At 39.8% G+C, this 144,179-nt stretch overlaps 9 protein-coding genes across 10 annotated transcripts; 5 read left to right on the top strand and 4 right to left on the bottom strand.

Annotated features, from left to right (window-relative positions):
- Positions 1-35,668: 35,668 nt before the first annotated feature.
- cop1 (COP1 E3 ubiquitin ligase) lies at positions 35,669-45,028 on the bottom strand. 2 transcript variants are annotated; one of them, XM_030774556.1, is made up of 20 exons: positions 44,521-45,028; positions 43,655-43,714; positions 43,413-43,510; positions 43,189-43,253; positions 42,854-42,973; positions 42,702-42,770; positions 42,545-42,604; positions 42,343-42,434; positions 41,900-41,960; positions 41,662-41,776; positions 41,355-41,490; positions 40,538-40,681; positions 40,279-40,387; positions 39,002-39,083; positions 38,749-38,865; positions 38,495-38,612; positions 38,163-38,287; positions 37,663-37,823; positions 36,527-36,571; positions 35,669-35,976 (listed from the first exon to the last, which is right to left on the bottom strand). In XM_030774556.1, the coding sequence occupies exons 1-20, from the start codon at positions 44,811-44,813 to the stop codon at positions 35,959-35,961; spliced, it is 2,088 nt and encodes a 695-aa protein (XP_030630416.1). In that variant the 5' UTR covers positions 44,814-45,028; the 3' UTR covers positions 35,669-35,958. The 2 variants fall into 2 exon arrangements, with proteins under 2 accessions (XP_030630416.1, XP_030630417.1); XM_030774557.1 differs by having other exon boundaries at positions 41,900-41,957.
- A 1,270-nt stretch (positions 45,029-46,298) lies between these two features.
- elocb (elongin C paralog b) lies at positions 46,299-49,064 on the bottom strand. Its single transcript, XM_030774532.1, has 4 exons — positions 48,978-49,064; positions 48,386-48,422; positions 47,276-47,419; positions 46,299-46,899 (listed from the first exon to the last, which is right to left on the bottom strand). Exons 2-4 carry the CDS (start codon positions 48,387-48,389, stop codon positions 46,709-46,711), a joined length of 339 nt encoding a protein of 112 aa, XP_030630392.1. The 5' UTR covers positions 48,390-48,422; positions 48,978-49,064; the 3' UTR covers positions 46,299-46,708.
- Positions 49,065-49,247: 183 nt separating this feature from the next.
- Positions 49,248-51,312, top strand: tmem70 (transmembrane protein 70). The gene is made up of 3 exons (XM_030775642.1): positions 49,248-49,520; positions 49,722-49,830; positions 50,714-51,312. Exons 1-3 carry the CDS (start codon positions 49,311-49,313, stop codon positions 51,157-51,159), a joined length of 765 nt encoding a protein of 254 aa, XP_030631502.1. The 5' UTR covers positions 49,248-49,310; the 3' UTR covers positions 51,160-51,312.
- Positions 51,313-60,493: 9,181 nt separating this feature from the next.
- jph1b (junctophilin 1b) lies at positions 60,494-73,899 on the bottom strand. Its single transcript, XM_030775546.1, has 5 exons — positions 73,521-73,899; positions 70,253-71,015; positions 64,046-64,164; positions 60,930-61,576; positions 60,494-60,574 (listed from the first exon to the last, which is right to left on the bottom strand). The coding sequence occupies exons 1-5, from the start codon at positions 73,897-73,899 to the stop codon at positions 60,494-60,496; spliced, it is 1,989 nt and encodes a 662-aa protein (XP_030631406.1).
- A 13,803-nt stretch (positions 73,900-87,702) lies between these two features.
- Positions 87,703-90,443, top strand: pi15b (peptidase inhibitor 15b). Its single transcript, XM_030775681.1, has 5 exons — positions 87,703-87,969; positions 89,111-89,229; positions 89,513-89,645; positions 89,740-89,855; positions 90,308-90,443. Exons 1-5 carry the CDS (start codon positions 87,703-87,705, stop codon positions 90,441-90,443), a joined length of 771 nt encoding a protein of 256 aa, XP_030631541.1.
- A 7,325-nt stretch (positions 90,444-97,768) lies between these two features.
- crispld1b (cysteine-rich secretory protein LCCL domain containing 1b) lies at positions 97,769-104,988 on the top strand. The gene is made up of 14 exons (XM_030774169.1): positions 97,769-98,026; positions 100,410-100,528; positions 100,857-100,989; positions 101,375-101,490; positions 101,592-101,692; positions 102,091-102,252; positions 103,206-103,266; positions 103,352-103,418; positions 103,590-103,720; positions 103,822-103,865; positions 103,988-104,060; positions 104,176-104,245; positions 104,483-104,616; positions 104,937-104,988. The coding sequence occupies exons 1-14, from the start codon at positions 97,769-97,771 to the stop codon at positions 104,986-104,988; spliced, it is 1,521 nt and encodes a 506-aa protein (XP_030630029.1).
- A 12,094-nt stretch (positions 104,989-117,082) lies between these two features.
- socs6b (suppressor of cytokine signaling 6b) lies at positions 117,083-119,987 on the top strand. The gene is made up of 2 exons (XM_030774486.1): positions 117,083-117,135; positions 117,889-119,987. The coding sequence occupies exon 2, from the start codon at positions 118,002-118,004 to the stop codon at positions 119,571-119,573; it is 1,572 nt and encodes a 523-aa protein (XP_030630346.1). The 5' UTR covers positions 117,083-117,135; positions 117,889-118,001; the 3' UTR covers positions 119,574-119,987.
- A 12,767-nt stretch (positions 119,988-132,754) lies between these two features.
- On the bottom strand, positions 132,755-133,767 carry cbln2a (cerebellin 2a precursor). The gene is made up of 3 exons (XM_030775571.1): positions 133,480-133,767; positions 133,099-133,218; positions 132,755-132,952 (listed from the first exon to the last, which is right to left on the bottom strand). The coding sequence occupies exons 1-3, from the start codon at positions 133,765-133,767 to the stop codon at positions 132,755-132,757; spliced, it is 606 nt and encodes a 201-aa protein (XP_030631431.1).
- A 4,841-nt stretch (positions 133,768-138,608) lies between these two features.
- Positions 138,609-143,720, top strand: LOC115812113 (neuropilin and tolloid-like protein 1). The gene is made up of 9 exons (XM_030774604.1): positions 138,609-138,636; positions 139,063-139,128; positions 139,385-139,519; positions 139,641-139,889; positions 141,501-141,542; positions 141,639-141,766; positions 142,237-142,465; positions 142,800-142,913; positions 143,137-143,720. Exons 1-9 carry the CDS (start codon positions 138,609-138,611, stop codon positions 143,718-143,720), a joined length of 1,575 nt encoding a protein of 524 aa, XP_030630464.1.
- The last annotated feature ends 459 nt before the right edge of the window (positions 143,721-144,179 follow it).

The raw sequence follows: 144,179 nt of genomic DNA, 5'->3' as shown, positions 1-144,179 counted from the left end.
TCTGTTATGTGCCACAAGTCTTTGACATACATTGGATGTTTATATTGTGAATCAGCTGCTGATGCTATCAGGCCACAAAAAAAAAAAAGGTACGCTATGCTATAGGAAGGATATACATGATTATAAATGAGTTTCATAAAACCTTCTCCAGCTGTAGGTCACAGGATGAGTTATGTCAAGGAAACAGTGAACAGTGTTCTTTTTGTGATTCCACCCTTAAATGGGAGAAAAAGTGTGGTATTGACCTTGTACATCATAATAGCCGCGTGGTAAAGAGCATTTTGAAATGCTCAGAAAACCCCTGAGGTGATTATTGATCTTTCTCACATCTTCCCATTCAGTGGAAATGCCTCTAAAAGATTTGACAAGTGGACATTGGTATTAAAGGGAAAAAAAAGGGGGGGGGGGGGGTTAGAGAGGGTATTTGTATCCGTTCCCTCCCTCCCTTCCTGGCTGACACGTTGCACTGTAATTGACAGTTATGACAAAGCACAAGGGGTTGTTGTTGGCTTGTTATATCATCGCTGGCTCAAATCACATAAGAGCAGTGACCAGAGAAAATGAACCAAGTAGAGCCCAGAGAGGTGAAAACCACTTTCAAATGGATCAGAATCACAGAATCTGGGACAAGGCAATGTTAGCTACATGCTCAAAGATTTTCAAACACATGTCCCTCTCAAATCAGTACTACCAATTCTCTTTGGCTGCTTTGGATGTGTTGACTACTGGGTCTTGTAGATTTGTTAGGTTCCTTAAAGTCTTAGTACTGTACAGATAATTCTCAAGTAACTTTGAGAATATTATAGTAAAGTAAAGAAAATTCATGGACACAGTTTCCCAATCATACTATAATGAAATAACTAAACTGGATATAATAGACAGTAAATATATGTTTGCCAGAGCTTAGGCTTTAAATTAAAAGACAGAATGTGATGTGATTTATGAACAGCCCGACAAATGTTTGTTTGATCAAATTGATTAGACAATTTCAAAGAAAATCATTCATTCCTTTAATCATAAATTCACAAATTTCATAAATAAGTCTGCCAAAAAGCATATGAAATCTTACACACACACACACACACACACACATAGAGAGATAGAGAGGGAGAGAAAGAGAGAGAGAGAGAGAGAGAGAGAGAGCCACTTTGCATAAAATGCCATGAAGAAAGGAACTGAACAGATAGAACTAATTGGCCTTTGCTACTTCCCAGCGGGAATTTCTATATCTTTCGATGGACACTCTGTCAGCAAATTCAGTGTAGAGAAGGGAAAACCATAACCAGTGTTGAATCATGTTAGCCTCACCAACCTAATTCAACATTTCATTTTCAGTCACTTTCATTTCACATCAGACCAGCCAGATGTTAGTTAATAAAATATTTCAGGTGAAACATCGTAAGTCAAAGTGAATTTGTACTGCTGCACGCAAAAGTATAATTTCCAAAATGTAAGGGAAAAAAAAAAAAAAGTAAAAAAAAAAAATTGAATAGAAGATGAGCTCTGTTCTCCAGTGACTGGGCTGCTGATACTAGCAGATAAAACTGATTTTTTTTTTCTTTACAAAGCACATCACAAAGGGTTTCTATGGTAATTTCATTCCAATTACTATTCACATTTTATTAGACATTAAACCTATCGCGTATTCCTTTCCCGTTTCCCTTCGTCATATTCTCAATGTAACGGGGCCCTTATTCCAGCGGGCTCTCTGCCGTGAAGGTGCGCGCTGAAAACTACAATCTGGTTTGAAAAGCGTTGACCCCTGACACGTTTTTCAGTGAATGAGTCGCAAAACGTCTTGTCCTTCAGTCCCCTCTTCATTGTAGACTTACAAGAGGAAACACAGGGCAAGAGAGGGCGTGATTTCTTGCAGGACACCAACAAAGGACGCGTATTTGATCCAACATGTCTTCCTGACTATGTGATTCCACCCAATTTCAAGCATGGCTGCCTCGGCGCAATTCATGCATTTCTTTAAAATATTCCCAGAAAACATTTATCTAATCCCTTTCATGGCTCCTTGCTTTCAGAGGCTCCGTAACATTGTATTGGTAAGATACTAATGGATCCGTATGGGTGGCGTTCTTGTGTTCTTGCCTGTCTGAATGCTGAAATGGCTCTCGGGCTCTTGGTGAAAGCATTGCATTCTTACTTTTAATGCAGTTAATTGAAGAACGAAACCACAACTTGTCTCTATCAGCCGTTTGTCTGGGATTGTGTTTTATCTCACTACAACAGTTTTTTGTTTTTGGATTTTTTATATACTTTTTTTTCTTCTTCTTCTTCTTCTTCTTCTTCCTCCATCTTACTGTGCCAATACCAATTTGAATAATCAAACTTCAAAGGAATCTGGGTTTTTAAGCCACAGTGTGCTAGTGGAGAGAATGGCTGCCATCCTGTACAGAAATGGTTTCTGCCTTATCTCTGTACACAGACTGCTTCTCTTTTTCGCTGTGGTGATTCTGAACATCTTGTAAGTCCAACTATTTGCCTTTCCCCAGTATAGAGTTTTATGAAATACATGTGCTGCCACTGAGAGTTGTCATGTTGTGTATATTAAAATGACACTAGTTGCTGAGTTAACACGACTGCGCTGAGGGAAATGTGACAGAACAGAATTCTATTCTTGGCCAAATTCAAATAAATATATGCCAGAGATTCCAAACATGTTTTTTTGTTTGTTTGTTTTTTGGAGGGGGGGGGGGTTGTTGTTGTTATTGTTGTTGTCATTGTTTTTGTTGTTTTTGCTTTTTTTTGTTGTTGTTTTTTTTTTGTTTTTGTCTTTATTTATTTATTTATTTTGTGTGTGCTTCAGCACTCTATTGAAGCTAATCTATTGAAGATCTCTGTTTTAACATTTGTTTTGTCCTTTTTTTGGTTTGTTTTGGTTTCGGTGTTTTTTTTGGTATGAATTTAATTTTTACGTTTTTTTTTAAATAACATTCAAACTGATCTCTTAGGATTTAGATATGCAGGAGTTAAAATGCTAGATATCTAAATATATGCTAAATATCTATCTAAGCTCGCTCTTAAAGGTCACAGTGGTTTTTTTTGTTTGTTTGTTTTTTGTTTTGTTTTTTTCCAGGCCAGACCCTGTCTAACGACAGTACACAAAGTCAATACTCACCGGGGTCAGCTGAATATCAAGCAAAATGTGCAGACAGCCATTATTTTTCCCCTCAGAGGGCTTGACAAAGCAAATCACTCACTGAAGTCATCTTCAATCCGAGTGATTCTCTTTCTCGTAGACTAAAATCTGTCTTCACAAGAGAGGATCTGCCATGTTCTGTGAGGTGTGTTCTGTGAGGTATGTTCTGTGAGGTGTGCTCTGTGAGGTGTGCTCTGTGAGGTGTGTCTCTGTGAGGTATGTTCTCTGAGGTGTATTCTGTGAGGTATGTCTCTGTGAGATATGTTCTGTGAGGTATGTTCTGTGAGGTGTGCTCTGTGAGGTGCATTCTGTGAGGTATGTTCTGTGAGGTGTGTCTCTGTGAGGTATGTTCTGTGAGGTGTATTCTGTGAGGTGAGCTCTGTGAGATGTGTTCTGTGAGGTATGTTCTGTGAGGTGTGCTCTGTGAGGTGTGTCTCTGTGAGGTGTGCTCTGTGAGGTGTGCTCTGTGAGGTATGTTCTGTGAGGTATGCTCTGTGAGGTGTGTCTCTGTGAGGTGTGCTCTGTGAGGTGCATTCTGTGAGGTATGTTCTGTGAGGTATGTTCTGTGAGGTGTGCTCTGTGAGGTGTATTCTGTGAGGTGTGCTCTGTGAGGTGTGCTCTGTGAGTGTGTTCTGTGAGGTATGTTCTGTGAGGTGTGTCTCTGTGAGGTATGTTCTGTGAGGTGTATTCTGTGAGGTGAGCTCTGTGAGATGTGTTCTGTGAGGTATGTTCTGTGAGGTATGCTCTGTGAGGTGTGTCTCTGTGAGGATTGCTCTGTGAGGTGTGTTCTGTTAGGTGTGTCTCTGTGAGGTATGTTCTGTGAGGTGTGTCTCTGTGAGGTGTGCTCTGTGAGGTGTGTCTCTGTGAGGTGTGCTCTGTGAGGTGTGTTCTGTGAGGTATGTTCTGATGGCTCTCCAAAAAGACCTGATTGGAACAATGGCCCAATACCAATTGCAGTGCCCCCTTAACAGGCCTACCCAGCACACCACACAAACTGTAGAGCCAAGAACAGCTCATTGTGCTCTCTTGCTGGGCTGACAGGCTCAAATAATGAGAAATATTAATTCCGACTGCATAGACGATGGCTGGTTTTTAGAAGCCGCTCAGACTGGGTGATTTTTTTTTTTTCTAGTGGATATGCATCCCAAACCCCAAATCACTTTCTGATTTGAAATGTAATGGGTTTTGTTCAAAGTGCATTAAAACCACCATTGATTATGGCAGTCTGTAACAATACTTAAAAAAAAAAAGAAACCAGTTGGATGTTGAAATAGAGCTTACAAAAATATACAATGCACCTTTTTCTTATGTTAACTGTTTGAATTGAGGATAGGAAAAAAATTATTTCATCCTTGCATTTAGTCTTTCTCCTGAACTTGTTCATTAAGTTAATGTTTGGTGTGCACAGGAATCACAGAACTGTCAATTTCATTTTCTTCTTGTTAAATAATAGTCAGAGAGGATTTAGACACCAGGACACAATAAACGCTGACTAAATGGGACACGTATTTAAGTGCTGTTGCCATTTTGCAAAGTGAACCTTCAGTATCACTGTTCGAGTACAGCTTCCATTTTATTTATTTATTTTTATTTATTTGGGGTTTTGGGGTTTTTTTTTTTAAGAAAGTGCTGCTCATCTTCCTACCCCCTTGCTCAAACAACATTCATTCAAATATTATGCAAGTCAACATTTGTGTGTGTCATTGCTCAAAGATTAAGCCCCTAGAAAAACCAATCTGTGTTGCACACCTGTCCACACAAAATGCTAAATATTTATATCTCTTTAAACAAACACAAAACCACACACACACACACACACATGAGAAATCGCTAAAAAAAAAGGGAACAGCGCTGGGTGATGGATTGTAAGTTCTGAGAACATTAGAAGCTCCGTAAAAACAGGTGATCCAAAGAATAATTTCATTCTCTTAACTACAAAGCAGAATGGAGAAATTGGCAGTCCAGCATTGCTATGTGGGAGTCTTTCTCCATCTGCCAGCACAGATGGGGAGCCGTAACCGCTGAAAGACTAACATGAGCCCACCGTGTGTCTGCAAACGCTAGGTTAGAGAAAATAGTCCAAAAAAAAAAAAAAAAAGAAGCTTTGTCCAATCCCTTTATAATCAGAATCAAGGCTGCGTGATGTACCTACTCTCACTAAACTAAAACCTTTCGATCCTGTATGTCAATTAACAAGGGAAAAGGAAGCCGGAATTCAGCAATGCATGGAATATCAATGTGTCCGACCACTGTCTAAATGGAATTGACTGCTTGTTCATTTCACAAATTGCAATTATCTGATTGGCCTATAGCTGCAGGGGGGGGTACAGGAAGCAGAAATAGAGAGATGGATGCTGGGTGTTTGGGACTTTGGCTCTAACTGTTGGGCTTTCTCAGTGGGAAATCAATGGTGTTTGTTTAATTATTGGGTGAATTTAATCAGTACCACTGCTGTAATTACTACCACTCCCCGCCAGCCATTAGAAAATAATTTGTATCAATCCGTCGTGCAATTTGAATGAATTAATATCCTTTGTTTTTATTTGTTTCTGTTATCTTGATATAAAATCTTCATACAAAATATTTTGGTTTCTTTTCTCTCTCTCTCTCTCTCTCTCTTTTTTTTTTTTTTTTTGTAAACGACTTAAGTCTGATACAGAAAACATGGAGTCATGAGCATTTGCTCGAAGGGCCATTGCAGGCAGTGGCTGTTAACAATCTGGACGCGACATTTTGTCAATGATTGCTTGTGACAGCACTCACTAAGTATTCTGCCAGTGGAAGACATTTTAATGTGTCGGATTGCCATTATTAATTGAAAATGACATTGCATCAGGACGACTAATTTAACTCAAACCCATATTCATATATATATGTATATATATGCTACCCATGCTATCCAGTTTTAATGTAATTGTTTAGGATGACTACTCAAACCACCGAACCAGCTACATTTCCATTTTGTAACTCATGATGAAAATGAAATTTGTGGGCGGTGAACATATTAAGTTAATGATACAATTCTTTCTAATTGCAGACAGATGGAATCTTCACTGGAGCAAATAATTATTTTACTCCTTAATCACACATTAATTAACCAACACTTTGTCTACTGAAAATCTGATTGGTTGGTATAAACGTTACAGCATTCATGTAGTTTTAGCAGGCGCTAGTCTCGGGGTGTTAGACTAGCTTTCAGAGGGCTAAATAAACAGCATTTTGAGGACGAGATAAGAAAAGCTTTAAACTCTTTTAAACTCTGTAAACATGCTCTCTCCTGCTCTTTTTCTCCTTTGTGTATGATATCAGCGCTTCTCCAACCGGCCCGTGCTGGGCTGTTCAGGGACTCTGAGGCTGAACTTTAAACTGCAGCCTCTGTGGAGCTTCCTCATCTAGTAGAGGTCTGCAGTACATCTTCTGGTTTGGCACTGACAGACTAGTAAATGTGGGAAAACAAGATGCAGGAAAATCTTAAGGAAACCCCAACGTGCATATTTTAAAAGAGAGAGAGAGGGGGAAGAAGAAGAAGAAAAAAAAAAAAACAGCAGTGCTGAGTGAATTGAATGTTTCTCAGATGAAGAACTTATCTTAGCTTGCTTTCTCATCACCTGTCTTGTTTTAGATGGCTTTTTTGTTTGTTTGGTTTTTTTTTTTTTGAAGGGGGGGGGGGGCGTTGAGTAGATGGTGTTCATTGTGATACCTGGAATGTGAATGGACACGTTGTCTATAGCTGATTTTTCTCATTTTGTGCATGACCTCATTGCGCATTGACCGGGACTTCAATCTGACGTGATTGATTGACACATGCCTGCACAGTCCCTATCAGAGAAAGTAGTTCCAGCGCCCTCTCAGCTATTCTCTGCTTTGTCAGACATGATAAGGCCTGATCTTAGACCCTCCCACTCCTCATTTTCATTTACTGTCCTCAACGCCTACTTCTCCCTGTTCAGAAAAATCAAACGGTGCGTCGTAACAAACCTAAGAGGTTTGAAACATAATTTGAGGCTTGTCTGTAAATCACTTTTGATTTATTCATTTCTTCCATTTCTCCCCATGCTTTTTATAGAGCAATCAATCGCCCTGTTAGCCAAAAGTCTGATCAAACGCTGGCTGATAAGACAAATGTTCTTTGTCACTCAGCAGTATATAACTGTGCTTTTTTAGCCTACCATCGATTGCTGATTTCCTCTGCTCAGCACTGCTTTTTAAGCTCGGAGCTGTTTGAAATTTATCTCACATTATCAAACTACCACTACTACTCTCTCAATCTCTCCCTCTCTCTCTCTCTCCTTCTCTCTCTCTCTCTCTCTCTCTCTCTCATACACATACACTCACACACAGTGGTGACTTGTTGCTCACTCACTGTTACACATGGTTTTATAAGTGTACTGTTATGGCTCCATCCATGCTCTGTATGATGGAGGGTCATCCGAGCCTGTCTCTGTTGTCTTGGGTAGGTGAGCAGAGGCCCGTGATCCACTCTGCATGATTACCACACTCCTAATCCCATGAATAAGGACCGTCATGGTTAAGTTCAGTTGTGCTCTTTTCAATTGCCTTGCGATATGAGGGGTTACTTCTTCTCATGAAAGTCTGGAAACAAGCAATCACACCTTCCAGCAAAAAAGCAGAGCTCCACGGTGCCTCCCTCTGGATGGAATGAGCTCCAGGCAAACCTCTTATCTCTTGGCTTGTAGTTGTTGGTGGGCTGGGTATTTAACTCAGATGGTAGAAGGCTTTGAAGGGGTAAGTGATTCTCTCTCTCTCTCTCTCTCTCTCTCTCTCTCTCTCTCTCTTTCTCTCTCTCTCTTTCTTTCTCATTCTCTCTCTCTCTCTCCCTCTCTCTCGCTCCCTCCCTCTATTTCTCCCTCTCTCTCTCTCTCTCTCTCTCTCTATCCCGGATATTGGCTGAAGCTGGGGTGGCTTTCAGTAGGTGAACACCAATCATTACAAAGCCAGCGGAACATTTATCAAACAGATTGAACCCATGACAGAATGGAGGATGGCCACATGTCGGACGAATGAACAAGTGATGGTTCACGCAAGCCGAGTGATTCTCCTGTGCATCCACTTAGTGTCTTTCACTTCATTCAAATATGTCATTACTTTGGGCTGATCATCACCTGGAGACATGCTTAATAAATTGATGATTGTCATCCTCAAACAGATCACTGGACTGGGAACATTAACAATGGAACATAAATGCAGCAATACAGCAATGCAGCAATGAATCAGTTAACCAAGCTGCTTCTCAGTCAATGGCAAATGTAATATAATTTAATGGTGATGAAAAATCCAATTTTCTTAGCGGACAGGGAGATAGCAGAGCCACTAAAGCTATTTTTCTTGTGTCCAGCACTGGTCCTTGATGTCCCTTACTTGCATTGTGATCTCTTTTTAAAGTACTCTTGGTCCCTGTACAGTGGGAATTCAGATGGGAGTCTTGTTTAATTACCTCTGCATTTCAATTGCAGTAATGGGCCAACCTTCTGTAACACAATCACTACTGGGTTCTATGCAGATACAAATTCCCTCGAATGAAATATTATGTAAATTATTAATTACCTCATAGACTAACACAGTCTTGTTGTTTGGCTACCCATTGGCACTATGGTATCAATTAATTATTCACACAGGGAGAAAGAGAGAGAGAGAGATAGACAAACAGACAGACAGAAAGAGAGAGAGAGAGAGAGAGAGAGAGAAACACGCTCTTTATCTATTAGAGCAGTGAATCAAACTAGAAACAGTGTTGTTTTGTGCGTTTAATTTCAGTGAGCATCAGTGAGTGAACCCTAAACCCTGTGTTTACATGGAAAATCCTATTTCTTTTTCACAGCCTTACCAAAACACACACAGCATACATATCAACAGTGTCATCTCAATCACTTCTATTTTCATTCACGGTAAGCGAGAATGTTTCTCTGGAGCCTTTTTTTGTTTTGTTTTGTTTTTTTGTCACGCGTCACGTTTGCATCTCTTCACGTGGGTTAGTGAGAATGATGTTTTGCTGTTTTAGCCAAAGTGGAGATTTTCACAATTAATGAGCTCTCGCCGCATTATTGATTTGCGTTTGCATACATTTGGCCGTCTTGGCATTAGACAGCCTACTGAATGGTTTTCCTGTTTAATGGATAGAGGTACGCGCTGGGCAAGATGTGGAGAAAATTATCTCTGTTTTCAGACGTGGAATGAGCTTTGAAAGCTTGCCTAAGACTAATGAGAGAAGAGTACAAAGAAAGTGGGAACAGGCAGCCAACAGGTTAGCTCTACCCACAGGAAGATTTCCCTCATTGACTCTGCACTCCTATTTTCCACAGTTTGAACAGATTCACCATAACCATAACCATATGACACCATGTAGGACACTCTATCTCTTGTTGCCAAGCTGTTAGATTTATAGACCAGCACTACATCAGTTTTAAGGACATTTCCTCTACAGTTTTTTTTTTTTTTTTAACACCAATAGTCAAGTCTCTGCCCATGGGTCAGTATAGTCAGACGATTTTGACAAATTAGACACATAGGAAATATGACAAAAACCTTCACAGTTGTGTACTGCAGTGACATTATACAAAAAAAAAGAAGAAGAAGAAGAGGAAAAGAAAAAAGGTCTGGGGGGGAAAAAAAAAGAATGAAATGAAAAGAAAAGTGGGCGACATACTGTGTCCAGAAAATAAACACATTATTCCTAGGTAGATGCACTGTGCCATTATCCTAATTTATATGCAACAGCATCTTCAATTCCGTTCATGAAAACATTGCCCATCGCACAAAACAGCATTCAAATAGCTTTTGGTTCTGTAAGATCAGTACTTGGACCATGAAACGACAATGCAAACGGGGCAGAGTTGGGGTTTCGCTTGGATCTCTCCGACCTCAGGGAGTTTTTCCCAGCGTTGGATATGAGAGGGGATTCTTTATTGCACACCAAACTTTAGGGCAATATCAATTGAGCTGTCTTGAAAACCAATACTATCTGTATAGTTTTGGTCTATTTGGATCAGTTCATAGATTTTTAGCTCCGAGCACCAAACAATCCTTTAGGTGTGATAGCTCAATTTCAGTCACTCTAACAGTACTACAGAATTGTGATGTTCTATTTGTAATGACCATAAATACAAAAATGCTAATTATTCAGAAAAGGTCACTGAATAATAACCTTTATGGTTGAATGTTTAGTGATGAAAGAGAGTGAATGAAAGGATGTCAGAGACCAATTTCAAATGATTCATTCATCAGCTTTTCTCAAGATCAGCTGATAAATTTTAAAACGTTATTCTCAAATTGTGTGCTTTTTTTTCTTCAAAAGGCTTAATTTTCTCAAATGTTTGAAGGACACTAAAAAGGAACGGTTCACAGCACTAAATCTGTAAGATTCATCCAGTGAGTTGAAGTACATGTGCTACAACACTAGAGCAAGACAGAGCAACTTCCCATTGCATATATAAGCAATATGAAGTAAAAAAAAAAAAAAAAAGTCTGATGAAATTTCACATTTTCCTCCCTGTTCAGTGATCAAAGTTACATTCACTGAGGTGTAAATACACCCAAAAATGAAAATGAATTTAAAGCATTTTCAGTTTAAATAAGTTCTGTCTTCAATATTCAAACTGCACAAATTATACTCCTTAAAAAAGCAAGGCAGTAAACAGAGATAAAAGAATATTTCATCATGTTTAAAGTATACTTTGCAACATCACAAAATCTGTATTAAAAGAGTCATAATTATATGTCTTTCTAATTGACATCATTAGTCCCTGTTGTGAGGTAAATAGGCTGAAAGTGTTTGAGTGCCAGTTCTCAGCATGATATAGCTTTGACTGAAACACAGTCTTCCCCATCCAACTCATTACCTGACCTCCTCAATTACCAGCCCAGTTTCACCACCCCTTTCCCCCTCGCAACCTCAACTCCACTAACATGAGCCTCTATTCATTCAATCTACCAAAGCATTCAAAAAAGAAAAGAAAAAAAAAAAAGAAAAACCAGTCATAGAACGTGTTCGGGTCAAACTTACCCAGTTAGAGTGAGGCTGGCGGACGACACAGCTGTCACTCTCCTCGGAATCTCCTTGTGTCTTTCTCTCGTCCTCTCTCTCTCTCCCTCTCTCTCTCTCTCTCTCTCTGTGATCCCAAGAAAGCTTCTTACTCTCCCAGCGTCTTCTGGTGATGCCGTATCGATCTGTCAGCCAAGTGTTATGTAGCCTGTTGTTCTCACCGTTTAGACCGGAGCTCCGCTCTGCCTGCCTGTCGCGGTTGCAATGAGGAAGCTGAGCACTAGTGCACCTTGCTCCTGCGCTCGCGCTCTCTCTCTCTCTCTCTCTCTCTCTCTCTCTCTCTCTCTCTCTCTCTCTCTCTCTCTCTCTCTCTCTCTCTGGTGCACTCTATCACTCTGTGTCTCTCTATCTCAAGCGCTTCTCTCACATTAACTCTCCCACCCACTCTCTCTTTAACTCCCCCTGTCTCTTTATCCCTTTCTCTCTCTCTCTCTCTCTCTCTCTATCTCCCTTCTGTTCATTCTTTCTCTGTCTCTCGACCCCCTGTCTTGTTCTCCCCCTCTCTCATTGTATTGATCTCAGTGTGCTGTAGCTCTCCTTGTGCAGCCCCTAGTGGGAGTTCCAATAGCAGCCTGTAGCCGGTCTGGACTCACTCTCACACAGCGTCGCTGCATTCACTTTTGATAAGCAGAGACATAGGGAATATTTCTTTCCCTTTCTTTCTCTCTCTCTCTCTCTCTCTCTCTCTCCCTCCCTCCCTCCCTCCCTCTCTCTCTCTCTCTCTCTCTCTCTCTCTCTCTCTCACATATGCAAAGTGAAATCTATGTGATCAGTTGGGCTTTGACACCCCTGTGTAAAAGAGATGTATAGATATGTAGATATGCATATATACTCTCCATTGCTATGTCAGCTGGAAATCACAATTAAATACATCAAAGCAGCTAAGCTGAATTTTTACCCTCATAGCCTAGTTAGCTGGTGGATTGGAACGCATCAGCTAATGATTTGAGTTATGATCATGTCCTGGTAAAAACATTCTAAGCTTTGTCCTGTTGGTCTTATCAGCGAAAATGCTGCCCGTAAATCTTTTCAGAACACTTCCAGTTGGTATAACAGGAAAACGAAAAACTACATGTAGGAAACCATAAATGGTTCAGATTGGAGCTTTATCGACAACATGGGGGGGGGGGGGGGGGTTGCTCTCCTACTGTTACCATTGCCCATCATGGACTGAATCATTTGTTACTGAATGTATTTAGTAGTTTATACCCTAATGTTTCTGACAGTAGAGAGAAAATAGCTTTGAGAAACATACGGACATGTTATGCCTCTGGGAGATTCTCCACTCTCGCAAGGCTGATCAGAAATGTGAGGCACATTGAGAGAGAAAAGAAAGAAAGAAAAAAAAATGCAAAAATGAAAAAAAAGCTCAGATTAAAAGTCGTAATTATCCTTAGTAGGGGGCCATTTATGAAGGCCATCTCATTAAACAATTTTCTGTGTATCAAATTATATACCATACCAAGATTAATGGTTCCATATTGTTAATAGCTTTATTCAACCCTGGTAATAACACTCTCGGTTTGTAATACTACTTCCTGCTGGCTCATGGTTGGCCCAGAGTCTCCGGCTGTTTGTAGTAATTGTTTGTTTTGTATGTACTTGTGCATCATACCCTCACATCCCAAGTGTTGAATGGTCAACAAAATGTATTACCTAACATGGCAAATTCTGCAGAGCTCTTGTCTCCTCCTCTGCATTGAGTCCGAGGGTGAAAGAAGGATGCCTGTACATTCAAGACAAAGAGCAGTGCATCATGGGAATAAACTGAAGCCACCTATATGACATTCATTTCAATATACGTATGTGAAGATTTACAAGATTTGTAATAAATGATGAATAGTGGTTGCAGAATGTCGGAGCTATTTTGTGTAGTTCTAACTGCTGGCATTCATGTAAACAGGAAGTGCTTTCAGAATCACTGTACCACTTCTTCTTCTTCTTCTTCTTCTTCTTCTTCTTCTTCTTCTTCTAAAGTATTAATTTTTAATAGTTGTAGTTTCTGCCACTGGAGTGATAGTATTACCAGTTGTAGTATTGTACCTGTTAACAATATCATTATCACCGCAACAGCTTTTTCCTGATACCGAGGAAACATCTGACCCCAACATTACAATCCAAAATTAAATTATGGTCACTTTAATTCCCTCTCTCTCCACCCGTAGAATCGCTGGTCAGACTAAGTTGCATTTTGCTGCAGTGAACTTAAATGGAGGGGGTAGTTTTTCTGAGAGATGTTGAAGCCTGAGGGCACTGTTGCTGTGTCAGGGGTTACCAGGAGGATTGTGTAAACACAATTAATCATGCATATAGGTGTGTGTGTGTGTGTGTGTGTATGTGTGTGTGTGTGTGTGTGTGCATGTATGAAAGAATACAGAAGACTTCCTACATGATGGTTTTGGAAAACCTCCAGGCCAATGAAAATTTTGAATCTACTAATTGTTCTCTGCAGCTTCTCCCAGCATGAGTCATTAAGTGTAAAATAAAGAGAGAAAAGACAAAAAAAAAAAAAAAACCTGAATAAAAGTTATTATCAAGTCTCTGGACATTTCAGTGGAATTTTTAAAATATATTTATTAATCACTTATCTGCATCAGTCTAAACAAGCTTACGAACTACAAGCTTTGTTTTCAATATATTTTTTTTTAATCCAAACTTAATCCTGAAAGCGTTCTGAAATATAGACCATAATGAATTCTTACAATGCACTGACTTTTTACTTATTTCTTCCCCCCATGGGTATTCTCATGAGGTTACAGGCGTTCAATTTGTATTCAAATACACAGAGAAATGAATCTTAAAGCCATCCAATTATCTGAGTGGGAGCAGAACGTGGCCCCGCCCAGCTGGCTGCATGAGTTAGAGGCAGATGTCTGATCTGACAGGTCAAGGCTTGGTTCACGATAGACCTTCCAGCAGGGCTGTCTTTATTTATGTATTATTTAAGTTTTACCATCCATTCTCCAGTTCACAGCTTAAGGACAGGCCTTGACACAAGGTGAATAAACTAGTTTAATAAAACATGGCGTCCTTTGACACTGCACACTCGCTGACTTTGTAGCACTGTTTTTGGGATTGTAGATGGATAACTTACTATAAGTGTGTGTGTGTGTGTGTGTGTGTTTTAACCCTCATTTTATCATTATTTTAAAACTTTTGGTGAGGGTGACTTTCTTCTCAATTTTATTCACACATCAAAAATTAAAAATATGTTCTGATTTTGTATTCTAGGTATTGATTTATTTAGCTGGTTAATTATTAGAGGTTTTTTTATTTTATTTTTTTTCACAGAGAGGGTATCCAAAAACATGCAGAGAAGTCTGGAATATATCCAGCCAAATGTTCCTCTGTGGTCCATCTTGTGAATGTCTCAACCATTTTCAAACAAACTTTTCTAACTGAAAAACTTTTTTTTTTTTTTTTTTTTTTTTTTAGGCATGTGGACTAAAGCGTGAGGATAAATAACCATCTGCATCTACATGCAACACACTACTTCATGCTGGGTGCCATAACTTTGATGCCCTCCTTTGAGACTGAGGGCAGACTTAATATTGTTTCTCAGCTTTAAGCTGTCAAGAAAGACCTTCTGAACTGATCCAAATGCCGTCCATAAATTTAAATTCCTTTACCCTCCCCAAAAAGCGCCCTTACTTTTTATTTATTTATTTATTTTTGAACGACTCTAGGTCTCATTGTACTCTATAATTCCTGAAACAAAATTGGTCTTTTGGTCAGTATGTCTGGTCCAGATGGACTAAACAATTCTGTTACTGAATTATTTCAGTCTGGACCAGTTTTTTTTTTCCTGCATTCTTTCCCGCCCTTTCTGTTCTAGACATTGTAACTTAACAAACCTCTCTCAAAAGAAGCAGCTTGCACCAAACCAATCACAAACCAGATTTCATGCCTCAGCTGAATGCTGGTGACAGAAAAGAGTCACCTTTTTTTTCCTCCCCGAAATGATTTCTATAAACCAATGTCATATGTGTTTTATGTTCAGAGATCTGTGTGGAACAGACGTGATCACGTGAATCGAGAACCGCCGATGAAAAATGGTAAATTGGCCTTTAAAGGTCTGTTTAAGTGTGCGTGTAAAATTAGCCTGTGTCGTGCCTTGTGAAGGTGGGAGAGAAGTATGATCAATACTCTCCTCTCATTGTTTCACATGCAGACCCGCAAGAGCCAATAATCCAATTATGGGTAAGCAGTAACAGACATGCACTGGCCAGGGGAAAGAGTTTGTGCGGTAGAGGCGAATTAGGGAGAAATGGTAAGGTCACAACGCGCTATTGCCCGTATATTGGCTTTATGATGGCCTAGATGGTTTTATTCCCTGATTCATCAATTTTTCATAATGTCCCTGTCTCACCATAGGACATAATCTCAGGCTTTAAGGACTGAGAAAAATAATACTTATCAATCAACCTGCCATGGCTTAGATGAGCATTCCCTTTCCCCCCCCCCGCCACGGCGCGATGTGTGTCCGGGCGATGATTTGAAAAGCGATACTGCAGCGATTTCAGAGGGGAGTAAACTAAATATAGGTCAGAAAAAATTAAAACCCTTCCCTACCATCCCTGGGTGCCCTGCACCTTGCATCGCAAAATGTTATAACGTATACAAATTGCTAGTCATATTTCACATGTCAAGTCACGAAACATAAAATGGAGTGACTCATCGCTACCCGACCGTACGCCGAGGCACCCAACAGTGCTGGGCAAGATATTCATATCAATGAAGCCACCAAAGTGCAGCGTGAATATACAGTTTTCGGGCGCTGAGGACAAGTGGGTAGTTCGGAAAAAACAGACACATTCTATTATCCAGACTGGCTAATAGCCTGATTCATAAAAGGAGCAAAATGATTCAGATACACAACCATTTTGAATGAGACGCAGTACATCCATTTATAGATTTTTTCATATATATATATATATATATATATATATATATATATATATATATATATATATATTTCTTTTTGTTCAACCCAGATTCATGAGAAATATCCTCATATTACACACACCGGGGCTATTTTTCTGACTCAGGTATGCAGATCCATATCCACAGAGGGTGCTCTGATGTATGCCTCTGGGGGCCAGTCATTAAAATGTAGCCTTTAACACCATACTCTTCATATAACATGCAAAATGATTCTTGCCCAATTAAAAAAAACCCAAAAAGGTGATTGTAATGCAAATTTGCTGCCGGTCTCATACCCCCTCAATTATATTATGACAGAAAATAGACTGTTAATTCTTTTAAGGTCGGGAGAGGACTCACTTTCAGACGCCGTGGGACTGCAGATTTGCTTCTCTTTAAACCTTTGCTTGGGTTCCTATGCCCGTAATACCCCTGCTGAAGTATGGGCATGGCTTTGATATGATGGTACCTGAGTGTGCAGTTGGCTTCAGAGCTGGTTTACCTCATACGTTTCATCTCTGTCCTCTTTTTTTTTTTTTTTGATACATCAACCCTTTCACACTGTTCGGCAGTGCTGCAGTGTAGTCTATAGAAAGTCATGCTGAGTATTAATATTAATATTACAAGCGTGAACACCGGCATGGTGAAATGAATACCGCGCGGGGCGGGGGGGGGGGTGTGTGAAAAACTGTGATTCGTTTATTCTGCAAACACAGTGTTTTTCTTTTCTTTTCTCTTTTCCTTTTTTTTTTAAGATCTTCTTTTGTTCGTGAGCCATGGTTATTTGTCAGTGCAATCCAGTCAATTTGCAAGACCTGCGCTGTAACATAATATTTGGTTGTACTTTGTTGTTTGGTTTTTCAGAATTCTGTGAAAAACTTTATTTTTCTTGTTATATCAATCTCATTTTTTTTTTTAACTTCAACAGACACCCACATGGGTTTTTTTTCCAATAGTAGTTTTTTTTAAAGCCTAAAATTCAGACTCATTTAATCTAACACTGAATTTATGCAATCTGTCGGCCCAGGCATGTTTCTCTCTATTTTTTTTGTTTTGTTTTGTTTTGTTGTTTTTTTTTTTAATGACACGTCCACATTCTCAATCTCACCGTGTTTATTATCTTTCTCTTCAGGTCCATGCCTCCCTAATGCTAGCAAACACTGCTCTTGAAGGAAAAAAAAAAAAAAAAGTCTCACTGAACAAGACAGAAGCAAAGGAACAATCAGGTAAATGAGGAGTGGGTAGGGTGATAGAACAATTCCCTGGAGAGATAGCTGTCCTGATTGAGAGTTGGCGGCTATTTCGCAGAGCGAAGCAATGTAGAACTCAGGTACTATCATCAAGACTCCTTCGTCGGGCGAAATCGAGATGGCGGACTTGCTGCGTAGGTCCTCAAGCAGTTTCAATTATCATAGTAATGTGTCACTCACGGCCGTCCGGGCAGAAAGTCGCGTTTGAATGATGTATGAGATGTTTGGCGCCCATGTGATTCAAACTCTTGTCCTTCTCGCTCCATACTTTTTTTTAATATTTTCTTTCTTTGGGTTTATTTTTTTTTTGCATCTAACATTTCTTGCAATGTTCTTTTCAATTTCTCCATGCTTCGTTCATTTTTGGAGCTTTATACATGAGGGGTTGCTTTTATATGCTGAGGCATTTGAAATCAGACATGAGAAACTTGGTTTCAATGAGGACGCTGTATGCAGTATGTAAAAATGTAGATTTCCACTGTGGTTTCAAATCAGAGTTGTTAAATCTTTCATTATTTCTCAAATCTTTTCATTGTGTGTATGTGTGTGTGTGTGTGTGTGTGTGTGTGACTGGACCAAGGGCAATTTATCAGGTAGGTGTGTGTGTGTGTGTGTGTGTGTGTGTGTGTGTGTGTATGTGTGTGTATGTGTATGTGTGTGAGACAGAGAGAGACAGAGAGGGGGGGGGGGCGAGAGGGTGAGAGAGAGAGAGAGAGAGAGAGAGAGAGAGCTGTTCGGCTGTTCACCTCAGAGCACAGTCACAGTATCAGGCTGATCAGACCAAACCCTTCAGAGTGTAACCAATCACCACTCGCCATGATTAGTCTCACTCGGCCTGTACCTTTTGTCTTCTCCTCTCCACCACTGGATTATATTAATGAATGCACAGAGATTGAATCCAGAAATGACCATTTGCATGAGTATACTGTAAGGACCAAAGGACAAACAAACAAAAAAGAGCCACATCCTGAGGTGATTTTTTTTTTATTATTACTATTATTATTATTAATTCTCCCCCTTCTGCTTTAATCTTCTCATAACACATTCTTCATTATGTGACTTTCCAAAGAACAACGATGCAACTACTCTTTGCTTTGAATTGAAGGAATGGGACGTGCATTATTCCGCCCGTCCGTCTAAATATAAGCCTTTTGTGTTTCTTCCAGTGTTTCTCACCTCATGCCCTATTCAGGAGACTAGTGCCAGAATGTCTCCAGCTGTTATCTTTCCCCTCAGGCAGTGCAGAGGCACTGTGGTTGGCTGAGCTGGATGATAGCCATAGTCATTTGACACTTTTTGAGAATGCCCTCTGAGGTTTATTTTTCCGCCAGCAGTAACTCAACCCATTGATATGTCATACATGAATAACACGGTTGAAGAAAAGGAGGTGTTTCCCTAAGCAAATAAGAATCAACAACTGATGTATGAAATATCAAAGATATAGACAGACCTATGAAACTGACATTATAAACACCATCTTTAGAATCACTACCACTACCACCACCACCACCATCATCATCATTATCATCATTATCATCATCGTCATCATCATCATCATCATCATCATCACCACCACAATTTTTAAAGTCACAAGAGAATGTTTTAACTAAAACTGGAATCTTTACGTGAGTATGTTAAATACATAATGCCATTTATTCAAGATATCTGTTATTCCAAGCTTTGAATATTTTACTTGCATTTTAGATCAGAAGATGAATAGCAATAGCTCTCTGAGCTTTCTTAGTATAAAAGGGAATATTTAGACTGTTTGCCACAAGAATCCGACATTTATCTTGTATACGTATACATATATAGCCATATTATAGTATAGAGTATGTACAATAGCTATTACTATTTGTACTATGATACACTGAGAATGTGCAACATTTGCCCACTGAAAGGATTACTTTACTGTTTCAGCATTTTCATGTGAAATATTCTATCACTATCACAAGTACAAATGCAAGCTTTGCTGTGCAATTCTTATTTAAAAAAAACAACAAAGACTTGATAATAATTAACATTGACTTATAACTGCATCCCCTGTGGATACATGTTGTTGTGTTCGAGGTTTCAAAGACAACAATAGCCTCTTCTGTCTTTGTGCAGTGAGTTTTGAAGTCATGCCATTTCACGAGTTCTCTCTTGTAAAAAGCTACTTGTGATGCAGTCAACACTCTGTTGCCTGTAGCATTTCCTGGTGGGACTCTCGACCAGCACAAGGCCCTCTGGGCACCACTATTAATAATTACCAGCTGATTAGACGGCTGTACTGTTAATTCACTGCAAGCAGCTGCCGTCCACATGCACACACATTCAGATGTTAGATATGAGAAACAACGGATAACAATTTTACAAGAGGACAGTTTCCGTTAATATGTCAGCACTACAATAACTTTACCATCTTACACACATATTTTTGACATATATATAATTTTTTTTTCTGTGAGACAGCCACGGAACATCTATTGTTTTTACCAGCTATGGAACCCACGTCAGCCCCCGAGTAGATAGCAACTGTATGAGACTTTGCCGGAATTAGATGCTAACATTAGCAAAGCTGGAAGAATTTTCCAGCATTAATTACAAAGCAGTTGAGTAATTTATCTAGTCCAAAACTAACCCTTTGATTAAACACCTAACAACCCCTTGTGGTCTGTTAAAGCGAGTTGAATTGTTCTCGGTGCTCTGGTTAAGAAGACCAGTTTAATCTGAGCTGTCAGTAGTTTCCAGGTTCCCTTATCTAAGACTCTCAGAGCAGAATGGCTGTGTTTTAGTCACGTTGACTGGATCCCCCAAAAGAGAGGAATCAATACAAGGCACCTTTGTCCCTCTAAATGTTCTTAGATCAATACAAACCGTTTCATTACAAATGTTTCAGTGCTTGAATGGATTCGTAGCTCAGGGGAAGAGCCTGGCATGTAATGTGCTTGATCTCTATTGCATTAGATTCAGTTTCACTCAGCTTCAGTGTACTGGGATATAGAATGTATATTTCATATTCAAAAATCTCTCACTAACTGAATTAATAATGCTTAGTTAAATAAAAATGAAGATTTTGTACTATGAATAATCTTTTAATTTTTTTCCCCCCTTTGTTTTATTTTTGAACATGCTTTAAAGACATCCTAGGACTAAGGTACAGAATTATACCTTACAACGTGAGATTAATAAACATTGAGCACTCATTACCAGTCACATCTAAGTTATGACTTATATAGTACACACACAGAACATGTCTTATATTTACCTGAAGCACAATTTTACCCACCCTCCTACAAGTAAGCTTTTGAGACAGATAAGGACAGGAAATCAAAGATGAGTATGGGCTCAGTGAAGGCTTAGGGAAGGGCAGGGAGAAAAGCTCTGGTAAACTAATTGGATTTTATTTGGTCCTGAAAATAAGAGAAACATCATAGGTTCTCTTAGCCATAGTGGCAGTGTGAGGTTCAGTGGTCCTCTCACAGTCCCCTGGGGATTTCCATTTAGTGCACTAAAAGAAAAGACAAGCAGAGAACAGCTCATCCCTGCCTTCAGTCAGGGTTTTTGTAGCTCTCTGTCCTGGTTCTGGATGGACACACTTTTACACAGGCACACACACAAACACACACACACACACACACACATACACACCACAAACATACACTCATGTGCGTACACAAACATAAATCTAAATTCATGCTCATAATACACACACTATTTTTACAAAAGTGGGCAGAGCTGATTAACACACTTCTTTCCTTTGATTTCATAATTTTACAGTCAGCTTTTGGTATAATTTGTTCTTACATTAAATGCATGTCCAGAGGAATAAATAAACACAAACCATCAATATCAGGACTTGTAAAACTTATGATGAATTGGTATGCTAGGCCACAAGTAGGAACTGTCGTGTTTATGTAGACTGACCTTTTTAATCAAAGCTTTACACATCTCACTAAAGCTTTGAGACTACTTGCTGTCAGCTCAAGGGAGATATATATTTACATTACAGTCCATGAATAACGAACAGCTGTAAACAATCCCTGTGGAACAAGACATGGCTTTGTTCATAATGACTTTTGGAATGTCAGATAGCTACAGCTGCAGAGAAAGGTATTTTGTTCAGCACCAATCTGAATTATTTTCTAAATTTAAACTAATATATTCTGTTTAGCCTCTGTTTTTGTTCAGCTGAGAAATTTTGACAGATTGGTCAATTTATTTCATGTAGCATGGCTCTGAAGTTGGCAATGGAATCATTTCCCCCGTCAAATAGAATTTCTTCATTTTCAAAGTTGCTAATGATTGTGAGTATAGCCCCGGTATTTTTGAAGCTCTGCTTTACATATAAGCCAAAAAATGTACATCCTTGGAGTTGGTTTGTCCAATAAAATGATCCCCAGTCACTCTGCTCCAGGCAGCTGAGTGTTGCATGGTGCAATTCAACAATTCTCTAAATCAACCTTAATCCATGGACTCCATTGTACTTGTGAAACATCTCGAAATACTCAATGAAACATCTGCAAGAAGCTTCAAAAAAATCAGGGCCATTTCTCCATGAGAGTTATACACTCTTGCATCTTGGAGGTATGGCAAACCAAATGCATCCCTTAACAGGGCACAAGCTTTGCCGCAGTTTGACATGTGACGTGCCCAAGCATATTACTCTATAACAGTCCCATACCAGAGCGGTGGTAGGAGTCAAGGAGTCAGTACCTTTTATTGAATATTCTGTTGTCAGACAGCTTTTTCCTGTGTGCTTGTTCCAGTCCCCTTTAATAACTTCTTTGTTTGAGTGACTACATTATTGCAGATGGTGATAACAGGCAAGAAGTCCCCTGAACTTCCAACTGCATTTACATTTGCAAGTATTGGTTTAGCAGACACTTTTATCTGAGGTGACTTATGAGTGAGGCAAAATGCATTCCAAGATTCAGCTTAGATGACAACCCTTTCAGCATCATAAGGCAGCATACTGTCACCAACACTGAGTTCAGAAAAAAAAAAAACCCACAGAGCAACAGTATGCTGACAACTGTGCCCTGTAGGTTTCTCACTCCAGAGGCCTCACAAGCAAGATACCAGCAGCTACACCAGCATACCAAAGAACAGGCTCAACTTGTCAACAATCCAAAAGATATGTCAATAGGACCTCCAACCAACCCAGAGTTGTTTGTAACTTAAAATGAATAAATGTTCCATGATCTTCATTTTCAAGTCGATGAGGAGGTCCGACACTTCAACAAGAAAGCTTTTGCTGCATTTGGTTAGATTAAGAGTCTTTCAGAACAACAACTTCAACCACAGGACCAAAGTGCCTTGCGTACCAGGCGGTCGTCTTTCCATCTTTGGATTTAAAACCTGGGCTACATCCATCTGCTGTATCGGAGGCCTGGAGGTCTTGTGATTCAACCGCCTCCAGAAAATCCTCCATATCCTCCTGGAAAGACAGAGTGGGCTACACAGAAATCCTCCAGCATACCAACATCACCGGCACTGAATCCATTCTCCAACATCATCGGCTTAGGTAGCTTGGGCATTTGATCCACGTGCCTCATGCCTACCTACCTAACCCCCCACCCCCACTCCACCCCCCCCCCCCCTCCCTAGAATTCCTTATGGTCAGCTGCATCAAGGCCAATGCTCTGGAGTGGTCAGAAAATGAGGAGAAAAGGAGAAACTCAGGGCACTCTCAAGGGATAAACATCAAACTCTGAGCAGTAGAGGAGCTGGCCCGCTGCTGCATATTTTTCGTGGTTCCACTGTTTGGAGAGCGAACTGGAAGAGCACCATACCCAGTATCACACACAAACACATGAAAAGAGATGAGTCTGCAGCACTGCCTGTGGACATACCGTTCCAATTTTTACCTGCCAAGTCTGCAACTGCAGCTGTGCATCCAAGACTGGACTGTACTCTCACTATCACAAACTCACAAGGTCTTTGGACACAATAGACGATCACAAGATTGATGTTAAGACGTTTTTACAATAAGTCATTCTATTTGTTTTCAGAGGTCCCTTGTATGTTTTTGATGATTCTCAGTTAAATAGCAAAGTATGTTCTGAAAAGGAATTTTCGATTTGATAAACTGTACATTATGATTTTTATTATTGTTGTTGTTGTTGTTGTTGTTATTAAAAGTAGTGGAAGTATTAAAATTTTAGCAGAAGCAGTTTAATATTAGCAGCAGCAGTAGTTATGGTAATAGCACTAATATTCTTATTAGTAGTGTCAGTAGCATTAATATTAGTATCAGACATAGTTGTGGCAGTAGTAATAGTAGTAGTAGTAGTAGCAGTTGTTGTTGTTGTTTCAGCACTAGCATTAATATTAGTTAGTATCAGTACTAGTAGTAGTTATAGCAGTTGTATCAGCAGTAGCATTAATATTAGTATCAGTAGTTGTAGTTCTTGTGGTTCTTGTTGTTGTTGTAGCACTAGCATTAATATTAGTATCAGTAGTTGTAGTTCTTGTGGTTCTTGTTGTTGTTGTTGTAGCACTAGCATTAATATTAGTATCAGTAGTTGTAGTTCTTGTGGTTCTTGTTGTTGTTGTTGCAGCACTAGCATTAATATTAGTATCAGTGGTTGTAGTTCTTGTGGTTCTTGTTGTTGTTGTTGTAGCACTAGCATTAATATTAGTATCAGTGGTCGTGGTGGACCATTACTTTCATTATGAAAGACTTACAGACTCGATCTCAGTAGTGTCGTGCTTTTTGTGTCCGTGTCCTTATTGGTGCCTGGGGTCTTTTCCTCCATCCTCAATTGTAACAGGTTCATAAAATGCTTTAAAGAAGTATTTAAATGATTAATCTGGAAAAATATACGCATTAAAGTAAAAAGAAACTTGGTAGATATGTTGTGTGCTTATTTTTCATCTCCTTTGAAATCAAATTCAGCTCTGGGATAATGTTATGACATTTCTAAACAAACAAATTATGATAAAAAAAAGAAACAAAAAACAATACTCTTACTGTTTTCATCAGCAACTGACTTGCCTTTTTCTGTGCTTAGTTAAGGAGGATTTACATCTCAAATGAGGGGGATGAAAAACTTAATACAAGTGACATTAAATGGATCATTAAACAAAGACTGTTTATGTGCATTGAGATTACTGACATTTCTTTGCATCAGGGATTATATAATCCACTGGAAGACAGTTTCCTTCGCACCCATAAATTTTAATCAGTTTATTAGGCTGTATAAATTGATTGAAACACTGTCTGGTTGGTTTAATGTTAACTACTTTCTAAATATATGTAGCAGGTTTAATACACAACGGTTAAAAAAAAGGCTTGAAACTAACCTTCAACTAAATTGTATTTTAAAAGGATAATCTCAAAAATGCAATTTAGACCACGATGGCATTTAATTCTTCCCCAGCCAACCGTTCAATATCACTATTTCTCAGGCTCCTTCAATTCAGACGTTGGGGGTTTTGGTCACTGGAGGGAATATCTGTCAATGAAAATGATGTCCTATACATTCTGCCAGGCTTATGCAGCCTGACGGATATCAATGATAAACAAGATCTGAAACCAGCCATCAGCTTTCATTGCTAGTACTGAACAGATCAGAGACCAGACAGTAGCAACAAGGGCATCACAAATTAGATTCCTAAAGCTACATCAGTCATTGGATTCAGGATGTGAAGCTTGAAGTGCCCAGAGAACCTGATTTTAAACGATAAATCACAAAACGGATAAACGTTGGAAAAAATTATTCTTGTCATGGTCCGCATGACACACCTATTTCATGAATTCCTTTTTATCACATCCTAACAAATCATAACTACAAAGGCTTGTTTCAACCCACTTCTTTGAATGTAATTAGCATTTCAGCTTAACGTCCCACACCCAGATGTAAGCTCCTGTCCTGCATTTTAAACAGGACAGGGTTTGACTTTTTTTTTTTTTTTCATGTAGCATCGACGATGACGATATTAATCAATGTCCCTGATGGGGAAAGAGCAAGTGAGAAGAGAGAGAGAGAGAGAGAGAGAGAGAGAGAGAGAGAGAGGTCATCTAGGGCAAAATTAAACGGGGGCAGAGCTAGCATGACACATCTCATTTCAATCAAGCGGATTTTAATTAATGTGGCCACTGGGACGCTAGATGGTGTGACTGCTGCCAGTATGTCGCACGTTCACCGCACTGTATAGCACCCTTTAGGGACATTCATATTACAGACAAGCTTCTCTGTGTGAGCCCTGCGTGTGATCAATGTGGAGCTTTTATGGTCAAGGTCATTGACTGATCTTTGACTGCTCTTTTATATGATGTGTGAGATTTACCCCTAGAGGTTTCTTTCCTTTTTTTCCTTTTTTTTTTTTTTTTTTCATCATGATTATGCATTAAGAAAGAATGGGGGGAGGGGAGGGGGGGCATCTAAGGGAAAAAATACTAGACATGAGCTACAGTAAGGTGAGCTAGAGGTTGAGCCTCTTTCTCATTGTATCTATGTTCATGCCTCGCCTATGTACTTGTTTGTTTGCTTGATTGTTTATCTTTTTCTTTTTTTTTTCTTTTTTTTTTTTTACCCGATATTTACTCTATGAAAGCTCTGTGGCAATATTCTTGGTAACCCTTGGTGACACAGTAATGAACAGAGAGAGCCAGGATGATCTATTTTTTCACTGATTTTTTTTTTTTCATTGTACAGTTTATATTCAGACGTTGAATATACAGCGTATTAATGAAATATTAGACATGGTGTATTTAAATGTTTTGAAATGAGTGCTTACGAATTTGAAAGTGTAACTGACATGTACTGATCTCACGACCTGTCGTGGTTTATTTCAGAGCTCTTCAGAGCTGTCACACATTCTCTGAACTCTTTCAGTGCCTTATTTTTCTCAAAAACAAACAAACAAACAAACAAACAAACAAACAAACTCACATCCATTCTCAGATTTAACACATATAGAACATGTATCATAGTAAGCACAGCGTAGCAAATTGGTAAACAACCAAGGCGTTTCTCTTTTCTTACTCTTTAAACGCAAAGCATTTGAAAGAGCAGACTGTGGCTGTCCTACTTACATGGCGTGTCAGAATGCGCTTTTCGTGATTAGTGCTTTGACAAGTGAAAATCTAATTAGTCAAGGGGAGAGGGTGGGGTGGGGGGGGGGGGGTGGTAACACTACAGCAAAAGCGGGCCTGCCCATGGGCATCTTTGAGTGCTAGTCAATGTGTTGTCCTCCATAAAGGACCTCAAGGTCATGAAATATGGCTCACATCACTTTAGCTGGTAGCTGTCCTAGCCACATATTGATTAACAGAGATTCTGATTAGGTCGTTATACTTTCCCTCCAGTTATAAACCCTGTGATGGTGCGATTCTTTTTCATTCTGCAGAAAGAGCTCCGTAGGATTTTAATGGACAAAGCTTTATGAAGCTTTGTGAAAGAAATGATAGGTGATTGAAGACACAAAGAGAGAGAGAAAAAAAAACCAAAACAAAACATGTTGATCACTGATTGATAAACCATTTGACATAAAAAAAAAAAGCTCAGATGAAATGAAGAAATATCAAAATGACAAAATGAATAACTCTGAAAAGAAATGTCCTGTAATAAAATTAAGACGTTAACTGCATGTGGAATTTATGTGATGTTGCTCTAAATACCAAAATGTGTGGTGTGGTCTACGTAAATAGAATTTGGAGGGAAAATGTCTTGATAAATGCGATGATTGCAGATGTCACATCTTGGAGACATACCAAGCAATTTAAATCCTCCAGCATCAGATGCACCATCATGAAAAAGAATCTTAACTTTTAACATTAATGTCACCCGTGCCATGCGAACTCGTGTTTGCAATCTGTTATGTTGTCTTTGCAGGAGTTTGACAAGCTCAGCTGGTATTATTCCATGCGTAGACAGCAGACGGAATAAATCTTTGGGGTGAATCTTTTGGCCGCGGTGTGGAAATAACTCGTGCTTGTGGCGCATTTGAATAGAGTAATCTACCAGTCTTACAAAAAAAAAAAAAAAAAAAAAAGAAAAAGTAAGTCTGGCCCGCAGATCTCAGTCAGGCCGCTCTGCAGTTTGTATTTAGGTTTCTTCCATCTACCGTCACGCTCCTCATCGCAGAACAAGATAGAGTCTCCACACAGTGGCAGCTATGAATTTCTGTACAATTTCCTGTATCTACAGAATTGTACAGTTAGAAAAAAGAAAAAAAGAATCACATTACAGCTGTAATGAGCCATTTTTACCACAGCGTTCTAATGGTCAGGCTTATCGTTAATTACAAATGTGACGTTTTTTTTTTCAACTGAAACGTTCAAAATCCAGAATAACTAAACAGTAGTGTTAAACCGAAAAAATGATTCAAGGAAATGAAACGCGATGCGACGCAATATAGTTTAATCGACCCAAAACGTGGCCGTGGCCTCGGTGTATGGTTTGTCTCTGTAAACTTTAATGAAACGCGTAAATTGAAAATTGACCCAGAGGCGCCTGGGTAGCACAGCAGAGACGCTTTGGCCAGCCACCCACTGAGGCTTCCCAAATCTGGGCAGCGGTGCTCCCAGCTTGGCCTCCCCATCCACACCGACACAACTGGCAGTGCTCTCGGGATGAGGAGAAGGCAGGGGGTCGTGTCCCCACCGCTGCAATAGCGCCTCCCTCTGGGTGATCGGGGCACCAGATGTGGATCTGGGGAACGTAGCGCGAACCTCTGTGCGCGTTACGGCTTTCCGGAAAAGTCCTCCGCGGTCCGGTCAAACGAAGCAGTGTGGTTGCCTATGCCCTCACTAGACCACCTGTCTTTGCAATGTTTTTCGTTAAGTTAGTGGCCCGCTTTTCTGGCTTTATTTATTCATTTGGTTACTTTCTTTCTATCCGCTTTAAGGGGCCTCATTTACATTTTGGCTTGATTGTCACGGCTGACATTTATCTCCTCTCTCTCTCTGTGACCTCTAAAAAACACAGTTCATGTGTACTGCTTCGTTTACCTCTCTGTCTGCAATGGAAGGTAATGGCCTTGTATGACACTCTGAGCCTCTGATAAATATAATTTATACTTTGCCTTCAGTAACCCTCACCTCATCCTCTAACTTGGTATGATCTCTAATCAATTATGTGCTGCTGGCTGCCCATCACTCTGACGGACAGGTCTAGGGAGGAACTGACACCTTGTGGCAGGGGAGTGCTTGGGGAATAGAGTAATGGACACCAAGGATCCAAAGGGCAGACAGAGAGAAGGATTGCAGAGTGTTGAGAGCAGGTTTTCAGAGGGCTCCTGCTGGCCTGGAGGAGAGAGAGGGCACTCACTCTCCATCTCTTTTTCTGTCTGTCTGTCTGTCTGTCTGCGTGTCTGTCTGTCTCTTCTATGTCTATTTCTTTTTCTCTCTCGTTATTTCTCACTCTGTTCTCTCTCTCTCTCTCTCTCCCTCTCTCTCTCTCACTCACCACACACACACGCACGCACACACTAATCCTGAGAGATGATAACCAGTCGAGTATATAGGTTATCTGCCGCCCAGAGTGACAAACTAAGCTAATAGTCATCGGCCTCTCAGGACTCAGTATAAGCAGAGGTTATTCTGCCCAAGAGCAAGGATTTGACTCTTTTTAACTCCCTTTTTCTATTTTTTTTCTTAACAAAGTTTGATAACATATTCTTACTGCTCCACTTTCAGTGCACTTTCACCTCTATCTCAGATATGTGAAATAATGACATCACATATTCTATAAAGCGCATAGTGACCATGATGGTAATAGCTAAACAGTGATCCCAGTACACACTGATCATACATCAAAGGCATGGCTTTAAATGTCTCTCTGTTAGAGGTAGATGCTCATGCATGTACTGTCAGTAGCTGACAAATGTTGGCAAAGAACATCAGTGAGGCTTAGTTAAGTCTTTCCCCGTGGGTCATCAGAGGCCGAATATAAGAATGTTTCAGTGGTATCTGTCGTTCCAAAAATTTAAGTTTCCTCGACCCAACTATTCGGTACGCTGATTTTTTTTACTGCAGGAGTCAAGTTGCGGTTTTATTAATGCTTCTGTGGCATCAGATATGTCATGAATATGGTTAAGCGTGTCTGAATATGCACACAGCTGTTTATGCATTTTTTTTTTCCTCTCTTCTCATCAAATCCAATTACTTGTTTGGCCCCGAGGGCACAACACAAGTAGAGAAGCATAAACAGGGCATCTCCATCTGACGCGAGCACCAGGCAGTCTGTGGTTTTGTCTTTGGTGTGTGTGTGTGTGTGTGTGTGTGTGTGTGTGTTTTCTCTGTCGCATGAGTTTGTGTGAGGTTGAATAATCCACCTCACGCTGTTCTATAACAACCATATGACAACATCCAGAGGCAGAGAAGAACTGAGGCTAAATGCCAGGTTGTCTTAGGCAAAGGCTCTCTTCACACAGGTCTCCACTGACACCAGACCCCTGCTGGAACCTTCAGTGAGTCCTGTCTCTCCACAGCCACAGAATACTAATCCACTTAGTCTTTTTACAGCGCATTATATGTTGAATAGCTTGACAAGCGAACAACATGCATTCTGATTTTTTTTTTTATGTTGTACAGTACGTTCATTTTCACATGTATGTAATGTAAACACAAACTGATCATTTAATAGTAGAAAAATAATATTTGTGTAGGTAGAACTATTGTCCAAGATACAAAATGCCAGTGCATGAGGGTGTCAAAAGGCACAATATCAAATCATGCTTGTCATGGCTTTTTAGTCGTAATGTGTGGATGCATCAAACTGAACACAGTATAACATATTTCTGTTACATCCATCATAAATCTGTAGTTCTTTTAAACCTGAATCCTGTTCACTCTGTCCAAAAATGCGACTATGTGAATTTCCACCAAAAATTGCGTTGAGGATGTCTTTTTAAAGTGGGACATGAAAAAAAAAAAAAATTACACATCACATTTGTATTAAGGGCTGTGACTGTTTCACTGAGCCCAAATTGTTCCCCGTTTTTCTGTAACTGGTTTTATGTTAAAGACACGCACTGGAAGCTAATATCTCTTCCTGGCCTGCATGGAGGGACCCTTTTTTTTGTTCCGATTTTAATTGCCTCTGCTCAGTGGAAAGGATTGCCGAAGCCGTGGATCCAGACCGAGACTGCCTGGAGATTTTCATCCGCTCATAAAGGCCGTCTAGCTCCTTCTATAGGGTTAGAACTGGAAGAATCAAGGGACCAAGGAGGTACCAGCGATAACTTCAAAGGACTGCTGGTATTTAACTTCAAACCGTCTGAATTATAAAGCACTGTCAGTTTCTATGTGCATTAAAGTACGTGACTGAATGAATGCCTGAGCAAATGTGGCAGACGTCTCAGAGGAGTAACAACAGAAAGGAAAAGGAAATTGTTATTTTGTTTTTCCGAACGGTTGACATTAACATCCGTGGACATACATTTCAGTTTTACAGAACAGAGAGAAACACAGCAGTCCATAATTCAAAAATGCCTTGTAGTCTATCATCAAATTCGATACGATAGAATTTTAAAATTGTGGTTGTTTTTTTTTTTGTTGTTGTTGTTGTTGTTGTCATGGAGACTGTATGACTATGAGATAAAGGAGTTTGGCTTTTTTTTTTCATCTATTTTTGGTCTCTCAGACACTTCAGTGGGGTTTTTTTTCTGTCTATTTGCTCTTATCTTCCTCCAGCGTGGAGACAGAAACAATTGCAGAGATATGACAGAGCAAGAGGACAGGTTTTTAAAAGTATCACTGTAATCCACCAGCATGGTCTTATCTTTGACTGATCATATGACACATAAATTATCCTAAGACACAATGACACTTAGCAAAAAAAAAAAAAAAAAAAAAAAAAAGAAAGAAAAAAGAGCATCCCCTTCTGCAATCTTTTCTAAGTCATCTCTGAACAATTCGAATTTAGATACGCTTTAACCTTAGCTCCTCCACCGACGTCAGCGTTTAATTTTCCTGACAATGGTTTAAAATTACTGAGCCGGCGCAGAAACCATTAGAGAGAACTTTTGTATTTATTGCAGATAAGTGGGTATCCTTTCTGTGGATACATATTTGTGTCACTATGGTTAAACGTTATCTGGTGAAAAATAAACAGCATCACAACACACATAAGGTCTAAGAGAGAGAGAGGGAACAGAGTCATTTGCCCCTTAATCTAACGCCATAATCTAACCCGCGTTTGTCCACTGCCAGCTCCACAGGTAGGAGGAAAACTCTGTTCCCTTGGGCGCATATTTCAGGAGAATCTCGTTTTGATTTTGATGGGCTTGTAGTTTCGAGGGGGAACCAAAATAATGGGCAGGTTTTTCTGTCAAACCAATTTAGAAAAGACAGTTGGAACAGGAGGTAGTGCCAATCTTTTGCATCCATGAGCAGAATACAAAAAGCTGTATTTTGGACAGAACAATGACAGCTTTCTGCTCCCCATTCGGCTGTGGAGCTTTTTTTTTTTTTTTTTTTCTTTCTTTTCTTTTTTTTTTTTTTTTTTTTTGTCATCAGCTGAAAATAAGCAGAGGCTAGAAGAAATTGCAGGAGAAGCAGTCGCTTCAGACAGAAAATCAACTGTGGAGGTGTCCTTGTATTACTGAGCCAGGCTGATGTGGGACTGGTGCTATAATTAGGCCTAAGGATAGACCTAGCCCTGTCTGCATTCATCAGTCCAGACTGAACAAGGCACAGACGTGTACCAGACAGTTTTATGAGTCCAGCACCGAGCACAATGACTGGCAAAACATCCCTGCTGAAAGAAATATTTCCCTGGATACTCTTCGTTAGGAATGGACTCTGGGCGATAGCCTTAGTACGAGGGAGACGGACCCAAAACGTGTCTGCCCGGCTAACGCTGGAGCGAACTTAACCAGCGTGTCACGCGGTAGCGTGTGGACAACAGGATCCAGAGATGAATTTCATAAAGCCTACAGTGAGTGAAAGGCCCTTGTTATTGAAGAGCTATTGAACTCCTGCACAGTCATACCTCCAGCAGGAAACACTGTCATGTTGCCATGGAAAAATCACGTCCGCCGCGCACAGGAGGCTAATTGAGCCTCGTTTCACAGGGTGTTAGTGCCAAAACTCCGGACAGTCCTGTACCCAGGATGCTCTGGTTTGCCCTGAACTCTTCTGACATAAATCTGCTTGCGACAAGGTGTTATTCTCGAGCATAAAATGTTTATTACCGTCACTTATAGCGGCTGTAACACGGTGGGCATCTGGGTAAACAGAATAAATGTCTTTCATGAATTCCCAAAATAGCTTGAGAGGAGGCTTCGAACAGCTGCAAAGCACTGCAGATCATGCAGATGGGGTCAATCATACACTGCCTATCTAGTCTGCATTACTCAGATATCAGGGGTAAGCAATCGTTTTTGAACATTCAATATGTCCTTTGTGACAGCTACGTTTTTCATTTGAACTGAAGATGGTCAGTGCCTCTGTAGTGTTGGTAATGGAGCAAGATACCATCTTGCCTCCTTCCAGCTCCTGTCAGGCATTTTTATGCCGGTAATTTATATACTGTTGTGTGGCGCTTCATGGAAGGATGCACCTAAATTAGACTATTGTTTAGCATTCATGACTTTGGCTGGCATGAACCTTTAATGGTTCTTTTTTTGTCCTCTGGAGACGAGAGAAAGCCTTTAAAGACTATGCCCTGACCTGAGAGACTGAATGCTTGTGCTGAAACTCTTATACATCACCACACACATCCACACCCCCCCCCCCCCACCCTCCACACACACACACACACACACACACACACACACACACACACACACACACAAGAACCTTTGATGCACAAAAGCTGTCCCTCTGAGAGTAAACAGCTTTTAAATCACCACACACTGGAACATAAGGTAAAGCGTTAAAAGAAGAGACTTTTACCTCATTAAGAAGCTTCAGCATGAAGACAGAGCACACTAATCAGCTTTAAACATGGCTTGTTTTGTCTCTTAGAGCTTTAAGGTTTTTTTATGACTCATTTTTTGATTGGTACCTAAAGAGTTTCTTATTTTCTGGTAATGAGTCTGCAAGCGCAAGTTAATGTTATGCTTATAAAGGTTAAACAAACAACTGAAAGTAGCTGAGAGAGAGAGAGAGAGAGTGAGAGAAACGCACAGACATAAACAAACTTCAATGCTTATGTTCACATATACTCCACTCAGTGTTTTATGTGTGAGAAAAGTGATGGACAGCAGGAGTCAGGTTTACTCCTCTCTCTCTCTGGGATCTAATGATGCAGTTAGACTGTGAGGCACCAGGGGGCCTTTTACACAGAACCGTTACATCAAGGTGAACCCCAGACCTCAGGAGTCACACAGCGGTAAGGTGAACCTCAGACCTCAGGCGTCACAGCAGTAAGACATTTCACTAAGAGGAAACAGCTACCTTAGAGTACAACAACAACAAAGACTCGACAAAAGTGAGAAAAGTTGAAGTCTGCAGAGCATTAAGATACTTTCATCTTAAAAGTAGCAAGCTGGAAAATGTGGTTTGAACCACTTAATGCAGTCAAAATATTCAGCAATTACAGACGATCCACTCAGCAATTCAAGATCAGGTACATGTCGGTTATGATTGACTGTGTTGTGACAGTAATCTGAATCCAAGTTGTCGCACATCTTTTGTAAAATCACCTGCAGTATTCTACACATAACTTGAACTCTGTATGGTATCACTGATAAAGTCACATTATATCGGTACTTTATTAGAGTAGCTTGTCAATTTGACATTCATGCCAGCACTTTGTCAGTGTGCAAGCCAAAACCTATTAAGTGTAATGGTTCATTATAGCGTAGTATCTCATACCACATGTAACAGTCCTTTCCAGTGTTGTCTCATATGGCAGTTATCCAAAGGCTGTCATAAAAGCCATTCTTTGCCTATTGACATTGCTACCGGGACATTTCCAATGGCACTGTTTTGAGAATGCTTCACTTTTTTCTTTTTTTTTTTTATCCAGACGATAAACATTTCTCAAGGATTTTTAAGGGTCATTCCGCTACGGATAAAGGACGCGTCTCATTTTCTACGGCATTAACCAGTACTGTTTTGGTTGCGTCTGACATTTGACATGTGTCGTGCATATGACTGACAAAAAGAACAAGCAAATTACCAATGAGAAATGAATGGTTTATTGACATAAAATGAGGAGGTTAATGTGTGTGAACTGAAAAGTACACATGAACACATAGATTTACGGTGACGCTGGAGACTTGAAGAGTAATGACTCCAAATACCTACTGCTATTATGGGTTTAAAGTCCACAAATACTCAAATGTTCTATAAATTATGAAAATAAATACTTGTTCAGGAACAGGTAACGATAACTGAGCAGCCACGTCACAAATGATTGTAAAATAGTCTTAACAAAACACACACACAGTGAATTCATAAAGACTACCTAAGAAAACATTTGACTATTTCATGATTTATCTCATATTTTTGAATCATTTGTATGAAATTGTTTTTGATAATTCAAGTGTTCTCAGCCATAACAGATGGCAAAATTCTCTCATCAAGCATGGTTAGGCAGGTTTTTTTTTTTTTTCCTTCTTCTTCTTCTTCTTTTTCGTGCCAAAATCTAAGGATACAATGAAAATCTGCAAAAATCGTTTTTGATTTGCGCTCAACTTTCTCTTACGTACATCAAAAGCACCACCGAAAACCCAGAAGGTTCTTAGAAAAAAAAAACTGTCCAAAAATGTACAAGAAAAAGGCAGAGCCTAAATCAAGAATATTATTAAAGTCACTTTGGTGTGTGTGTGTGTGTGTATGGTTTTTAAGATGCTACGAAAAATGACCCAATTCTCAATTGTGGTTGCGTAATAGATGACGTATGCTTTTTCTAGAAACGTTTAAAGAGTAGGGGAGGAAGGAAAGAAAAGAAAAACAAAATATTTGAGATCCAATAATTCCAGCTAGGAAGTCAATTGGCATAGCTGGAATTGTCAAACACATAATCCACTGATGAACATATACGTTGAGAGAGAGAAAAAAAAAAAAAAAAAAGATTAACTCAATACAATAGGCTCAAAAGATGCATAAACATACTGGTAATTTACACAACAGAAATCATTTCATCATGTTCTGGTCTTGTGCTTTGGCCTTAAACGTTATGTAGCTTTGCTCTGGTTAGATTTATCACAAAAGTCCACATGTATTGAAATGAGTCCAGCTGAGAACAAGTCCCCCCCCCCCCCCCCCCCCCCCTCCTTTTCCTCCCCTCCCTCCCGCTCCATCTGCTTACCATTAGAGATGTTCAGGTACTCAGCAATAACTTTTATTTATTAATAACTTTATTCAACAACTTTTTTTTTTTTTTTTTCGAAAAAGAGACTTTCAAAAGATGCAGTAGGGCTATGACACCTCACGGAACGCTCCGCCTTGCTTCTCTCACACATTCACACTGCTAGAATGTGAGATGGACATCAAGTCTTTTCCAACAGTTTTACTGATTAAAAATTAAAAAGACTTCGGGCCGTGTCCGTTCTTCCCAAACTTTTTTTTTTTTTCATTGGAAATGTCGGCTTCTATTCATCCGAGCTTTTACGTTCCAGTCTCAGGTTTCCCAGGTGAGGAACCGAGCCGTGGTTTCACACGGGTTCCGCCGGCTGATTTAGACCAACCTTCAAACCAGCTCAAGTACCTTAAGACAAAGAAAATAGTTGTCAGAAAATGAAACAATGTTGTTGCTCTTCACCAAAAGCTGTCACCTGTGAACACTGTTCAATTTATATTCAGTCTCTATTAAAATATGGAATAGGTTTCCCTTGATATAGACTGGTATTTAATGAAACTAATATACAGATGTGACGGTGGCCAACGGGACGATTCCATTTTCATTCATTTCCCACAGAGCATTTCAAAAAGATGGTGGGGAAAAAAAAAATTACAATAAAGAGTGTATCATTTTTCAATATTCACAGCATTAAGTTCCCTTAGAGTAGACAGTTTTAATATTTTTTGAATATAATTTCCAAACCAATTTTACAAGTGCAATATGTAAATGATTGAATTACATTCACACACAAACTTACAAGCTCGAACAGTTTATGTTGACAGACACGCGCCCAGGAGAAAAGGGGGAGTAAAAAGTGAACATACCGGTCCGTCTAATTCTCCTTGTACGTTCAAAGCTGTTTTTACACGACAATGCATGAGCGCAATGCTAGCATGAACTTCTACATTTAACCAACCTTGATTGTTCCTTGACTGTTGGCTGCAATGAGCACGTTAGACTCCTGAGTGAAAACGTAAGAGAAGAGCAATGAAGTTAACAAATACAAAACGCAAAGTCACGCTTTCTTATTTAAAAATAAATAAAAAATGCCAAGAAGCACGCTTATCAATGTTCCAGCCACAACAAATAGAAAGAATCTGCTTTTTACAACATGGTCATTTATTTGTTATTTCAGTCTACTTCCGACTAATATCTCTATTTTCTTCCTTATCATGTGCTTGTTAGGCAGACTGCTACAGTTACCATATTCTAGAGACATTTACATAAACAAGTAATTTATGTGCAGCTAAGAGAGAGAGAGAGAGAGAGAGAGAGAGAGAGAGAAAGAGGGGTGTGTGTGAGGGGGGTGAATTAATTGAGCAACTCCAAATCAGTGGGCAGAAATACAGCTGAATCAGCAGACTGCCCTGTACACAATTATTGCTCCTATTTTCTCCCAACAAAATGGCAAGTGTAAAAGGTTATGCAACATGCAAATGGCTCCAGAGGTTGTAGCTAACATTTCAGGGCAATGGATTTACTAAAAAGAAATAAATAGAAACAGCACCCGCATCCAGAAAAGCCTTTGTTTCCCTTTTCCACCTTATTTGAATGATGAGTTGTGCTAATAATATGCGATATTTTTGAATTGTTTTTTTGCAGCCATAGAGAAACTGTTCTCTTCAATGGCAGGCAAAGGGTTGCTTTGGTAATGCTTTAGGCCCTGCATGGGGTATAACTACCACAGGGGGAGAGCTGCATTTCAAGCATGCACCACACAGGCTGAGGCTTTTAACAGCACAACACCCAGTGTGAGGCAGAGCAGACAGAGAGAGAGAGAGAGAGAGAGAGAGAGAGACTATGTTTAAAAAAAAAAAAAAAAAAAAAAAAAAAAACATAAACCAATGCATTCCTGTACAAGACTTGATCTTATCTCTACCCTCTTTAACCATATCCCTTACTTTCACTGCTAACAGTTTTTTTTTTTTTTTTTTTTTTACCTTTTCCCTGTTTCTCATTATTGTAGGGCTTGTCATTTAAAGAGGTACTACCATAAAAAAACAAACAAAAAAAACAAACAAAAAAAAAAACAATCAGTCATGCGAAGCTTACCCCATCTGGCAGCGCTCTCCAGCAGACAGCACTGACAAACTCATTGGTGTCGTCCTCTTTCTTGTCTTTATCCAGCACGCTCTTCACAGTGTCAAACTTAAACGTCAGCAGCGTTTTGGACAGCCCCTTGTAGTAAAGATAAAGCGAGTTGTTTTCGCTTCCTGTTGGGGAGGAATCAGCAGCAACGGCGTTGGTGATGAAGTGCTTTATCAAGAAAATCTGTCAGAATGAGTTTACACTCGTTACGTCTTAACGGACGACTTAATGCCTCGCGATACGATATTAATATCCTCAATCTATCTCAGAGACAACAAACACACCCCCACCCCACGCCCCCCACCCCACACACACACACCCTCTCCTCTCGCTCCGTACGGTCTGCCTGCAAGACCTTGGGCTTTCCATAAGCTAGGCTTACCACAGGTGAATTCGCCTAAACCTTAGGTATCGGAGAGGACCTAGGACGAGGCTACATCTCAGGGCTGCATGGACCCACTTACCGCACGCTACGTAGTCTCCATTGGAGGCCAGTCCCACGAAGTTCTTCTCGTTAATGTGGCCTTTGAAAGAGCGTAAGCAGTGCGGCTTGCCCACGTTCCACAGCTTCAGCTGACTGTCTGTGGAGCTGTTCATTTAGACAACAGCGTGTTAAACAGCTTCGCTTTACCACGACGTGTACTAAATTTCAGGTAAGACTACACGTTTCCAATGGTACAAAACAACATCTGCTCGTTTCTCGAAACGTATTGGACATAGACCCAAACGACTGAAGCAGTCGTTGGTAACGTTTTACGATATTTCGATAGACGGGTTTCAGAGAAGGGGGACGTACGCAGACACGATCTCTTCTCCGTTGACAAACTTGGCGTAGGACACTGCCTTCCGGTGGCCTTTGAACACCATGATGGGCTGTTTAGTGTTGCGCAGGTCATAGTAGTGGACGCAGTGGTCTGCGGAGGGACAAACCATGACCAGTGAGTTTCCTAATGACGTTCTTGTGTGACAGGTGTCCAGTACAAAGCAAACAAAGCAAGGGTAAATGGTTCAAAGTTACACCAACGACCATTAAAGCAACGTATGCCGTACCTGCGCAGCCAAAGGCGAGATGATATCTTGAAGTCGGGCTGAATTTAACACAACATACATTGGCCTTGGCCTCAATGCTAGCGACAGAGTTGTCCAGGTTGGTGGACCACAACTTAACTGAAAAACAAGAGAGACTCCTTTACTACCCTTCTTAATGTGTCAAGGAATAAAAACGTCTTGTTTGTAACTGTATTTTTCATATGTGATCTAATATTTCTGAGACTGACTGGCTGGCACAGTCTTTCATCTCTACCTTTTGCATCATCTGAGCCTGAAGCAAGGAGTTTGGGATCCATAAGATTAAAATCTACACTCCAGCATCTCTTCTCATGCTCCTGTAAGAAACACACACACACACACACCGCACAGTGAGTGAGAACAAATGTCAAAAACTACAGCTGATGTACAAATTGGTGAATATCAATTTACATCAGACTTCCTAATTCCAAGCTTTGTAGGAAAGATAACCCATGGGGTTTTTTTTTTTTTTTTTGGTTTTGTTTTTTGTTTTTCTTAAATCACAGACAGGCGCAACCAAAAATGTGCTACAGAGATTAACAGGTCAAAGTCCAGAGACAATGTGTCAACTACAGAAGTCCCAAAATACCAACACTAAAAATGACGTCAACCTTTCAAATAATGATGAATAAGAAATTATCCATTCGTGTGCTTTGTATGTGAATTGTCCACAAGGCTTTGTGTTCTCTAGCCTTTCTTACAAATCAGTATCCCAAGTTGTTTAAAGTCAGATGTTTGTTGTTGCTTTTGAGTGATTTTTGTACATATTTGAACATATGGAAGGTATTCATTTGGGCGAGCCTGCTCACTCCTCCACTGTACAAACTGTTTCGCATGACTCTAAAGATGACAAGATAGTGAACATATGCTGAACAATGTGTTCTGCGTTTGTTATGCGAATTGTGAGAGACAGAGGTGTATTTAGGTCAACTGCAGCCTAACTGATCAGTGAAACCTAAGCCGCCACTGACACAAGATAACAGACTGTAGCTTGTTCCTCCAATCAGAGAATCGATCGACAGTGCATCTGTCTAATGGACCCCCTTGTGGTTTGAAGCAGAATTACCCATGAAGCGACGCATTGTAAAATAAGTTATCTCCTTAAAATGAGCTTTAGGCCCATATCTACATCTAAGAGAAAATTGCTGATACAGGATCAGTTCCCCTCGCGAACACAACATTCTGTATTTATTTTCTGGATCTTAATTTTGTAACAGGCCTGCAGAAAAACAAACCTCGAAAATCTGTACTCTAATAAATTAGATAGGGACATTCAGTTCCAAAACAGCGGGTGATTAAATGAGTTTGTCTAGCATTTTAAGGGTCAGACAACATTTTTCAACTAACAAATATCTAATTTACTGTCTAAAGGTGCTAAAATCCAAATGAAAACATTTCAGATGTGTAAACTTGGGATCGATTCGTGGCTGAAGACGGCGAAGCTCATCAGATGAAATAAGACGAATGTGAGGGTTTTTTTTGGAGAACATCGGAAGCAAGTCGTTTGGGTACCTGATAAACCTTTGACCTCTGGCCTGTGAACCCATCCCACAGGATGACGGTTCCTTCGTAATCACTGCTCGCCAAAAGGTTCTTGTGGTAGCTACTCCAGCTGATACAGCTGAAAAGAAAAAGAAAAAAAAAAAAGAAAAAAGAGAGAGAAAAACCATTACAGAGAGGAAACACTGAGTGTGGTTTGTGCACAAAAAACTGGTAATCATCCCAGACACTTGATTCTCTCGATTCGGTTTGATTCGCAGTCGATCCGTACCTAATTTTGGAGTTGCACGTCATCTCGTTGACGGGATAATGAATGTCCACGGCATCCTGGATCACCGTCCCGTATTCAAAGACTTTAATTTTCTTGGTGACGCCAGCGATGGCGAAGTAATCACAATCACGGTCAAATTCGATGCTGCAAAGATGGACGAAGGGGAGGAGAGGGGAAAAAAAAAAAAAAAGAAAGAAGTCAGATTTCTCATCTTCTTCACATCTGCCTCTCCACAAACGTCATTCAAGATGACTCTGTTTCTCTCCATCTCATCTTTCTCTCTCTCTCTCTCTTTCTCTCTCTCTCTCTCTCTCGCACACTCCTCATATTATCTCTACAGCCTGAGCCACCGAGGTGTCTTCACGCTATCGCTCCATAATCAACGCAACTGCAATCTCTACACTGTGTTCCACGAGGTAAAACTTTCGGTTTAAACTGTAATTTGCTGACAATCTTGTTTGAGTGACCTTATTTAGTCTTAATAAATCCCCTGTCTTCAGAGACTGATATCGCGTTATAAAAATGCCAGGCAGATTAACAAGAAATCTGCCTGAAATACTGGCACACGGTCAGTGATGTACAGAGCCTCCAATTTGAGACGGATCCCAGATACGAGGCCTGTCTCTTTCAGAAACGATTTATAGCGAAAGGGAGCAACATAAAAGTCCCCTTGGCCATAACGGAGATGGGTGTAGGTCTCCACTGCTGCACAAGACTACCCTCTGCTGGCAGTAAGAGGGAAGTAGGCATAGATGAGCTCATACAGATAAAAAAAAAAAAAAGGCAGAACAATGCTGTTGAAAGGGCATGGCTGTACCTGGACACAATACTGGAGCCGTTGTAAAGGTCACTGGCGTATGAGAGGGTGGCCAAGGGCCTCACAGAATTGTAGCGTGTGAATTTTGAGAGACACTCCATGAAGTCATCCAGTTGATTGACAGTCCTGCTGTCATCTTAAAAAAAAAAAGGCATAAAAATATAGATTCAGTGGAATTGCGGAGCAATTTTTAAAACAGCCGACAAAGACGCTACCACTGAATTACAAATGATCATTGGTCCAAAACCTATATTATTATTTTTACTCGATCATAAAACAGAGAGTCAGTCATTGGTAAGACACTAACCTGTAATTCGGGACATCCTGTTGGAAAAGTAGCACTGCTCCAGATCTTCGAAGTGTGCCGTAAGCCTTTTCCGTCGAGATGCGAGGGTACTGTTGTACCACGTCTGCCTTTTACCCTGATGGGGTAAAAACATTTGTTTTGTTTTTTTTTTAAACAAGAGTGTACCTGTACTTGGTAAGTTAAGGAATGACTCTTTAAACAACAACAACAACAAAAAAAAAACGCAGGTTAAAATTACCTGTGAACTGCCTCCAAATCCAGGAGGTTGGATGTACTCTGAGGGGTCTATGATACTACTGCTAGACAAAGAATTACAATAATATTAATACAATGACACCGTCAATGCAAGATCAATATTAATTAAATATATGTGGTTCAAGAACAGAGATTTCCATGATCTCTACGATCAAACACTGAGGACAACTGGAGTGTTTGTCGCACCTGCCCATACAAGAATCATTCTACTGTATACAGGACTGTCTAAAAATCATTTGGCTTACAGTCTAACTACGGGTTACAGTAAGCCCTAACGGGTCACTGATACTCAAAACACTAGCCTCCTCTCACGTCTCTGTGAGGCCATTACACTTCTTAAAACAATGTTTTGCTTCCATCACACCTGCTATGGGTGTAAACCTTAAATCAGGTGAGTAAAACATGCTGAGCTGAGGTCAAATTTACCTGGGTGCGGGAGAGTGAGCCTCAAACTGAGGAACGGTGCTATCCAAGTTGGGATCAGTGTCACTAACTGGAGAGTATAAGCCACTCATTTCCTGAGGTGAAGAAACAGCAGAATTTGAGCTGCTTGTTAAACACCTGGGTTCTTTAGCAAATACCATAGGTATTTCTCCATTTTTTTTCCAAGTGTGTGACATCTCTTTACCTCAACGCGCTTGATGTCTTCCTCCAGGAAATTCAATTCTTTCTGCAACTGCTCCAATTGCTGTTCATTACAATGACCATGACAGCAAAAATTAGCCCCGTATTTTATTAGATAATCGCGTTTAAATACTGAACGACGGCACGCAAAAGTCTCATACCTCTCTTTTATTTCTTCTGGCTTCTTTCAGAAATTCCATTAGGATCTGACGCTGTGCTGCTTGTGATTCCTATGAAGAAATGCAAAAGGGACTTTCATACGGTTCAGAACGCCTACAAGCAAACCTTAGACGAGATAAAGAGATATACTCACTGCTTCAAGCTGCTTCTTTTTCTGCACTAAAAGTTCCAACATGTAGTTGACATTGGCTAAATCAAGATTATCTTGTTCTGTGCCCATAACGTCTTGGAAAAACTGCCATCTGGTGCCATTCTATTTTTATTTAAAAAAAAAAAAAAAAAAAAAAAGAGGAAGAAAGAAAAAAAACAGGTGAGAACATGTAGCTTAAATAAAACAAAAGCAGACACTTTTTTTTTTTTTGTTAATTTCGAATATGACTTTATTTATTCTTTTAAAATAAAAATATTTCTGTCTATTGGAAAGCTCCTTGTCAAACACTGAAACAACTGTTGTATCATTTAACTTACAGGGTGGTCTCGTTTTAGGCGTTTTTCTTCCGATCTTTGCTTCTGCTTAAGGATAAGTTCATTCACTGCAATATGACACAGAACAAGCAACAATCATTTTTAGCCCGTATCAAACTAGACTGTTTGATAGGGGGTCAAAGCCCTGTACTGCTTTGTTAAATTTAAATTCCACAAGTTGAAAAATTCAAATCCAACCTGAACCCATAAGGTAATGATGTACTCACCTAAGAAGTTAGGATATAGTTGATCCACATTATCTATTATGTAATTACATTTTGGGCACCTGTTGCTGTCCTCCAAACTCTGTCGAATACATTTGTAACTACAGCAAAAGAAAGAAAGAAAGAAAGAAAGAAAGAAAGAGCAAATTGTTAGCTGATAAAATATGTACCATGGCCATGTCTGATAAACCAGGTTTCATACACAGTTAAATTTGTCAGTAAAGAAAGCACTAAAGAAAACGTACCAGAAGCTGTGGCCACATTTTGTCATATGTGCTTCCTCTATCATTTCAAAACATATGGGGCTGAAAGACAATGAAACGGCAATTAAAGGTCATGTGGACTGTTGTCCACACATGCATACACATATTTACATTTGTATGGTGCTGCTTTGTACGTAAAGCTTCAAAAGCTAAGGAGGGTTTGGGGGAAATGGTCACACTGCAGCTGATAACTAAGCCTGAGAAAGAGAGAGAGAGAGAAGTGACTTTATCAGGGTCGTGACGTGTAAAGTTGGTCAATTACACTTCCAGAATTCTGCGAACAAGTTTGCGATATCAAAGTCTGTATTTTGCTGTTTGTCATGTTTTGCGGTTTTATTTCAACTATCTGATAATTTAAGCAACAAGTTAAGTGCCTGACTAGCTAAGCTAATGTTATTATGCTGTTCGCATGTTTATTGTCAGTTCTGTTGTCTGCTAAACATAACGTTATACATGAGGATATTTCAAGAGCGTGACTTGACGTAATGTAGCTTTGTTACCGGACAAGCGATTCAAAACCGTGATAGTTTACATTCTACCACAATAAAAGTAACTTACCATTTAAAGTGTCAGATGGAAACCGTTAACTTGCTATCTCACCCATTAGCATAACAAATGGATCTCTTCACAAAATGTACCTATTATTTCAAGAACCTGTATTAAAAAGCACTTTAAATACAGAATAGAAGTCGCTTCCGCATATACGACACACTACATTTTGGAGTATCCTTCGTAATTCTTCGAGTCTCCCAACAACTACGCTAACTATGCTAGTGTTAACTTATTTATCAAGCTTGCAGAAACTTCCCAACGATTTGGCTAGCAACCAGCGCAAATGCAATACTCACCACACAAAATCATTACTCTTATCCTCATACGGGTTAATAAGACCATTGTAAAGAGGTCTTTTTCTGCTGTAATTTCCACTGGATGAACCAGGTCTACCACCCTGTGTGGCGACAGATTGTCCTTCGCCTCCCGATCCCAGTGTCCGTGAAGACACTCCATCCTCAGAACTGGTCCCATGTGTAGCGTTACTGCTCCCAGTATTTGCATTGCTGGCGCTACTATTGCTGCCACTGCTTGTTCCAGGACCAGAACCAGGTCCACCTCCAGCTTGTTGCTGCCGGCTGCTTGACATTATAAAAGACGGCTCCGTAATTCCCTGGAAGGCCGTGCCTCTGTGGCTAGCTTAGCTACCCCGACACTTCACTGCATTCGGGCGGCGATATGAGAAGCTTTGCTAGTTAGCCAGCTAATGCAAAGATTTAGCAAGAATTGTCCAAGCAAATATTCTGCAGTCACTGAATGGATCTTTGAAGGACACTTCTGAAGTAGTTGTTTCGTGTAAATGTACAGAAAATTCGAACCATTCAAGAAAATGTTAAATAACTCTCCATAAAAATGTTGACAAATCCGAACGGTTTAGGAATTACAGTCCAACCCGATGGATGCAATAACTTCCTAGTTCAGTGAAGTGAGTGCCAATAAACGCCAGTAATCCACAAATATGGCGATACGTTGGCCATAATACCGTCAAAATAAAAGTCCAAACATACCCGAAACGTTACATTTTCTAATTGTAGAAATGCATTCGTGTTTATTGTCAAAATTCCTAAACATTCTCATACATTAAGGATTTGGTTTTGTTTCTACCTATTTAGACCAAAGCAAATGTATCTGGATCTTAATTGTGATCATTTCGCCCTAAATACAGCCATTAAGTAGCATTCAAAACGACCCTGCCTTTTTAAGTACAGAATAATTTAATGACATATTCACCATATCAAAGACACCTATATTTATCTGAGGTAGCAACAAAAAATAGACAGCACTCCTATCTTTAATACACATTCATGTTGTATCACAGCACTGCTACAAATGATATGGCCCAAATAAATAATAATGATATGGACATGTGAAGGAGATGTTCATACTAAATCCCTTTCACAGTAAATCTTATCAATACATGTTTACTCTTAGTAAGTGAATAATTTATTGGCTGAGGTTTAAACTTCACCATAGACAGCGCATCACTATGATTCTGGGCACTGTAACATCCTCCGACATGATGCAACACAATTTCGTGCAACAGATATAACACATGCTGACCAAATATCAGATAATGTCACTTTGATATGGAGGTGTAACAGTGCTGTCATGCCTATTAGGTATAATGACAAGACATTTTGAAGATCATGTGGTGAATCTTTGAATGTGCACGCAATCAAGTTTTTCTGCGCTTTAACCAAATTAGATGGCTTCAAAGTTCAGTCACAAACTTTTTTTTTTTTCTTTTGCTGCATTTCATTTAGAATTTTGAATTCATATTTGCATTTGTTTAGAGGGTAGGTTTACTGTATTCATATTTGCTATCATACATGAATTACAAAGTTATCCATGATCTGACACTAATGTTTTGGAAGAACTTTGCTTCATGCTATTGTAAATGACGATTTTTTCATAAACACAATGCTAGTACAGGGCTGCACTGCTTAAGGAGCACACAGCTGGTCAAGCTAGTGACATGCCACAGTGGACAGGCATTTAAACACAGGTAAGTAAATCCATCAATACAACAGACATGACCAAATCACCACATGCAAGCTGGTGATAAACACAATGGGTGGGTCAGATTCTTTTATTTCTGGACACATTGTTAAATACACGACCTCTGCAGAACACAAGCTTGATTAATAAACCTTTTCAATTTGCAACACTCGTGTGAACAGCTAATACTCAGGCAAAACACATTGTCAATTCATAGTCCTGCTCAATACCAAGATATTTTTTTTTTTTTAAAAAGGAGAAACAAAAAAGGGAAAACAACGAAAAATACCTCACTGCCTACCCTCAAAAAAACACCATCTGTTTATTCTTTTGGCAAAATTCAAGGCGTTAGGTATTATAAAAATAAAATAAATAGATACTAGATGTTTCAATGTTCATCATTTAATAACTAAGAACATGCATGGTTGTGAGTATGTCTTTTGTGTGTATGTGTGTGTGTGCAAGTGTTAGTATTACTATGCACCTTCAACAATCTAAGAAATTTGCAGCCATGAGAAGCTCCAAGGCTATCTCTGGAGCAATAGGGAACTCTGGTATTTCTGTAGAGCTGTTGGTATAGCGAACTTTGTATGTGAAATACATGCACACTTTGGAGAGGACGTGAGATGGAATCTCTCTGAAATTGACTTCATTCGTTTCATTTTCGGCAAACTGCCCTAGAACACAAAGAGAGAAGCCGAATCAGAACACGGTAAAAAAGACATTTATAAACAACATTTTCTTTCAGTTATTCAAAAACTATGATGAATTAAAGCAGAGATATACGCAATGAGTATTATTATGATAATAAACTACACCTGATCACATCTGACACCATTCCTTGGTCACTTCAAATAACGTTCAAAAATGACACAAATGTAAATGTTAAAGAAAATGCAGCAGCAATAATATGAACTTCTGTGCAGACATGCAGATATTTTATCTTTTCTTTTATCTACATTATTTTACATGGTGTATCTTAAAAAAATTAAAATAAATAAAATCATTTACACAATGTAAAATCACACTGCTGAATTAGCAAACAGAACTCACCAGGGCCGCTCAGCATAGCTTTGATTGTGCCGGATGTCAGGGCATGTTCTCTCTTCACGATGAACTCATGGCCATCAGAAGAAATCAGCTTTACATACATAGCATCTGGCCCCTCACAGCCACCGTAGGTCTTCTCTTCAACATCTGAAAAGGTTTGTTTAAAAGAAACCAAGAAATGGTGAAATGCTGTAACCAAGCTGATTTACTCTTCAGAACTGTAAACAAAAAGCTTAACAAATTTCAAAGCTAATATCAGTGTAACAGTATGCAAAAGTTAACCTTCATGTCAACAATAAATGAATAGCTTTGAGCACTGATTACTGCTACAAGTCACATGATACGACTTCCTGCTTTAGGGGGGGGGGGGGGGTTGTCTACATATCAATGTTAATCTCAATTTAATAGAACAATATGGCACATCAAAAACCCACAAGCTTTGGGTCATGTTAGATAAGCTGTCAGTTTTCAAACTACACCTGCATTGTTACCTTCAGCATCATTTGACTCCTAAACATTAATATTGCTCTCTGGGACAACCAAACCATAAATCTGCAAACTAAAATCTTTCAACATCCATCAATCACTGATCTCAGATAACAGCCTTCTCTAATATTGAGCCCTTATTTTACAAAAGACAAACAGATATCACCACGGACTTCTGTGAAGTATAAAAAGTCAAGTGGTTGTAGGAAAGAAGGAAAGTGATTACTACAGCACCCAACACCCGCCCCTCCCCGACCTCATTTCTAACCCCCTTCCTGAAAATTCCCCTACCGAGTTCATTTCACAAATTATAATGTCTCACTATTGCTTAACTTCAATCCTGGCTGCTGATCAATCCGCACGTGTTAGTTAATACTCAGTGATATGCAGGTAGGCTGAGCGAGGGGCGACAATGCTGAACTACAGTAAAAATGTACTGTCTTGTGAATCCTCAGGACTGGAGCTAAGAAACGCTGGTCTTGCCTAAGTGCTGGTGAAACTTTTCAATACTCTCCATTTTGTATTAAAAAACCATTCAAGATATCCAGTTGCAGTGACTTAAAAAGCTGGTTATAATATTGCTGGCAACTAGTTAATACGAAACATAACATTACCATACAAACTTACCCATTTCGATTGTTGTTGTAGAGAGTCTAAAAGTTCTCTGTGAATAAAGAAGATTATGATTAACATCATTGGGTCGAAATGTTCAAACAAAACACTACTACTGTAAAAAGACAAAACATAAGTAACAGGCTTCTTGTCAGAAGGTTATAACAACTAGGGTCTACAGCTTAAATGACCTTCGAAATAACAACAGATGGGAAAATACCAAATTAAAGAATATAACATCGTAAAGTCAGATCAGAAACGCCCAGGTAAGGGAATAACGTAAAACTGACTGGCTGAATTCATTCTGTGTGTCTAGAACTAGAGTGTGGGGACGCATTTGTAACCTATTCATTAATCCACCGATTAGCCCTGTCAAGAAAAGAAGCGCAGAATTAGACCGAAAATGTGCTTCTCGATGGGTCCTGAAAACTGGAAAGAAGTACTAGAAACAGGTTTCATGAGACAGCTGCTCCTTTGGATCGCTACGTAGTTGACAACTGGCGAAAAACCCAGTACATGTAGAGCACAGTCTGTGTTGTCGACTGTTAAAAAGACGATATATAAAACCAGCTACTACACTGAACAAAAAAGTTACATTTTTCTTCACCTTATAATAGTATTAGACTATTCTTTCCCCTTCTTTTGAGGCGATTTGTTAAATATTTCGATCGAAGAACTGAAAAGGAAATGTTCATCGAAACAAATCACATCCGGTTGAACTTTCTTTCAAATTAAAAGTTCTTCGGTGGCTGCGAGAGATCGCTCTCATTTTGTCGACTCACACCAAAGCAGGCGAGCTTTTCAAATCACCACTTTTATTTTTGAACATTTAACCCGTCGAAGAAAACCATGTGATTCCGGATTGGCACAGCGAACGGCGACGATTTAGGTGTATTCTATTTAAAAAACGCGTTAAGATTCTGACGGAAGAAATTCGACGATGCATCGTATATGTTATTTACCTGGATTGCGCTGTATCCCGAGTTATCAACAGCACATTTTCAGATGCACTCATTATACAAGTATTTTTTCTGCGTCCACCGCTCGACACCTTTGCTCCTCTGCCATCCTTCATTCTAGACCTCTGAGAAGCCAGGAATACCTAGTTCATGTAACTCGAAGGTCATCTCTGAACGCAATAGCAAATAAGGTAGATAACCAAAGAACTGTTTTAATCCGGCCTGGTGCTAAAGCTTTCATATCATACCACACGTGCTTGTCAGTCTTAACAGTGAACATGGCTAGTTTAGTAATACCAGCTATCAGTGTAAAACATATAAGTGAAACGGTCGTTTTCATGAAGCCCTTTTAAATTTGAAAGTAATGGGATCTCCAATTTATGTTTCCACAGGTTCGGCCACTCTCAGTGCAGAATGCAGTCCGCAGTTATTCCTCGTCCTCTAGCCCGTCTGAATATGGAAAGCTCATTTACACTGGAAACCTGGGCAAAGCTGTCCTTGGTACTTCGCTCTCTCACACTGTGGTTATATTGGCGTTGTTACAGCCAAGTTAAATTAAATATACATTGAACAAGTGTGTCAGCACCTCTAATGTATACTTTATGATACAGTCTTCCCCTGAGATATTCCCTGTGGGATTGCGAGAGCTCAGCTTTGCGAGGGCGACTTTAGGGTTTTCTGCATCTCCCGAGCTTTGAGTGCGATCAAATCAAATTCGATTAAATTTGATCACCCGCGACCTGCGAACAGCTGAAACATTAATTAATGTACTGTAGTGTCGACCCAGAGTAAAATAACAATAGTAGGTAAAATCCTTTTTTTTACATTTGATCACGACCCTTGCAGAAAATTATTTATAACAGAACACTTTGTATAGGACGGTCTTAATGTTAGTATAACGCAAAGACACACGCATTAGTGTGCAAGTTAAACGCAATGACTGCGACAAGACAACTCGCAACTATGTAGGCTACATACATGCAACAGCGGTGCATGTTGGGAAGCGCTCCGCCGTTGTAAGTGTACGATGCCTTATAGTCACGAAGAAGCTTAACGAGACCCGGTCAACAACCATATTATAGAGTAATTAATGATATGAAAATGCCTGGTTAGCTTGTGTTATGATAACTTATTTTTATGTATTTGTGTCCATTACATGGGGTTCAATGCTTTGTATAGCATTACTGGGTGTCACTTTTGGTGGCACAGGAGTATACATTTTTCCCTCATTGAAATTAATGATTATTTATTTGAGTTGGGAGAATTCTTTTTATAAGGAGTTTCTTGGGAATACATTACACTCATAAATTGTAGGAAGACTGTGTACACAAAAGACCTTCACCTTCTGAAGCCCTCTGTATCTGTGGTTTTATCTTAACTGCAGGTGTGAAGTTTTTCTCCTACTCGAGCAGCATGTTCAGTCTTTGCGTGATGCCGTACGTCTTAATGAAGACGGGCATTGGAGTTGAGAGTTTCGCCTTGAAAGTAATCTTCTGTACCTTCATTGGGTTTTTCACCTTCATGACACCGGTACTTCTTCACCTACTCACCAAAGGCTACGTGCTGCGTCTGTACCACAACGAAGAGACAGACACGTACACCGCCATCACCTACAGTGCACTTCTGGTGGAGAAAAAGACTGTGTTTCACCAGAAGGACGTCAGAATACCCAGCGTCAGTCAGATGTTCACCAGTTTTTATGCCAAGAATCATTCCATGCTCGTGAATCCAATGAATTTCCCATTGCCCCAAGACTACAACCATCTCATGGGCTATGATCAGCCCTTCTCCTTTGACTTGGATGAAGTAAACAAACCGGATAAAAACTGATTTGTAGCTTTAAAAATCAAATACTGCACGTTTCATATGTTCTGGGACATACCTTGCTGATGTGCAAATACACGATTGTCCCTGAAGTTAGTACAGGATGTCACTTTGTTTAGTGCAGAAAAGCCTCTTTTGTGAATAAAGTATGCGAATAAAAGCGAGTGGTTTGTTACGTGCTGATCGTCTTGCATCCTTTACTTCTCTAATGGGATTTTTGTTTGTGTAGCTTCCTTTTTTATAAACAATCTTTTCTTTGTTTGCACTTCCTCTGAAATATACAAGACAATCAAATGTACAGTGTATGTTGTTCACATTTTTTTTTTACCACTGTTATATTTCGTTGAGCCTGACCTTTCCACGGAATGTGGATTTGACTTATAGTCTTTTGCTGAAAAGCTAAAGGATACCTGCACTAATGCTGTGTTTCTCAGGATGCCTAACAATTGTTATTCTAACATTGACTTGTATTGTTTGGGTGTCTGGAGAGAGACAGTTACTCTGTTCCTCAAAAACTATGGTCGTTTGGTATGAAATTGAAGGTAAGTAGATTCTTTTTGATCATGAAATTCATCAGAACTGCGGTAGTTAGCACAGCTAGCCTTCTTTGCCATACTCTCAGGTTTCTGACATGAATCTTGCTTTGGAAAGTTTCCTTACACATTAAGGAAAACAGAACATGCCTAGGCATTTCATACCTGAAAAGTTATCTGAAATACTTATTTATTTATTTATTTTCTTGTGCTAACAAAATGCAAACTAAAGTAAATATACGATAGCTTAAAGGATCAGTGGAGACCATTTATAATTCATTTTAAAAAAGAACTTGCCGGATATTTAGCATGTTCCCTGAGGATGTGTGCACAACTGCAATTTTCTAGTCAATATCAGCGTTCAATATTCATCATAATATCCTGTACATATAGTCTTTTTCATGGTTTTGATTTGATCTCATTAACGTAATTATTTTGCCCCTACGCGCATTTCTCTCAGGAAAGAACAGAGTTTGGTTTATCGCCATTTGATTGGTTTTCTTCTGTTACATGAGGTACATTGTTCAAACTTCATTTAACTTGCTAAAATGTCCAGGACCACTGTACGAGGTTTCAGTTCGTGCAGAAGGTTGTGAGAATGGAGACACAGAAATCTATGTGCACTACAGAATCATCCCAAGTAAGACCATAGTTTGGGTATGGTACATGCTTGACACTCCCTGACATGCAACATTTTGAGTATTTTCTCTCACCTCATTCGATCCACATGAATATTGCCTATTGCCTGTTTTTGGAACATACTCGTACTACCTCTGAATATAGTATACATAATATGTAATAAATACACATCTGAGGCATTATATAATGCTTTCAAAGTTCTTTGTAATACCTGCATAACACATTATAATATTTGCCATTGAGATTCATAAGTAGATACTGTATGCTATGTCATAAGTGTATGTACATGAGACATTTCAGCAGAATCTGTGTATTGCTTTAGGGGTTGTTTATACTTGCTGCATTTTTTTAAGCATGTAAATGCCATACAGGGCCAAACTTTAAAACAAAGTGCTTTTAAGTCAGCCTATGTTAGAACTGATATAATGTGTTTTGGTGAGCGTTGTTTTGTGTTCATCAGCTGTATTCACTACACTAAGCACTTCCATGAATTAGTGACACTGATTTAGTGGTGGTAGCAATGTTTCCCTTTTTTAGGTGTTGTAAATCACAGGTAGTTTTCTCTTCGCCTTTGCCACAAAATTCAGTAGTGTGGCCACAAGTTATAACTTTTGCCCTCTCTATTCTTTAATGTCTCTCATTATGAATGCAGTTTAATAGCTGGTTTAATACCAAAAAAAATCCTCTCTAAAAAAAAGTCAAATCAAATTGTCACAATTCTGACATAGTTATGACTGAGAAGTTATTGCAACACACACAGACAACCCTTTTTTTCTAATCCTCTTGTATTTTGTTGATTCAATAAGTATAACAGTCCTGTTTTAATCTTCCAATACTATATATGAGTAGTTGTGTGTGTGTGTGTGTCATAGGGAGCCTTACACATCTTTGAGAAATTATGGAAGTAGGGCCGCTGATACAAGTCTTCTGTTTCTGCTTTTAGTGTTTAATATTGGTAGTCTCGGATACAGTTATGTCGTCTGGTACAGTGGTCACAAGTGGGTGGAGATATCACACCCGGAGACTCCTTGTGAAGACATAAAGCTGTGTCAGATTATCAAAGGAGGTATGGCCAATCCTGTTACAGATTCACGTGGTCCTCACTGCCACTGTCGTAACATTGAAAAGCAACTTTGATTTGTTTTGTTTGACTTTTCTCTTGTTACAGAGTCCTTAGAGGATACAGTTCCAATCTATACGAGAGCATATTTATTGACAGAGGTCAGTACTTTAAACCATTAGATTTCTGTGCAATCTGAATACCATTCTTCCAGGATCTGATTGAAAGTTTTGGTAATTCTTTTCTTTCTTTCCTAGGGGAAATACAAAGTTTTTGGTAAAGTAACCAACATCGATGACCAGAATAATAAATGGGTGATTAATGTCACAGTTACAGCCGAGGTGACAGAGAGCAGTGAGAGGGTCCGATCAAACCCCTATCACATGAGTCTTTTTGGATAGTCATTATCCTGTCGTTTTCCAAACCGCTGTGACGTTCTTCAGGAATATCCTCCTGTTATTACAAATACAAAATTACAGATGCTAAAGTCTTTGCTCTCTCAACCTTTTTGTTGCTGCTTCCTGCACGAAAATATGATCAACAGCAGTATAAGATTGTGAATCTGTATTACACGACTATTTGAAAAACTTCAGCCATGATTTGACTGATCTTATTTCTCATTGTACTGCAATATGATTGTATGAAATAAAGACGTGTTTGTTCCGATTGGACTTTATGTCATTTTATGCCACACTTGATTTTGCACTGAGATTCGTTGTCTCTTGCCTTTACGCACTCTTTGTCTTTTGAGTCGTAAGAAGGTAATTACACCGAATCCCTTGTTTGGTTTCACCCTCTAGGTAGGTCTGTTGTCTTCACCACTAGGGTGTGCTGTGCGTGAAGTTACTCTGAACCTCCATATTTCAGATATAGAACCAAGGACACCGAGTAGGCAGGTGCCAACTTTTGTACCCCATTTCCAAGCGGTTGTCACAGTGTGTGGATAGAATCGTAAATCTTTGGTGCACTCTTTCACTAACAAGAAATAGTCATTAGATGAATTAATCCAGAAGGGACGGAGAGATGAATAGGCCTATGCATGTACAGATGTATGTTTATGGTTTGCTCGTGACTGATTCGTGCACTCATGACTAATTTTAGAGGAGGGTTTATTGGCCAAAGTAAACAATGTGAGAATTGTTTCAATCAGCCAAATAGGAAAGCCCACAGCTCTTGCAGTTTTGGATCTTAACCCTGAAACACGGAGGGGGGGGGGGCACATTATCAGCTGCTGAGGATTGTCATTCATTGAAAATGGACACCCCCACCCCCACCCAACCCCACACAAACACACACACGCAAACACGCAGGAGACTGAAAGTGCAACTTCAAATAAAAATCTAGTCCAAGAACTTTGGTAAAGATAGGTTGTGGGCTTCTTTTCTGCCGATGTATGATATATGAGTCTCCATCTGATAGCCTAGAATACAGGAACATAAATTATTTTGAAAATACGGATGAAGGCAAACTGTATTATATAAAAAAAAAAAAAAATAGCAGCTAGTTTTACCTTTAGTTTGAGCTGATGCAAGCAGCTTTGATACTTGAGTTCAGGCAAAGTTTGGTCTCAGTGGACGCTTAAGGGAACAGAAGTTAGTCCAGCCTCAGCATAGTGCAAAATGAAATAATTAAATCTGCAAATTGTAATGCATATTGTTGTATTTCTAAATGCCATAAAATGTGATGATGCATTAGAAATCGCAGAGAGATGACGTATTTAACTCGATATCATATAGAGGTCCCCTTTTATTCATTTAAAGAGTCGTCAGAGAAACATTACATTTGTCTAAACTTTTACGTGTAATCGTAGACGGGGTTACGTCTGTTTGTTCAGTCATAATAACACTGAGGTGAAAGCAGATTGTTATTTTTGTATGAAACTAGGCATATCAAAATCATGGTCAGAGATGAATCAGGTGACTGAGTTAAACTGCACGGGACACGTACAAGCAGTTCTCCCAGGTACGCCGACGTCTGCGTCTCCTGCCCCCAGATCTGAGAGAGGCAGGAATAACTTTTTCTAATTTTTTTTTTTTCCAGGATAGCTCTCCGAGATGAGATCGATCTCCGAGAGCGTCTATTGGGCTTCGCGGTCAGGTGCTTGGTCTGAAGAGTAGGTAGGAGTTTGTTGAAGTGGTTTTTTTGGCGTCGAGTGCTGTGTCGCAGGCCTGACAAGAGAGAGCAGGTGCCTCCGGACGAGCCGACCTCACAGCTCTGACCCGGGGGGCCTATCAATCTAGCTCTAATGGCAAGGGAGGGGGGGCACGGGGAGGCGTCCGAACAGGGTTAATTAAGGAGCCTCCACTCACACTCACCCCCTTACCGTACACACTCCTTTCCTTTCCTCTTCAGATAGAAAAGTGAGGGTCACTTCTGAGCTGAACAGTTAAGATCATTCACACAGCCTGGATCCAGTTGATATATTTGACTCTGAGAGTGAATTATACCGGTCAGTAATGTGTTCCAGGCAGTATATTAAAAACATGAGAGCCCTCTATCATCATGTTATGATTAAAATGAGTCAGGGCAGTACTGTAACGCATTAAGTTTGAACTTTGGTAAATGGCGGAGAGTAATGGCCTTTATTTTTGTCGTCCATAAATTCGATGCAACTCAATGTTTTTGTCACATTAATTTCTGCGGGTAGTTTGAGTTGAGCCGAGGTCAGATATGTGGTCATTTGTCAGTAGTGACAAATATTTGCTTAAATTTTAAAATCTTTGTTCATTCTGTTTGAGCTGTGGGGCCTTATCATTAAATGTACTGGATCCATGAGGAAAATAAATATCCTTTGTCTTTCCTGTTTTTCAGCCAGAAAACATTAAGCGGTTGACATTAGATAATGGATATCTTAATGGAAGAGTGCTTGAACTCACTGTAAAGTGGGATATAGCTTTACTTGGTGAAAGGTACATGAAAAGCTAGTATGGTTGAAGTCTTGCTTGGGGACGGATTCCTCTTCAACACTTTGTGAGGTCCTTCTGTGTGAAAGAAGGGAGGACCTGTGAAATATGAGATAGTGTGTGTAGTCTGAGATGTTTGAGGTTTGTCACTGTCTCCCATTCACATGCTTAGGATTCTCTGAAAGCAACACAGTTTGACCTTGGCCATTCCTTCAAAAATGTTTCTCAAAATACAGTAACCACTAACTTTGCATAGTCTCCTAACCATGCTGGAAGGATATTTTAAAACGTTGATAATCAGTCAAAAAAAAGTTATTGAGATCGGTTACTTCTCTACAGCATGTCTGAGTAAGAGAATGTTTTAACTAAATCTTTTCAAGGGGGAATGTCTGCGAAGTCACGAACTTTCCACGGCGCCACTGCCACCAGAAAACTCCAAAATAGGCTAAAAACACAATGCATTTTCCTCCAGATAGTTTTTGCTCTGACACACCCATTTGAGCTGAAGCCTGACAAAGGACTGGGTTTATGGGATGGTAACAGACCGAGAAATTCCTACGAATTTCTCATGAGTGTAAGTCAGTCCAAATCAATACGATGACATCAGCTTTCTTGAAGCATTTGTTTGCTTTGCTAATGATCGTTGTTCATGCTCCAACTTGTGTGGAAGTTGGTGAGGCAAACATAAGACGCATCAAACAATGTGAGGTTGTGTTTCTGCTGATGTCACACAGTGAGCACAGCTCATGTTTTTTTTTTTTTTTTATGAGTATATAGTAACCGTGGAAACCAGCACACCTGTTCCATAAAGTAAACACGCTCCACATTTCATTTGTAATATATCTCCTCTTTTCGTGGAGTAGAAAAAAAAAACAGTAGGATTGGGAGCCTGGAAGCAGAAACTCCCATCGGGAGTATTTCTGGATGAAGAAGTCCATGTTCACATGCGAAGAGAACACAACAAAGCAGCTGGTGTAGGACCCTCCCCTCTTTTCCCCCTCCCAGAGTGTTCAGGAAGGGAAAAGAGACATAGACCCGCTGCTCCTCTCAAAGTTCTCAAATATGACACTCTTCCAGGCAGGCAGCAGCTGCACAGCACTATTTTAGCCCTAGGATCACCACAGCAATCCCCTAGACAAGGGCCAATTTTCACACTTGGGGGGGGTAGAACCACTCTAAAATAAAACATACCTGCTGCTATGGAGGATAAACTAATGTATAGTGAGGGGGGAGTTCCCATTCCAACCATATGTTAGGTGTCTAATTCTTTTTTCTTTTTTTTTTTTTTATTCCTATAAACATATACCTAAGGAAGAACACCACTGAGACAACTGAAATAATGTATTCTGTCGTGTTGTAAAGTCACTTTTTATTGTCACTTATGAAACAACTTCCAACAAAAATAAATAAATAAATAACATTAGGGCTTGAGGGATTCTGTGTATCCCTTTATGCTCAGTTTTGTTTTGTTTTGTTTTGTTTTTCCAGGGAAAACAGCACAAATCAAGAAAATTTAAATATATTAAACTGACCAAATTAAAACAGTTTAACTACCAAATTCCTTACAGTTACATTTTTCCTTTTTTCATTTTTCCTTTTCCTGCTTAAATAAGATTTTTAGAAAAATACAGACAATTTTTTCTGTGCTCTGTATAAATGCTTAAAAATAGCACAAAAATCATTTATTGGTGTTAAGTTATACCAATATGGGATTTTCATGACTAATTACAACTGTAGCTCATAACTTTATTATAACGGGATGAAAAAAAGAAAACATTAAAAAAAGAAAAAAAAGAAAAAAAAAAGAAACTAAACAAGCCATGTACAGAGCATAGCTGTATAAATAAGATGTGTTAGGACGCTAAACCCTTTGACCCCCGCCCCCACCACAAAAAACAAAACAAAAATAAAAACAAAAAACAACAACAAAAACAACAACAACAAATCCTTTCTCGATACCTTCAGTTTGGAACAAAAAAAAAAGTCCATTTTACATTTGAAGATTAACATTTCCCACCTGATGCCTTCTTCTTCCTCTCTGCTTCCTCCTTACATACTGTTTCCATTCTGAACAAACCACTGCAAAAAAGTCATCCCGTTACCGCAGTGTCATATGGAAGTCTAACCTTAACAGAGCACATACCACACAACATCCTCATAGCAACCGGCCAGGTGCAGCAAACACAGCCTCAAAATACACCATGCACACACACACACACACACATAAAAAAAAGTTCAAATCAAAGAGCAACAGCGACCAGCTCTCTCATTTCTTATGCCAAGGCATTCCTGCATCTGCTGGATTCAAAATATTTATCTTTTCTATATAAAATATGTATTTATATCCCTCCCCATGTAATCCTGGTGCAAAAAAAGACACCATGTAGAAATAAATTACAAATTAAAACCACATCTTCATGCTCCACTAGATGAAAAAAAAAAATAAAAAGAAACACAATATAACATTTAATCAAATCCCCAATTAAGACACCATTTCATTAAAACACTCTTCTGAGGTAAACTAACAGTTTAAAGGGACCGTCTCCACATTCTACAACAGAACCAGTGGCTCCACCTGAATGTATTCAACACAATCTGTTAGGCATTATTCTAGGGTAAGATGTTGGCTTAAGAATGAGCACAGTCTAGTATTTGGGGAGCAGGGGTAAAGAGCAAAATCTCATGTCATGAGGATTAAATGTGCAAAATCAAATGCAACAAACAATCAGCCGGCCCACCCCCGAAAAAAGAGAAAAGAAATCCATGCAAAATACCCTAAAGTTATTTTACAATATCAATCAGAACCTTGTTTTTTTTTTTTTCTACATAACGTTTTTCTACTACGATTATATAACATCATTCAGTCTTTTAAAATCAAAACCACACAATTTACCCATAGAATTTGTTCTGGGACAAAAAAAATAAATAAAGTGTTCTGACATTAAAATGTGCTGATAAATAATTTTGCAAAAAAAAAAAAAAAGTGTCACTCCTCACAAACTGTAAAACTGCAACTTTGTTGAATATACAGTACAACATTTCCTTTTAGAAAAATAATCTTCATATCAAATGAGACAGTTATTTGCTATTAAATTGTTACTGAGATGATGTTATTGAATAAGGGTCAACAACCGTGACAAAAAAAAAAAAAAAAGAGAGAGAAGAAAGGAAAGAAGTCTCATTAAAAGCTAAGGGTAAAGAAATGGGTATAGGAAGAATGGGGTGGCGCCAAAAACAAACAAACAAACAAACAAATAATCAAGACACATGTCATTAAACCAGTACCATGCACAGACACGTCAGGGCCGAACCTTCCAAAACATGAGCAGGAGACATTAGTCAAGGCTTTGAAGATGGGTAATGGAATAAGACTGAGAGACCCCTTTCCAAATGTGCGAGGTGTTTTCAGCCAACCAAACGGTGGACACTGGAACAAACTCCTGCTGCCCAAACACACACACTGGCAACACACTCCTGCACATCTCCCTGCTCAAACGTCAGTTGGTAAAATAGTAAGGCAGCTGTTAGCTTCCGTCAACTAAAAGTGCATCTCCGAACATATCCCGTTAAGCCCCCACCCCCCCCGAACCCCTCCCCCCTTCCGAACCCCCGTCCCGTTCCCCCTTTCACCCCGCCTATCCCAAAGCAATGGAGTGGCCATGTACTTGACTGGGATACGGCTTGGATCAGCAGATTATTTTTTCGTTCCCAACGACCACTTGCTTCAGCTTTCACAGAGCCCAAGCCAGTCACAAATCAGGGCCAAAGGAACTGGGTAGACTCAGGCCCAACTGCTCCGTCTTTTCGTCTCTCTCCCCCGTGCTTCACTCTAATTCCAGTCGTCCAGTCCTTTGCCTGTGTCTGACTGACGGCCATTTTGTTTTAAAGCCCATCGATGCAACTGCAGAGAATTAGGGGCCTACGCCACTAGATTTCATGAGTTCACTGAAGGGTCAAAACAGTTAGAGGGTAAGTAATTTATGTTGAATCACATTCAGGCACAGCTTCATATTACAAGGCCAAATACAGCAGAGTAAAAGAAGTGGACAACAACAATGGCACAGAGATTATACAGATGACTGTGAGTCCACGTTTTTTGTTTTGTTTTGTTTTGTTTTGTTTTGTTTTGTTTTGTCATGAACGACATCTATTCGGAAGCATCCTCTGTCTACATGCGGATTATCTTACCTGAGTTTAATGTTCCGTCAAGTAAGGAAATGGACAAAAATAATTGCTAGTCCAATATTTAGCAGCATAACCAGGGCGACCAGAATTGAATTAGGACCCTGCAAAAATGAGAGACACAAAAGTGAGTAATTCAAAAAGTAAACAGTGAGTTTTTATTTAGTTCGCATTAAGGCTTAGGTTCGAAGCACCCTCTATGGTGCCAATGATCCAATTAAAAAGCTTGGCTAAACTCACCACTGCCCAGGTAAATAACCATAGTAAAGAATGAAAACTGTGACTATGACATCTTTACTTTGTTTTAGTAAATACACACATACAGAGTGCATGCATCGAACCATACTGCTGTGTTCTCAACATCACTGCTAATATCATATTTTATGATGATAGATCAGATGTCGTAATACTGCTCCTGTGTTTATTTCGTCCATATGGTTACTTATTTCTTCCACTTACTGATTCTTCCTCTAGGACATCGGTAGTAATTTCCATGCTGGCTTTCTTAGTTTCCGCTAGGCTCTTTGGCTTCAAAGACTCCTGTTTCTTTAGTCTCGGCTCTGGCTTGCTCGGCTCTTTGGCCGCTGCTGGTTTCGGGGTGGGTGCCCGATACTGTTTGACTGGTGGGGGCATCCTGGCAAGGGCGGTGTGGGTCACGTGGGACTCCTCATCTTCCGGTTCATCTGGAAGCCTCACCTCTGCCTTCACGTAGTATCCATGGTACTGAGAATGGAGCTCGCCGTTGCCGGGGCTTGAGGCATTGGCGACTGGCGCCTGGTGACTGGTCTTGGTGGGTTTGGGAGGGGGCTCTTCTTCCTTCACTTCATGGATCGCAGAGGCAGCTTTGGTAATACCTTCTGCCAGGTTTTCAGCAGTGGGTGTCTTGCCAGGTTTGGGACCACTTCTGCTGAAGAAGGACTTCTTCTTGCTGAGAGGTGGAGAAGGCGGAGGTGTGGGTCCCGGGCTTTGAGAGGGGGACTGGGTGGGGGTAGTGCCTTTGCGGTAAAAGTGGGGACTTCCTGTGGGTGAGTTCTCCTTCTTTTCTTCAGGGACTTCTTTAATCTCAACAGGCTCACTGGAAAACCTCTGCTTGATATAATCAGGACCTTAAAAGACACAACCATTGTTGTTTATTTAGCGTACATAATCATAGCTACACACCCTTTCAATTAGGCTATATCCATTCTTCTAAGAGACAGATCAAATATATAGGAACGGAAACTGGACTAAAAGTGAAACAGAGCAAGAGGAGTCAACAGTAAAAAAAACATGCTAGGAAAACAACACAGCAGAGTAATGAATCACAAATTCGTTGAGCATCTTTTATGAATAATTATGGATATTAAGTTAAAAGACACAACACCAACAGAACAGAAATGGAGGAATAACTGTATGATTTTGCAAGTCTTTAAGCAGTAAAGAGAGCTAAGCTGATTTTGTGCTGATTTTTGTGGGGGTTCCCAGCATTCTCTGGATTCTCATAGCTGTGGATAAGGGAAAAGTAGACTCACACTAGACATGAATAGCCTTTCCAGAACACTTTCCCCATCCCAATCTGTGTTAGTCACTGTATAAATCTCTCTGCTTATCCTACATTTCACAGACTTGACCATAACCAGAGATCTAGCATGTAACATCCAATGACATGGTCTCTCTGCTTAAAATCAAGGGGAGAGTTCATCTCAGTTGGAGTGTAAAACAGTGTAACACAAACTTCATCTGCTAGAGATGGCCAGTTCTCTAAATTTCCAATTCCTGTCACTCAGAACATAGGTGAAATCAGGCCATGCATTAATATTTTACAGTAACTTGAGAGATCTTAAGAGGCTGTTCCGAATTCAGCAAACTGGTCCTGAATCACATTTTGAAATGAGACCACAGGCAAGGGTTACGTAAGAGCAATTCCTGGCTTGATTAACTTTTATGCATTAGAGTCACTGTAGGCTATTGGCAGTGACACTTGTGAATGAAGAATTGCAGTAGCTAAGCCCAGAGGCAACAAGGCATGTGTGAGCTTCTCTCCTCTTCTGTCGGTTTGTATGAAGATCAGAAAAGGGGGGAAATATTTAACGTAGTTTCCAACAACCAGAATGTGCTAAAACTTATAACTAGATGTTACTTTTTCTCGTAGAGCAATCTTCTGACCTTTGTTTCCGCAGATATGATTGGACATTTCGATCAATATTTCAGTTATGAATGGAACTATCATCCATTGTTGTAATACTGACTGGATGTTAAATGAAATATGGAGAATTTACACCACCATGTGTTTTAGCCATTATTGCTCCTAGTGGATGGAATTCTTCACTTCCCAAATATCACTTACATTTATCAGATACTTTTATCCAAAGTGACTTACAGTACAGATACACATTTTCATCGGTACATGTGTTCCCTGGGGGACTGAACCCATGATCTTAGTGTTGTTAGCACCTTGGTCTACCAGTTGATAATGTTTCTACCAGTCGTTAATGTTTCAGTAGAAGCTTGGGAGAAATTGACAAATACCAAAATGGCAAGAGGGTACATAGGTTTTAAGTGTGTGTCTTAAAGTTCACCATACAGTCAGGCAGTCAGGCAGTCAGGCTGCGGAACACGCATTTGGGGTTCTCAATGCAGACTGTGGGACTTAGCCTTCAACCATTTGTTGGTGTCAGGTCAAGTGCCAAAGGTTTAGCCTGGCTTTAGAGGAGTAGATCAGAGCAAGAACATCTGGCTTCATAGAGCTAATAATGAGCTAATAATGAGGGAGAGAGTGTGAGACAGGGAAATGCAATGGGCGTGTATTGGTCAGGTTTACCATTTCTCAACAGAGGAAATTTCCGTAAAAGTAAAACGATGCAGGAACATTATACAGGAATAAACATACACAAAACTCACATCTGTAGATCTTCTTTTAACAAGTTGATCTGCTTCACCAATAAAAGCAGAAGGAGACATGATGTCTATGTTCAGTAATAAACGTTTTGGCACACATGACTGAATGAAAATTAAAATATTACGCTTTTGAATAATTGGTAACTGATTAATAATAGTTCGTTTCCAGTACAAACTGTGTTTGTGATGCCCCGAGAGAGATTTTCCGAAAATTAAGTTTGGATACCAATAATGACATCAAAAGAAAAATAGTAGCAGATCCATTCTATTTGACCTTTCACCTCTCAATGACAGGAAAAATGTGAAAGATACATGGTAAGCTCTTGTAACACTGCGTCTTCTTAAAATGTTCTTGGTGAATCACTTACAATGTAGATACATTAAATATTCTTGTCAGTGCAAAAAAATGACCCATAGTGTGTGTGTGTGTGTGTGTGTGTGTGTGTTTTCTAAAATAAGTCTCAAACACATAAAAGCAATCTGAGCTTGCCGGAAGAAACAGGGGATAAAATATGCAAATACTATTCCTCCCCATCAGAATTCATTCGCGCCACATCTGCTCCACTTTCCTTTGGATGTCAGAGGCAGAGAAAAGAGACACTCAACCCAGACACAATGAAAACGACACAAAGACTGAGTAATCAGAGGGGAGGGGAGGGGGGGGGGGTTAGTGGGAAGTCAGTGAGTGTGCTCATTACCTGGTTGATGGAAGTTGGGGGACAGTTCTCTGGCCACAGCCCGGGCGGTGTCAGAGTCCTGGATGGCTGACTGGGCCGACTGGTCAGCAGCCTCTGCTTTGGCCCTGGCGTGTGCGGTTCTAGACAGAGCAGAGAGGGCCATTGTGAGAAAAAAAGAAGGGACATTTGGATGGATTGAGCGAGGGGAGGGTGAGCTGTCTTACGGTCGGCCCCTGGCACCTCCAGACACCGCCACTTGGGGCTGGGGTACATAGTTAGAGCTCTCTCAGAGAAACACAAACACACAGAGACAGACATCATTCAATTTGGCATGCATCAGTAAACAAAGCAAACTTACATAATTTTACAATACCATTCAATATGATAGCAAAAAAGACAAGTAGAATCAGAGAAAAAATACAAATAACATGTCTGCGGCTTTGTCCTTTAACAACTTAAAAGGAGGAGTATTTCATAGTACTTTAAAACAGTTTCCCAAACCATAAGTTTCGTATCACAGGGCGGAAAATTGACAGAAAAAGTTACCATTACCATGCATTTTACACCATAAATCTTTTACAGAGACTATGGATATGCTTTTTTTTTTCCCAGGTCTGTTTATGACTCAGCACTTTCATTTTCCTAAAATAACTTCAATACTGTCTTCAAAGACCGTGCTCTGCCACTGAGTCTGAGCAACAGAGGGAACTGAGGAATTAGAGGAGTGAAAGATACTGAGAGAGATATATGCAGCACTAGACCTATAAGTATATATGTATGTGACTATATGAGACTAGTTCGCTAAAATGACCCTCTAATTTTAGTCTGTTCTAACATTTCAGCCCTTCCGAGCGGCCTCTTTTCCTCTCACCCATGTCATTTTAAGTGGGTTGTGCCCCTTTAGACATGAGACCTATTTGAAGAATCGTCATTACATACACTCAACTGACTGACTGTGAGTGCTGGACGCTCTTCTAATCCCAACCCTCTCTGTCTTACCCCTCCGCTGAAATATCTGTGCCCTGTTTTCATATTTGCCATGTTTTTGGAATTTCTATGAATCTTTGGGATTGACACGCTAGGCCATAAGCATAATCGTACAGTCCCGCGGCCCTGACGACGGCAAGCGCGCATACGATACATTAGAGCACGAAGCTTTTAAGGACTTGACCTGCCCTCTGTGAAATATCTCTGACAAAGTATCTACCCAAGTCAATTCACATTGCAACCATCGTGCTAAGCTTGCTTTTAAGGGATCAAACTCTATTACTTTCGTGGGGGAGCTTGGAACAATGACATGATAAGAAGCACTGCACAAATAAATTGAATTGGACCTAATCTCTCTGACTGTCGAATCAAGGGAACTGCCATTCCCCTATTTGTTGCGGGGAATATACCACACGTGGATAAAATGCTTGATCGTCGGATAGGGAAAAAAAAAGACTTATCTGTGAACAAGAGTATGCCTCATTCGGAGGGAAAGACACGCCGCAGAGTTAAAATCCTGAGAGATGTGTTGGCAACAATTACTAAAGCACAGAACTGAAACAATGAGGTTGTGAGTGTTGTCGCGGCACGGACACTGCGAAAGCTGCCCTAATGCCTCGTGAGAGCGGGATTAATGCTTCATTATGGCTCCTGACACTCAGGGGCCTGGCTCAGTAAAGCAGATCCTCTCCCTGAGGAGCTTTCCAATGACTCACAACTCCTCTCAATTCACTGCGAATTCAGCACGCTAACCAGATTACACTGAGGACTCTATCACTGTTAGCATTACCATTAGCACTGCCTTTATGGTCTTCATGCTTATGTACACCGTCAACAAATGAATACTCAAGGTACTGTCGGTGAACACTCAAACACTGTCAAGCCAGTCAGTAATACATATACTGTATATGTGAGTGTGTATGTATTTGTGTGCTTGTGTGTGTGTGTATGCATGTATGCATGTGTGCGTGCGTGGGTGTGTGTGTGGGCATGTATGTATGTGTGTGTGTGTGTATGTGTATGTGTGCATACATGTATATTAGACATACATACACAGGGTGAACGAGGCAGAACCTTCACTGCACTCAAGGGCTGTCAGTCATCCTCCTCCTAAGAAAAAGCTCCGCGTTCATTTCAATGTACACCTCACATTATACGAGCCCCTGCAGCGTAACTGACAATCCAAATAGCACATTCTTTAGATATTTAACGGCTGAATTTAATGTGATATACTGGAAAGTCTGCTCCAGAGAACATCTCCTTGGTGACAGATGGAGCACTTACAGAAATTCTGAGGTTTTAATTTGGCAGCAGTTGTCTGCCTCCACCACCCCCACCCACACAGCCACCATCACACACACTAGAGCTCAGACGGAGATGTGAAGTGGAACACATCCTCCACTGCCTTACATCTTATTCGTCAATCCACAAAGATCTCTGTTCTTTCTCATCTTTACACCTACATATAACAGCTGATTTTTTTTTATCAGTTTGGTGTAGCATTAAAAAAAAAAAAAAAACCCATCATGACTTAGACTGTCTTCTTGAACAGGTTCCTTCACTTGTGCTGCGAGAAAAGAAGGCGACTGAGTATAAGCGGTTTCTGAGTAAGACATAAAACTGACGGTATGAACTAAGATAGACGCCACACAGTACGTTTAGGGTGAACTCAACGTAGGATGTAAGCTTGACGTTTTTGGCTATCTGAATTTTGCTGACCATATAGAAATTCAGAAACCAGTCATGAGACAGGAATCCTTTGTTAAGGTGAATACTGCTCCATTAAAGTCCACGGTTCATCTGTGGGTACAATTACACAAAATGAATATAACATGTTTTTGAGAGCTATTTGTTCATGTATAGATATAGATATAGACACTCAAATGACACTTAGGTATGTATTTTGTGCTTGCAATGAAACACAACACAAATTCACGTGTAGTGAAAGGGAATATTAGTTCACACGCTGTGAGAATGTATGGCATCAAAACTTTGGCCAGATAACCAGAACAGAGAGCTAGAATGAAATAACCAGACAACACCTTACAACTCCATTTGAATCTGAAATAACTCAGGTGTGTGATAACACCTGACTCAAACATTAGGCGACACACAGTGTTTCACAAATTGCATTTTGTATTTGGAAAGATTAACACCTGCAGCGTTTCATTTCACTGCGACGGTGTTATTTTGGAGAGCTTTCATTGACTCTGGTGAGTGCTGATCTAGATTAACGTGGGAAAGCATTACTATAATTCATACCAGCGCTGACATTCTTAGAGTTCTTTTATTTCTGGTTAATTTTGATTCATATTCATACTAATAATACTTATTAATACTTAGAATATATATATATACACACACACACACACACACATATATATACATACAGTATATATGCTACCTACATTATAAATACTTACAACATATATCAGGTACTTATTTAGTACTCATAGTACATATCATGGCTCAGCTAAGAGTCACTTAAAGCCCTCAATTGATCAAGTATGTCACTATAAACATTGTTACTGAAAGCATGATTAAAATATTGTATTGGTATCTTACATTGATAAATGATCTAAATATTATGACTAAGCATTTTACAAGAATCTTTCTTGCTCAGTATTTGTTTCAAGAACACATTTGTAGGACAAGCGCCTCAGGAAACATCATTTGAACGATACCAAAGTTTTCTTTTTAGACTTTCAGCAGCAGTATAGTGCTACGTGCTGGATAATCTCATTTAATAAGTATGTGATACAAACACACTCACACACACACACACACACACACACACACTTCCTTGATTTGAGTACTCCACCATATGATAGTGGCCCGCTAACTGACTAGTGCATCAGCCTTTACCGTCCAACCATATTCCTGTCAGCCATGGAGAAGCTAACTCCTACCTTGCCTTATTTAGTCAGTGCTCAGTGCTGACGCACTGCAGACAGGGCACCCACACACACACACACACAGACACACACACATACAGACATACACACACAGGGAAATGTGTGAGCGCTCCAGCCACCAGTGCACAGGACCCCTGTCACTGTCTCCCAGGCCTCCAGACTAACACGAGCCAGAGCCCTCTCTCAGACTCTCCACACATTCCCAAACCCTCCCAGTACTTATCACTTCTCTCCATAACAGTCTTCAAAGGCACACACAGATATTTAATTCATTCTGCTGCTCTGGGACATATTACTATTTCATCAGCTCCTCAGCCTGTCTACCACTCATTATAAGAGCTTTCATTAAAATTCATGTTCCACGCACAGGGTATCAGGCACGTGGTAATCAGATGTGTCTGCTGCACAACAAGACTATAGAAAAACTAAAAGGATATGGTCCTTGTGCTGAAGGACATACAGTTGCAGCTTCAGTTCTGCGAAAATGGATAAACACACACACACACACACTGTGATTTGATGGAATCCATTCCCCGCGTTACAATGCCTCAACATGTATAAAGTCTTACTTTTTTTTCTTTTTTTTTTCCAAAAAATAAAGCCCTCAGTCCAAATGACTGACGAACCATATTTGAGAACAAGAAACAGAGAAAATGCATTTAAAAAAAAAAAAAAAAAAAAATCGCGGTCAGTTTCTACGTCTGACAGGTTAATCTAGTTAAACGTATGACTAACATTCATAATATTCAAAATCATGGAAAGGTACAAAGCCCCATAATTCCTTCTTTTGCTCTCTGCGTATGTGTTTTACTCATCATATCACTTGTCCTGACATGAACCATGGATCCCGCTATGGCTCATGTGACAAAAAGTGTTGAGTCATCTATTCTAAAGGTACTGATCCTGCTCGAGCATGTAACATCAGATCCTGTGCCAGCAGAATTGATGACATTTAAGAGGAAAAACATTATTATGCTGTTTTGTTTTTTTTTTTCCAGAGAAAGGTGGAAGGCTTTAATATGCGTTAAAGAGATAAGCTGAGATTTGTCGCAGCTCCATAGAGCAGGGGCGCAAGCTAATCTGGAATGTGATATAAATGGACTCTGATCTATTTCAGACAGTCCATACAAAGCTACAGGAATTAAGAAAACAGACCATAATGTCCTACCAGCAGCATGAAGAAGCTTTTGCCTAGAGCCCTAAAAAAAACACATTTGTTGCTTGATTCTCACACGTCGTCATAGCTTACATAGATTACATAACCGGTCTCTGACTGAGAGAATCCTACTCTATACTCCTAGCTGATTGCCTTCGCAGTAAGTGTCCTTTTATCTAGGTATTAATCAAAAATCTATACAAACTGCAGCCACTAGCATCAATTCTGCATTTCCCACGAATTCCTTTTTAGATTTTCTTTTTTTTTTTTTTTCATGTCTCTCCCTATGCTGCTGGTCCCACAGTGACTTCATCTCTAACGCATTCTGTGTTGGCCTGAGCATCGATTAGATGATCGGGATGAGAGCTACGGCCAGAGGGCATTTTACAGCACTCATGCGAACAGACTATTCAACAGGGGCCTGCTGTAACAATGCCTGCCAGCTCATCTCCTCACTCTCACTCTCTCTCTCTCTCTCTCTCTCTCTCTCTCTCTCTCTCACACACACACACACAGCATGGGCAGTGTTCTTTCGACACCTCGCCTGCATTGAGTAAATGTGTGTTAACTAGAGAGAGAAGAAAAAAAAAAAAAAAAACCTCACGAGGGGTAACTAGTGTGAAGACATTGTGGATGTGGATGAAAAGTGTTGTACACTCCAGAAACTCCTTTTTTTTCTACTTTGTTCAATGAAATCGTCGCGCTCTAGCTCTTTCTCCACATTAATCTACGTAGTCTCAGCTGAACGAGGCCTTCTCCTGTATGAAACCTTATATAGAAAGGAGCACCTGTTCCTTCCTTTATATAGAGCAGGGTTGTTGAGGTATATTCCTGGACATGTTTTCTCTCTCTTTTTCTCCTCTAATGTTTGTTAAGCATGTTGGTACAAACACCGTTGGCCGAGTTTAGCCATTTCAGAGATGAAGTGAGATGACCTATCTGTGATTGATACCTTCTTATTCCAACTTTCAGCTTTTACTGAAAGAAACAGAGAGGAGAGGAGGTGAGAGAGAGGGGAGAGAGAGAGAGAGAGAGAGAGAGACACTGCTAAAGTAAAACAACAACACCCTCCTTCAGACAAAACCTCAGATCTAGTTAAACACCAGATCAGAACTGACAGATCCATGAACACGCACTTGCAGAGGATTTTGGTGGACAGGCGGTATTTACCTAGACGTGGCTATCTCTACTTTCGTTCTGGCTATGGCAGCAGCACGGATGGCTCCCTCCACGGCACGATCCACCTTCTGCTTCGTCTTGGTGTTTTTGAGGGGAATGAGCTGTTTCTTGATGCCACGCACCAAAACATTATTTTTATACTTTCCTTCTTCTTTTGTACCATCAGGAAACATGGTGCATCCATAACCATGGCGTTTGTTGTTTGTCCACTCCCCTTCGTACTTCATACCGTTGGATCGCTCGCTGACGCCAAAGCCATTTCGCTTGTCATTCTTCCATTCGCCCATGTAGGACTCGGTCGTAGTGGCATCCACGTTATCTTCGGCTGGCATGTAGTCATCGGGCACCTCGCCATCACCAAAGCTAATGGTGGAGTTGGCATCGCTGGAGCTGATCCGGCTCATTGTGGCATCGCTACGCGCCGAGCTACGTTTGCTTGATATCGACGAACGGGAGTCGGACTTCCTGAGTTGCTTGAGGCTTCCGAACAGAGAGCCCCTCCTGAAAAGGCCCTTCTTCTTCCCAGAGCCCAGCTCGCTGTCGCTGTGGAAGTTGAGGACGAAACCTCCCCGCGTCCCCGCCGGGCTGTCCGACATGTGGTCGTGAAGGACGGAGCCGTTGCTCTGCTCGCTGCGGAGGGACGCCAGCGAAGTGCGAAGGGGCGAGCGGATGACCGTGGCCATTCCGTAAGGCACGCTCTGTCGGACGCCATATCCATGCCGCATCCCTCCCATCCACTGACCCTGGTAAGTACCTGTCAAGAGGCCCAAAAGAATGGGAAGGACATTAGTCTCAAGGAAAGAGAGCCCCTCACATCCTGCTTTTATCGCTGAAGATGAAAGTGGAGATATTAAGTTCAGTCCAGTCCAGGTCATTTTTGTGTTCTAATTTACAGCACTATTAATCTCTTTCAATTTCATGTCGTTCAGCTTGAAAGATGTTAAGGTTATTAATAGGTTCTGATCAGAAATGAGATCAAAATCCTTTTTTGCGGCTATGCTTTTAAGGAAAGTAAAAAAAATTGAAAAATTTGGACTGATTAGCAATATATTGCTCTAGAGGCAGTGTCCTCCTTTTGATGCAGTAGTTCAAAGGATAGGAAAAAACACTCTGAAGTTAGCTGATATCATTTTATTCAATTATTTATGATTTATATAATGCATTATAACAGCATTAATTATTTTACTCATTTGGAGGTACTGGGATCACACAGGCTTTACAGATGGCTATGCATCTGCAGATAAATTATGTATTACTGACCTGACTTTACCCTCATTTGACATATAAATACATCTCTTTCACACCAAAGACACAGCATATGGTTTCTGAATAGCCCTGCTGCACTTTTTTTTTTTTGTCAGGCCATGACTTTGAAAAGACTCTCTTTCAAAGTCTTTGAAAGAAGTTTATCTAAGAAAAATATACCTTCAAAATAAAACCTGCAATGTCAAGAATATGTCTCGGATAATACGTAGGCTGAAATACGGACTCAAAACGTCTCTGTGACATTGTGAAAATATTCCAGTATATCTTTAAAGTAATCGTGTATAACGAATACCCCTTTAACCAAAGACAGTCTCTCTCTTTTTTCTTCCTTTTCTTTTTCTTGTTTGCGTCATTACTCAGTACTGCAGGGGTGTTTTTGAAATAGAAACGTACTTGTTGTTCTTCGTTCTCTGAAAGAGCATGTCAGCCTACTTTTAAATCACTCCTTCAAATAAAATGCTTGATAATGTGTTTTAATTCTTAAAGCCTTCCAATCTATAAATGCATAACATTTCAGCCAAGTCACATAAAATTTCATTTACCATGCAACCATTTTTATTGTTGGGGCAGTAACACAGACAGGTGAAACCCTAGCCTCAGAGTGACGAAGGTATGACAGACTGAACAACCATCCTCCCTGCATCTCACACGGCTGCCTGTCAGCTCTGGAAGTTCCAGCAGAACAGGCAGCACTATTTTAAAACATGGAAGTAACCTGAGACATTGTGAAGTCTGGAGCTCCTGCCAATCATAACTCTTATTTATTTACCTATTTATCCATCCAGTTATTCATCTTTACAGTTTCGCATATGTCACTGGCTCTTCACCACCTGGGCCGCACACTATTCTGATTCTGAGGCAACTTTATCTTGCCCTTTCGGAGTTAACTGCTGTTAAATGAGATCAGCGGGCTATTTAAGATGATTCATTTTCTGACATCTTCAGCAGTGTTCTAAAGAGGAATTTTAATACAGACGTGTCATCGGTTTAAAAATAAGTGTTAGAAAAGTTTTTTTAAAAAGCATGTTTGTCAATTTATTTATTCCTTTTATATTTTTGGGAGTTTTTTTTGAGGGCCTCGACAAGATTGATCGTTTGAATTTTAAAATCTTTTTGGAGGCAAAATCAAGAAAATCCATGATTAAACTATAGTGCTAATTTTGTCTTCAGAGAGAATAAGTGTCTAAACGTATGATGTTACCCAATGACAGTAAGTAACCCAACCCAGTTTTGATAACACTTGTGTATTCTTGTAACATGTAACCACATACACTTTGTCTCTACTTTTAAACGACATGTTTGGATCCTTAAGGAACAGCTGGACACTGTCCACAGAGTATCCTTCATGGATCTGTCTACCTTCTCTACTTCCCCACATATACACAAGAGGGAATTGAATGTACACAACCACCTGTGTTCTCCCTATATAGTGTGCATGTGCAATGTGTACGTACAGTAAATGTATAATGATCATCGTGTTATTATTAGATCGCTGATTTCATCTTAGAATGAAAATATATGGTCTAAATTTGCTTGTGGTACGCACCAACGCTTCTCTGCACAAACAAACAAACAAACAAAGTATGTAACACTCGTATTTAGATCTGTGTTCGTTAAAGGGCTTTGATTTGAAGTGTTGCAGATGTTTCTATTATTAGCCATGACCTCTATGAGAGTCTGTCGCTGACCACTCCAGTCCTAGGCCATATATCAATATTGTTCACAGCTGTGACACTATTTGTTGTATAATGTAAACTGGAGGAATTAGATTGCCTTGACGGTAAAGGGGCTCTACTCACTGATTTGTTAGACCACACAGTTCATGGGATAAGACTGGGTCTTTTAAGTGGAAACATGGGCTAAATAAGCTGAAAAAGCCGTCCAACATTAACCACTTTCCAGTTCACTACTGGTTGTAGATGTTAAACGTGTAACTGCACTGCTGTAACTCCATTATCAGCGACAAGTATATCATCAACGGGCAAAAACTCACCCCCATCACCGTAAGTCTCGACCCCATATCCATCTTGCAGACCATTACTCCATGTGCCTTCGTATCTAGCAGGTGTGTTAAGGCTCTGGCGAACCCCATATCTACCCTTAAATCCATGGCTCCATTCTCCACGATACAGCCATCTCCCTTTCGATTCAACGCCGAGCCCGTGCCGTTTCCCTTGAGCCCAGTAGCCCTGATACGTATTTCCACTGGGCCAGGTGTAAACCCCGACTACCTCAAAACCGTTGGACCAGGACCCGGAGTATTCGCCCTGGCCCTTGGGTCCGGTGCAGATGCCGTGTCCGTGGGCTTTTCCATCCTCCCAGCCACCGCAATATGTGCCGCCATCGTCGAAATCAAACCGTCCGCCCGTCATTCAGATGAGGGTTAGAAATTAAAATGTGATAGTTTCTCGATGGTGTGTCGTATGTCGGTTGCACGGGATCAAACACAAAAAGAGGGCAGAAATTTTAGAACGGGAGGCTTGAAAGCGGAGTTACGCGATGGGGTGGTCTCATGGGGAGATGGGCGAGCGCGTGCATTGGTGTGAATGTTGGCGGTGAGTGAGAGGGAGGATAGCGCACGGGCGCCGGAGCTGCACGCTGTCACTGTCGCTGTTCCTGGCTTGTTTTATGGTTCTGTCCCCACTGGTCACTTTAGGGAGGGAGAGCGAGGAGAAGCGCTGAAAGCCGAGCAGGAGACACCTACGTGCTGACGTCAGTACTACACCGCGCCTTATTTAGCCGGTAAAGGGCTGGATAAAGTTACTGTTAAACGTTTTGTTTATTAAGGGACGAAGAGGCCACATCTATTTATCTATTTATTTCGTAGCTACACAGCTGAACCTACATATAGAAACAAATATATAAAAAAATAACTATACGCATACATAGATACATACATGTATCCATGTACATAAGGACGAAATAGCATATTAAAGATCACATCGCCTCCAGGTACAAAATTAGTGACTTAATAGTTATCTAGTAGGAAGTACACGTGTGTTTTACCAGGTATAGGAGTAATAGAAAATTGCCATGACTGTCAACGCCTTTAACACCTCATTTCAAGCAGTAATGGCTACGCTTTCTGATCATTTTGTGTTCATACTGACGTAAGCTACATGTTTTGCTCAGCTACTGTGTGAATTGTCAGTAAACAGTTGTCAATACACACTCTTCTGTCGTCACTCGCTGTTAGCTATCTATATAGGCTATTTTATATATGCATATATAAGTATTTTACACCCAGTTGGTAACTTCTGCATGTCTGACCGTTGGTCTTATTAGTTAGTATACGTTCCGCCTAAGTTAGTGTCACCAAAAGGATAATGAATTTCCATTATCAGGAAAATGTGTCCACTTGTGAACTTTCACCTTAATGACGTGTGCTACTCATTCATGTTTTTATTCAGAGGTCACTGCAATACCAGTCTACGTATACTCTACTAACCGACTGAACATACCGTGGTATGTTTCTTTTCCTTCCGAAACAATTTGTAGACGTTTGTTTAGAATTAAGTAATACTTAGGCCTACCGAATGTGGATTAACGATATTTGTTTGTGCACGGTAACATTCGACAACACGACATGCAGAAAATAATTAAACCTATGATGAAACGCATGCAAGATATTTCTATTTCACATTAAGAGTTTACACTTCAAAAAAGAGTATCCATCGCATTTTGCAGTCAGTTTTGGTATTCGCTTAGGACGCTCTAATCACTCTGATAATCAAAGCTATGGATGCAAGAGCTAATGAAATTAAAATAATTTAATATATTTTTAAAAATAGAACTCACAATTGCTCACAGAATAGTGAGATACATATTGCACAGATATACTGAATGTAAGAACATCCGATATTATCATGATTAAACGTTTTATATTCAAACACTTGGTCAGAACATAATTTCTCGATGTGGATTCATAAAACTTTCACAGAATTTCACAGCAACAATTTTTCTTATTACTGCTCGGTCTCTATCATTGTCAAAACGAAATCATTCGCTGAGTACAGTCATGATTAATACAAAAAAAAAGTTAACACTGACTTTTTTTTAGGACCGTCTAGGGTTATTCCCATGAATCACCACAAGGTGTCAGGGTTTACTTTGTTCATTTTGACCAAATGAAGCAGTCATCCCTTTCTAAAAGCACAAAGCACTCTGTTTTGTCGCTTCTTCCTAATCCCAGGGCACTATCTATGCAACCTGTAAAATGCAATTTCCATCACTTTCTCAGAATCAGTTGTTATTATTGTTGAATAGCACATAAGCCTATCCTTGTTCCAAGCCTCTAACAGTAGTAACAATCGAATTACAATAACTGCAAGAACAATTATATGATTTGAAGGAGACTCTTAAAAGAGGAGGTTTGGTTGGACTAAGTGGAAGTATTATTTCATATTCTTTCTGTCCTCTCAGAGCAGTTGTATTTAAATCACAGACGATAGAATAATTTCCCTTATAGTTAAGGACAGTGTTCTGAACCTCTCGTGATGGGGGCAAAGAGGTAAGAGAAACTGTTAAAGGGAACAGACACATTGAACCGTGGTTCATATTTCCAACTAATAGTCTTGGTTAAATAATGATAGTGATAACCAGTAAAGTGTTTCCTGAAATAACGTTTTGGCACTTTGAAACAAACACTGTTCCATCCTTTTGTAGTGCACTGGACCTCAACAGCTGTGAATCCTCCCAATTCTTCACACAAATGTGTACAAGATATAATCCTCATGTGTTTAGAAGAAAAAAAAAAGGATATTGGATTTGGAAAACATAGAAAGTACAATTTTTCTAAGGAGAGTTCATTTTCTGATTATATTAGTAATGCTCATCAAAAAAAATGATCCCAAATGAAGCTTATAGCTTGTCATTTTTTCCAAGTAGTGCACATGGTTCATTTTGTACAACTGATTACTCCTCATCTTGTAAGCTATTTTATGGAATACCACTGTGGCCAATCTTTAAAAACTGGCATCATTAAAAGAATAAGGATGGGTTTTTTCCTTCTCATGTGAGAGATTAAAGTAATTTGATGTGGGGAAACAGATGGTTGGTCATTTGTGAGGGCAGCATCTTGCATCACTGGTCAAAGGTTTGTTTCAGCTCTTACAGTGTCTGAGAGTGAACCTAAGTTTGAGTGGGTCTTGGGAGGTACACAGTTGGATTTCAGCCTCTTGTATTTGTTTGGGGGGCTGTTCAGAGCGCTCAGTTCTCAAACTCCAAGAGGAGAAGACTTTTTCTGGCCAACAATAACACTAGCAAAGCACTTTGCTGGAACCAAGACAAACTCAGAGCTGCCATTGATTTGGTCCTGGAAGCCAGCTCTATGTGTCAAAACTGAACTTTTTTTTTTTTAACAAAGAGATTAACACTACATGGGCCTGATTTGTAAAAGCCATGAGTATGTATACATTTTTTTTTTATCTCAGGCAAGACCGGTGTCACGATCAGTGATTGGGCGAGGTATTTGTAAAGAAACCATCATCACTGGTTATGTTATTGCTTTAGCATATGTGAATTGTACACACTGCAGTTTACTGATGGAGACGTGTCCTCTGGACTGAAGTACTCATATGTGACCATGTATTAAGGAAAGATATCACAGCTCAGGTATATATCAGTAAAATATTGTTATGATTGCCTTTATGATTTCCCTCTCTCTTAAAACAACGTATGGCTGCACAGTATATGTTTACACAGTTTTATTTATTTATGTATTTGCATATGTGTGTGTGTGTGTGTATGTGTGTGTGTGTGTGTGTGTGTGTGTTTGTACTGCTACGCATAAATGCAAGCAAGCACATATACTTGCCAGTCATTGTGTCTACAAGATTTTCACCGTTTATGATAAATGTACAAAAGCTTCAGGCTCTGGCTCCAAGGGTTAGTTACTCCAGAGAAGTTATCTAAGTTATAAATGTGTTTAAGCTAAAGTTTTTGGAAGTTATTTAAGTTATAAATGTGTTTAAGCTAAAGTTTTTAAAATAACATACAATAGCATAGAGTAGGAGACGGTTTCAAATCATTTTACAAATAACAGCTTAGTGGTAGCCCCTGAACTCCCCCCAGTTACTTGTTTAAAACAATCAGTAATTACATTTATCCTTTATGTGTGTACCACTCAGATAGCATACCTTCTTTAATACATTGTTTCTTATCGGGTCCTCTTGTATCAGCTTGAACAAACATGGGCAAATGACATCATCCACTTTTTTGGAAACAATGATTTCAGCCAAAGCAGCATGGGTTCTTGCCATTATGTCAGATGTTATTGTAAAAACCAACTTTGTTTTTTAACTCGGAGTGGACTGACTAACCCCCTCTCTCCTCATCCGTGTAGATCGAATCCTTCCTATACATCTATCAGGATCTCATATAGAAACACTGAACACATGTTTACTGCAGTAAGTAAACTTCTAGTGTGGCAAGATGTGAAGGTATGAGAAAATTTGCAATCCCAGGTGAATTTGCCATGCTGTAGTTAATCGACGGAATGAGATGCATTCCCAGTTGTGCACTAATAGATGGCATATTTGTAATGCTTTTGCACATGGTAACTATTTTTGTAGTGAAACTCTATATATGGTATCAAGAACACTGTCCACCTTTGGCATACATGACAAAATACTCTACAGAAATAGAAAAACGAGGGAAAGGAACATGGTAAGAGTGGAAATGATAGATTGTTTTAACTCTGTGTTATGAAGTACCGATCTCACAAGCATCAACACTGTGTTCCTGTCAAAAAAAACAACAAAAAAAAAAAACATGGAACTACTGTACAATGTGTAATTCTAGACATTCTTGCTGATGTCATTCTGAAGAGCTAAAGAGAGAGAGAAAAGAAAAAAGTTGCATCGCATGGAATCCAGTGGCTCCAAAATTCAGACATAATGCCATATAAAGATGAAACATTAAGACAGTTTCGCTTAAAGTTAAGTTTTATATCACACAAGCCTCTCAATGCCTAAACTTCACCCAGAGTGTCTGCTTGACTGAGAACGAGACCAACAATGTTATGAGGTCGCCGAGACCTCCTGCCCATGACAGACTGTTGACCAGCTCATGCTGTCATCAGTCTAATCACAGCTTTAGTAAACTGCCTACAAAGTACAACATCTGTCCAAAGCCATCTGAGCAAATATTCAGTCCACCTGTGATGGATCAAGAGCTATTACAATTGTTAAGACAGCTTATAAATATCATGACAATTTATAATATGAATTTGTATATTATCCCACCTTGCTTGAGATAAATATGTTTATCTGTTTGGAGTAAAATGACCTATTTCTTAAAACTGACATCAGCGTTTTTTGGGGTTTTTTTGGGTTTTTTCCTTTTGGTGTCATGTTTTTTTTGTTGTTTGTTTTCTTTGGTTTGTTTTGGCTTGGGGGCTTTGTCTAATTTGTTTTTTTGGGGTTTGTTCATTTTTCATTTTTCATTTGTTTTGTTGCAGGGATTATAATGAACAGGAATTGTACATAACACGTGTCCCCAAAACACCCCCCTCCCCCTCCCCCTCCCCCAAATCTTCCTCATCGCCCACCCTAACCCACATCTAGACAGATCAAATAGAACAGAATGCAACATGGGACTGCACAGTCCTCAGCGTCATGTTTGTGCCAAAAAAGAAAAGAAAAGAAATGAAAATGAAATCACATGGTCAAGTATGACGCTCACTTCACTAAAATCCCCTTCTCATTTGTGGTTCCATCTTTCCATATTTGTACCGTCCTTGGAGCTGCATTGTTAATCCTTGCAGAGGACAGTTCACGATGTCCAATAATGAGTGCAGCCAGTGTTTTAACAATAAATTACGGGGAGCTGTCCAACGTGGAACAGTATTCTTCTTAGCTTCGGTCAGTTCTGCCAGGCAGATTTTTCAAGTCCTCTCCTTAATGGGGAGTTTGGAGATGATTAAGAAGATGCAGAGCACGGTCCACGGGGAAATGTTTGCTGGTTAGTGTTGAGACAGTACCAACAACTTCTGCACAAAACGCAAAGGCTTCTGGGCAGTCAGACATAATGTATAAGGCATAAAGGTACCCAGTGTCCCGTGTGGACAGTCAGTACAGTAAGGATGTGGAACTAACCCCGTTTAGTGTCTCAACCTGGGTGTCAACTAGGCTCCATGCCAGACTCTACTATGAATAAACTGGTTGTTGGGATTATGTGAGGCTCTAGAGACATTATCCCAAACTGCTTCCTGGTGTTCCTCCCCTTCCCTCAGTGCCATGGCTTTGTCCCAGTCTGTCTGACCAGTGATATTTACAGATACACATGACATAAGGTTTGAATAAATAAAAAAGACCTAGTGTCTAAAAATCCAGATAGCTGGTGTGGTCTTTTCGGTCAGGACCCCACACGATAATAAGCATTTAATGTACTGATCTAAATCTGATGTAATAAAATAAAAAATGTTTAGCTAGGCCACATAATGATATTAGTTCTTCAAAACTTAGTAAGGAGTTGTCATCATTAATTCTTTCTACAATCGATATAATTTTTTTCTGCAAAGGAGTTTTGAATGTAGGGTTTGTAACCTGTTATTAGTCTTATTTTACCAAACTGAAGAGGCTTTAGGCCTGTAGGCTTTTATTTTAATCACCACGTATCTTTCTGAAGCTTTGATTTGTGGCGCGTGTGTTCGGCCACGTCTGACTCCACATTTTTAATAGATAACCCTGAGAATAGAAAGTCCCCTAATCTACTGAGAGCTACTATGTCTTGTTCTGTTTTCTTCCAAGTTTCCAAGATTGGAATTTGGATAAAACCATTGTTTGGAGGTGAACCGTGTAAATTACCAATGATAAAATTTGAAATCTGAGTAGCCCAAACTAGCTTTTCATTTATTTTGTTCTAATGTGGATCATATCATACAGACGCACTTTCCATTCCAGATATATTTGGTAGGTAGAGCTTCAACCATTAGACCAAGACTCAGCCAGAGGTGCTAATGACAGCATTGGATGACTGTGTGAGGTTTAGACAAACCAAGACCCAATCGCAGACCCCACTGGGTAAAATAAGATTTATTCAAAAAGGCAAAAATCAGGAGCCAATCTCAGAAACAGTGTCCAGTCCAAGGTCTAAACCAGGAATCCAGAGAGCAAACAAATCCGAATCGTTATTCAAAAGATTAGTCAAAAACAGAGTATAAACAAGGTCAAAACCAGAGATCCAAAAGGCAACCAAATCCAAAACATAAAGCGAAAAACAGGTCCAGGTAACACGATCAAACTCACAAATCACAGAGGGCAACTTTCACAAACAGGAAAGTCACAATCTGACAAAGAACAGACACCAGCACAGGACTTAAATACACAGAACAATTGTCTTCAAGGAGAGGTGATTGGTGGAAGACAATAAGGTGATAATAGGGATCAGGTGAGGGGCGGGGACAGGAGAACACGGGAACAAACAGAAGCACATGGCAAAACAAGACACAAACAAAGGCACATGGCAACACAATTCCCAGAATGGCCAGCAGGGCAGCCAAAAAACAAAGTCCTGACAGGAGTACTGACAGACTGAGGTTGGTATATGGTAGAACATTCATCTTCACTACTGGCATGCAAAATGGAACTGAAGCTGGTTGGACCGTCCACCTGCTGATATGCTATTCAAGTTCTTTAAGGGTTCTAGTGTAATTGATCTTTGCCACTGCTACAACAGAGATTTTGATCTGAATGTCGGAAAAGGTTACCTGTATTTGCAATTGGGATTGCCGAGGGGAAAGTCATCTTGCTCTTATCTGTGGTTACGAACATTAGAGCTGATTTTGCTAGATTCAATTTGAAGCCAGGTATGAAATTCCTTTAGTAATCAAATTGCATTGGGGACATTTGAGAGGAGAATCAGTGTCATCTGCATGTCGTGACATTGGGCAACTAGAGGATCCTATTTTGATTGGAGAAACTGCAATTATGAATATATTATGTTAGTGGGTCAAGGGGAATAATAGAAAACCTTGCCTTGTCCCACACTGGTTCCCAAACTGTCACTGTAATATATGTTCAGTCATTTTCATCACTGTGGTTAAGCAAAGAGGTTGGGGTTTAATTGTACAGAAATATATTTTTATTCATATAGACCATCGTTATGATTCAACCCTAAGAATTTTTAGAGAATTTGTGGTAAATAATGGTGAGATTTTTTAATTCACTTCTTCTCAACTATCAGACAATGTTGGATAGTCTTTACCCTTGGCTTGCCAAAGACACCGTATTCCCAAGCCTCTAAGTAATGCTTTTTTGCCACAGAAAGTATGATGGTTGAAGCTATAAGCCATATTTTTAGTCACATTTTGAATTCCCACACATAATTTACTGGGTTTATGCGGACTGAGTGAGATTTCAGATTGTCTTTGGCGGAATAAATGAATTATGAGGCTGCCACTGGCTCTAAACCCTCTGCGTTTTGGACCGCTTTACAAGACACTATGCTCTGGTAGTGTGCAATTTTATCCACAAAAGTGGTTGACTGAAAGCTGTCAGCTATTAGCCTTCACCTTTATAGGCTCAATAAGGGTTACTTAAGGACACTCTAAGGAGATACATGCCTCCTGTTTCCAATGTCAGCCCAATGTTAGACAGAAATAGTGTTGTACAAACATAATTTTCATTATGTTCTAGAAATTTGCATCTGGGTTTTCTGAGTCACTCAGCAAAATTCTGTTCCATGACTCACACAAGGATGAAAATGATCTTTAATTACACCTTTTTTTGCATTAAAAAAAAGAAAAAAAGAAAGAAAAAAAAAGCATTTGGAGTTCTGCCAGAGAGTCTTTCATTTAGCGGTTAATCTAACAAATAATAATGTTTAATAGTTGAAATTCAGAGAATTTGGCCTGAAAGATTGGGTATTCCAGGAACTACCATCACATCCAATTACTGCTTTATCATCTTTATCATATATACAAGAGTAATAGTGCATAGGGTTGTTTTATCTGCACATGACTGTTTGCTCTCATGAGAAAGTGGCTATGAGGACTTGAGTGATGTCGGCAGTGTTTTGATTCTCTGAAGCGATATATCAAAATAAGAGATCCTATTTGCTTCAGTGCTGTCTAGATAAATGTGATCAAGCAGATGTTTTACGCCGAGCTGCACGAGTTTGTTTTGGCTGACATGCTTTGTGACTTTTTGTATGTTTGTCACAGAAAGCGCCCACATATTAAGTTCTCTGCCTGATATGTTCTCAAGTTTTGCCAACTGCCACGACCCTAAATTCAATTTATGTTGCTGACATCATCTTTTTAATCTTATTTTTAGGTAAGATTTAGACGGCATAGAAATAAAATTCTTGTCAACTTGATATACTGTAACAGAGTAAAAACACACAAACACACACACATACACACACACACACACGGCATAATATATAGTGATCATATGAGGACTAAATACCATACATTTCAAATAATTTTAAATGAAATGGAAATAATGTGACGTCACTTCCCCCTGATAATTGCAACGGATGCACGAGTGACATTTTTACTTTATTTCAAATGTATTGTTTCTTCATTGTTTGTTCAAATGCATTTGTGTTGATTTGTACTTTAATAACAATTACTATACCACCAGCTACATGTGGGTTGCAACACCATGCTTCTTTGAGTATCACACAGGCCAGTAAAGTGTGAGGTCTGAGGCAAGTCCAGGCCAAAATCTGAAACAACATTCTCATGGTCATCGCTGCTGGTTGATCGCCAGCTCCCAAGAACTTCTTGCCAAGCTCTGAAAACTCTGTCCTCCTGCCAACCGATGGAAAAAAAAAAGAAGTACCTAATGTTGGGATTTAGCAGAAAGCTGCACTGGAACACAAATCAAAACCAAAACATGAATTTATGCAGGTGTACATGGGAACTGCAAAGCCTTTTATCATAGCGCGCTGTGCATGTTTAAGAAGTGAATCCAGGGGATGGCAGTATTTGGATCACATGAGCATAGATAATAGTTTGTGGTCGTACAAGCAGTAAAACAAAAAGGAATGAACACACACACGAAATACTTAACAAAAATGTTCCTGGTTCTGCCAGAGACAGGGGTAACATAGGTAATGCATGTAACCAAATTACATTGTCATACTTGTCTACTGTATAGATAGAACACATTGTGTATGATACGGTTCAGGATCAAAGGCATTTATGATACTTTGCTAACGTACGGTAGATCCACATAGTGTATCAATATATCACTTTCAGAGAAGGCAATCTTATTATACGAGGGGAGATGAGTAATGGTTTATCTGAAAGTTTTTAATCAACTTGAGTGATTTAATGATATAGCATATAGCTGACATAGCCAACCTGTCCATTCTCTGTCATTCTGTCATTTACACACATTAGAAAACAGTGCACTTGCTTGTTTATTGCCTCCAAAGAAAACTACGGATTTTTTGGGCGTGTTTCAGTTGGACAGTTTGGAACATAAGTCAAGTGAGATTTCACGGAACCAGATGATTGGACACTTGCTGAATGTTAGCACTGTAGAATTGTGTGTGTGTGTGTGTGTGTTTGTACATATGTGTCTGTGTGTGTGTGTGTGTGTGTGTGTGTGTGTGTGTGTGCGCGTGTCTTTGCCAAACATCTGCTGTTATTGCTAACATCTGCCCCACTACTGATTTGATTATTTGACAGATGTTTTTTTTTTTTTCTTTTAAGTCAGTATACGTACTCCTACGTGATGCAAATGATTGTCTTGTTTTGGTCATAGTGAAAGTATGAAGGTATTTCTCAACATGATGTGTAGGCATGATATATATTTCCCATATATTTTTAGGAATATGTTTTGAAAGGTTTCTTATAGTGAAAAGAATGATACTAGCTCATAAATTCTTAAATTGCCAATATACATGAATTTTGATTTCTCCACAAGCTAGAAAAGTTACAGTAAATCAGAGGCAAAAACACGGATCTAACTTTTTTTCTTTTTTTTTCAGTTCAGCTCATATTTATGGGTATGGTGTTCAGACAACCAATACACAAACCTACGCAGGCAAGTGTGGCAAGGACAAGCACCCACTGAGTAAGACAGCAAGAAACCATGAGAGGAACCAAGAATCAAACAAGGGAACCTTTATTCCTCAGGCTTGCATCAAGTTATACAACAACTTTAAAGACCTCTTCACCTCTAATTTAAAATTGTGCCTATGACCAAACGTTTTACAGTTTTTCATGATTTTATATGTATTGATCTCTTTTATTGCAAAGTCACAGGTAATACTAATACGGTTCATTGTCGCAGGACCTAATAAAAGAACGCGTTCTCTGTTACTTCACTTTTGGTGACGTCAGTTTGGTGATGTCAGTGTCTGCATGGGTCATCTTACATAATGTCACCATTACTTTAGAGGTGACATTACAGACGACCCAAACAACAGGTGTGGGTGCAAACAGAGCCAGACCCTGAATCTCTAATCTAATATGAAGGGATATGTCATCAGATACCTTGCCAGAAACCTGCTTGTCTCTTCTTGTAACAGGTTTAACATTAATAAGGAAATAATATCATCAGAGGATGTGAATGATTTTATTCCTCTGTGTTCCAGAGATGAAGGCAGCTGCAGCAGGGATCATTTAAAAAACTGAGCATGTATTCAATAACGACATCTTACATTTTTGCAGTGCGACACAACATTCACTTTTATGACTCAAAATGCCATAGATTTAAAGTTAACTGTGCAGGGCACTATATTTATTCTGGGTTTTTTTTTTTAAATATAAACAGTGGTTAGACATAGAAGTCATTGACTTGAGTGAGCTGGTGTGTTGATTATAGGGTTGTCCTTTAGCAGTTTTTCTGAGTCAGAAATGACCTCCTGAGGCTGGTGGAGGGAAGTGAAGTCGTATTCTGTGCCAATGACCTGCCAATGTGTAAGAACATCACAGGGTGGAGCACATATGCAGCTGCTAAAGCTAGACTGCAGCTGGACTGAATCCATTCCCTCTCTGTCTCTCTCTCTCTCTCTCTCTTTCTCATCCAAAAGTCCCATTATTACAACATGCAGTTGTGTTTTAGATAAAGCGAACATTTCATTTAAGTTGAAGATGATTTCTTTAGAGCTCAGTTAGTAGTAAAATTCCACTAATTTAACAAACGTTCTTGATTGAACGCATGGTGGAGAACTGAACACATAAAACAGGTGTGGTCTGGCAGAATGGATAAGCGTAGCGTTTTTCTTTTTGTGTGTGTGTGACTTAATTTTGAATCAGTTGTCTCTGTTAAATATGTTTCTGTGTGAAGAAAAAAAATGTCCCACATGGTTCTACCATTAAGGTGTCATGACACTGTGCAGAGATGAAATAAAATCCGTGAGCTGCCTTGTGGCGTTTAAATCAAGTGATATTGACCTGTCTTCATGTGGCCGATTTCTCCAAAGCTTTCCTTTATTACGTAATTTTTATTGCATTTGCACAAACAGGAGATGTGAAACTGCAAGCTTTTCAAATAATATTGTTTTTTTTTTTTTTATGCCTTTCAAATGATACATTATGTGAAGCCATGGAGCGAAACTGAAACACATCACTTCAATGATCTGGTGTATCCACAGTACAATGTATCATTGGTTCCATTTTTCATACGCTAAGATATTAAAAGTGGCTGATTCAGGTATGGATACTTTGCTCAACACTGGTAACAAAATCCTTGATAAGAGTGATTGTTTACTTTTCGTGAGAATCTGTTCCAGATACATTAGTATCTCTGGGATATGATGCACTATCATTGACTTTAAAGGTAATGGAAGTTATAGAATTCAGACACTGACTATGGACTGCTCATAAGCTTCTTTATTTTGACCTTTAACCTCTGTTTATGTGTCCCCTTCTATTTGTTCCCATCTAGTCCCAGGTCTAAGCAGTATAAAAATTTCTCCTTAATTACAAAAGTTCACTCAGAAATTCAGTTTAAGTTTGCTGAGGAGTTTTAATTCAAGTACCAGTTATTCCTTAGTTTAGGTATTTTGACACGAATAGATAAACGCTGTCATTGTTATGTGAAAACTACAGTCCATTTGACTCTTGGTCAGAGTTCATGGCTCTGTGACAAAGTCTGTTCAATGAATGCAAGATCTAAAAGTTCATATGATTTCTAAGAAATCTTTCAGACAGAGCTTTGCAGGGAAAAAGGAGGAGAGCAGATGAGGGAGTAAGGTTATATTTGCGTCATGCTGCTCTTACTCAGCCTCCACCTGCCAAAGAAAACCATGAGCTTCTGACCGCCTCCCTCACTCTGTCCTTCACGTGTGCTAGACAAAGATACCCCCGGATCCAAACACTGAACTGTCTGTAGGAAATCTAATGAGAGTGTAGAAAGAGAAAGACACCTGTAACTTTCACTGAATAAGCCACTGAAAGGGGGGGGGGGTTGTCAGTCACCTCTCGCTCCACCCCCACGCCCCAATCTCAATCCAATTATTCTCCATTTTAACTGTTATTGCTCTACAATTGTGTTTTTTTTATTTTTAAATTACTTTACTTTGTTTAAACATCCACTCATATCCTCTGATTTTATAACAAACCTAATCTCATGATGTTTGACTGAAAATACCCAAAGCACATTTTGAGTCTATGAGCTTAATCCGAGATTACTTCATCATACATCTGTTTCTCATCTTTTATTCTTTTCTCCTCCATCCTGATAAAGACAGGTGATTAATATAGGATCACAGGTCTTACTGACTGTTTACATTGTCTTTTTTCAGGTAGTAAGGGAGGGACTCTGTACCTTGAACGAATTCCCGGTGTTACAGCCCGATATATAAACCAGAACTCAGCCACAGTAATGGGAGATCCTGTTGGATAAGGGAGAGACCAACCACAAGTTAGATTGAGTGAAAGCATAGCAGCCGACCCACGAAGCACCGGTTACAGCGCTCGAGAAGACCTTTACTATTAATGTTTACAGAGGTAAGTCACCATCTCAGTGACTGATCCATGAACTTGGCATTTTTGTTTCCTTCTGTGAAAATTCTGCATGATTAGGTGTTTGGCTTTTCCTATCTTACGATAAGTAAAACGACTCCTACATTACAGGGGATGAATTCGTCTGTTGAGTTCTCCACTTCTCAGTCCATACAGCTTTGTTTATTTTATATATGGCATGTCTCCTATGAATATTTTGTTTTCAGCGGGTCCGTGGCGGATGCGTGCTTGTCACTTAATACGGAGAATGAACAGCATAAAATTTTTCATGGGTGCCTTACTTGTACTCTTGACTACTGGAGCAAGTGGATGGGTAGTCAAAAACGCAACCGATACATCCACAAGAGCCAACATCACCGTCATTGATTCGTCTTTGGCAGAGCAGAGGTCGGCATCTATCCCTAAATCACGGCGAAAGCGCTACATATCTCAAAGCGACATGATTGCAATACTAGACTATCATAATAAAGTACGAGCCAACGTTTTTCCGCCTGCTGCCAATATGGAGTTCATGGTAAGTCCAACGTATAACAGACTGTGCTTTAAAATATTGTTTATGTTTCTCTAATCCTGACTTTTTAGAGATTGTAGCAAAGTTACCCTATGTTACTTAGGGGACGATGGGTTCGTGGCGAATAAAAAAATGTATTCGTTCTCTGACATTTTAGCTAAACCATTTCCCTACAAATGCACGAGGCTTGGACCATATCCATCGTCCCGAACTCAACGACCTCAGCCTTATGCCTTCTACGAAGAGTTTTCAAAGGAAATCGCGTCAATTAGATCATAATCCTTTGACAACATATTTAAAAGCACGTCTGGTCAGTTCTTCTAAAGATCTATGGTAAACTGTAACTGAAACTGAAACTGATAAAAAAAAAAAAAGTAAAAGAGCAGGACACCCACTTTCGAAGATTTATGTTATCAGGAGTGAGAATGATGAGACTCTCCAACGTGGCCAGCGTTTATGTGAAGGAACGTAGTCCCTCTGCTGGGCTTTCTCAAGTGCTACAATAAAATATATGATTGTGCCAGGTGTTATATTGCCTTAAAAGGCCAGCAAGACAGGACAGTCATGTACCATAATCAGGCTGTAGTTTAGGTCCTCTGATTTAAAGTAAATATGATGTTTCAGTGAGAATATATCTGACTAATGCATTTAACATGAGACAAATTTAAACATGCTAGCTGTATCCTGGACAGCTGACCAGTACCAGCTTGGGAATGACCTTATCTGACCTGTCCACTGAGTAATGTAACAACTGTATGGTTATTGCAGCCTGCTAGCACAATGAAAATTACCTCAACACTCATTCACTGCTAGAAGTGACCCTGTGTCTTGATGACGTAACCTGTGCATGTTATTTGACATTTCTTTTACAAAGTAAGTGTTTTTAAAGGTTAATTTAATGCAGCAGGTCTGGACTCCACAGGATATTTCATTAAGCCCAGAACAAACACACCTGATTCAACTCTACCAGTCTTCAAGCCTTTCGTTTTGGCCCATCAGATATATTACTGCTGGTTTGGACTAAAAATGGATTCAGTGTGTTTTGGTTTCACTGGGTTCACTGTTAGCTACTACTCACACCAGCTGTTAAGACATTCGTATCTACATGAATGTGCTCTGGAAAACTCATTTGCTTTATGTGTAGGTTTGGGATGAGAGTTTAGCCAGGAGCGCAGAGGCCTGGGCGGCTACCTGTATCTGGGACCACGGACCACCGTACCTACTCAGGTACCTGGGCCAGAACCTCTCGGTTCGTACCGGCAAGTAAGTACTATAACACTGCGATATGAATTATAGTACGTGAATGTGAGAACAGGAGCTTTTGTGACTTTTGCTTTGATAGTAAGGTTCTGCAAGTTAGCCTAAAAATGATTGCCGTTCACTCTTTTCCTCATTCAAGTTGCATTAAATTACATAATTTCAGGGTGCAGGGCCTGTCAACATGGTCAGTCTTCTCAATGTTATGTGTTTCAAGACGGGTGAATTTGCCTATGCGGTAATTGCACTGAGATGAGTGAAGAACTCATAATGTCACTGTTGTTACCAGCTACCGCTCCATTCTGCAGTTGGTGAAGCCTTGGTACGACGAGGTCAGGGATTATGTCTTTCCATACCCACGGGACTGCAACCCGCGGTGTCCCATGCGTTGCTATGGCCCCATGTGTACACATTACACACAGGTATATTTGACTGCAAAGGGTGACCCATTGAATGACATTGTTCAGTGTGACTGTAGTCCTTCAGACTGATGACTGTATCTCTAAACTGGCACAGATGGTGTGGGCAACGACAAACAGGGTCGGATGTGCTGTTCAGACGTGTTACAACATGTTTGTATGGGGCGCCATATGGAGGGAGGCCACATACCTTGTCTGCAATTATTCGCCAAAGTGAGTTTACTTTTGACTTTATGTGAACACAATAAACTGTACAGGTGTGATTCTACATATCAGATGACTTAGAAAACATTCTCTTGCTGGACAGAGACCATTGCTTAACAATTAAATGCGTACTGGCAAAAAAAACAAAAAAAACAAAACAAAGTAAATGTTTACAGAATAATCACGATTCCCTATTCTCTGTATGCTTTTGATGCTACACGAGGTTTAATGCTTATACAATCATGCTGCTTATGGTTCAGCACTCTTTAAAGGACAAGCGCATTTTACGCTGTGTTCATTTAAGCATTCAGTAGCTTTCTAAACTACTGATTCATGTTCCGTGAAAATGACTGAACGATCAGATTCTGTGGATCCAAAAGGTTAAAAAATAACAGTGATTACATTGTTTGTGTTACTTACAGTATGAGTAACATTTCATGGGAAAAAAAAATGTTTTTCAGGGGCAACTGGATAGGTGAGGCTCCTTACAGAGTTGGTGTGCCTTGTTCTGCCTGTCCGCCAAGCTATGGAGGATCATGTAGCAACAATATGTGCTTCCCTGCCATTAACTCAAACTTCGTTTACTGGTTTAAGTAAAGCCTGTGTTAGTGTTTTTTGTTTTGTTTTTTTTTTATTTAAGAGTCAAACAAAGTTACTATATCGTCAGTTATATGTGTCATATAATTTGAATAGTTTTGTACAGCAATATGTTTTGACTATATACACATAATTTTATTTTATATTTTCTTAGGTAAAGAGACATACCAACAGTTTGGTCAATTCTTCCAAAGGTGCTAATTTTGTACGTCCCCAAAATGACTTTGTTTGTATAGATCATCATATTGATGCTCTTGATAAACATTTGGTTACAGTTTTAGGCAGATTTTAGGCAGTTTTCATCTTGGTGCACATATTACATGTTCTATCCTGTAATGGTCAACATAGACTACTTCTGGTCAGTTTACAACATTCATGGAATATTGGGGTTTTCCAAGGTGCTTCAATGTTAAACAGACTGTACTTTTTGTTTGGCTTAATGAAAAGATATCTTTTTGAAGATGGAACTCAGTCCATCTACCTCACCACACAGAACAACTTAAAGCAACTTTATGATCCGTGTCATTCGTTGTAATTTTACTATCCTATGTTTCCATGTGTTTTATACTGGTTGTTAGAAAAAATATTCTGTGTTTTTAGTACTCTTCTATTAAGCTATGGGTTAAAAAATCAGGCACTGTTTTTTCCATCCTCAGAGATGGAGGTGCATTCTAATTGTTACTGATGCTGACAATGATTATTTACTGTGTTTTCTCATAAGGTCATTGCCCCAGTGGCTGAAAAGTGGTGTGCAGAATTTGATAAGCATTTAAATAAGACATTTATATATATGTTCTTAAAGTCATCTTGTACTGAAGATGGGATGTTTTTTTACACCTGCACAAGCAGCATATACAGCACATATACCACAAACCTTCATGAATGGTTTATTTTTTCAAGTGGAACATATTCATAAGCTTAAAAGGAGCATATATTACACATTTCTTTTTTTATTATTATTAAACCTCATGCCCTCAAAGTGAACTGATTTGTGTGAAGGACTTTTGGTCAAGAAAGAATAACATAATTTCCCATATATTCCTGCGTAACCTTTTCTTCTACAGCAGAGGATTTGCGATTTTTAAGTAGGAATGCCTGCTAAAATAGGAAATGACTTCATTGAGCCCTTGTTTACAGTTTTGATTTAGCACTGTGTATGTTCCCAGCAGGTGGTAGCGGTGTGGTCGCACCTCTAAAAACAAGGCCGGCCCAAGCCTTTATGGGGCCCTAAGCAGAATTTGATTTGGGGGCTCCCCACGGCCAATAATACTGTTGACTATTGTCAATGCTTGATCATTCGCACACCTACTATAAATCTAACACACACATTATCTATTTTATTAATTGTAGCTGTGTTGCTTACATCATATCAATGTCAGCCTGTTCAGCATGTTTTTACCCTTGTATGGTTTTTAATCTTAAAAGATAGCAAACTTACATGAGTGGTCTGGGGTGACACAGCACTAAGTGGCATACTGAACGTGGTTTACTGAAAAATAACAAAATAAACCAGCAGACAATGCATCTACTGTAAATAAGTTAACCACTTTAATTGCTTCTGGTTTAAAAAATTTGCGACGCGCAAATATGCAGAACATAAGACGGAGTGTTAGGGCCACACTGAGGGAAATAAATTCTGAGATTTTGAGAGTAAGGTCATAATGTTACGAGAATAAAGTCATAATTGAGTAAAAGAAGTCATAATATTCGTGCCTGCCAGTCAACAGGTAACTTTACTTAATCATCTTATCATTAAACGTTTGATAAATGTGGTTTTGTTTGTTGAGCAAACACAAGTTTACAGTTTCATTCCTCATTTTAACACAGGCGGCAGGCTGCTCTTCTGATATTTCCGGTCTAAAGTAACGTAGCTTAAAATTACAATTTTATTCTTGTAATATTATGACCCTTTCTCATAAAATTACGACTTTATATCGTAATATTATGACTTTGCTCTCGTATTATTACGACCTTCTCGAAATCTCAGGTTACCCCCCCCCCCCCCAATGTGGCCCTATACTCCGTCATAAGAACAACAATCAAGTGCGGTTAAAATAAAATAACCTATATAACCAGAACGATGTGTCCTTTTTTGTGACATTACTTTTTGGCTGGTTTTTCCATCAACGTAGAAGAGAGGACTGTCACCTAACATGACTGTGCTTGAATACAAATACAGTTAACGTCCGTCACAGTGCGCATGCGCATGAACGTGACACCGGCTCTGACAGAGGCAACGGGAGTTGATTAAACCGGTAGCATTAGCTAGCCTGCCCGTTAACACAGTACTGCGATTTTGTTAAAAAAAAAAAAAAATTCAAGCTCTCTTCAAGCGTTCTTAGGGGGCCTCTGGTGTCTGCTTAGTTCGCTAATGCGTCAGGCCGGCTCTGTCTAAAAAAATATGCTAATCATACATGGAAAAAAAACCCCAAAAAACACTCCAAATTATGCAAGTGGTGTGTTATTTCCGAAAGTGTCTTCAGTGGCCTCTAATGAAATGATCAGCTAATAACAGGTGACTCCCAATGCACTGAGTCTTTCTCCTTATTGGGTTTAGTAGTGTCAATTTTCCCATGTCATGGATATGTGCTTGTACCAATGGGTGCTTTAAAAACCATTATCAATAAAGAGCTGCTCTTCATAACTTTTCTTTGTAAGTGTTCCTATGTTTAAATGCATCCACATTGTTCATGTATGTAACAGTTGTCAGTGGATTCTTTTTTTTTTTTTTTAGCTTACACAGTTTTGTTTTTTTTTTTTAACAGATTGCTTCAGTATGGCTGTAGTGTAGTGTGTATTTCTATGATTGCCAATACCCTGTAGTACAGGCCCTGTACATGTGGGGAAAATGCACAGAGTCATAACTGGTATGGTAAAGGAAGAAAAGGCTCCTTTGCTCCTTTAAAGTGGAAGTGACTTTAACAGACTGCAATGGTTAGGATATCCCTTTGTTTGTTTGTTTTTTTACTGAGCGGAATGCCTTAAAGCACACGATTCAGTCATTTTTTCCTAGGCAGATGTTTAACATTGTTGTGTGTGTTTTTTTGTTTTGTTTTTTACTCTTAGCTGTTAGAGCTGTCAGTATTATTGGTTGTGTATGCAACACATAGTATACACAGGCAAATTGCTCAAGATTTTCCTGGAAACATTCCTCTGCTTAGCTTTCCTCTCCGTTAATGCCGCTTTTGTTTCACACTATTGTCTCTCTAACTCTGTCATTACTTTAATTCATGCCTTTCAGCATGACTCCGCTTCTCCAACTGATTTACCCAACAGAACTTGCCATGTGTCTGCTTTGGAAACGCTGACATCTTGAGAAACATTCCGAGGAAAAAGTGGGATCTCTGAGCAAGACTAATTGGGATGAATAAAAACTTCACATTTCTGAATGTTGATCAAGCCTAGACCACAAGAAAGGGGCAAATCAGATATGTATTTATTCTGGCAGAGACAAACATTGCTCTTATTTTCATAACTTTACAGACCCTCAGTATTGGTATCCCATCTGAGGGTATCACAACTGAAAAATAAACCTTCAGCAGAATAACAATTCTATATTAGTTCTGCTTTCTCAACAAAATATAGGTCAATACCGCTACACTAACTGTTCCTGCAGCTGCTCTGAAATGTAAAGCTGTACTCCTGCTCTGAAGCATTGGCTTTTTAACCAAGATACAATATGTCAAATTGCATTTGCTGTTGACAGACGTATCAGTTTCAGATAGTAATATGTTCTGTTTAAGACTTCAGGATATTTTTCGTTTTTATTAAAAAGAAAAGAGACCCCTGAAATCGTTAATGGAATGGACCAGAAATAATGACAAAATAAATTTTCCAGTTGAGTGCCATGGACCTCAATGCAAGTCAGTCATTGCCATTAAGAAGAAATACAATTTTATTTTTTTATTTGTCTGTGGAGGAAACCGTTTTAGCTTCAGAGGCCTTTTATATATAACCTTAGTCAACACTGCCATCTGGTGTTGGTTTTTGTTAGCCAATTCAGTGTTTTTAGATCCATTTCCAACAACTTTCCCCAGTTCTTGGTAGCTTTTCCATGCACCTGGTTTAAATCAAGTGATTAACACATTCTTAATGATTTTAATCAATGGTGTAAGTACTTGCCCTGCGAGGGACTGGTGTCCAGGGTGTTTCCCTGCCTTTCGCCCAGTGAACACTGGGATAGGCTCCAGCACTCCCCGCAACCCTAATTAGGATAAGCAGTTTTGAAAGTGAGTGAGTGAATGAGTGAGTGAGTGAGTGAGTGAGTATTTGGACGTAACACAGTTGCTGAGGTCACAAAAGACCCATAAGAATGGACTAGAAATAAACTTTCTTAATTTTTCGCTTTATTATGATTATCAGCTAAAAATATTTGGCCTATGATGGCAGAATATGTTGAACTTTATTAAACCATCATCTAATAAGTATGGTTTGGTGAAATAAAAACTCCACTTTAATTAAATTGAACTTTTACGCTTTCCTCTTCAACAACAACAAAAAAACAACAACAAAAAACAAAACATAACCTCTTTTTGTAAGTATGAGGGCAAAGGAAGAGTAGGATTCCTGGAGGGTATTCCAAGTATGTGGTTTAGTGAATAACCCGGGTAAATTAACTCAGAGTAAGTAGTAAACCTCCTAATAGAGGAGCCCTATAGCTTTGTTTTGCTAAGAGAATGAAGCCATAGGGCTCTTCTGTTAGGAGGTTTACTACTTGCTCTGAATTAACTTATTCCGGTTAGTCACCAAACCACGTACTTGGAAGAACCGCCTGGATTCCTTCACTTTGTGCTAATGACTGGGCACTTATGTCTTTTCAAATAAGCCTGTGGTGGATCACTGTGAACACTAGGGGGTGAAACATGACATTGAAAAACACACTGGTCTTTTGCCTAACAGACCACTGGTGACATTTTCTTACACAATAAACTTACACCTCCAGACATTCCTTACTCTAATCCTGTTTGCCAAAACCGGCTGTCATTTGTCGTTTTTTTTTTTTTAAATCTCGTATCTCAGTCTTTCAGTTTACATCTAGATGATTTAGGTTACTGTGAAATATCACTTACTTTTGAAATCCAATGAATTGTCATCAGGTTTGCAAATACCAACGCACTTTTATTTTTCATATTTTACTTCACACATAAATGTTGAAAGTCTGAGGCTCTTTTTCTCTGTTTGTTGACAGCAAAATACTGATGGTGCAGCCACATGTTATAATACCTGACTTTAATTTGTGTTGATATACCAGCCTCTCTTCACTCTGCAAAAGCATGGTAACAAACATCTAAAATTCTTACTATGGCACTCACTGTAAACACAGATGTTGATGAATCTGTGCCGTAACCATGATGACCATTTCAAACGAAGTATTTTCCTCAGCAGTATGGTATTCACATTACAGTGTATGCTCCACCATGAAATGCTTTATGTTATGCCTAATAACACCAATTTAAATCCATCATTCATTTGGCTGACAAAGAGATTTCATGATGACAGAAAGATTTGGAGACCCTGAGTTAAAGCTTTAATCATAAAATTTGAACATTTGAAAGTTTTTTGCACGTATGTAATACATGTTATTGCAGGGCATGCAAACTATATTTTAAATTACAATTGTGCCTCTCTATCATTATTCAGTTATGGACATTTCACAGATCTATTAAAAACATATGTTTCCTCAAGTCTTTTACGGTTGTGTGTTTTAGTTTTGATGTTATTTTTAAACTTGCCGTCTGTATTTCTGTAATGCATAAAAGTCGCGTGTAAAAAACCTGCAGCGTTGGTGAATCATATGAATTAGTGTATTGTGGTTTGACTGCTGGGGGAATTCTGCTTACAGAGGTGGTTACTGTTACAGTAGCAACACCCACACGGACATCAGTATCCACTGGATGAAAAGCTGATGATTTTGGTCATGTTCAGTATCCATGAGCTGAGTAAATAAACAGGCACGAGTTCAGGTGCCGCACATGCCACACTGTCAAAAGTACCTCAGTCAAATTCTTCAGTGCGCGATAAAATGAAACTTCACAACTGACAATATGAGTGGAGGTGTGGAATCTTTTTTTGATGTCGTCAGTTTCTGAAATATTTGAGTCAACTCATGTCCTTTGTTTATGCTTCATGAGAGATCTGTGAGGAAACCTCCCATGATTCATACGGATATAAGGACGTTTTACAGATGATACTGACGAGGCTTCAGCGGTAAATTCCTCAGCAGAAATCATAAAGTGAACATTCGATGCTGGGAAAAATACTGCTTGTCAAAGAGTGGGTTTGTTCACTGCACTGAGGTAGGATACAACCTGAACGCAACCTCAAAGGGGGGAGTGGTTTGCAATGTTACGCCTCCCTGAACCCAAATTTAGGGTATAAAGCAAGAGGGTACCTCTACCACATATAGACTTCTTAATGTGCCTTCTAAGGACTCCAAAATCAACTGGAGCCGCAGCTTATTCTTTCTGAAACCTTAAAACGTCTTTTGTGTTTTGCAGTCAAACTAATGAGCGCTTATCGAAGGACGTGTAATTGGTCAGTTCCTCAGATAGCCGACATTTGTGCAACAAGAAGTCACTGAAATTGGGACTGGCAAGCACTTAACGTCAAACCTGACTATCGATAAATAAAACAGGACCAAACGGAAAGGTAAACATAATCTGGGTGAACTAGGTTAATGATAGCCTCGTCTGTATGGTGACAATTTTGGATCCGCGAAATAGCGGCTCGTGGGCGGTATTACTGAACAGATATCTGTACAACTCTGCAAACTTTAATTGACCGACCAATCAAACTTTAAATCGAATTATTTTTGCAAGTTTTGAAAAAAAAGTTAAAGAGAACAAAAAAAAAAGGGGGGGGGGGGCGATTCATAGCGACTCCTAGTAAGATGTGTCAAAAAATAATAATAATTCAGGTTTTTAGTGTGCGGGTTTTGTGAAAGACTCAAACGTATGAAATATTGCATGTGCTTGACAGAAAGCATACGTAAGTCTTTCTCTGGTGGGAAATAATCAGCTTAGTTGTGAAAAATCGGTCGATGCAGCAACATGAAAGAACTTGTCTAATGCACAGTCATGCGATTATTATAACTCAGATTTGGCGAGAACTAGCAAGTTGGTGGACATGAATGCACAGATGCGCAAGTGTAGACTGCCGCATGCTGCGTCTTCGTTGCATATAACAGTGATTACTAAAACGGAGCAATTAATATGACCATTTTTTCAATCATGTTGTCTAATATGATTTCTTTCGATACTTTCCTCTCAGACTAAAGAGATATTTTGTTTTGGATTTTATCTCAGAAGTCTGACTTACATCTTATCATGAAGCATACACATCAAGACCTGTTTGGTGGCACTGTGTTGCTTGTGGCTATCCAAACAGTGGTCTCCATGGTGATCCCCAATGCCACCCACTTGGAGGCTATGCTGGAGAAGTACATGGATAAGGATGAAGAGTGGTGGGCGTCGAAGTCACGTGGCAAGAGGGCGATCTCGCAAAGTGACATGCAGCTTATCCTCGACCTGCATAACAAACTAAGGGGGCAAGTTTACCCCCCAGCCTCAAATATGGAATACATGGTAAGTATATATAGTTGATACATCTACATACCAGCCTTAAAAAAAAGTTTATCAGTTATGATCTAATTCATGTGAGAAACAGTCATGTGCTTATTGATGGTAAAAGAGAAAAAAAGAAAATCAAGTTAAAATCTTAAATTTTACTAATTAGGCTGGTGGCACATTACAGTTTTGTGATATATCATTGTTCTTTAGTAATGCAGTGCATTGTTTTTCTTGTTACATGAGTGGTAAGTATTCCGTTTTTTTCTTGTTGTTCCCTACCTATGTGTTATATAGCCTTCACCTGCAAAAAACAAACTGGTGCATGTGTTTTGCCCCATTATATCTGAAGTGCACTTCACACTTAAACAGAAGGATGTCAACATTGAACTACAGACAAGTTTGTGGTTTACAGCAAACAGTTTAGCCTGTCAGAGTAGCCAAAAAACAGCCTCCTCCTAACCCACAAATTGTGGCTACCCTACTGTACATGGCAGCCAGCCAATCTCCTTATTTTTATAGGACTGAGTAGTGAGGCTCAGCCAGAAAGACATGTCTGTTATCAGATGAGTCTGTGTCAGTCTCTTACCATCACAACATAGTCAGCTGCAATGGACATTTTATATGTACCTGCACGTCAGATGTGTGTTTTCATTTTGACTGGAAATGTGTAAAGATGTTTGCATTTGGACTAAAAATATGCACAGGTACCATGCCAGGTTTGGTACGGTGTCTCTGTGGTACCTGTTCTGATGCAGAGGGGCCGCTGCCCAAAACTACTTTGCGTCCATATCTTGCTTACACGTCAGTCATGTTCAATATTAAATCCACAATCCATCTGGCTCATGCAATGTGTTCTTTGTGTTTTAGTTTGAAGCCTCTCATGGGTTTTTGTATTTAATGGGGTTTGTGGGGTAATTTCTTGGGACTAGTTGCCTGAAGATCAATCAAACTAAAAAAAATAAAGGGTTTACTCTGTATTAGAAAAAAAAACTTGCCAACTTGAAATAAAAGCAAATTTTACGCTTAAAGGAAGAGCATTGTCAAGACATTTCCTTAAAGCTGATGCCATCTGTGGCCAGTTGAGACTGTTAAAATCATTTGTCTGCGTGTGTGTGTGTGTGTATGTGTGTGTGTGTGTGTGTGTGTGTGTGTGTGTGTGTGTGTGTGAACTCGACCTCCCCTGGATATTTGAACAGTATGTCTTTGTGTGAGCCCCTGCTAAGGGACAGTGGTCACCTCCATTCACCCTGTAGTCATCTGGGTAATTACTCTGGACAGGAAGTGAAGGAGGTTGAACAGGATGTATATCTCTGCTGGAAAGGACCCAGATGGCTGGCATAATTGCCAATGAGCTGTTACAACAAATAAACAATGGCAAGGCAGTATTTTGAAAGATGTGGGAAGACAGTCATCGTTTGTTACCTGTATGGTCTGTTATCTAAATTTTTGAGTAGTACTGTATGTCAGAAAGACAGACAGTTGTCAGAAAACACATTCATGAGATTTTTTAAGATTCTCTGACAGGAAAAAAACAATAAAGTAACAGTTCTATGCAAGTCTTAGTACACAGAGAAATATATTTGTGCTTTGAAATAAAATGTATTTTTATGCCAGTTCGGTTAGTAAGGCGGGTGGAAGTATCAGCTTTTGCCTGTGCTCAGTTGGGACCCAGAGAATGGCCATTGTAGAGGGCTGCTGGAATGGAATGCCATCTGCTCACATATGGAACAAATTAGCACAGGGCAGCTAACAGCACATTTGTAATTTTCAGTTAACCCTGATCTGTTCTTGAAATAAGCAGAAAGCCTGCAGAACAGTATTACACCGCTGTTATTCTTTTATTCAAAACAATTTAAGAGCAATCCGTGTATACCTGTTGAGGTCTTGAATAAAGCTCTTAGTTTCTTTGTCTGAAACTACCGATGCACAAATACATTACAGCTTTTAACCTCAATTTGCCCACTTACAGATTACTATCAAGTAGTTGCACTGGCCAAAAAGATATGAACTGACGCACAAAGGGAAAAACTGTATCTAACATTCCAAAAACTTTTGTGGAGGTCCTGTGTGTTGCCCCTGAGAAGTTTTGTAATGTCATGTGTTTCTTGACTGAAGGGGGCTTGACTTCCCATCAGAGAAAATTTTCTTAATTATCCAGTTTAAATGGGAATGTTTAGATAGATTTTTGTTCATTATATATTTAATCAAAATTGTAGTTATATAGGAATGTGTCAGGTTTGATTTATACATATCAGTGTGCCAGGCTAATGTTAGATACCAGCTTATATTCACGTTTGTTGAAAGAGCCCTGTGTTTGCTCAAACACTGACCTTAATGAGCTTTTTGTATTAATGCATAAATGTGATAAATTAACTTTTTTTCTCTTCGGTTGACAAAGGTTTGGGACACGGAGCTGGAGAGGAGTGCAGAGAACTGGGCCCACACTTGCCTTTGGGAACATGGACCCGCCCACCTTCTCACTCAGATCGGGCAGAATCTTGGTGCACATTGGGGCAGGTGTGTTAAGGCTAATAGCAAATATAGAAACTTAGTCAGGACAGATTTACGTTGTTTCGGTTAGGCATTTGCAAAACAGGCCAGGTTTGAGTTCTTATAGCAGTGAGTGAACATACTCCTGTAGAGAAGCCGCACTGAAAGAAGCCTTCATTAGAAGGTTGAGTTATTATGTATCAATTACAACTGATGTTTGTTCTGAGATCTTCACACATGCAATCCATCCTTAAGATGGCAAAAAAAAAAGAGGTTTCAGTGGCTCTACCAGAAAGAGAATTAACTAGTGCTGTTGTTGTCGTGCACTCTGAACCCTGACATTGCTCTAAAACAGAGACAGACCACCGACCTTTCATGTCCAAGCGTGGTATGACGAGGTAAGAGATTTCAGCTACCCGTATCCACAGGAGTGTAATCCCCACTGCCCCTACAGATGCTCTGGGCCTGTCTGCACACACTACACACAGGTAAACTTTCCCCTATAACTTTTTCATATAATCAGCTCTGCATTGTTCACTTTGAATGGAGTTCATGCTATCATTGTCAAGTCCAGAGAGAACGCTTATAGCTGTTTGAAAGAGTTCTGTTGCAATCCTCCGGTACATTGTTAGCCTAGGAGTAAAATTCTTAGAGAATCTGAGTACATGCTATATTCAGGTAAATGTAGAGCTCTGCGTTGACCTATGAATATAAGATACTCATGAATAAATATCCCATCTATCACCTGGCACAGGTTAAAATTCTAAATTCTTCATCATCTCAATGTTAATGGTCTGTTTGTTTCAAGTTCAAGTTTGATTAGCAGACATAAAGCAGAGCTTTACCTTGTGATGTGTAATGATTTATTTTCAGTTAGTCTGGGCAACAAGCAATCGCATTGGATGTGCCATCAACGTGTGTTATAACATGAACGTGTGGGGCATGATTTGGGCCAAAGCGGTCTACCTCGTCTGCAATTACTCACCCCCGTAAGCTAACTTGTTAGTTTTCACTTTTGTTTTTTGGAATACTTAGCATGTCTCATTAGATGGTACATTTGTTGTAAATTCTTGTTGGATTTTTTTGTTAGTGGTAACTGGTGGGGACATGCACCTTACAAACATGGGACCCCTTGCTCAGCCTGTCCAGCTAGCTATGGAGGAGGCTGCAGAGATAACCTATGTTATAAAGGTACGCTGCAATGAGAAAACATTTCTCATACCATCATCATCATCGCCGTCGTCATCATAATCTTCATCATCATTATCATCACTGCAGGCAGCATTGCAGTGGAGAGTGTAATGGAAGATTTCTCCATTAATCAAGTTAAAAGGCATGACAAGTAGCTTACTGTTTTATTGTCTTCAGGAGATTTGTATGGTGGTCTAGAGCACATTTTCCAAGTTTGTAGGAAGGTTCTTGATAACTCAAGACGTGAGTCTCCATATTAGTACACCAGGACTGATGTGAGAACCATTGGAGCTGCGTCTCTGTCAAAGCCAATCGAGATTTATTAGTCCTCATGCACCCATTTATTTTACAATGTCTTTTCAAAACCACCGTTTCTCCTGTTTTCTCTCTGTGTTCAGATGATGGATATGACCGACGTTACATGCCAGAAACAGAGGAGACCAATTATGTTGAGCCAGAGGCACCTCGGAGCCAGGAACCGCAACCCAGGGCACAGTCTCCCACGCTGTCTCCCAGTGACACTGTGGACAGGAATGAAGTCGTCAGCACGCTGCAGATGTGTAAGAATTCATCACTCATTTCATGTTGATGGATAGATAGATGACGTAATGTTGACTAGTTCTGTGTCATTACTCCAGCATAGCTCCCTTTTGTTCACGTCCGCTCCTGGAGAAGACATTAGGAAGCTAAACTGGAGAAACTCCTTTCTGATGGTATCCGAATTCTTCAGTGTGCCCGTATTCCCAATATGTATTTAGATATGAAAATAAGAGTCCAAAAATGTGTCCAGCGTGTCCGACCCTGATTTTCTCAAGGTGTTTTAACGATACCCAATCAAGGGATGAAATTTCAGATCCGGAATTAGTGATTGCAGTATGTCTATCAATCAATCCACATACACCGCGTTTCCTTTGACATGGGGTAAAAGCTACAGAGAATGGCAACCTGTAGTAGGCTACCTACGTTAGAGAGGACTGAAATGTGCCCGCCTCATCTTTTATGGATGCAAGCGTTTCCAGCCTCAGAGAGCAGTTCTGAAACAATCCATCTGGAGGTATAGTGTGACTGAACTGTGTAGTGTCAGAGAGATCTGTGAGTTTGTGCTTTTTGACATGGCTGTTTTTTATTTCACTGATCCCTCCACTCTGTGTGTTGACCTGTGGGGGAGAGTTTGAATCTGCGGCTTTAAAACGGTTTCCTCTTTACTTTGAGGCCCACTCTAAAAATCAAGGTCGGCTCCAGCGGTGGAATGCCCAAACTCGGCCGTTTTCAAACATTCAAAATGTGTTTTTTAGGTTAATAACAGGCGCTTGTGTTGCTTGCAGAATTTAACTCTAAAATATCAGTCGTTGCATTATTAACATTTATGACCAGCGTGACACTGTTCAGGGCATTGAATGAGTGCACAGGAAATGAGAAGGGGATATTCATAAGTAACTCAGAGTCTCTACCACAAACATAGAATCAGTTGAATCTGGTAGTTCATTCAAAGGATTTTTTTCTTCTTTTGTAGCTCAGCAGGTGGAATGTGATACAAAGTTAAGAGATCAGTGTAAAGGAACAACCTGTAATAGGTAAGTTATCCCCTTGTCAGTATGTCCTATATTTGTTACTCAATTTGTTTTGGACAAAAACTGACCCTAAAGTTTCCTTTTACAGGTACGAATGTCCTCCTGGTTGCTTGAACAGATATGGGAAAGTGATTGGGACAGGACATTTTGATATGGTAAGCGAAAACAGGGCCCATTGTTACAGATTGTGCTGCCAAATGGAACATGGAGCTAACCTTTTCATGACCCATCTCAGATTTTCCTTGGCAGATGTTACAACTCATTAGATGGCTGCATCAAAAGTCAATCCAGGATTGTCTCTTGTACTTTTATGATTCATTTTTCAGCAATCCAGTATCTGTGGGGCAGCGCTACATGCGGGGATTATTGACAATGATGGCGGTTGGCTGGATATCACCAGAGTTGGCAGAAAGCAACGCTTCACAAAGTCCTACAAAAACGGTGTTCAGTCTCTCGGGTAAGGCTAATGTTAGACCTCCCGGGTTGGCATGCCTGGTTGGCATGTCTGTATGGGGATATGTTACACAATTCTCACCTTCATTCTGTCATTCTCCACAGGAAGAATCAGAGTGCTAATGCCTTCACAGTATCAAATGTGCCAGGTCTGTGCTATATATTACCCATCTGTTAAATCTTATTTATAATGTAGAATAATGAAGTCATTTTTCAGTAATTTATCAGATTTTAACATTATTAAGGGAGTTTGCGGTTTGTATCCTTTCAGTAAAAGCTATTACTTGTGAGACCACTGTGGCCCAATTCTGCCCATTCAAGAAACCTGTCAGACATTGTCCAAGGTAAATAGTTCTATAACCATTCTGCAACCATTCTGTTCTGCTGCTATTGTTCTCAGTAAAGAGGTAAGGAATATGAACATACAACCCTGAAACTTTTTTTTTTTTCCCTCACCAGGTTGTTTTGTCCTCGGAACTGCCTGTATGACAGTTATGCCCGAGTTATTGGAACACGTTACTATGCAGATGTAAGTCTGTTTTTCTGAAGCAAATTATTCTCACTTATTTAGATAAACATGAATATGAAACCCAATAATTCGTAAAGGAAAAGGCCATCTGTTTGTGAGGTAACACACAAACAGATGTATCATCTTTTCTATAATCATCACATTATTAAATTACATTTCTAACTTGGTATAAAGACAAAACTCAGTTAATGCTCTGTTTTGAAAACCTCTCCTTTTCTTCTCTTTGGCTCTGAGCAGAAGTCCAGCGTATGTCGAGCAGCCATCCATGCTGGTGTCATTCAGAACCACTCGGGAGGTTACCTGGATGTGATGCCCGTGGATAAGCGGAGACATTACAGAGGCTCTCACCAGAACGGGATTACCTCAGAAAGGTACCAAGTCACACGGCAGCATCCTAACGTGACCCCGAAAAGGGGTCTATGCTAACGATTTACTATACCATTTATTTTGTATGTTATCACTGGAGCAGTCTCTGAATCCCCCCTTATTAAATGTGTAATGCCCATCCAATAACCGAATCTTTTTTTTTTTGCTTGACTGGGTGGCCTGCAGACATGGAGGCTCTCTCTGGATCAAAAAATCGACCACCTCTTTAAAACGATGACATAAGGATGATTAGTCATGCATGAATGATGTGTCTCAGTGATTTGCTGAATCCGGGTTAATACTGGGTCTTCACTCTTCCCTCTAGCTTACAGAACCCTACAGGAGGCAAAGCCTTCCGAGTGTTTGCGGTCATTTGAAGCCACATTCCAAGGACACACATAAAGAAATGGAGCACTTGGTCACTGACAGCTAGTAATTACTGCGTTCAGTTGAGTATTCATGCTGAGCTGTATCGAGGGCCAGTACCGTCATGAGAAATCTCCTCAACGTGAAAAAAACACTGACATTGACACTGACACCATCTGGCATGTGATTCATCAATGGAGCCAAACAATTCAAACACAATTTTTCATGTTTCAACAAGCTTTTTAGTGAACCTGTATATTTCATGTATATACAATACAGTACTGTAAATATGTTTTCTAATCAACTTCGTTCATTTTACTAAACTTCTTCTTTTTTTTTTTTAAATTTTGAGGGGAAAAAAAACACCATGAAGTGTCAGTTATACATGGTAATACAAGCACATAAATATTTTAATCGTCGATTGCCGAAATTAAAAAAAAAGGGGGGGGGGGGATTGTGCATGCACACGAATTATGTTTTTATCCTACAGAATTTGACAAGAAATGGTCAGTATATAATTATGTTAATGAGGTTTATATTTTTTTAAGTGTATTTTTTACAGTAAATCGATGTTATATGCTGCTGCTTGATGTATAGCGTATCATAGCTGATCATGCAGCTTTTGTTCAGAATTTGATACTGTAAGAACCTGGCAGGCCAGGAAATGGTTTAGCGCTCCAGAAGAATCTGAAAAATGTGGCGTGAGAGAGAGAGAGAGGCAGTGCATGAGAGAGGGAACCATACTTTACATCTGTTATTTATTATTACATATTGCTGAATAAAGACGTAGTATCAGTAAATATCTTTTATTTTTTCCCCCCAATAACGTTTGGAAGTATCAACATTTGTAGCAACAGATTTATTGTTTGTCTCTCTCTCTTCTCTCTTCACCTCTCTTTCTCTCTTTCATCACCATGTGAAGACAGTTTGACTTCAAAAGTTACATGTCGTGCAGTATCTGATATAATATTGCGCGTATCTGCATATATAAAGTCGTTGGATATTGGTATGCATGGTATGCTATGCTTGATAGAATTGATAGCAGTGATTGTCTGATGTTGGAGTTGTAGTTGGCTGTAAATGAATCGACTCAACCTCCCCCAGCTCAGTAGTAACAGTACTGTGGCATCCTTCTCCCGTTCTCCTAAGAAAGAAAGCTGAGCGTACCTCATGTTCAAATATTCAACTCCTGCTGCCAGGATACAAACAGTGCAGACAAAGAGAGCCATTGTGTGTGTGTGTGTGTGTGTGTGTGTGGCGATTTCAATCTCACTTCCTGAAGGGCATTTCCTCCCTGACTGACACAGATGTGGCTGAACACCAGCTGAGAGGACTCTCTAAGCTTATTTGACTCTATTCATTTCCTCTCTGTCATTTTAGGTTGGGTGCTGACATGTCACTTTGCGCAAGCCATTTGAACGTTTAATACCTTAAACATTTTCAAATAAAAGTTCAACGTGCATCTATTTGTTTTGTTTTTTTTTTCTCGTTCACTCTCCTTGACACATTTTAAATGTTTGATCAGACCTATGCAATAAACATTTATGATTAAAGTTGTTTTAAGTATTCAAATCAGCTTCAATGTTAAAAGCTCACAATTTCATTACGACATCTTGGTTAAATGAATGGTGAAATCCATCCACTGGACCCAGCTTCATAACAGAAGGCAAGCGATATCAGTGGACCTTTCTGGAATAACCCTATGACCTGTGATGACCATCACTGCTGGTGTGCCAGTGAAGCAGCTGGGTGTTGTTCGTGGCCATGTATGGCGTGAAGAACTTTCTGGTGGGCAGGGAGAGAGAGAGAAAGAGAGAGAGAGAAATGGAGGGGAATCGGAGGTGATGTGTGGCGGTCTCCCGAGAGAGCAGGCATGCATCAGAGCTCTGTCAAAATTCACAGGGCAGTGTGGCAGAGAAGTGTATTGGAGAGGCATAAGGACAGGACTGTGCTGGAGCAGTAAGACAGGGCAATTGGCAGGCAAGAGCAGGAGGACGTGCCTTTGAAGGACTAGCATTACCAAATGGCCCCCCCCCCAAAAAATAATGGGAACAGGCCACCACCTTTTGCCCTGTAACTACGGTTAGACAGCTCACAGCACTTCACTGTTATCAAACACAATCAGCTTCAGAAATGAGATGGGGGGGGGGGAAGGGGGGAATCACTTGCTGTGAAGACTTGGGCTTTGGACACAGTACTGTAAGTTTAAGTAAGGCTGCACAGGTTTCACATGCTCGTGTCCTGGGAATGTGCCAAGTGTTCAACACAAAATGCGGGAAGCCTTATGCTCAAATATTAAATGACCTCTGAGAGGATTTGTTCACATATACACCCAGCATTGCTCTAGAGCCGCGTTACTATTCCATAAGAGGTTATTTCAGAGTGAGCAATCAATATGTTATGTGAGGTGGAGTTGATGGTACAGCATATGTTTATCACTACTGGAGGGGGGGAAAAAATCATATATAATGCAACTGCTTACCCACAAACACAATCAGGTCAGAAAAATAGTCAGGTTACACATTACCCTTCTGTATTTAATGAATTCTGCCAAGACCTCAGTTCAATATAATACGATACTTTTTCTATTCTGAAGTGCCTGTGGTTTGTTGACTTTTGGGCAGTGCAGTGATGAAACTGAGAGCTGTAGATTACATGGTGGTTATGTTTCAAACAGATGAGGTTGTATATAAGGGGAGAAATGTGTGGCTTGCTCACCACTGGGTTACCATTAGGTAGCGAGTGGACGCTGGCAGTTTCTATATATGATTCATGATTTCAATTCACTCCATCGCAACCCACTTGTGAGGCTGATGTTTGGGTGGACGTATACAATCTGTATGCGGGTCAACAATAACTACATTTCTAAAAAGACACGCAGAGGTGGTTTCAAACTTTATTTCTTCTTGTTACCACAGTCGAGGTTAATCATTATTATTCTAACATACTTACAGTTTGAGCTTCAGAAAAAGGGTACTCCTCCGTGCCTTTCTGGGTTCTATAATGATAATGGAATATTTTGGACGTGGCCCCGTCCATATAAACGTCTTTACACGCTAAAACATCGATACCACATCAAAAGCTTGTTTATTTCAAGATGTCTTTATCCAACCATTTACTATTCTAACAAAATTAGAACGGGAAAGGGGACAATTTTGCATAGAACGAAACGGGAGGAAATGGAGAAATGAGAGATGATATTCAGTGAACAGAAAAGATTTTTCATGTGAACAAGAAAAAAAAAATCAGCTGTAGTCAGCAGGCAATGTATATAGTTTGATGCTAAAAAAAAAAACCCTCTGTATTACATCGTCACAACCCACGAGAGTTACCCATGTAGCCTTTTCCATGGGCAAAGCCATAGATATTCAAGTGACAAAGAAATTACAGCATTTGAAAATTTGAGTAATACATCAGTGAGAGATATGCCCAAGTTGTACAGAGTGGTCTACATCCCCCTCCCCTCCCCTCTGTGTAACCTCAACACCCCCCCACCCCCCCTTCCCAATACCCACACAGCTGTGATGTTGGCCAGCATCTTGCTCTTGGCTTCTCTAGACCTGTTTGTTGGGATCCCACACACACAGAGTGACTGTGCCAATATAGCTGTGCTATATTGCCCTGCTCTCAAAAACTGTGGCAGAGAACCAGAATGCTCTTTAGCTACCCTCATATCCCCCCTACCCCCCCCCCCCAAACCATCGTATGTCCCCAAAGAACCTGGGGAAAATTTTCCGCCACGGCAAAAATAGTCTCCGTGAAAGCTGGCAGGGGTGTCTCGGTGCCCTTAAGTCGCTGACCCCAGCAGTGTACACACAAGCGATGAAATTATTTTCATCACAATATTTATAAATTTCATTAAATCGTCTATTTCCCTACACCGAGAGTGCACACAGTGTTTTGAAACCACCACAACATTCAATTTAGTATGCCTATGTGAAACAAACCAAAAGGGGGGGGGGGGGGGGGGGGGGGGTGTTTTGTTTGGATACGCTAATGGACTTCTATTGGTGCATACGGTCATAATATCTGCAGAAGCTGGACTACCGTGTTGCCTCTCTTTCCCGTTTCCCTTTTCTCACTCTTCTGGAGTGTAGTAGATGAACATGAGAATAAGCCTGCAGCCAACAACAGCTGTGAGCGTACGTCAGCTTAACATTATGTCACATTCTTGGAGAAACATGCGACCAAGAAAACTGATGACGATCAACATGCTCTAACGATAGTTGCTACTTATCAATATCATTTCTATGATGGAATCGTCTTTGCAAGTTATGAACGTCAAAACATAGCTTTCATTTTGCAAATGAAGGAGGATACATGATTTGACTGTGTAGTATACACTGTCTCTCTCTCTCTCTCTCTCTCTCTCTCTCTCTCAACCTGAGCAATCAGCCATGTAACATATGATGTTATTTCTTCCTTTAAAAAAGTAATCGCAGTTGAGAAGAGCGGGTATAATTTTGTCAATCTACCTCTGCCTCTTCGACTTTGAATGTTGACCGCATTGTATAGACACAAAAATACTACTGTTGTGACATAAGATTTCATCCAAGCCCTTGTGTTTATACAGGGACTGGGGTTTCTCATTTTGAGAGTAAACAGTTAGGGGAAGCTACTTATAGAACTGTACCACTTAATGATATAGTCCTCAAGAGGGGGGTTGGCCTTCCCTGCCCACGTCATCTCTGACCTTTTTCTGTTTAGAGAAGGTATTTAATTTCACCTATTTTTTTCCCACATTCACACACAAGCCATTGCAGCATGCGAGGCGGCATAAAATAGTGGCTTTGTCTTGATCAAATAGTGGTGCAGGACCTGAGGATCACAGCCAAGCCTTAAAAGAATGGCCAGCAGCCACTAGCCAGAAGCAACTCAACACTGCACGCTCCTCACCTGCTTTATATTAAGCCTGTCAGATTAAATAAAGTGGCAAACAAGGTAAAATTGATAGAACGTTTTAAAATATGTATGGCCATGGATCTCTTTGCCAGACGACTACCGGATTTCGAGCTCCAGTGCTGAAGGCTATTGACAGTTTTTATGTCTGGGGATGAATGTTAGAAAATTTGTTTACCGCAGAGGTCCTGAAATAAACCGATGGAAATCAATATCTGATGATCTGATACCATGTTTTTATGAAGAGTCAAAACAGAAACACGACCTGAACAAGCTTTGTATACGTTGTACTGATGTACAGAATATACAGTACACACAGTACACACTATGGTTGGTGATTCTTTGATGAATAATAAAATATAGAGTATTAAAGTAAATTGACTGCTCTTGAAGGTTTTAATGATAACTACTAATGATATACAAGTGTAATGAAATCTATGTAGAAACTTCACAAACGGGTAAGAAACTGAAGGCTCTCTGAGGTAAATGTATTCCATTTCTGACCGAAGAGAGCAGACCTAGTTATCCAACAATTTATCGATACAGAATAAAAAGTAAGCAAACTCAACACACTCAAGAGTACCATCTCACCAGAAGAGGAGTCGTGCCTCTTGCTGTTTGGTGCCAAGGACATTTATACTGTATGGAATAGTTTATAACCCAATATTGCCCCCTGCAGGACACAGATTCATGACTTTCTTTAGTCTTAGTGACCTCTCCCTTGTTAGCAGCATCATCTGCAGAAATATTACATCACATTACATTATGGTGACAAAAACTTCCCTCATTCTCTCACCCTGTGGTCACAAACAGCTCCATCTCTGCACTGAACCTCATCCGTTCACCCTGTGGTCACAAACGTTCACCCTGTGGTCACAAACAGCTCCATCTCTGCACTGAACCTCATCCGTTCACCCTGTGGTCACAAACAGCTCCATCTCTGCACTGAACCTCATCCTTTCACCCTTTGGTCACAAACAGCTCCATCTCTGCATTGAACCTCATCCTTTCACCCTGTGGTCACAAACAGCTCTATCTCTGCACTGAACCTCATCCGTTCACCCTGTGGTCACAAACAGCTCTATCTCTGCATTGAACCTCATCCTTTCACCCTTTGGTCACAAACAGCTCCATCTCTGCACTGAACTTTGTCTGAACTGGTGCGCAGGACAGGGTCTAGCTTGGACTCAGCAGAAGGAGTTCATGGCGTGTCAGCAGCCTGTATCTCACGATACTAATGTAAACAATCATGACTGTAAAGGGGAACATTTTGAAGTGCATTACTGTGTACTTAGAAAAAATAAGCACTTAGTCCACATACTGTTTCACAATGTACAGCCAAACAGAACAATCTTTTTTCAGTCAGATCTTAATTCAATCACTTTCAGGCTTAGTTCCATAACGGTGTTCCACAACATAAAGTGGTTCTTTTTTTTTTCTTTTTCTTTTTTTTTTTGCTCTATTACACGCTTGAGCAAATATTCTGTCTTTTTTTTGTTGCTGTTGTTGTTGGTTTGTTTATTTGTTTTATTTAGTTGTTTTTTCTTCTACTCCTGTTTTCGGCATTTTAAACCCAGTCTCATCAAGTTTCGGATAACAAGGGAGCCCTTTATGGAGGGGACACAGGGGGCACAGTGAAAAGCAGGTCAACACGGACGAAGCCAAATTTCGTCTCGCCTCGGGGAAGTTTGGCACAATTTCTAATGCTTTCTTCCTGATTATCAAAGAAAGAGCAACTGCAGCAGAACTGTATGTTTAGACCACAGGGACTCACAGGGGTTCAGCTAAGCAGAACGATAATAAACCCAAATTCATCGCTCTGGACTTCCCTGGCCTCCTGGACTCACTGTGGCACTTAAGATCTTTCAGTATACTGTCAGTACAGTCCAAGAAATAGTCTTTCAGATGCTCAGTGTAGTCATTATTTATTTTTTACATGGCTTCAGGTGCATTCGCTTTCTCTGTTGTGGTCCCAAAACCATGATTTGCATTTTTTTTTGTTTTTTAATCTTAGAGTGTTTTGGTTTCTTTTGCGTTCCAAAGTAAAATGCGAATACAGTTGCTCCCTTAGCTTGCACGTAAGTGTCTGTTTTGAGAAATTTTGAAATGCCACTTGTAAAAATCATATAAATATATGTATATGTACACACACATACAAACGTATAAATATATATATATATATATATATATATATATATATATATGTGTGTGTGTGTGTGTGTGTGTGTGTGTGTGTATACACACATATATACATATACATATATATATATATATATATAAGTAAGAGACTTATTGCATCATGTCAGGGAATATTACACATGAGCGAATGAATGGCATATGTCTTTGTTGGGAGGGCTGACTCTCTGCAGACTGAACTAGTGGATGGCTGTGATCAGAAGTGATGCCCATGAACATCAGAAGCAGCTCTGGCATTAGGCCCAATGAAGTGATTGGCATATTTTCCTCTCTGTTGCCAGACGGACTGACACCAGAGAGCCAGAGAGTCTGACCGGAGCACGCTTTCAGTACACATCAAAGACGCAAGTCATTTACGCTGAAACGCTGCCTTTCACTTCAGGCTTATTACACAGACCTTAGGTCACCCCGTGTAAAGGTATGTGAAATAACACCATGTCCTCATCTCAAATTATAAATTTGTTACATCAGTACTACATAAACAGTATTATTTTTACAAGAACCTGAGCTAGATGTCTCAGACCGTATAGCTTTCCACTGAACTAATCCCGTTCCAGTGAACCCCAGTCTGCTTCCTGCAAGCATTTAATACTTCACCTTTCCACTGAGATACTATCAGACCTCTTGATGGCAGCATCCCTCTTTCCCAGAATGCTTTGCTGTCTGCAGAAGAGGGGCCTAAGGGTGGTTGTGCCAATCAGGAGGAAGCGGATACATATGAGGGGCAAAACAACAAACAAACCCGGAGACCGGTAGAGGAAGCCAGGAGAATGAAGTTTGTCCAATCCTGCTGATATGAGTTACATTGAACAACTGCCCCCAGCACTGATTAGTGCAAAAAATAACTACTGAACCTGGAGGAATTCAGCACAGATGTGCAAGGGAGTGGCTATGGGAAGAGTGCAGCCAAAGGATGAGAAATGTAGATCATAATCACTAGTTCAGTGTTTCTACCCAGCAGACATTACCCGAGTTAAAGAGAAAGAAAAAAAAATATGAGAGTGTTGGGGTGGGGTGATGGTAAACATGGATACAATGAAATTTCAAGGAGGGTGTGCTGGAGGAAGTGGGAAGACCAAATATGGGAAAGACAAAGAAGGTGGAAATTCACTCAGACTTGCAAGAAAAAAACCCCCCATGAAATACCTGAGAAAACCCCAAGACATAGACGGATACTTGCATATGGTGAGAGATGAGATACTCTACAACATACTGCAAATGGGGAGGACAATACCAATTCATTTCACTTCAGTTCGTCAAATGTCAACAAAATACAAACCACTGAAAATGACAGCATTTTTCAAGCAGCTATGGTCCTGTTGCCTTTCAGACGGTCCTTTCCATTTTGGGACTGTCAGTCTATGAAACAGACACTGAAATGAGAGGACATAATGTTGCATCAGCAGACTGGTGCTGCATGAAGGGCTTTTTCTGAGAAGCAGTGCACAATAGCAGAATGGAGCAACACCACATTTATCTATTCCAAACCTATGATTTACCATTCATTCCTGCGTGGTAATTAACAAAGATTTTATGCATGACTTTAGTATTGGAGAAACAAACACATGTATAATCTGTGAACTGTGGTGCATATTCACGTTAGACCTCCTTTGCATGTTCAATCACACAGCAGCACGCTGCAGATGAAAGTAGTTCAGGAGTAGCTCCAGGTCAAACTAATGGATCTGTTGTGTACAAACACGTCAAGAGGTAAATCAGCACACGCCAGCTCACTGGCACAGAGAAGAAAGCGATGATTATTAATTGTCTCTCTCTCTCTCTCTCTCCCTTCCTCTCTCACCCTCTCCTTCCTTCCTTCTCTTCTTTCACGTCTCTTTTTCCCTGCCTATTGCTGTCACGTTCTGACGGTCAAGTCCTAGCAAACATCAAATGTTAACATTTGACTTGTATGGCAGTGTAAGAGGCAGAAAATCACAACTTCACTAAAGAGCACTTCACAATTTGTTTTGTTGTTGATTTACTGATTCATTCAAAGTAAGAATAATTTTGACATTGTGACATTTCGATATGGCCAAAGGTGGAGGGGTTTTGGGGGAGGGGGGGGGGGTTACTGATGCTAGATTAATTACTGAAAAATAAAGGCTGACAACGAATTCTACAGTTTTTTGTATGGAGTAAATTATTATATGGAGTAAATTATCCAAAGGCACTTTCATGCCCGCAAGCCTTCATTTCAAAGGCACAAACTCGCAGCCATACAGAGGAACAAGTTTTTCTTTATTCTAAAAATTCTTATGGTATTAAATATGCCGTGCTCTGGGTCAGCTCTTTCACTTGAAGAACTGAAAAAAAAAAAAAGGGGTTCATGTAGACAATCAGAGTTGATTTGTGATCCATCATTCGCATCACTCCATCACACGGGGAAGACTTCTGTGGTGAATGAGAACAGACTGTTGGGTGAGTCATAGCACGCGCCCTCGCGCCGAGCTCCATCACCCCCAATCAACCTCATTGTCCTCCCTCGCAGCAGAGTCCTGTCTGCACCTGCTAAACGACTGCGCTGAAGGATGGCCCGTCATGACTGCCGAACGTGACCCCTGACCCCCATGACTGCATCAATCACTCACGCTCGTGTTTTCCGTCTGGCTGCGCCACCGACCGAAAGCGCGAGTGTACGTCAAACGACATTGAATCCGAAGCAAGCTGCTCTAGAGCGATGGAAATGAGACAGGCTGTCGCCAAGAATTTGTCACATCAGTCCCCAAAACGCCTCAAAATGAAAATAGTTATTCCATGTCTATTTCAGCTATTTAATATTATACCGTTTGAGTACTTTATCTTTCATCGAGTTTGTGCCACAGGATAGCACTGCATATTATACATTATTCATTACAGTTGGCCTACACTAATAATGTGAGATAATTAACATCTAATGAATTTTTGCACATTTTTTTCCAAAGCAAATAACAGGGCTGGTCTCAGGTCTGGTGTTGTCTTCAAAAGCATTAAAGGCCTGACAAATACGGTATGTTTTTTTTTTTGTTTTTTTTTAACACAGTGTGTGTTAAGGGTTGCTTGATCAGCCCCAACTGGAAAAAGCAATTAATGCCCCCTTCACAGACACTGTCTTACCAGCAGAACCTTCAGTGCATCTCACCACAACAAACAACAGCTCTGACAGTCAAAAAAAAAAACAAACAAAAAACAATAACTTAAAAGAGTATGACATCAATTAGCCTGGTCATGGTAGCAGAATTATCCTCTCTGAAATGTTACTGACGCTAATTAGGCCACACTTTAATCATGCGTAAAGCTGAGGTAGAAATAAACAATAAGAGTTCAGGAACTTAGTCTGGTATTTTATCATTTTATCAAAAATTAGTCTTTGTTTTCTTTCTATGTTACACCCAAGGCTTCATTAAGCTGTGTTTCCTCTGTTTCATTCGAATGATGGTGAACTTTATTATGCCCTGAGAAAAAAAAGAAAAGGCTTCTTTATTTTCTTTTTCTAAAACGCAGTCAAATTATAGAAATATTTGATGAACCAAACTGATTTGACACAAAGTGACAACGAATAATATCTCTCTGTCATCCTCTGCAAATCATCAGTAAAGAGGAAACTCAATTTCGAAGCATGCATGTTTCCTTTCTCAACACATTTAAGTGTTATTGTTTGAATATCTTCGCAGTTTCTAACAGTGTATGACTATGTTTTCAGTTTCTCAATTTCAGTTTGGAAACACTGATAGAACATCTGTCAGAATAATTCTGTTAGAACTTTTGTACAGTGGAATTCTAGAACCAACTCAATAATAAGAACACTGTATTAACTGTAAAATAAACTAATAACCCAAGGATATGAATGGGTTACATTGGCCATTTAAGCAATACTAGCCCAATCATAATAAAATAGTTGGCCCTAGTAACATGTCAACTTAAAAAAGGTATCTTGAGTACTGTTCCTTCTTAAGAGGGCTAATAAAATATACTCTCATCATCCATAAGCAGATGGTGTATGAAAACCATGCCAATCACTTTATGAGCAGTTCTGGGATTCTGTTGATGTTCATAAAATTATGCCTGAACTCAAGGCAAAAAATCTAATTCTCCCAGAAACACTGCCTGAACCAAAAATGTACTCTGATGACATTTTAAAATCTAAAGCATTATGTATACTTGCAAATGGTCTACTTTAGACTGCTTGAAAGTATGCAGTGGTTAGCTGCATGGGCCACACAAGAGAACAGTTCAGAAAGTGAAGGGTCATGGGGCTTTCGTCCAGACTAATCCAGCTGATTTAAGGGAAACTGTAATCTCAGGACGAGTCATCATTTCATGCTGTGAAATATAAATTGAGTCAAAACCAAGCGCGCCTGTTGTAAATGAAGGACATCATCACTTCAGTTGGACACACTCGATGTTACCTTTCAATTTTTCCAAGGAGAACTGTTGAATCTGATCAGTAATTAATATGTTCTTTCCTTCTTTTGATGAGATTGTATCCATTCATCTCTCTCTCTCTCTCTCTCTCTCTCTCTCTCTCTCTCTCTGTCCCTCTCTCACTTTATACTAAACAGTAACATACGGTTCACGGGTACAAGCCTGCAGGACTTCCAGGCAAATTGTGTCCCTTCTCCTAGGATTTCGCCACCTCTTGCTCCCATGATGCAACAGCAAACAAAGGGGCAGAGAAAGGGACATCTGTAGGGGATGCTAGCCAGAGGTAGCTTGCTAGCTGGAAAAGTTTTAAATGCCGAGCTTAAATCCGAACATCATTTTTTAAGCCGAAATATCAATATCTTATCAAACTGCAATGTCATTATATTACATTCCGTGCCGATTTTGAGTACGTCGGGAGCTTTTGTTCGATTTTTGTAAGTTTAACATTAGCCTCTTACCACGGACTATCAGGCTAGTAAGCTAGGATAGCATGTCAAACGATTCCTTTTGACCTGAACACTTAGCCGGATATGCTAGCAAGCTATGTTGGCTGAGGTGATACATTTGGAAAGTGTTTGGACAAAGAATATGATTCATTTGGCCTTTTAAGGACCTCTGTGAAAATTCGATCAGTTAACCCAACTCATGTGAAGGGATGACAGGTAATGATTTCATTCCATCACTTGTTTTGCGCATTTACTTAATCAGCAAAGGAGTCTCATTGTTACCTGGCTTGTTAGCATTTAGCTTGGAAACATTGCGAGATCAGAAAAACTATTGTGTACAAGGCCTTTGGAGGTAGACTGTTAGCTGGCTACGATCTGTTCTGTTTGAGCAATAGATAATAAGGAGGCCGTTTAATAATGTCATCTGCATACATCCAGCCAAGCATGCTTCAGAGCCTGTGCAAGATGTTATAGTAATATTTTGTAATAATATCCTATTTTTAATAGGTACATTCAGATAGCTTGCATGGGTCGCAGGATAACTACACCTCGTAAGCTAATAATCTGCAATGGAGGGCAACTGAATCGCGCTATTTATGGTGCCTTTTGATTTAGAAGCTGATTCACTTGTTTTTTCTGTGTTGCCTTGGTAGAAGTTATGCTTGATTTGTTTGCTTGTCAGTAAGGAGTCAGTTAGTTTCATGGCAAACATAAGTTAACTTTGGTACAATTTTTATAAAACCCAGAGCAAATTTTGGGTGGTTACCAGTACAGGTCTTGAAAATCTTACTCATGTATGCTCTAACTTTCCATAGCTTTTCAGTGTCATTATCTTATTGCACTCCGTGGGCATGAGTTGCTGAAGTTAAATATTATTTTGAAGTTTTGCCACGTTATATGGCTGTTTACTCTTTAGCCAAAATAAATGACTTTACAATGAGAATGAATGATTTCTGTTTTCTCTTTCAGACATTGCCAGTGTGGCACTCGCCTAATCGGCTATGTGTACGAGTCACTGTCTTCATCCCTAGAACACTCATTTAGATTCATCCCCTTCCAAAAATTTGGGAGGAAAAGCCAGGATGAAGAAGATAAGTCTTAAGACCATAAGAAAATCATTCAATTTAAAGGGCAAAGAAGATGGTGAATTTCCACAACCAGGTTTGGCGGCCAATTATTCCGTGGAAGATTCTCTATTTGGAAGATGTCACAGTAAAGAACTTGTCGGCAGTGACTTGGATAATGAGGAGGATAAAGGGTCCAAGAATAGGTCCAAAGGCGAAAGCCTTATGGGCACTTTGAAAAGAAGGCTGTCAGCCAAACAGAAACCAAAGGTCAAGGGGGGTTCTCCATCGGTAAGCTCCATAGATGACGATACCCTCTCCTCTTCGTCTGCTCCCATTAGCTTTAGTGACATCAAATCCCAGCATTCCCTGCGCTCCACTTCTGTTCATAGTCACCATTACAGTCCTACCCCTTGGCCCCTCAGACCAGTCAACTCTGAGGAGACGTGTATTAAAATGGAGGACAAAGTGAAAGCTTTGATTCACTCCTCAGGCCCCACCCAGAACCTCAACGGTATCCACAAAGAATTCCTTGAACTCCAGAGGGATGGACTGTTTGAAGAGTCTAGTAATGCCTTGAAGAATCCTGACACACAGAATGGTGACTTGCATCTTGAAATGGATGAACATGTGCCTGTAGTCATTGGTCTTGGAGCTCAGGATTACATCCAGTACACAATGCCTTTAGACGATGGTCTTTATCCCGAGGAGGGGTCGCGTTCGTTCTGTGTGGACGGCACCTCGCCGATGGACGTCGTGCCTCAGTCAGAGGGATGTTCTCTTCACGCGGACGAAGACCCCATCGACCAGGATCTCTTATCGCCCGACATTTTCATGGAGCCGTCGGTGAACAGACTCCTGTTAAACACGGCTAACGTTTTGCTGCAAGGCTCCAGACTTGAAGCCCCCCTTTCGCCTTTGCTACCTCCACTGTCTGGCGGTCGTCTACAGAGAAACGTTCCTGGGTTTGGTGGTACAAACTCTCAGGTCGCCGAAAGAGTCATGCATCATCTCAACTTCGACCCCAGTTCAGCCCCTGGAGTTCAGCGGGTATACGATGCAGTGCAGAACAGCGGACAGTTGGTGGTAACCAGTCTTACGGTTGAGCTGAAGAAACTAGCCAAGCAAGGATGGTATTGGGGTCCCATCACGAGATGGGAAGCAGAGGAGAAGCTCACCAGCCTGCCCGACGGTTCTTTCTTAGTCCGCGACAGCTCAGACGATCGTTATCTCTTGAGTTTGAGCTTTCGTTCACAGTGTAAGACTCTTCACACCCGTATAGAACACTCAAATGGAAGTTTCAGCTTCTACGAGCAGCCTGATGTCGAGGGCCACACGTCCATCGTGGACCTCATTGAACATTCTATGAAAGATTCCGAAAATGGAGCTTTCTGCTACTCCAGATCTCGCCTACCAGGGTCTGCAACCTACCCTGTCAGACTGACCAATCCTGTTTCACGGTTTATGCAAGTGCGGTCTCTGCAATACCTGTGCCGATTTGTCATTCGTCAGTACACAAGGATAGATCTGATACAGAAGTTGCCTTTACCTAACAAAATGAAAGACTATTTGCAGGAAAAGCACTACTGAACACAGTGAGACTGGACTTCACAGGTTTTTGGTTGTTACTTGCACTTTTTGAGATGAGAGTGAGGCAGGTTTTGCAACACACGGTTTTCCTAAGTCCGTTTGATTCCATTAGTCTACATATTTTTGTCAAGGCAAAAATCCAGTGAGGTTTGTTAGTTGAATTAGTGTCTCTGCTAGATTACATAGGGGATTTGTTGTTTGGCAGACCAAGTGCAAAGAATGTGATTAGAGTGGTCAAAGTATCATATTTGAGTATTTTCTGCATGCTCACACTGAAACTGTAGCATTTATTTTTGGTTATGGTTCACACTTATGAAACAAACAGTCCATATGTTTTTTGGTCTGCGTAGTCCAGACAACGCAACATTAGCACATAAAAACCCCCCTAGCATTCGGTGCTTGTTGGGTATTTGAGGCTGGAGCCAGCCGTGCACAGATAAATTTTAACATGGCTTAAAATTTGTGTTGGTAATATTTCCCCGTGACACAGAACGCCAACCACTTTGTGCTCAGTTCAACGAACATTAGGCTATATGTTATTGCATTATCACACAGTATTGTTATGTTAAATTCAGATACATGGATGAGAAGACAGAATGCACTAAAAAGGTATATCAAAAATGCCAAAATTTGCTATCCAATCGCTTCTCCGAACCCATTTTCAACTTTATGTAGAGCTGCGATGACATGTTGTTCCTTCATAAAGTTATACTAATAAGCTATATTAGCTGACCACGTGTCTCTGACATCACCGCCTTGTACTCTTCACAGCTGTGGATTTCTTTCCTTTTTTTTTTTTTTTTAATTTTATTTTGTTTTCTTTTCCCCCTCAATTGCACACCTGAAGCCAAGGATCTGGAGATCTAGAAGTGTTGTTTTGTTTTTTTTTAAACGATATTTTATTGAGGCCATTTTGTTTGTATTTTACAACAAACGCATTTTTATGTGAGCATGTACCCCCCACCCCCCCCAGGTGAATCACTGTTCACAACTTGGTAGGATGATATTGACTTTTAAATCAATGGTACAGTTTTCAAAAACATGTATTCCCTATGTGTTTGTTTGTTTTTTGGGAACAGTGTTTGCTTCCCGATATCACCTTACAACTTTGGCATATTGTTCTCTAGTTTGAAATAAACTTTTTATATGACTATAACTTTTTAAGTCAGTCGAACTCCTAAAGAGCTGCGTTGATAAGTCACGGTCGATGCCGTTTAGAATATCATATTGATTCCTTTAAAGCTGCACCTTGATTGCTGTTGTTGTAGGGTGTTTTATATGAGCCTGTTTTGGAATATGTTTTGGTTTTATTTTTCAGTGATGTCCATTGCCTAAACACATGTTGGAGCAGAAAGCGGGTGGACAGCTTTATTTTTCTTTTCCAAACGAGAAGAGGAAAGACTTTTTTTACATTACCACATGTAGAGACACCAGACTGAAGAGGAAAGACTTTTTTTACATTACCACATGTAGAGACACCAGACTGAAGAGGAAAGACTTTTTTTACATTACCACATGTAGAGACACCAGACTGAAGAGGAAAGACTTTTTTTTACATTACCACATGTAGAGACACCAGACTGAAGAGGAAAGACTTTTTTTACATTACCACATGTAGAGACACCAGACTGAAGAGGAAAGACTTTTTTTACATTACCACATGTAGAGACACCAGACTGAAGAGGAAAGACTTTTTCACATTACCACATGTAGAGACACCAGACTGAAGAGGAAAGACTTTTTCACATTACCACATGTAGAGACACCAGACTGAAGAGGAAAGACTTTTTCACATTACCACATGTAGAGACACCAGACTGAAGAGGAAAGACTTTTTTTTACATTACCACATGTAGAGACACCAGACTGAAGAGGAAAGACTTTTTTTACATTACCACATGTAGAGACACCAGACTGAAGAGGAAAGACTTTTTTTTACATTACCACATGTAGACACACCGGACTGAGTTAAATACAGTTTAGATCTTTTTTTCAAATGTGATGAGAGGCTACCTGGTCTGATCATGGGAAGGTTTTTCAAAGAGACTTCATCTGAGATTTTTCACCTATTACATATATTTCAACCAAGACTTTAACGTGCCCGCCAAAAAAAAAAACAGACCAGCAGGCGTATTGAATGTAAAGAGCCCTGCCCATTGCTGGGACAGGTAGACTGCCCAGTGCTGAATTGTTTTTATTCCAGCCTGACAGAGCTGAAAATGCCCCCAACTTAACGTCCATCAGTGCCCAGCGTTTACTGTAATGTATGTTTTCAGTATTATACCATTTATCAGTAAGTAAACCTTTCAGTGTCACTCTCAAATTTATTCTTTTTTTTTTTCTTCCCGGCATTATTTTGAAATGAGCTAAGGCTGGAAGTGATGCTATCCTAAGTTCAGCACGGTGAGGAGCGAGACATTGTGTTTTTGCATACGGATTTTATAATGTGATTTTTTTTCCACTCTGTTTACCCGAAGTTTTTATTTGAACGTCTCTATATTTGTGAATGATCTTTTATTCAGCGAGTCACCGTGGGGACTTGGCTGAGACAACGATGATACATTTTAGCAACGTTTTAGCTCACGGAAGTGGAGTTACCTTTTAGAAGAAGATACCTGATGTCCGAAAAGGGGTCTATTTCTGCTCACACACCCATCGTTTATTTAGACAGTGCTAGACTATTGAAATATGGATATGAAGTAAGCTGCATGATGATGGTATGATGATGTCATTTTTTTTTGTTAGCAGTTGGAATTGTTACATTATATTTCCTCAATATTGGGGGTGGGACAACAGTTTTGATATTGACTGCGATATCCCTAAACCTATTCATGCATATGCTGTTTCTCTTCATTCTCCTGTGTTTGTATACTGTACAGTCTTAGCAGGTAGAACACTTCTCCTGTGTTCTCTTTATGTCTTCAAACCCACTGAGCTGGTGCTGTGAGCGATTGAGTTTATATTGTGTTGTATTCTTAATGTCTAAATGCAGACTTTTGTATGTCGTGTGTGTGTGATAGAGAGAGGAGTGTGTGTGTGTGTGTGTGTGTGACCACTTGGATTTATTGCCTTTCTGATATGGACAGGGGTGTGTGCGTGGAATGTAGGTTGGAGTGAATTGTTGGAAAGAAATTGTTAAGCGTGACTGTATCGTAGGACAATAGACTTGTGTGTATTCGTGTGAGTCATCACACTTTTTTTAAGGTGTGGTGAAGTCAACGTCGGTTCAGTATGTTCTAGAAAGGGACAGCTGAGAACAGTTGTATTGCACATTTTAAACCAAGTGTATGAACAGGTTTTTTTTTTGTTTGTTTGTTTGTTTTTGGATCTGTTGATACAAACTGTAAATAAAAGACTTATTCTCAAATTCAGTGGTCAGAGCAGTAAACACATTCCACAAAAGGCATCATTTATACAGCACTGCAATCAAATCGAGAAACTGAGCCATTTTAAATAGGTACATTCCCCTCGCTAAACCAAGCACCTTAAGCAATATACATTTAAACGGGATGTTTTTTTACGACACACGTTTTAGGCATACACGATTTGGCAATAACGGTGAGTCCTGTGAGGGGGGTGGGGAAAGTGTGAATTCCTGCAGAGAGTGGAGTTGTGATAGGCAGATTTAAAGAGTCATGAGAAGCTGGGTTTTTTTTTTTCGTGCGCTAGGCTTTGACTTGCTGGCTCATGACTCTCTGCCTTGGCAGACTGCAGGGGACTCGGGGGTACAGTTTATTACATGTCGTGAATGATCATCTGGATCCCATTCCCCTCCCTCTGTGTCTGTTTTAATTGGTTTCTGTGGAAGCTCACATCGTTAATGCGTTCCTGTGAGAGTCCACTTGAAGAGCTTTGCCCCTCCTACTCTCTCTCCTCAATAACCTTCTTTGTTTTCATCAAAATGAACACTAATTGTTTCCTTTCACATTAGAAACATTCATCTATTTCCTGCCTCGACCTCAGAGTAATCAGCAATATCTGATGCAGTAATATCGCGTTCCCTATTATGACTGCGTATGATACAGAACATTTAATACGGGAGTCGTATGGTTCATGTGTTCTCCTCACATTATCATGTGATATTTCTGGCTGCGTGTGTATCATGTTGCACTGTTAACAACTACTCAACAGGACACTGCATTTCTAGCAGAGCAAGAGGTAAACTGGTTTTCACGTAACCCAATCATATGTCAGTGTTGTAAACACAGTAATGTACATCAAACGATCAAACTTGACTCCTTTTTGGCAACGTCAAGAAAACTCCTTGTGTGGGAGGAAAGCGCCATGGAGCGGAGTTATGATGACTTGATGCCCGCTGTCATGTTCGAATGCGCTCGGAGATTTGGCCGAGAGCGAAATGTGACACACAAAAGCGGTGCCTTCCTCTCTTAAGTTTTCCTTCTGCTGGCCTTAAGAAGGTGCACTACGGGTGGCGTGTCCCCAGTGACATAAATAGACCCGTTCCTTGACATAAAGAACACATACGTGCAGCTCCGCAGTTAAGTTCTTCACTTTTCAGAAAGAAATCCGTGTCTGTTTTTTTTTTTTTTTCTATAGTGGTGAAGCAGAAGCAGCAAAGGCATTAAGAGTACTGAACAATCATCTCCATGGGTTTTTTTTTTAACCGTTTTCTCACTGTATCATATCATCAGACAGTTAGTCAGTCAAATCACAGTGCCAAAAAAAAAAAAAGAATCTCAATTGTATGAATACAGAGTGCATTGTCGGGTTTTTTTCCCCTCTGATTTTGCTTTTAATGGAAGACTATCAGAGTTGCTAAAGAAAACTTAAAAAGAAAAAAAAAAAAGTGTAAAAACAACCCGGGACACTTTTCTTAGCACACTGTTAACGCAGTCTTCGCCGCCGATTTACCAAGCCGACAACTCGCTCCATTATTTCTCCATCCCCTGGTCAAAAAAGAAGAATGAACTGAGTGCTGAGGCTCTCAGAGAACGTTCTGTGTGTTCGGCTCATGTACAAAGAAGTACGTAATGGAGCTTTCTGTCACACTGATGCTGTCCTTATATGAGAACCATGCCATCTGCCAGTAGCCCCAGAAGACCTCGCCATGTGTCTCCACATAAAAGGGAGGCTTAAGCAGACAGCCAAGTGAGGCGCCATGACTCTCCTGTGTGAGCTTTCTCTACTCCATGAGATTACACTGAAGAGGTTAGCCAGGCATCTCCAGATGTGGCTCGGAATCGTGTGTCATTGAGATTCAGGGGACGGTTTTTCTTAGAAGACAGAAAAAAGAGAGAGAGAGAGAGAGAAAAAAAAAAAAAAAGATGTGCAGTGCAAAAGTATGTACAGCAATTAATGTCGAACCTAAGTGTAATTTTCATTTAATTAAACTGGAGAAAAGGGCAGTCGAGCTGAAAGGAAGGTGTTAGTGATATAAAAGTGTGCTCTCACCTTTGGTATTTCTTTTCGGAGTGTTTATGCTAATACGGTGAGCATGTCTTAATGCTTGCCATTTTGAGCCGAGAGGCTTGTTTCTGGGAAAAATGTCACTTTTTCACTGAGGCAGCAGCTCTAATATCTTTGCCCCGCGATGGACTGGCAACCTGTTTAGGGTGTTTCCCTGCCTTTCGTCCAATGAATGCTGGAATAGCATTCATTTTATTTGCTTGTTTGTTTGTTTGTTATATTCTGATGCATTTATTGAATTTTCTTTGTGTGAAATTATTATGGCTGTTTTAGATCTGAGCCCCTTGCCAACCTCATCGCTTGAATGACCTCTGTGTCCCTTGACACCTGGTAGCATTGTTGCCGTCAAATTTTAAACCATCTGATTTTTTTTTTTTTTTTATGTTCACATGGAGAACATCTGAGCGGACAAAAAAAGTGTTCAGAGCAGACTTGACTTGACTTTACAGTGTCAGTATATTGGGATTAACGCCACATTTGAAGTGATGATGTTGATACAACTGTGTACAGCGCATTATGACAGTAACTTGAGAATTCTCATCACCCTTATCCGTTCATTTCCTGCATCTCCTCTCTGAAAAAAAAATCACTGTTTTTCGAGGCCTTGCCTGTGGGCCTGTTGAAATTAAAATGTGAACCTTGCTCAGTTCACTGTATACAGTACATGGTGGTGGTTGATTGCTGCTGGAGAAGGCAGCATTAACCCTCTAGCAAACGTATGTGAGTTAAAGATTCATTCTTGCCAGCTGCAGCCTCATTCGGGCATCTGACTGCTCCAAGATACAGAGAACGTTGAGAGACAAGTGTGTACGAAATCTGATAATTAGAGTGATCTGCCTCAAATTAGAGAGGGAGGGTTGTCAGTCATGTAACATGCAATATGTATGATGCATGATTAAATTAGTCTCAGTGGTTGCTGTAAAAAAAAAAAAAAAAAAAATTCTAGTTACTAATGTCATGATGGCAATAGGGTGAAAATGAAATGCTCTACATTATTGTGAGGAAACCTTACTGACCGATTTTTGATGGAGCGTCAACAATGCGATAAAGTCCATCAGATAATTCTGCTTTGGGAGGTGTTTGAGATTCACACTTGCAAGGCAGGAATAAACGTGTGGTCTCATTAATTTCATGCATCCCTTGCAGAATCGCTTACACGGGAGATATCTGTCCGCTTACAGATACCACAAGCACCCAACCAAAAAAAGAAAAATTAAAAAAAAAAAAAAAACAGCCAAAAAATGTATTTGACATATTTTGAGGAAAAAAAAAAACCTGTTTCAGACAAAGCTGTTATTTCAGCTTGTCCACTAATACCGTTGAGATGTCAAAATAACTACGAAATATTAGCGCAGATTTGGGTAATACACAAGAGGCATGTTGGTAAGGGGCCCCCCCGTTGAGTTTTATTCGCTATGAAACACTGCATGAATATCCTTTCAAGAAGCTTCCCCTAAGTGTGCAGCAGTATTTGACAATAAACAAAGCTGAAATGCGAGCTCTCGAGTCGCTCTCATTGACTTAATGAGAAGGAGGTAAAGGGTAAATAACAGGAACCAGCAGATGCTCTTATTTATTATTTACATACAGTCTCTGACATCCTTTAGAGAGAGAGACTCATAACTGTTGGCATCAAGGTCTGAAGCTTAACAGGCAATTGCTCCCAAAGGGAAGCCTTCCAATCCGCAGGGCTCGCGGATCAGGGCTACAATGAAAATGTACCCGCAGATAAAATAATGAACAGAGATTGGTCACCGAAGCAGCCATTAGTGGCCTCGTTAGAGCGCGCCCCCAAAACGAAAGTAAAGCGGCCGAGCTGTGATTGAACTGTACGGGCAGAGTCGTTTACTCTCTGAGCAGCGTCAACAATGTTGAGATTAAAAAAAAGTTCAGCCTTTCAGTTTAGCCTTTCAGGTTTTTACTCTATCATCGTTTTAAAAAACTGTTTTCCAACACATTTTGATTTGAAGCAAATGTATTGTCAACATTTCTCCATAAACCGAACATCCATCTAAAGGATAGCGTGCTACACATTTTGTGCATTCGGTGAGTACCTTCAGTGAAGCGTTGGGACTCCAGCAGTGAATGAGATGTGGGGAAAATGGCTGTAGGGGCCATAAAGTGAAGATTGTAAAGCAGTTAAGCCCCAGCCAAGTACCTCAACGCAAACCACTGTCTGTCAGTGAGCCGCTGAGAAAACAACTGAATTTGAATAGCCTGTCAAATGATTCGTGAAGTGTAAATAAATATCCGTGATTTAAAGCTAAGATTGCTTATTTGTGTTCCATGCTGCATTCACAATGCCAAAGGGAGCATTCAGATAGATTGACTTTATACTGTATTTAGAAGGAGATAAGATGCATTACTTTGCTCTGCCAGATATTTGATGATATAGAGCAGACAGATTCTGTTCCCTCCTCTGGAGCTCCAGGGCTCCTTATGCAGTTCATTAGAATTATACACTGTTCCATTCTGTAGTAAATACCAGTAATGTTATATACGTGTTATACTATCCGAGTCCATTACATATAAGACCAGTATGGTAATATCACTTTAAGAAATTAGAAGCTATCAGTTCAACTTTCCATGTACAGTGGCTATGCTAATGAACTTGTCTGAGCTGTGTAATAGAGATTGATGGTAGTGTTCCAGGTGTATCCGCTGCCCAAAGGATTCTGTCAGCTAATTATGCTTTAATTATTATCACAGAAAGCATTATTTCATCAGCAATTACACGGACACAGGGTACTGTATATCCCACACTCTTCATCAGCATTCTTTATTACTTACCTCACAAACCTGCCTTCCAGGGGAGAAAGTCTGGTCAATTTGGACAATGTGTCTTGGATGCCTTTCCTATTTTTCTTTGTTATGTTCAGTTTCTCCCAGATACATATTTCACTCTGAACATAGGGTATTTATCACGTTAATATCTCATATTTTTCATATTTTTAATCGTTTCTTTCATAAACGTTCTTATTCTGATCACCATATGTTTTTGGCATTACATTTGTTTTCATTATTTGATGGTGATCATTACCGTGGAGTTCAGAGAAAGGGAACAGCATGGAGAGCGGCAGGTATCCAGAGAGAGAGAGAGAGAGAGAGAGTTAAATTTCCGACGTGAGCCGTTTCGGGTTCTGTAGAGAGGACAGTTTCCCTCGTGTTGGTAAAGGGCAGCGCCACGTGAGTCTTCCAGGCTGGAGCTGATTATGGACTAGTGTCTGCCATGTGTCAGTGGGTCACAGATTGGGCCGGGCTCAGCCGGTCCAGCACTCCCAGCATGGACCCTACACAGGGGACAGATATCAAAAGACCCCAACTGCTCTCGCACTGAAGAGATGAGGTGCCTGTGCTTTTCACCATCTGAACAGGGCCTGACCAGAGGGCTCTTATGCACACACGGTCCCATAGAGACAGAAATATTCTGTGTGTGTGTGTGTGTGTGTGAGAAAGTGAAAGAGGGAGGGAGACAGAGAGAGAGAGAGAGAGAGAGAGCAAGACAGAGATTGCAGTATGTCAGAAAAAATCAATACAGACATGAGGTCATTGTACAGATTCTTTCCAGGGTCATCAAATAAAGATAACACCTTTCAAATGATACCTGTGTCAATACGGACAAATTCCTTTCAATGGAGCAACACACCTGAAAATAACTTCTGAGCAGAGGTACACTGACTACAGCCATGATGGATTTATATCTGAAATTGCATCTCACATCACCAGCTACCGTTCGACTCGATTCACCCGTGTATGTCTCACGTATTGTAGAAATTTGAGCCTACACATTCACTTTGACCCGTTAGCATCGTGGTTGTTGTAAGAGTGGTGTATTAGAACAGCGGTCTAAAAGTGAAGATGTACGCTTTGACCGTTTTTATTATCATAGCAAGGTCTTTTTTTTTTTCCTTTAGTCTCAGGCTATTCATCCCGTGAATGTTTAAAGGCTAAGTTACTTGGCCCCTTCCCTCTGTTTGTGTCTTTGATACACCTTCACAGCACCTGATAAAACCCCTCTGGAGGACTAGACAAAAATGCTGAAAGGTCAACCCACTCAGATTAAGAGTCAGAGCAAAAGAAAAGAATAAAAAAACTTGAACAGTTGTTCATAACTGTTTATATATATATATATGTGTGTGTGTGTGTGTGTGTGTATGTATATATATATATATGTTTTTAAATATCTGAAATACCTTTTTCAAATACCTTCGTTCATGTCAGAGAGATGGAGGTCTGTGCCCAAAATAGACATACATATATGCATGTATGCACACACATACATATATAATCTCATCAAAACATATGTCATAAACATACATCGCATGTCAAAAACTCTCGAAGGAAATCATCTTAGCACAGGATATAGATTTTCTTTGGTTTTAGTATGTTCTCATTGCAAATGAAACAGGTCTCTAGAGTTCAACGCTGAGAAACATAAGATGTTTACATTTTGGAGAAGCGTTTTTAAAGAGAAGAAATGATATGTTTTCCGGGTCTCAGGTTGTAAAAAGCAGCACGTTTGTCTGATATTTTTTCATAATCATGCATATCACACTATGGATCAACTTCAGCTCTTTTGTGATATTTTGTGAAAATCTTTAAGACTGTATTTTCTATTTCGATTGCTGTTGCTAAATTAATAGTTATTGTTTACACTGAAAAATAGAAATGCGGTAGGGAGCACAAACAGACAAGCCCTCGACTGGCTCAAAGTCTCAAATTCTCGCTCTCTTTCTTTCTATCCTTCCATCTCCTGCTGTGATAAGGCTTGGGAAAGACGTGTAAGGTTTAGGTGGAGATGAGGGATAGGGATATAAATATCTCAAATTTTTACTTTTTTTCTTTTTCACACACGAGTGTCTCCTGAGATGGGGGGGACTTTGACTTGATTCCGTTTGATTCACTTGTGACTCATCTTTGACAAAGTCATATATTCCTACCTTTACTGCGTGCTCAAACCTCCTATAAAAACATCCGTTCCCTGTGTGGACTACAGTTAACAATGGCATATTTAGATGAATAGGATTTTTTTTCAGCAGCAGGGGAATTCATATACAATATGAACATCATCTTGCATGGTAATGCGGGTTACCTTTGTGCCAGGCTGACATACCAATGAGCACAACGCGTTTAGTCCACACCAGCTAAACAGACCAGTGTCTGGGAGTATGCAAGGTATCTTCATTAATAAAGATTAAGCAAGTGAGATATATCTGCAATAACAGCAATAAAGTACACCGTGGTGTGGCTCATAAATCCATACCTATATGGTGATGAGAACCTATAACAGAGAACAACTTGTAAGCATAGTCTCTTGGATGCCAAAGACCCTTTCACATCTAATATTTCCATGACATATTTTGAATAGATAGATAGATAGATAGATAGATAGATAGATAGATAGATAGATAGATAGATAGATAGATAGATAGATAGATAGATAGATAGATAGATAGAGATAAAAAGATTAAATTAATACCTACAGTATTGCAAGCTTCATTCATTTCAGAACTACTTCCACTACATCTTCCATGTGAGTACATCAAGAGCAAAGGCGGAGAGAGAGAGAGAGAGAGAGAGGACAGGAGGGAATAAAATTGTTTTTAATGTATTTGTTTAAAAAAAAATGAGTGCAAGGTCTTTGCTAAGAGGACCTGCATTTTGTTTCCCAGAATCAAAGTCATGTTTAGTGACCTAGCAGCAACTACATCTTCTGTTGAGTCATGTATTCATTTTTAATCTTCTTTATGGGAAAGAAAGGTCAGAAAAAGGATGTAGACAGCTTATAGCCCATGGGCCAACTTTACTTATAAGCCAAACTGAGAAAGAGGCTGGGGGTACTTTAGCTGGACTAAACTGGAACAAAGACAAGCAGAGAGATAAAAAAAAACCTTCATATGTCTTTCAATAAGAAGAAGAAGAAGAAAAAAAAAAGCAAATATATCAAAGAGAGATGATTTGGAATCATCCATTGTTAGTCGCATCACCTGTTCTTGCTGTTTGTAAATGTACCCGTGTCTTTTTAAGCACTGCTCTTGGAATGAATGTTGCACATTTTCAACACCAAACGCCCACATTATTTCCATATCTCATCAAATTTGCATTTTTACCCTCAAAGAATGCTGGCCACACAGTTTTTAATTATGCCCATAGTAATAGTCTTCCCTTTTCATTTGAATTCACAGCCATAAGTATAGGTTTATGCTACATATTTGAATCATAGTCCCATTGAAGGTATCCCCCGATAAGCGAAGAGACCCTTCTCTTTCCCTTTCTTTAGAAGAAGAGTTGTACTTACTGAGTGCCTTTTCCATCCAAGTCAGTGAACACATGCAACACTGCAGGTGGTGGCAGTTTTTCTTCAGTCTTCGGTTTGACTGCACTGTTTTAAAATTGTTCATTTGCAGGTAGAGAGAAAGAGAGAGAGAGAGAGAGAGAGAGAGAGAGCGAGAACATGCATAGCTTTGTGCAAATTTCATTAACCATTTTAATGAAACTGTCTTTGTTGTAATAATAATTCTCTAGGCAGCAATACTATGATATACTGTGTTAATAAAGCAGGAATAATAAGGCTGTGCTCTATGCTCTGTGAATAGCATTTGTCTAAAGGGCTGTCGAGAGGTAGACTTTTCTCTGTAACTTTACACTCTGGCATGTACAGTGACTATGATCCTAGGGGCTAATACTTGTGTACTGCTCAGAGCATATCAAGACTGTATTCCAAATACAATGCACAGAGAGTCAAGTTTCTTTGTCATGTACCGGGTGTTTAACAGTGATGTGTCAGGTCATGACAAATATTGCTCATGGCATGTAATCAGTAGGAGGAATATCTTTGCCCCTTTTAGAATTTGATGGAGATGATTCAAAGTGCATAATCTAGTGTAATGAGTTATTCTGAACATGCACAGTTTTAAAGATTTTAATGAGATACGAGGCTAGGATATTTTTTTTTTTATCTAAAACATTTATTTGTGTTCTTTTTTTTCACATGGTAAAAATATTCCACCAGACTTCTAGCAGCCTATTACATCTCAATAATGACAGAATGTAATGCTTAGTAAATGATTCATTCAGTTTTATTTTGTCAAATCCCTATGAAAGACGGTGCTGACGTTGATTTTAGATTGTGTGCTCGTTCTGTTTCCACAGCATCAGCTCTTTTTTCACGACAGAAATCAACAGCTTTAGTTCAGCACCACGGACAGTACCACGGACGCTTCGATTCGGCTGTTTTTACCTTCAGTGAAAGGTACGACAAATGCGGAGAACAGCGTCCTTTACATTCCGTCTGTTTACAACACATTTTCAATATACATTCATGTAATGTCAAAATGACGGATGTGATGATTGTTTTCCTTTCGTTCGATAACCCATTTCGAGAAAAAAACACATGAATAAAACTGCGTAAAGTGACTGCGTAAAAACACAAGGACGACATCACCAAACAAAAGAAAGTCCGTGCAAAATATGCTCATGTTCACCAAAAACCCTTTTAACTCATCATCCTACCTTACAGTTATCAATTTGTGGTCGCCTAACACCAACTCACACATCATCGGAATCCATGATAATAAATAAAAAATGTCAATCAGAAGTACCTGCTCCAGCAATAAAAATACTTTAGCTCAGTAAATATTCTCAAGATCATCTTTCCAAAATAATAATCAAGAGTTCCATCCGAACACTTCTTTTTAACTAAGCTCTCGCTCGATAAATGTCCTACAGATTTCAATCATGTCAGACTAAGGAAATTAGAGCGGGAAAACTAAGAAACCAGAGAACGTGGAGTACTTCCAACCGCCCATGAGATTGCCTCTCTCCAGTTTGAGATAGAGTTTATCCTCGCGCTCCAAGTGAAGTAGAACTCCGTTGCTTGCAGCCTCTCGGGTGACGTCCTGATCACCGGCAAACGCAGATATTATTGGGTATTCGTTATGCATCAAGTTTACCTGTAATGTGAAAGGAAATATATAAGTTCCATTATATTTTGAGTTTTAATGAATGCTACAGGTCCCAAAAATGTCAGTGACCGACTGTTTGTGATTCGCGAAAAGTCTGATCGGGTGAGACACCCTGCGCTCCTAACCGTTCTCACCTGTATAGTCTGCCGGTTGTAAACCTTCACGACGTGAAAGCTGAAGCTGTAGATGCCGCGTCTTGGTGCTTGAAATACACTTGCCTTTAAATCAAAGTGGTTTCCGATGTTCACTAGCACCTACAATAAGACAGTTATACTACTGAATACTGTTGGCAACAAATTCCTGAAGTTACATTTCAACCAAGGTGCTTTTCACCAAGAGCATTGTTTAATAGTGCGATGATGAGAAAAAAATCAAAGTACTGTTCAATTCAAACCGACCAACCGATTCATCTTATCAGTCAGAAATATCATCCTGTCTACTTGCAAAGTGCCTTATGACATAAAATTAGCTTCAGTTAAAATATGCATTGAGGTTATTGAAAACTAAAAGCTGACCTGGTCAAAGTAGATGGTCATGGATTTGTTACTCATTTCAGATGGTTCATGGTTTGTTCCTCTGACGGCAGAGAAAGCCACCTTAGCTCCAGCGGCTCGCACTGATATCCCAAACGAGGAGGTAACTCCTCCTTCGGCAGACGGGTTCGAGTCACATACAACCAAGCATTTACCCTCCAGAACAACGGGTTCGGTGTCATTCTGTCCCGCTGAAAAGGCAACGCTGTACCCCAACAACAGGATGGAGGTCAGCATGGCAAAGGATCCAGGGTCCCTGTCTTTCACCATTTTGTGGAAGACACTTCTGCGCAAAAATGTTAACGACCAGACGGAGATTAGTGTGGGTGCATAGACCTGCCTCAACCATAACACCTCTCTCTCTCTCTCTCTCTCTCTCTCTCTCTCTCTCTCTCTCTCTCTCTCTCTCTCTCTCTCTCTCTCTCTCTCTGCGTGCTTTGGGCTCCTACCCTATCAGTGTCTCTCATGCGTTGTTGCGGTGAATTACAGTTGGTGATGAAATTATTCTCACAGCTCCTCGCACACAATTAAAGCAGCAGTAAACAAACAGGCGGGCCATATCTTAGAAATCAATTTCGCCTGCAAAGTCTAAATGCTACGAAATCTCCAGTCATCCACTTTAAACATCTTGTATATACTTCACCCCGTCGCATGTGTGTGATCTAGATGTAAAACAAAATAAAATCGTAAAAATGCGCTTATGGTTTGTGATGATACAAGAATTTACATCACTGAACATTTTGTAACGTTGTTACATAAAAACTCTATCTGTTTCATCATCAAATAGGCTTATGTTAACTTATTAAGAGCACTGAACCACCCTCATAAAAATATTTTACCCTATGAAACGCGTCAGTAGTGAACACTGAAGAAAAAACACTGACTACATGCATATTAAGGGGGCTGGGACAAACTGCTATGTGTTTGGGATAATACTTGTTTAAGGAGCCTGTGTCGTTCGTTGCTGACAGTGAGAGCCCAGAAATATGACATGCTTTTGCTCCATCCAGTGGTTGCATAGCGAAACTGAGCTCTGAGCTCGTTTAAAATTATAGGCGTGGTTGGTTGTACAGTGATTTCAGATCAAAGATTAGCTCCAAGGGGCCTGAACTCCAGCTACAAATCGCGTTGTTAAATCCCGGACTTGTAAACCTATTAACTTATGTGGCATAACAAGGCATTCGTAAATAATTTTCTACGTTTATAATCAAGCCATTTGTCATAACGTTTGTACCACATTGTGGCATTCAACGTTATTAAATATATGTGAGAGAGTAATTGTATTAAATTTGTTTGTTTTTTTTTTTGGCCTCACCTTTCAAAGCAACCGACGTTTAATGTGGACACTGATGCACAAAATGTTATATTTCAGATTCACTCTCACTGGTGACTCTACCGATATCCACACTTAATAACAACATTGGTCTGTCTCTCAGCCAGTAAAATGTACACCCACATAATGGCAAACAGTAGCGGTAAGATAGATATCAGTCTTAATGTGACTGAGCGAAATGTTATCCAACGTCAAGTTCCAGCATGGCCAAAACAAGAGCCCCCCAAAAAAGCCTTGACACTGGAGAGTGGAAGAGAGGTTCACTTGATAGCCACAAGAGGGCACCAGTCTCCTCATTCATCTTGCGGGTACACATCTTGTACTCATTCGAGGGGGCGTGAATCATTGAGAAAGTTCCCCAAGCGGATGCTCAGAAACTCTGTACCCTGTAATGAGACAAGTGGCCATGACAGTAAGAAAGAAGACTCAAGTCATCTTTCATTATATAACATTGAGGTATGAGGACCGACACCTTGAAATGCAAGCTGAAAAACTGTTTGGACAGGTTCAGAATGATCACCTTCACATACAGCTCAGCTTTATTATGGCAAAAAGCCCATGGCCAAGCACCTACTCTACCACCTGCCCACACAGCAGGCTGTGGCCAACAAATCAGTGTCAATTTTTGCATGTATTCAAATAGACTGGCAAGTGCTAAGAGAAACGTCATCAGGAGCAGTATATGAATTGAGAAGCCTGGAAAATTGAAAGGACAGTCACTCAAGCACACAAACACAGTATCAATCATTACAAATCACAGGGCAAAAACAATGTTTTATCATAATCATTTGCTACCCTATTACGTTACAATCATTGTGCATAAGATAATTATAATTTATGAGTGATTGATTTTAGATGAGCAGAAATAGTTCAAGGGTAGGCACAGCTTAATAATACAGTTGAGAGAAAACAAAAAGACAAACCAATAAAATAGTATGGCACAACGGTTTCCACTTACTGGGAAAATAAACATTAGCTTTCCGGCAACATACAACAATTCCATTTCTGAAATTGAACCCTTAAACCACAAATGGTAAGATATTCTGTATGTCAAAACATGTATAATACCAAGATGTGTATGATTATGATCATGACATCTGACTCCTTATTTTGCTTGAAAAACTTGGTTATCTGCTTTTCAGCAGATGGCACAAGTTTCAATTACTTTCATCTCTAAAATCTGGGATTCTTAGACAATCGTGATTATGTCATTAATCTCTCATTTTCAAACACAATCAAAATTGATCAAATTCTTCAGCTTTGCTATATCTTGATTTAGTTTTTTTTTTCCATTTTGTAGTAATATGACAATGACATGCTTTGAATTTGAGTTCAGTTTGACAATGATTTGTCCCCACAACTAAGAATTTCAGAAACCAGTATCTTCTTTCTAGAAATCTTTAGAGTATTCAGTCGAGATTAGATCTGCCTTTCTTTTTCTACAGCACTTCTGTGAATCAAAGATACATGGTACAATTGCACATGCTCTCATCTTTCAGTCTTTCATCAATACACCAAGAAATCCTTTTGTGGTCATTCAGTTTTCTACTTTTGTTTGAACGCTGCGGTTCAAGTTTCACGTTTAGCATGTCAGTCGCCATAAGAACATAGTGTGTTGACGTGACACTGCATGTAACTATACAGATCCATTTTAAAATGCTGGCTGTCCTCTCAGTGCTCTGGCTAAATCCTGAGAGAATTCCTGTCCTAGAAAGACCTTACTCATCACTCCTGTCTTACAAAACAAGACTAGCAGGTGGACACTTTCACTGTCAGACTCATCTGATGTTACAGCACCCATGTGAGATGATTTTTTTTTTTCCTCTCTTGTATTTTAAGCCTATGACATAATACAGCTTTGAAACATTAAGATCATGTGGCCAACCTGAGTCTTAGTGAACATTTACCAAATATGTCAGAGCTATGAATCTATTGAATGGTCATATATAACCATCTTAGGATATGTCTGTACTCACATTAGTATAAAAAAAAAGAATTGATTTAAAAAATTAAACAGTACATAGTAAAATGCCAGGGGGGAAAAAAAAACAATACGCAAAGAATCAGACCACTCAGTGTTGTGGTTGGTCCAAATAGTGTTACATGGGTCTGGCTTTGTTAAACGATCAATGTTCTGAAACAAGACATGTTTTTCCAAAGAAACAGAAAACACATAAATACATGAAGGATTGAGTGATAAAGCAGTTTCGTCAGCTCCAAACCAGTTTGTCTGTTTGTCTCTTTGTCAGTTTTTTTTATAGCCAGTTTGGCTGTTTGGATGCTTAATTTACTGGATCAAGGGTGGTTGTGTGGTCCTGTGGATGATCTACCCCTTATTCTGCACTGAAACAAAAATGTGACCAAAATCAATCATATCATTACTCACATTAAAAATCACCTTCCAGATTTTAGCATGACTATCATAATTCATATGTCAAAGTTTTGCAGAAATGTCTGATGTGTTCCTTTGCTTATTCTGGCACCAACACTTGAACAGAAACTATTAAAAACAGAACACAAGGATGAGGAACATGAGGAACATGAACCATAACAACTACATGACATAAACTGGCTTTGCACATATTTGCTGTGTTGCCGTTATTGAAGTGGCCTGTTTAAAAGCAGCTGCGACTTTCTCAAGGACACTGAAACGTTTCATTTTGAAATATGCTGTGAATAGTTTAAGTCTGAATAAGAAAAGCTTCTTTCTGCAGAGCGAGCCATATGATGTAATGCAGTGGGATCATTCTAATCCCAGGTTCATGTGTTATAAAGAATATCTGCACAGCAGAAGACATCTGGGACCAGATTAGCTGTCGTCCCCCCACACCCCCACCCAACCCCCACCCCCACCCCCACCCCCACCCTCCGTGCATCTGGATCTCAGCGCTGTATGTGTTCTCATTATGAGTTATCTCTAATCTGGGAAAAGAAAAAAAAACCTGCTGTGTGTATGTGGAAAGGTAAAGGCTCCGTCCAAAGGGAGACATGAGACGGATTGCCATCGGGCTCAACCACAGGATGATTAAACCTTTTCAATAAAGACATATCAATTAAAAAAACACGCAAAACAAAACATCGGTTGAATTTAACCGAATATGAAAAAAACAGACAGTCAGTGACAGAAATTCGAGATTAATCATCCTACTATCCGTCGACAATTCCAAATATTGTAGGTGAAATTCCTGTAAGAAAAGATACTGATATCAAATTGCACCCAACGTCAATCACTCAGTGGCTTCCCATACACCGAAGCACCTTACGTTTTGATTATTATCTTTACTGTAGTTTACTCATATTCTATATTTTATCTCACTCTAATTCACGATGTATTTTAATTGATCTGTAAGGACGCCATGCGCTAATTGTCTCGACGACACACTGGGCTGCGACAGCCATGAAGGAGCTGCTCAGAGAGTCTCCCAAAGTTCCTAATGTTACCACTGCAATTCAGATTTTATAATTGGTATGATCCCTTTGGTGAGATCAACATTCTCCGCATGTGGAAAATACGAGACGTCTGATGACGAACCTGTTAATCCACTCTTCATATCGATAGGTCTACGGAGCGCGCTGGTGAAGATTACGCAGCCTTGTCGACCTGTCCCAACAAGTCGGTGGAGTTTACATTTTACGCGAATGCCAGTGTTGAAGATCGATTGACCGTTGTATTACTGTGCAGATATTTATTATTTCGATTTTTATTCCTCTTCATTTTCTATCGCCTTCACAACGCGTTTCATGGAAACAGTTGATGAAATTCTTCACCGGGAACATCATGGTCCGATGTATTGGAATATTTTTCGGTGAGTCGACTTTTTTGTCGCCCCATTTATGCCCCGTTATTTACACGTACAGATGTGGTCTGGAAGTAACCATTCACACTAACTGTTTTTCCAATTATGCATTATTGGAATGTTTACAGCTTTGGCTCACAATGCTGAAGACTTCTTTTTAATCGTAGAATTTAACTTCTTTGTCGAAATCTGGTGTAAATGCTAACACGATTGTAAAAGACTGTTTACCAGTGGCTGTTTTCTGTTTTGAATTAAAATGTGAACTTTTGGCAGTTGGAATTACACAATCTCAAAAACGATGGCTCTCTTGATTAGTATGAAAGGCTGTGTGCCTTTTTCATATTAATTTATGGATATCTCCTCAGCCAGGATTTATGTCCTTATGGAAGACTTTGTTTATGTTTTTGTTTTTTACCCACAACCCTCTGCAAACAGTTGTTGTGAGTGCTGTCAAACTGGCGTCTGCTGGAGCACCAACAGAGCCACCCAAGAAGTCTATAGGTATTGAGCTGATATAAAGATACTGCAAAAAAAAAAAAAACAGCGCTTCCACAATGGCTTCTCATTGAGCGTAAAACTCTGATAGCATGTATTTGATTTGTTCTGTGTTACAGTATTTCATCTCCAGAACTTAGATATTTACTGACTTTTGTCAAAACAGCTGTAAAATAACAACTCCTGAAAGAGTATTTACATATATTAATATTTCTTGCCTCCTGTCTGATTGAATCACCCAGTTGTGTTACTTGTGTTTTAGTAAATAATAACTCAGGGGTTACCCCATCGGGTCAGTGCGGTGCCTGGGTGAAGGAACCTGATGGTGGATTTTTCACGTCTCCCAACTATCCTGAGAAGTATCCTGCAGAGAGAGAGTGCATCTATATAATTGAAGGTAAATAACTTTTTTTTTCAATCTTTAAACTTCTTTCAGATTTCTAGATTTTTGCCTTGTTTTGCATTTCATGTATTGTCAAATTTGTAGTTTCTCACTGTTCTCAACTGTGTTCTTTCAGCTGCACCGAGACAGTGCATAGACCTATTCTTTGATGAGAAGTATTCCATAGAGCCGTCATGGGAGTGCAAGTTTGATCACATTGAAGTTCGGGATGGCCCATTTAGTTTTTCACCAATCATTGGTCGGTACTGCGGGCAAGAGAACCCAGCGTACGTCCGTTCCAGCGGTCGGTATCTCTGGATAAAATTTGTGGCTGACAGCGAACTGGAGGCAATTGGGTTTTCTGCAAGATACAATTTCACTCAAGGTAGGGATGCCTTTTAAAAAAAAAACAACTTCTCATTACTATCTAACCAGATTATTTCCCCTGTGGTTTCTCTGCATGTTCCTTGTAGCTGTTATATAACTGTTCCTTTATCTGTTTTATGGAATTGTGTTGTTTTTTTTGCTAGTTGAGTTGTGTATAGTGAAATAGATTGTGATTTGTGGTATCGATTTGGTTTTTTGCGGTGTATTTGTCAGGCTCCTCTGACAGATAAGCTCGCCCAACGCGCTAAAAGCTGTGCGCTGGGCTCACATCCGAAGAGGGCGCATTTGTAGTACAGGCACACACACGCAGCAGCTGAGGGGGGAGGTTTGACGTTGTCTCCTCTCATCCCAGTTAATGAAAGCTTGTCTTCAGGAGACTACCCTCTGTCCGCTCCACGCATGGACTTTAACCCATGCAGATTTTACTGAGCGTCTACTGGGAGGACAGGATTTAAACAGAAAACATGTCATATAGAGTGTAACAGGATTTAAATTGACATGGTCCGTTTACACATTCAGTGTTTTCTTGTCCCTCTTCGTGCTGACTTTGTGGATTACTTACTCTTTATTCATTACTCCTCTTGTGCCACATTATCTTAGTTTGCATGTCTGCATGCCTCTGTTGGAGTGCGTGTGTAAAGCATTTGTTATTTACTCTTATTGTGTACGTCTCACAAAATCTCAGTAGAGAGGCTAATCTCCTGTCGTCCCTAATTCCACTTGTTAGTGTGAGGATAATAAAGACAATGCCCTAACACTACTCCCTTGTCAGATTTTTAAAAATTAAATGATAAGCAAAGACAGCAGAGTGGAATTTACGATTCCCCATTTAACTTTGTCGAGGTGAAGAACTCTTTAGTATATGTGTAGTATTGTAGATTAAAATCAACATGTCCACACCCAGTTACAGAAACAAACTGAATAATCCAAGACAAACCACAAGAGTGGTAAGAAAGCATAAGAGACTTACAATGGAATCCTCTGTGATTTTTTTTTACAGCTAAAACCTGAAATAATTCATCCATCCACAATTGGGACCTTTAAGCACATTAGAACTTCTCTAAACTAAAAATGGTGTGTAAAGGATATGGATTTTCAAATCAAATTATAAATGTAAAAAATATTGAGAAATGTAAACCAGTGTAACGAAAATACACTTTGAATTTCCACATCTTATTACTATGCTCCCTATTCCATCGGGCAGTCTAATCTGTATGAAGCTGGTCAAGGATTATTAATCCACGTACAATCACTGCTGTGAAGCTTCAGGACATCATTTCTCATTCTCTAATCCTACGTGTTTTGGTTATTATTTAAGAGAGAGCGGGTTATTGCATTGGGATGCTGGCATGAGTCCCTCAAGGTCAGGGTGAATTCAGTACCAACCTAACCCTCCCCTTCCCCCATCCATTTCAAATACACACAGAGTACGGAAATACATGTTCATGTTGAGGTGATATGAGTTGAAAATAAGATAATGTACCCCCTTAAATCACTGTCTACCGGAATGCTATACGGTACACTTCATGACCAAAAGGAAGGATGAATTGTTTGTTTACTTTATTCTTTTAATCTAAGTTTAATGACCGATATTTTGTTGTCTTTGCAGATCCTTACTTTAAAGATGGTGGTGTTCCACCCCCTTTACCCTGTAAGAAAACAGTGCTTTACTCATATTAAACGATTTCTCTTGCTTAATTCAGTGTGCACAGCAGTTTAAAAAAAAACGACATGTGTTGTGGTGCAGTTTGCGAGTTTGAAATGGGAGGACCTGAGGGCATTGTGGAGTCTATCATGGTGTCCAAAGAGAACAAAGCTTTGCAGACTGAGGCTGTGGACTGCAGGTGGTTTATACGTGCCCCTCCTGGGTCAAAGGTAAGTCATACCCAATAATACTGTGAGGACCTCGTTCTCTTGTTAGAATCAGAGCAGACTCAATCTTGAAAACTATGACCAATTGGCAACTTAGTCCCAGTAGTCAAATCTCAAAACCTTACTAACTCTTTGCGTAATCGAATGAGAGACAGCGGATTACTGTATGAAATCTTTGACACTTTCTTCGTGTAGCTGCCATGCAACATGCATCAATAGCTTTTGAAGTTCTCTTTAACAAAATTTGATCTCTTACATATTTTGTTAAAAATCTACAAACAGGGAAACGAGCATGCAAAATTAGAGAGTATTTACTTATGTAGTAGAACCCAGCACAATCAGGTATGTCAAACATACGTTTTACTGTTTTTTATGGACCCATCCAACCGTGAGTATGTGAACATACCGCATGCAAGAGATGGAACCATCAATGACTACAGAGAAGCACAGAAAGTATTTGGCTTTCCTTGCAGATCTACTTACGTTTCTTGGAATACGAGATGCAGAACTCGAACGAATGCAAGCGGAACTTTGTGGCGGTGTACGACGGTAGCAGTTCAGTGGAGCACCTGAAAAATAAGTTCTGCAGCACCGTGGCCAATGACGTCATGCTGGCCACCTCCGTCGGTGTCGTCCGCATGTGGGCCGACGAGGGAAGCCGCAGGAGCAAATTTCGCATCCTCTTCACCACCTTCCAAGAGCGTGAGCGTACCGCCCCGTCGCATCTTCACTCATTCGTTAGCGCCTACATTACTATTGTGTAAATATAATACATTTTTAGACGTAGTGAAAGTTCTCCCGAGAACGTATGTCCTCCTCAGTGCATCTTTAACCGTAACTTTTCAGCCAAGGCCTATCAGCTATCATAACCTTCACTCCCTCAGAACAGTATGTCCATACTTTGTAAACCTGCACATATAAACCTGCGTACGTATAAAGCAAATGGTATATGAGATCAAATGAAATAGGTGTATTATCCATCAGTGCACTGAGCCATTTACCTTGGATTTATCCCACTGTCTTTTATCTTCCTCAGCTCCATGTGAGGGAGACACTTTCTTTTGCCACAGCAACATGTGTATAAATCACACACTTGTGTGCAATGGGATCCAGAACTGTGTCTATCCCTGGGATGAGAATGGTTGCAAAGGTACGTAGGTTTTTTGAGTATGACCAGTAGACTTATAGAGTATCAGCAGGAAACTGATGCCTTCTTACAAGGATTATCTATTATGATAGTTTGTCATGCCCTCTGCCTTGAACTGATTGGCAGAATTTAGTTAAAAGAATAACAGGGAAACTTTTGTGTTGATGGCTTCCAGGCCATTTAGAGTTATCAGTAATCATTAATGCCCATTTTTGTTTTCCGGCAGAGAAAAGAAAACCTACCATCTTGGAAAGTCTGGACAACACTAACGTGACAATAATTGGAGTGACCTGCGGGGTAGTTCTCATCCTGCTCATCGTGTCCGTCATAATTCAGATTAAACAGCCACGCAAGAAGTACATCATTCGGAGGGGTGACTTTGACCCTACCCTGTTACACGAGGCTCTCGAGCCCCCGCACTACGAGCTGTGCACCTTGAGGCGGGCGGTCTCGGCAGAGGCCTGTGACATGCAGGATGACTTCCACAAGCTGCGACGCTCCTCCTCCAAGTGCATCCACGGGCACCACTGCGGATCGCAGGTGTCAAGCACTCGAGGGAGTCGCAGCGACTTGAGTTTGCGGGACGCCGCGGCGATTCTCTCCGAAATGCAGTCCGCGCCCCAGACCCCCGTCTCTCACCACACCACACCCATTGGCCGCAGGAACATCCTGGTGATGAAACACAGCTACTCGCAGGATGCCGCCGAGGAGTGCGACATGGACGATGATTTAGACGACGATCCCGTCATGAATCACGGACGAGTCCGAATGGAGAGGACAGTGCACCGGTCAGTGTCCAATGACTTTTGATTTTCATCTTTTTTTCTTCTTTTCTCTTCTTTTTTTTTTTTTTTACATGCATGACACCGTTGCATGGAAGTTTGGTTGTGAAAGTGCTGGTTCTTATCTGTGTATTCTTTTTTTGGTTTTATGTTATGTGGGAGTATATTCGCCAGATTTGCCTATATTGGAGGCTTTATTTCCACATTGTGTTGTTGCTGTGTATTTATCTATTCAGTACATATTTTGTTTCTTCATGACATGTTTGGAAAGGATTACATTACAAATGACAGTGTTATTTTAATATTATAATTTATAAAACATAAGCATGCTTGCACACACGCACACACAGACACACACACACACACACACACACACACATCATTTCAAATTGTGGAAGCTGCATGATTTTTTTTATTTTACCATTTTACCATTTTTCCTTATTTTTTTATATGTATAATATACACTGTAATCAAACAAATTGTTTGT

This window comes from Chanos chanos, chromosome 5 (genome assembly GCF_902362185.1).
Source record: "Chanos chanos chromosome 5, fChaCha1.1, whole genome shotgun sequence".
Classification (NCBI taxonomy): domain Eukaryota; kingdom Metazoa; phylum Chordata; class Actinopteri; order Gonorynchiformes; family Chanidae; genus Chanos; species Chanos chanos.
This window is presented reverse-complemented; position numbering and strand designations above follow the sequence as displayed.

Coding starts and splice junctions, on each gene's coding strand:
- jph1b (XM_030775546.1), bottom strand. CDS start 73,899: ATGACGGGCGGACGGTTTGATTTCGACGATGGCGGCACATATTGCGGT. Junction 61,577..64,045: donor CCCCAACTTCCATCAACCAG/GTAATGAGCACA, acceptor GTGTCTTTTAAG/GTCCTGATTATATCAAGCAG. Junction 60,575..60,929: donor ATGTCCTAGAGGAAGAATCA/GTAAGTGGAAGA, acceptor TCATTTTTGCAG/GGTCCTAATTCAATTCTGGT.
- LOC115812113 (XM_030774604.1), top strand. CDS start 138,609: ATGGTCCGATGTATTGGAATATTTTTCG. Junction 139,520..139,640: donor GTGCATCTATATAATTGAAG/GTAAATAACTTT, acceptor GTGTTCTTTCAG/CTGCACCGAGACAGTGCATA. Junction 139,890..141,500: donor AAGATACAATTTCACTCAAG/GTAGGGATGCCT, acceptor TTGTCTTTGCAG/ATCCTTACTTTAAAGATGGT.
- cop1 (XM_030774556.1), bottom strand. CDS start 44,813: ATGTCAAGCAGCCGGCAGCAACAAGCTGGAGGTGGACCTGGTTCTGGT. Junction 43,511..43,654: donor AAATGTGGCCACAGCTTCTG/GTACGTTTTCTT, acceptor CTTTTGCTGTAG/TTACAAATGTATTCGACAGA. Junction 42,974..43,188: donor GCCTAAAACGAGACCACCCT/GTAAGTTAAATG, acceptor AAATAAAAATAG/AATGGCACCAGATGGCAGTT.
- tmem70 (XM_030775642.1), top strand. CDS start 49,311: ATGCATCGTATATGTTATTTACCTGGATTGCGCTGTATCCCGAGTTAT. Junction 49,521..49,721: donor TGAACGCAATAGCAAATAAG/GTAGATAACCAA, acceptor ATGTTTCCACAG/GTTCGGCCACTCTCAGTGCA. Junction 49,831..50,713: donor CCTGGGCAAAGCTGTCCTTG/GTACTTCGCTCT, acceptor TCTTAACTGCAG/GTGTGAAGTTTTTCTCCTAC.
- cbln2a (XM_030775571.1), bottom strand. CDS start 133,767: ATGGTGAAAGACAGGGACCCTGGATCCTTTGCCATGCTGACCTCCATC. Junction 133,219..133,479: donor TGACCATCTACTTTGACCAG/GTCAGCTTTTAG, acceptor GTCTTATTGTAG/GTGCTAGTGAACATCGGAAA. Junction 132,953..133,098: donor ACAACCGGCAGACTATACAG/GTGAGAACGGTT, acceptor TTCACATTACAG/GTAAACTTGATGCATAACGA.
- pi15b (XM_030775681.1), top strand. CDS start 87,703: ATGAACAGCATAAAATTTTTCATGGGTGCCTTACTTGTACTCTTGACT. Junction 87,970..89,110: donor CTGCCAATATGGAGTTCATG/GTAAGTCCAACG, acceptor CTTTATGTGTAG/GTTTGGGATGAGAGTTTAGC. Junction 89,646..89,739: donor TGTGTACACATTACACACAG/GTATATTTGACT, acceptor AAACTGGCACAG/ATGGTGTGGGCAACGACAAA.
- socs6b (XM_030774486.1), top strand. CDS start 118,002: ATGAAGAAGATAAGTCTTAAGACCATAAGAAAATCATTCAATTTAAAG.
- crispld1b (XM_030774169.1), top strand. CDS start 97,769: ATGAAGCATACACATCAAGACCTGTTTGGTGGCACTGTGTTGCTTGTG. Junction 100,529..100,856: donor CTTGGTGCACATTGGGGCAG/GTGTGTTAAGGC, acceptor GCTCTAAAACAG/AGACAGACCACCGACCTTTC. Junction 103,866..103,987: donor CACAGTATCAAATGTGCCAG/GTCTGTGCTATA, acceptor GTATCCTTTCAG/TAAAAGCTATTACTTGTGAG.
- elocb (XM_030774532.1), bottom strand. Junction 46,900..47,275: donor AGCTATGCTGAGCGGCCCTG/GTGAGTTCTGTT, acceptor TTTGTGTTCTAG/GGCAGTTTGCCGAAAATGAA.